The 144,179-nt window shown below is 39.4% G+C and overlaps 1 protein-coding gene across 1 annotated transcript; it reads right to left on the minus strand.

Annotated features, from left to right (window-relative positions):
- Nucleotides 1-17,143: 17,143 nt before the first annotated feature.
- On the minus strand, nt 17,144-119,446 carry GNAI1 (G protein subunit alpha i1). The gene is made up of 8 exons (XM_052638549.1): nt 119,329-119,446; nt 48,866-48,908; nt 48,624-48,765; nt 38,804-38,961; nt 35,310-35,438; nt 27,673-27,802; nt 26,464-26,617; nt 17,144-17,334 (listed from the first exon to the last, which is right to left on the minus strand). Exons 1-8 carry the CDS (start codon nt 119,444-119,446, stop codon nt 17,144-17,146), a joined length of 1,065 nt encoding a protein of 354 aa, XP_052494509.1.
- Nucleotides 119,447-144,179: the final 24,733 nt, after the last annotated feature.

The following is a 144,179-nucleotide window of genomic DNA, read 5'->3' on the forward strand; positions in this document are numbered from 1 at the left end:
GGATCTTGCTAGTGGTGTCTTGTCCATGAATAGTTGTAAGTTTCCCTCCCGTTGGGGAGCAAAATCAGGATCAGGTATGTTGACATCTTGGTGACAGCACTCCTGCATTTCGAATTGCTTTCTGATTAGCAAATAACCATAGTGTCTATAAATGAATCTGGTCTAACAGGTCAAATGCTTCTCACCTGCCCTTCACAATCACTAAAAAGAAAGAATATTTTTGCCAAAGGCTCAAGGAAAAGAGGTTACATTTAGTTAGAAAATATGGAACTTGTATATGGCTTATATGAGCCAAATTTTAGGTGAGTCATGTTGAGAAAGAGCTCTCAACTGTAACTGCCAGCCAAGTGTGTGAAGTCTTCTACTGGTTAATAAACAGAATAACCATTGATTTTGATTATCCACATACTAATGCCAAGAAAAATCACAGGCCTAAAAAATAAAGTTGTACTCTTTAAAATTCAGTAGAGGATTTATGCTGCTTTTTAGGGAAAATACTGCTTCCAGTGTGAATTATGACGTATTTAAGTAAAGATAAATGCAATCTACTGATTTAGTGATATGAAGAGTGGAAACAGAATTACCAGAATGAAGATAGGACTTATGTGTGAGCATGATTTGATTTTTCTAAAGATGGATTCTTTGATTCAAACATTAGATTGTTTGATATAAAAAAGGAATATAAGTTTACTTGAATGTTAATGCCTTTAATGAATACATCATCTTTAACTCTATGATAATTAAGTGTATATAAAACCTATTCTTTTTATTCTTACAATTATTAGAGAAAATTAAATCAGCTTTAATCATTTTGTGTGCTCAGTCGCTCAGACTTGTCTGACTTTTTGCGGCCCTATAGACTGACTATAGGCTGCCGGGCTTTTCTGCCCATGAAATTTTCCAATCAAGAATACTGGAGTGGTCGCCATTTCCTACTCTAAGACCCGGGAATCTTCCTGACCTGGGGATTAAACCTGCGTCTCCTGCGTTGGCAAGTGGATTCTTTACCACTAAGCCACCAGGGAAGCTGTTTAATCATTTAGGCTATTCCAAACTTTAAAAAGCCCCAAATTAGACATATTTCTGAAATATGTCTTGATAAGTTCAACTATTTACAAGTAAAATTATTCACATATCCCAATATAGTTTTATTTGGTACACATTATACTGAGAAAACATATTTCTCATGGAACGATTTTTGTATGTATATTCTAATTGAAAGCATAGCTAAAATATGCATATATGTAAAATAACCTTTCTCAGACTGCTACTGTTAAACTAATGAACTCAAATCCTGAGGGAACTTTAAGAATCTAGAAAGCTTCACTTATACAGATAAACAGATGTGATTTTATGAAAACTTAACAGATGTGATTTTATTGCTGTCTTCTGTTTTTATGAAAAGTGTGCATCTAAGGCCTTGGAATATTTGATATCCTATCCTGGTTTAAGCCCTTTAGAATATCAGATTCCTGTCCTCCTCCACACCTCCGGGGAGCTACTCTTTCTGAAAAAAAGTTCAGAAGCTTTTATAAAGCATGACTGTGCTCAGCCCAGGCCTGTGGGAGGTATGGAGGAAGAAAGGAATTTGGCCAGGGGAATTGAAACATATTAAAAAACAAAACACAACACAATAACAATGTTAAAAAAATAACCACTAATGTTGTGATTTGGCTTAAGAACGCGAAAGACATGGGTTTGTAAACCAGGATTTAGTAATTTTCCAGTGCCCTAATGGGTCTATTCCTGTTCCATGTATTGGAACTAAAGATACAGCTATTTGAAAAATCCATTTCTTGAGTATGGATTTAAAATGTGTATTGCTCTCTTTTATTAGAGCTGACAACGTAGAAGTGACAATGAGAGAGCCACTCCTCCCCCAACAGTAAAGGCCATATTGTGTCAAACCAAACCTTTGTATTTTATAACTGGAATAGTCTTCAGGTCAGCTTTTTATCCATGGTATGTGGTTCTCCTAAGCTTGAAAACTGTTCCATGGAATGCAGATGGAGGTGTGTGGAAGGAAAATAAACAGTGTTTCACTTTCCAAGTAGAAAGACCATGCAAGATGCTTGAATTGTTTATATTTCCCACCAGGCAGGTAAACCGTGTAAGAAGGAATATGTAGAATTTTAAAAATATATTTCATTTAATCCAGCATATCCAAAATACTGATTTACCATGTACATTCTTAGAACCCGCTGTGTCTTTTTCCCTCATGTCACACCTCAGTTTGGACCAGCTACATTTCTGGGCTCCTAGAAGGAAATGGCAACCCATTCCAGTGTTCTTGCCTAGAGAATCCCAGGGACGGGGGAGCCTGGTGGGCTGTCGTCTCTGGGGTCGCACAGAGTCGGACACGGCTGAAGCGACTTAGCAGCAGCGGCAGCGGCAGAGTAATATATTGGTGGTGGCTGCTTTGTTAGCACAGCTCTAGGCTTGTAAAACAGCAGGTTAGCACACACGGGAGCTTCTTTATTGTAGGACTTTTCAAGGCCATTGACAGGCTGTGTACACCAGACACACTTCACATCTGCTTTGTTGTTGCTGTTCAGTCTCTCAGTGGTGTCAAACTCTTTGTGACCCCCTGGGCTGAGCACAGCGGGCTTCCCTGTCCTTCACTGTCTCCTGGCGCTTGCTCATACTCATGTCCATTGAATTGCTGATGCCATCCAGTGTTGTCCCCTTCTCCTGCCTTCAATGTTTCCCAGCATCAGGTCTTTTCCAATGAGTTGGCTCTTCTCAACAGGTGCCGTGGTATTGGAACTTCAGCTTCAGCATCAGTCCTTCCAATGAATATTCAGGATTGATCTTCTTTAGCATTGACTGGTTTGCTCTCCTTGCAGTCCAAGGGACTCTCAAGAGTCTTCTCCAACACCACGGTTCAAAAGCATCAATTCTTTCATGCTCAGCCTTGGTTATGGTCCAACTCTCACATCCATACATGACTCCTGGAAAAACCAAAGCTTTGTCTATACAGACCATTGTTGGCAAAGTGATCTCTCTGCTTTTTACTACACTGTCTAGGTTTGTCATAACTTTTCTTCCAAGCAGCAAGTGTCTTTTAATTTTATGGCTGCAGTCACCATCTGCAGTGATTTTGGAGCCTAAGAAAATAAAGGCTGCCACTGTTTCCATTATTTCTCCATCTATTTGCCATGAAGTGATGGGACTGGATGCCATGATCTTAGTTTTCTTTACTCTAGAGTTTTAAGCCAGCTTTTCCACTCTCCTCTTTCACCTTCATCAAGAGGCTCTTTAGTTCCTCTTTGCTTTCTGCAATAAGGATGGTGTCATCTACATATCTGAAGTTGTTGATATTTCTCCTGGCAATCCTGATTCCAGACTGTGCTTCATCCAGCCCAGCATTTCACATGATACACTGTGCATGTAAGTTAAATAAGCAGGGTGACAATATACAGCCTTGACATACCTCTTTCCCAATTTGGAACCAGTCCATTGTTCCATGTCCAGTTTTAACTGTTGCTTTTTGACCTACACACAAGTTTCTCAGGAGGCAGGTAAGGTAGTCTGGTATTCCCATCTCTTTAAGAATTTTCCACAGTTTGTTGTGATCCACACAGTCAAAGGCTTTATCATAGTCAATAAGCAGAAGTAGATGTTTTTCTGGAATCCTCTTGCTTTTGATCTCTGGTCAAAAGATCTTGGCAATTTGATCTCTGGTTCCTCTGTCTTTTCTAAATCCAGTTTGTACTTCTGGAAGTTCTCTGTTCACATACTGTTGAAGCCTAGCTTGGATGATTTTGAGCATTACATTGCTAGCATGTGGAATGAGTGCAATTGTGCTGTAGTTTGAACCTTCTTTGGCTTTGCCCTTTTTGGGGATTGGAATGAAAACTGACCTTTTCCAGTTCTGTGGCCACTGCTGAGTTTTCCAAATTAGCTGGCATATTGAGTGCAGAACTTTCACAGCATCATCTTTTAGGATTTGAAATAGTTCAGCTGGAATCCATCACCTCCACTAGCTTTGTTTGTAGTGATGCTTCTTAAGACCCACTTGACCTCAAAATCCAAGCTGTCTGGCTCTAGTTGAGTGATCACACCATTGTGGTTATTTGGGTCAGGAAGATCACATCTGCTTCAGTTCAGTTCAGCTCAGTCACTCAGTCGTGTCTGACTCTTTGCAACCCCATGAACCGCAGCACGCCAGGCCTCCCTGTCTATCACCAACTCCCGGAGTTCACTCACACCCACATCCATCGAGTCAGTGATGCCATCCAGCCATCTCATCCTCTCTCGTCCCCTTCTCCTCCTGCCCCCAATCCCTCCCAGCATCAGGGTCTTTTCCAAGGAGTCAACTCTTCGCATGAGGTGGTCAAAGTATTGGAGTTTCGGCCTCAGCATCTGTCCTTCCAATGAACACCCAGGACTGGTCTCCTTTAGGATAGACTGGTTGGATCTCCTTGCAGTTCAAGGGACTCTCAAGAGTCTTCTCCAACACCACAGTTCAAAAGCATCAATTCTTCGGTGCTCAGCTTTCTTCACAGTCCAACTCTCACAGACATACATTACCACTGGAAAAACCATAGCCTTGACTAGATGGACCTTTGTTGGCAAAGTAATGTCTCTGCTTTTTAATGTGCTATCTAGGTCAGTCATAACTTTCCTTCAAACAAGTAAGCATCTTTTAATTTCATGGCTGCAGTCACCATCTGCAGTGATCTTGGAGCCCAAAAAAGAGTGTGACACTGTTTCCACTGTTTCTCCATCTATTTCCCATGAAGTGATGGGACCGGATGCCATGATCTTCGTTTTCTGAATGTTGAGCTTTGAGCCAACTTTTTCACTCTCCTCACTCACTTTCATCAAGAGGCTTTTTAGTTCCTCTTCTCTTTCTGCCATAAGGGTGGTGTCATCTGCATATCTGAGGTTATTGATATTTCTCCTGGCAATCTTGATTCCAGCTTGTACTTCCTCCAGCCCAGCGTGTCTCATGATGTACTCTGCATAGAAGTTAAATAAGCAGGGTGACAATGTACAGCCTTGATGTATTCCTTTTCCTATTTGGAATCAGTCTGTTGTTCCATGTCCAGTTCTAACTGTTGCTTCCTGACCTCATATAGGTTTCTCAAGAGGCAGGTCAGGTGGTCTGGTATTCCCATCTCTTTCAGAGTTCTCCACAGTTTATTGTGATCCACACAGTCAAAGGCTTTGGTATAGTCAATAAAGCAGAAATAGATGTTTATCTGGAACTCTCTTGCTTTTTTGATGATCAATCAGATGTTGGCAATTTGATCTCTGGTTCCTCTGCCTTTTCTAAAACCAGCTTGAACATCTGGAAATTCATGGTTCATGTATTGCTGAATATGTTCAGCACATCTGCTTAGGCAACTCCATTTGGGACACACTGCCTGATATCCTGCAGCACTCTGAGGGAATAACCTTTGATGAGACTGGATTCTGAAGACATGGCTTACAAATGACTCAGTCCCGGGTTGTGCTAACTCCCACTCTGCTGGTGACCAGGGGTTCAGCATTATACCAGACACTGAACCTTTCTTAATTGGTCTGCATATCAGAAAAGTGAAACTGACCAGTGGCATTGAAGGGCTGCTCTGATGACTAACTGAGGGAATTAGTAAATCACTGAGAGAAGTTCTGGCACATAGTAGATACCTAGGAAATGTGGTACATATGCATTTTCTATGTATAGTTGTGTTATTAGAAGGGACAGATTATCTGAAATATAATTGAACATTATCCTGAGCTTATGGTGTTGAATGAATCCTGTTAGTAAAACTTTTCGAAGGACTCAATTTGGAACTATGTTGATTTTCCTTATATATAAATACATATATGCATATTTTTGAAGTATAATTGATTTACAATGTTGTGTTACTTTTAAGTGTACCACAAAGTGATTCAGTTATACACACACACATCTATCTACTCAGCTTGCTATATTCTTTTTCAATTCTTTTCCATTCTAAGTTATTACAAGATACTGAATATAGTTCCCTGCCTGTTATAAATAAAATAGACAAAAAGCTATGTTATTTTAAATCTGCACTTAGAAGCTTTAGGTGCAAGAGATCAGAGGTGGAGTCTCAGAGAGAAGAAAGGGTGCCTTATACTGCTTCCATGCTTTCTTTCCTCTCTACCTTCAGCCAGAAGAACTCTTTAATCATTAGACATTAGGATGAGTTTCTTTCTGAAGAAACACATACACAGTTAAAACTAGTTGGTAATCTAAAATAGGGAATTTAGGAATGGAGTAAAATGTATACCCAAGCCTGCAAGAGATCCTCTTATTCAAAGTTAATTGCCTTGAAGTGAAGTAGGTTGCTATGCAAAATGGTCAGTTATAACAACAAATTACTTATGTCTAAAAAGAGAAACATTATATTCTATTGGCATGAGACACAATGTGCAGCACAATTTCGATAGAAGAATTTGGTGCTGGGATGGTCCACATTCCACAAGGTACAGAATTGACAATTCAGTATTTTTTTTTTCCCTTGAGTACATTTTTATTCAAAGACAAATAGAATTTTAAAGCTGGAAAGATGTCACACATCTATTCCTTATTCTATTTATTTTTTATTGAGATATAATTGACATATTTCAGGAGCACAACTTAATGATTTGGCATTTGTGTACATTATAAAATGATCACCTCAGTAAGCCTAGTTAAGGTCCATCACCACACATAGCTACAAACATTCTTTTGTAATGCCAACTTTTAAAATTTATTTTCTTAGCACCTTTCAAATATACAACACAGTGTTATTGACTATAGTTACACTGCTGTACGTTAAATTATCCTCATGACCTTTCTTGTAACTGGCAGTTTGTGCCTGTTGACCACCTTCCCATGTTTTCCCCACCTTCCCACTCCCCAGCCCCTGGCAAGTGCCAGTCTGTTGTCTGTACCGATGAGCTGGGTTTTTGTTGTTGTTTTCATGTTCTGTATATAGTGGGATCATACGGTAGTTGTTTTGTCTGACATATTTCACTATTATAATATCCTTAAGGTCCATCCATGTTGTTGCAAATGGCAGGATTTCTTTTATTTGGCTGGATAATTTTCCATTGTGTGTGTATGTGATGTTTCATATATATATATATATATATATATATGTTAAAATGACATCTCATATTGATATACAAATGTATACATGACATGACATGATGCCACCTCTTCCATATCCATTTACCCATCAGCACACACTGAGGTTGCTTTCACGTCTTGGCTGTTGTAATAATGCTGCTGTGAATATGAAGGCACAGATAACTCTTCCACACAGTGTTTTTGTTTCCTCAGGATATATTCCTGGAAGTGGAATTTCTAGGTCATTTGGTGTTTAATTCTTGAAAAACCTCCATACTATTTCCCATGGTGGCTGTACTTATTTGTAATTCTGTCAATAGTGCACAAGGATTCCCTTTTCTCCGTGTCCTTACCAGTGCTCGTGACTTTTTGTCTTTTTTATAAAATCCATTCTAACAGGTATGAGGTGATAGCTCATTCTGTTCTTTATTTTCATTTCCCTGATAGTGACCTTGATGGACCTGTTTTTCATCTATATGTCTTCTGAAAAATGTCTGTTCAGATCCTCTGTCCATCTTTAACTCAGACTGTATTTTTTGCTAATGTGTTGTAATGAATTCTTTATACATTTGGTCTTTATAGATTTAGGTATTAACCTCTCCCCTTATCAGATATATGGCTTGAAAAATTTTTCTCTGTTTCCAAAGGTTGCCTTTTCAGGTTGTTGAAGGTTTCTTTTGCCTTACAGAATCTTTTTTTAGTTTAGTGTAGTTCCATTTGTCTATTTTTGTTTTGTGTTTGGTATCGAATCTAAAAATCATCACCAAGACAGATGTCAAGTAGCTTACTGCCTGTTTTCCTCTTCTAAGAGTTTTATGGCCTCAGTACTAAATTCAAGTCTTGAATCAGTCTGTATTTAAGTCTTTTGTGTGGTGTAAGACAGCAGTCCAGTTTCATTCTTTTGCATGTGGCTGTCCAGTTTTCTCAACACTGTATGTTCTGGGATCCTCTGTGGTAAATTAATTGACCATGCATATGTGGATTTACTTCTGGACTCTATTATTCCTCAGATATATATGTCTGTTTTTATGCCACTATCATAACTTTTTTGATTACTATGACTTTGTGATAAAGTTTGAAATCAGGGAGCGTGCCTTTAGGTTTGTTCTTGCTCAATATAGCTTTAGCTTTCAGAGGTTTTTGTGGTTCCACATAAAATTTAGGATTGTTTGTTCTATTTCTATGAAAAATGTCATTGGAATTTTGATAGGGATTGTATTGAATCTTTAGATTGACTTGTATGGATATTTTAACAATATTAATTCTAATTCATGAGCACAGAGTATCTTTCCATTTATTTGTGTGTTCTTCAATGTCTTTTATCAGTGTCTTATAGTTTTTAGTGTATACCTTTTTGGGTTAAATTGATTCCTAGGCGGTTTTATTCATTTTGATGCATTTGTAATGGATTGTTAATTTCTGATTGTTTGTTATTAGTGATAGGCACCAGATTTTTGTATATTGACAATTATATCCTGCAATTTTACTGAATTTGCTTATTAGTTCTAGTAGCCCACAGCTTTTAAAGTATAAAAATACATATAGTCCCATGGGATCACAAGCATAAATCCTATTGGCATCGGAGCCAGGTGATCTGGAGGCATCTTCTAGGCAGTGGTTGCAAACATTAGGGCATCAGATGAGTGCCTGAGCCCCTTCCCAGAAGGTACTAGCAACCTGGAGCAAGGAAGGGGGAGCACACAGATGGTGTCCCTCTGGCCCCACTCCCCAGAGAAGAGCTCAGTTGACCTCTAGACCTGTTTCATGTCAGAAGCCCACCCCCTAGGCTGAAGTTCCAGGACAAAGAAATAGGCCTCTTTTCCCATACAGACCGGGGTGTATGTACTTCAGTCTACCGTCTGCACTGTTCCCCAGGGGCGGTAAGCAGCTCAGAACTGTCTCTCCATTTGCTACAGTCCCATAACACTCATCAGTGAAAGCCCCACTGGCCACCAGGGACAGGAGATGAAGGGATATCCTCTGGTTGACAGAGAAAAACTGAGCCACGAGACATAGGTACAGAGCTCCCCTCTGGCGGGTACTGTCACTCAAGAGCGCAGCAGAAGGAGAATGAGAAGACAGCGTCAGCCTCTGACGTCCCTGGGGAGAACTGGGGTGGCCCTTCTATGTGTGTTTAATAAGCAGCCTGCCCCTCAGGCTGCAGCTGTGAAGATGAGCTGATGCATCACTTTCACAGAAAGACCGGGCACCACAGTCTCCTGTCTCTCACTGAGCCCTGGGGCTGGAGTTTGTTAAGAACTCTTTCTGTTGGTGACAGTCCCAGGGGGACTGTGAGTTTCAGCCCCACTGGCACCAGAGCCAGGACTTCTAGAGGTGTCCTTGGGCAGCAGCTGCAAAAGTTGGGACACCAGATGAGAGTGAAAGTCCTTTCCAGGAGATACATGTGACCTGGAGCAAGGTGGAGGGGCCTGCTGTCCTGTCCCTGGAGAGTTTTCAGCGGGCCCTCAGTTCAGTTCAGTTCAGGCACTCAGTTGTGTCCGACTCTTTGCGACCCCATGAATCGCAGCACGCCAGGCCTCCCTGTCCATCACCAACTCCCAGAGTTCACTCAGACTCACGTCCATCGAGTCAGTGATGCCATCCAGCCATCTCATCCTCCGTCGTTCCCTTCTCCTCCTGCCCCCAATCCCTCGATGTGTTATATTAGATGCCTGCCTCTCGGGCCCATGCTGTGGGATAGACAGGTAAGCCTCTTTCACAGGGCTGTGTGCTTTTCAGGTGGCTGCCTCTTTGCTGGTCCCTGACCTGGCTGGCTCCATTCCTGAGAAGTGGCTCTGTTTGCTGTAATCTTGAGAGTCTCATGGATGTGAGCCTGCTAGCTTTCAAAGCCAAATGTTTGGGGTGCTCATCCCTTAGGTGCAGGCTGTAAGAGCTGGGGTGTCCAAGGTGGGTTCAAACTCTTTCCTCCCCAAGAAGTGGGAGTTTTGAGTTCTCTCCTGATTTTGAGTTGCTGTGCCGGCAGTGGGTTTTATGATGAGATTGTGTTGTCTTTTACCTGCTTCAATGTGGCTTTTCTCATTTGCCCAGTGCAGAGGAGTCGCTCAGCTAGTTTTTGGTCTTTCTTCAGAAGCAGTTGTTTCACCTGTAGCTGTAAATGCAGTGTGTCTGGGAGGAGGTGAGTTTAGGGTCTTTTTCTATACCACCTTTTTGAAACACAACCCACTGATTTCATTCGATGAAAATTAAAGACAGAATTGTTTAGAAGTAGCTTTGACCTTACTCATTTTTTTTTTATTTTTAAAAGTAAGGAAAGGATCAAAGCTGAAATTATTTTCAAAGAAAATAATGAAAATTCAAGAAGCCATAACAGAAAACTCCAGGTAATATCCAATCTTCACAATGGCTTATTTGTAAGACTAGCTTTACAAAGAAATTGTACAAATATATCAATTAAGTTAAAAATGCAAAATTGTACATCTCTCTTGGAAAAGGAATTTCTTTGTTTGGGTTCTTAGGTTCTCAAGAGGCCTACTCCATGTGTTTTCGGTGAGGCACTGTGCAATTCAGGATATGGTATCTTCTTTTGCTAGAAGTGGCACTTGCTTTCTAAAGTAGTATTTAGTAGTTAAAACCTGCTTTATCATCTCTGCATGGTTTGCTAATACTAGTGTCTAGTTTGTAACCATTTACAATGCATTCTTACTTTGAACAACTATCCTTTGGCAACAGCAATGTTTCCATTCAGTATGGAACCCCAGGAAGATGGCCAGTAAATCAAAGTCAGAGATATTTGAACTTGTATATGGTGCTCGAGAGTTATAATGTAGTAGGAAGGGATAGGATATCCGTTCCAGTATTCTCAGGCTTCCCTAGTGACACAGGTGGTAAAGAATTTGCATGCAATGTGGGAGACCTGGTTTCGATCCCTGGTTTGGGAAGATTCCCTGGAGGGATGGCATGGCAACTCACTCCAGTACTCTTGCCTGGAGAATCCCCATGGACAGAGGAGCCTGGTGGGCTGCAGTCCATGGGGTCGCAAAGAGGCAGACACGACTGAGCGACTAAGCGCACACAGCAGAGAACTGTCCTGGGTCAGGCCTCCTCAGCCCTGGCCTGCATGATTACAACAGATCCCTGCCTGTGCACATTTGGGTGTTTCTGGACTTGACGAAATGCGTTTCATAACTTTTAAAGTAACTGAAAAATACAAGTAAATAATAGAACACATCACAACAGACACCAAAGCAAAGCAGCTATTGGTTAAGGGAGAAATGCCCAGGAAACAGGCCAATGGAGCAGTAAAACATAAAACTCTTGATACAAAGACATTTTTAATCATTAAGATGTAGGTTTCCAGAAGCAATTACAAGAGAAAATTTCCCAAAGCTTAAAATTAGATAAATGTCCGTATGTTTGGTTACATTAAATAATGTAATAATAAAGAATAAAAATAACAGAAGTGTCCTGAAAATGAAGAAATGCATTTTTTCTTCTGACATTTTCCAATATCATCATCAATGTGAGACATTCAGAAGTTTCATCTATAAAGATGAACTATGATACTTGTTTTGAGACATTTTATTCAAAAATAGTATCAACAACTATTATTTAAGCACTGATTAGGGTTTTAAAGGCACCCCCAAATTAAAGTCTTTATAGTCAAGTAGCAGTACAACTTATCAAGTGCTTACCACATGCCAGACTCACTTCTAAGTGTGTAACATGCATTGTGAATTTAATGGCCTGATTATTTAATCCCTATTTTTTTTTCCAGATAAAAAGGAGACCGAGTACAATTAAATAACCTGCCCCAGTTTACCCAATCAATAAGAACCAGAGCCAGAATTTGAACTCAGGTAACACCAGTGCCTAGGCCACCCCCACCACTTTCAACTTTTCTCTAAAATAACACACTGAGCAATGACAATGCTAACATCTATAATGCAGATTACATTATTAAATCCCTTCACACAAGGCACCATGGGCGAGTCTGCTAACAATAAATGACGTAAAAATGTCTGTAACTGATTGTGTCCTTAAGAATCTTCACATCTAATGGGTGTTATCATAAATAGCTTTGATACAAGATATAAGTGTACGTATTTTTAAGCTTTTATGCATTTTTGAGATATATTTTACATATAACATTTCGTGTGTACACTAATGAGTTTATGCTACTGCTAAGTCACTTCAGTCGTGTCCAACTCTGTGTGACCCCATAGATGGAGCCCACCAGGCTTCCCCGTCCCTGGGATTCTCCAGGCAAGAACACTGGAGTGGGTTGCCATTTCCTTCTCCAATACAGGAAAGTGAAAAGTGAAAGTGAAGTTGCTCAGTCGTGTCCGACTCTCAGCGACCCCATGGACTACAGCCTTCCAGGCTCCTCCATCTATGGGATTTTCCAGGCAAGAGTACTGGAGTGGGGTGCCATTGCCTTCTCCGAATGAGTTTATATATATGGCAAAATAGTCAAAATAAGTCTAAACATCCATCACCACACAGTTACATTTTTTTTTTCTTGCAATGAGAACTTTAAAAACTTACTCTTTGTAACTCCCAAATATGCTAGTTATTAACTATACTCACCATGGTATACTTTATATCCCCATGACTTATTTCATAGCTGGAATTTCTTTTATTATTGACTCTCTCCACCCATTTCATCCACACGCACACACCACCTCTGGCAAGCACCGATCTGTTCTCTGCATCTATGAGCTGAATTTTCTTGATTGTACATATAGGTGATAACCCCTATTTGGCAGTCTCAGACTTACGTCATCTAGCATAATGTCCTCCTCAGGGTCCATCCATGCTGTTAAAATGGCAAGATCTTGTTTGGTTTATGGCTGGTGATCATGCGTGCGTGTCTGAGTGTCTGCTGCATCTTCTTTATCATCTGTGCATAGACACTTAGGTTGTTTCCCTACCTTGGCTACTGTAAATAGTGCTGCCGTGAAAATGAGGGTGCATGTCTTCTTGAGTCAGTGTTTTCCACTCTCTTTTTGGATAAATACCCTGAAGTAGAATTTCTGAATCATATAGTCATTCCACTTTTAATATCTTGGGGAACCTTCATCCATAGTGACAGCCCCAGTGTACATCCTGACCAACGGGGTAAAAGGGTTCCTGGTTCAGCACATCCTTACAACGTTTGTTATTTCTTTTGGTAATAGTCATCCTAACAGAAGTGAAGTGATAGCTCACTGTGATTTTAATTATGTAATTCCCTGATACTTAATAATGCTAGGCAACTTACTGTGAACCTATTGGCTATCCATGTCTTTTTTGGAAAAAAAAAAAAAGTATATTCTCAGGCCATTTTAAAATCAGGTGTTTTTTTTTTTTTTGAGTTGTATATTTTGGATGTTAACTATTGGATTATATTTGGATTATAAGATATGATTTGCAGTTTTTTCTCCCGTTCCACAGGTTGCTGTTTCAGTTTGTTGATGGATTTCTTTGCTGTGCAGAAGCAGCTTCTTAGTTTGAATGTAGTCCCACTTTTTCTGTCAAATCTAAAAGATTATCACCAAGACCAGTGCAGAGGAGCTTATTACTGCCTCTGTCTTCTGGGAGTTTCATGGTTTCAGGTCCTAATCCATTCAGGTCCTTAATCCATTTTGGGTTTATTTTTGTGTGGTATAATGATCCAGTTCCATTCTCTTGCATAGTGTCCAGTTCTCCCAACATCATTTATTGGACACTGTTCTTCCCCTGTTGTATATACTTGGCTCTGTCTCATAAATTGACCATATATGTCTGGGTTTATTTTTAGGCTCTCTATTCTTTTTCTCAGATCTATGTGCACGTTTTTATGCCAAGAGCACACTGCTCTACTATAGCTTTCTAGTATAGTTAGTACAAAGCAGGACACATCATGCTCCATAATTTCTATCTTATGTATTTTTAGTCTAAAAATATGATTCAGATAAACTCAGAAGGTGACAATGGGGGTGCTTAAAAGAATACTTAAGACATTTTCTGGAAATAAGGTAGCATTAAACCGATGTGAAGTCAGAAGTCACAGGTTTGAAATGTTGATCTTGGTTGTTGATTAACCTCTCTGAGACATTTTTAATCTATCTCACAGTTACTGCTGGCATTTAGTAAGAACTTGTGCATTTTAGTCAGCTTTTTTGGTAAAAGTCTGAACCTGAATGACTGACACAAAGTGTTATTTTCTTAAAGGATACTGAAATAAATGAAATGAAGGGACTTTAGCAGCCAGAAGAGCTTTAGGAAATTGAGAAATGAGAACTGGCTCTATGACTGGCTCAGCTGAGCTGCTTCCCAGTGAGGGGGATGAGGGCTGATCAGACTGAGCCTCTGGCCAGGCAGGTGAGAACTGTGATTGGTAGCACTATGAGAACCATGCAGTTTCATGTAGGGCAGATGGAAGACAAAATGCCAGTTGATCTAAAAAAAGAAACCACCAAAAATAGTGCTAATAAATAACAATAACATTAATAGACATAAAGGAACACTTCCTGTGTCCCAGGCATTGTTTTAAGCATTTGCAGGCAGTATGTAGTATAGCGCTTGAAGGAAAGCCCAGGCTATGCATAAAGCGCTGTTAGAATGTGTGGAAGGTGGCAGGGGGAGGGGACGTAGTGAAGTGGGCTCATATGATGAAGAGCATGAATGGAAGGCTAAGTAGATTTCATTTTACTGACAAGTCAGAGCGAATGCACAGAAAGGAACACAGGCGCAGTTCTAGATTAGGATAAGTAACCTGCACTGAAGAAAGGAGAAACTGGAAGCAAGTGGGGAATTTAATTAATAATCCATTTTAATTGGAAGTTAAACAAAGACCTGAATTCAGTAGATGGCAGTGGGAATGGGAAAGAGAAATAAAACAAAAACCACATGTAAGGCACTGGGAAGGAGACCTGTATGCAAATAGTGGCTTATCAGAGATGGAGATGAGGGCTAAGGGCTTACGTGAATGGCGGTTCAGTGGCCAAGACAGAGGGTGAGAACTGGTTGACAGGGAAAATGATGATGAATTTGGTTTGGGCATACTGAGTTGGAGGAGGAAATTCCAAATGTGGCACCACATCTTGTGAGAAAATTTAGGGCAGGAAAAAGTCAAGCTTTGGGAATAGATGAAATTGCAAACACAAAGGTAAAGAAGAAATGAACTATAGACTGATAAGTGCTAATACAAAAACATGTATTTAGCCAAGAGGTTTGTAAAATTTTAAAAATTCGAATTTATTAGATTTTATTAGTAACACAATTACACAGAATAAAGTTTAGGAATTCATCAATGGTGGTCACCAATATGTGCTTCTTTGTGGCTTTTTAAACTGTTATTTCTCATGATTCAAATCGATTCACAGGACAGTTGAATTTCATACATAGCTTCATAAGATGAATACAACAGGTCTTCCATCCATAAAATTAATGAAAACATATCTTTCATGAAAGGCACATAAAGAATCTAAACTAACACATTTATTTAAAGAATTTTGATAACTTTGAATTTCTTTACATTACAAAAAAGAAAAATCCCCAAATGAAACAGATGTAAATGTAGTTTCTGGTTACACACACACACACAAACACACACACACTGCAACAAATAGACCTCAACAAAATGATAACACACAGCTAAATTTAGAAACTACTTACCCACAAAGCTTATTGAAACACTACATAAATGTTTTTAAGACGAGTAAAAAAAGAGAAGTAGGGTATGGAATGCTGTTCACTTTGCTGAAAACAAGGTCATAGAGAGATACTGTGAATAATTAAAACAACAGTGACTATCAAAAGTTTAATATCTAGCGAAAATGTAATACTTACTTGAGAATACATACAATTGCTGACTTAATTAAATACGCTTACTCATTTTCCTAAGTGTAATTGCCCATTTCATTCTCAGAGATAATAGCACAGTTTAAAGAAATAATACAAACTCAAGCAAGTGGAGGAAATTTGAATAATCTCAGGGAAAAAAGTAATTTTAATATAATGTGATAATTAAATTTGAAACTAGTTACTTACATATGTGAATTTAAAGCTTGCATTTTATCAGCAGCAGAATCTTCAGAGGTCTTTCCTGTTACCTTCTGAACAAGGAGCGGTCATGTATGGTACGTACAAAGGATTTCCCAAAGGAAATACACAAATGAATGTCTCAAAATTCATTATGCTGACTTATTTTTTACCCACAAAAATGCTCTTGCACCCACCTAAACTTAGTTATAAATAAAAATGTAGTTATTTGAAGTTTATAAAAATTAACTTGGCATCACCTTTAAGGCAATGCATGAATACCATCCAAATATTAAAATTCAAAGTGAAAACAAACCAACTGAATAAAAATTAACTGTTTATAAGTCTATACGTATATCCTCAGAAACCTGCAATTTTACAGTTTTTAAACCAAATCTAACTTAGAACCAGATTAGCATGCACCCTTAAAAGAAAAACTGAAATGCATACAATGTTTAACTGATCCAAAGGCAGGTATAGTCATCTTCAAGAACATTTCAAAAAAACATAAATTTAAAGAACGAATCATGTTATTAAAATAGTCTGTGCAATGTTTGTACAAATAACATTTATGATTACAAGTATACTACATATAATCAAGACAAGAGCTGCAATGTGTCCTAATATTAATCATCGTACTTAAAAATTTATAGGACAGGAACATAAATAAAGCTGTTTAGAACTGGCAAACATGACAATAGTCTGTCATTCAGTACAAAGTACTTAATAGTTCTGTTATTTCCAAAGCCATCACACTAAAATTATAAGTTGCCACTTACTAAATACCTAAAAGTAATGTGGAAAACTAAAGTCATAAATACATGTATACATACATTTGCATATTTACACGTATGTAGAAGTCATCAGTACACTAGAGCCCAGCTTTAACACTGCCCTTAGTTTCACACTGCAGGACCACCTCTCACACTTAAGAAAGGTCCTTCCATTACTTTCAGTTTAAAAAAACAAATAGAACAGCTTTGGTCAGGTCCCAGATGCACTTGCCATATACTACATTCTGTGTTGCTGCAAGACTCTAGTCTAGAGAGATCCACATGTAAGTACTCATTTGGTTTGAAAATGCATTTTACCATTTACTGCCAAAACTCAGAAGAGACCACAATCTTTTAGATTGTTTTTTATGATGACATCTGTTACGGCATCAAAGACAAACTGCACGTTCTTGGTATCTGTGGCACACGTGAAGTGGGTGTATATTTCCTTTGTGTCCTTTCTCTTATTGAGGTCTTCAAACTGACACTGAATATATGCAGCTGCCTCTTCATATGTGTTTGAGCCTGAGAAGGGAAATGGAGAGAAACGTAAGCAACGTGGACCTTAAAATACAGAAATAGGTTTCATAGGTATAAAATATGTAGATTCCATCATAATTGTCTTTGCCATTTGAGAATAAGATAAACTTTAAGTGAAAAATACCCAATGTTAATCACCCTTTAATGACTGTAAGTTACCCTTAAAGAAAAAAAGAAAAAAAACAAAAGCATGGTATTCCGTGTACCCCATGATCTTGGTTCCTGCCCCAATCTCCAAGTGTCAGAGCCTCTTTTTGCTTTTACCCCTTACACTCTACATCCTAACATGGAAACAACTTACACAAATGTCTGATGTGGCTTCCTGTAACACTTCTAGCCTATAGTGGCTGATCAAGAAATGCTGACTGAGTACTGACTGGTATATTTTTATTCAAAGTCTTGTGTTAGTTGCTCAGTCTTGTCCGACTCCTTGCGACTCCAGGCTCCTCTCTGTTCATGGAATTCTCCAGGCAAAAATACTGGAGTGGGTTGCCATTTCCTTCTCCAGGGGATTTTCCCATCCCAGGGATCGAACCCAGGTTTCCCACATTGCAGGTGGATTCTTTACTGTCTGAGCCACAAAGGAAGCTATTTTTATTCAACTTCCTATATATATTCAATACATTAACTAGCATTTATCTCTCAGTTTTTTATTCAAAAGCTGTATAGTGGTCTACAATGTGGTATATGGCTATGAGGTTACAAAAAAGTGAATGACAGAATGACCGCCACTTTCATCAGATGACCAAAGACTATCACCTCCACTGGCTGTGTTCATAGTGATGCCTTCGTTCATGTGACTTCACATTCCAGGATGTCTGGCTCTAGGTGAGTGATCACACCATCGTGATTATCTGGGTCATGAAGATCTTTTTTGTACAGTTCTTCTGTGTACTTTTGCCATCCCTTCTTAATATCTTCTGCTTCTGTTAGGTCCATACCACTTCTGTCCTTTATTGAGCACACTGAGCTACAGAAATGGCTGTGTGGCGCTGGAGTGGCGAGAGGCTGTGAGGATATCCCACATCCAAGGGCAAAGTAGAAGACCCAGCAAGATGGTAGGAGGAGTGAATTCACATTTAGAATTAAACCCCATTCCCACCAGAGATGCTAAGAGGGCTCAAACAAACTGTGTGGACACCAGGACCCAAGGACCCCACAGAGACTGAGACAGAACTGTGTTTGAGCATCTCCTGTGGAGGTACAGTCAGCAGTGGACTGTCACAGGGGCAGGGGCTCTGGGTGCAGCAAACTTGGGTTGGCATAAGCCCTCCTGGAGGAGGTCACCAATAACTGCACCATAGAGCTGCCAGAACTTACACAGGACTGGGAGATAGACTCTTGGAGGGCACAAACAGAACCTTGTGCACCAGCACCCAGGAGAAAGGAGCAGTGACCCCACAGGAGACTGACCCAGGCTTGCCTGTGAGTGTCCAGGAGTCTCCAGCAGAGGCGTGGGTCGGCGGTGGCCTGCTGCAGAGTTGGGGGCACTGAGTGCAGCAGTGCATGCATGGGACCTTTTGAAAGAGGTTGCCATTATCTTCATTACCTCCACCATAGTTTGGCCCCAGGTAAATAGCAGGGAGGGAACACAGTACCAGGCATCAATAGAAAATTGGATTAAAGATTTACTGAGAATGGCCCCGCCCATCAGAACAAGACCCAGTTTCCCCCCCAGTCAGTCTCTCGCATCATGAAGCTTCCATAAGCCTCTTATCCATCTCCATCAGAGGACAGACAGACTGAAAACCACAATCACAGAAAATTAACCACTCTAATCAAATGGACCAGAGCCTTGTCTAACTCAATGAAACTATGAGCCATTCCGTGTAGGGCCACCCAAGACAGACAGATCATGGTGGAGAGGTCTGACAGAATGTGGTCCACTGGAGAAGGGAATGGCAAACCACTTCAGTGTTCTTGCCTTGAGAACCCCATGAACAGTATGAAAAGGCAAAAAGATAGGACACTGAAAGATGAACTCCCCAGGTCGGTAGGTGCCCAGTGTGCTACTGGAGATCAGCGGAGAAATAACTCCAGAAAGAATGAAGACAATGGAGCCAAAGCAAAAACAACATTCAGTTGTACTTTGGCTGGTGATGTAAGCAAGATTAATGCTGTAAAGAGCAATATTGCATAGGAACGTGGAATGTCAGGTCCATGAATCAAGGCAAATTGTAAGTGGTCAAACAGGAGAGATGGCATGACTGAATGTCAACATTTTAGGAATCAGTGAACTAAAATGGACTGGAATGGGTGAATTTAACTCAGATGACCACTATATCTACTACTGTGGGCAAGAATCCCTTAGAAGAAATGGAGTAGCCATCATAGTTAACAAGAGAGTCCGAAATGCAGTACTTGGATGCTATCTCAAAAATGACAGAATGATCTCTGTTCGTTTCCAAGGCAAACCATTCAGTATCACAGTAATCCAATATGCCCCGACCAGTAATGCTGAAGAAGCTGAACGGTTCTATGAAGATCTACAAGACCTTTTAGAACTAACACCCAAAGATGTCCTTTTCATTATAGGGGACTGGAATGCAAAAGTAGGAAGTCAAGAAACACCTGGAGTAACAGGCAAATTTGGCCTTGGAATGCAGAATGAAGCAGGGTAAAGACTAATAGAGTTTTGCCAAGAAAATGCACTGGTCATAGAAAACACCCTCTTCCAACAACACAAGAGAAGACTGTACTCATGGACATCACCAGATGGTCAACACCGAAATCAGACTGATTATATTCTTTGCAGCCAAAGATAGAGAAACTCTATACAGTCAGCAAAAACAAGACCAGGAGCTGACTGTGGTTCAGATCATGAACTCCTTATTGCCAAATTCAGACTTAAACTGAAGAAAGTAGGGAAACACTAGAACATTCAGGTATGACCTAAATCCAATCCCTTACGATTATACAGTGAAAGTGAGAGATTTAAGGAACTAGATCTGATAGACAGAGTGCCTGATTAAGTATGGACAGAGGTTCGTGATAATGTACAGGAGTCAGTGATCAAAACCATCCCCAAGAAAAACAAATGCAAAAAAGAAAAATGGCTGTCTGAGGAGGCCTTACAAATAGCTGTGAAAAGAAGAGAAGTGAAAAGCAAAGGAGAAAAGGAAAGATATACCATTTGAATGCAGAGTTCCAAAGAACAGCAAGGAGAGATAAGAAAGCCCTCCTCAGTGATCAGTGCAAAGAAATAGAGGAAAACAACAGGATGGGAAAGACTAGAGATCTCTTCAAGAAAATTAGAGATACCAAGGGACTATTTCATGCAAAGATGGGCTCAATAAAGGACATTTTGAATGTTAACCCCTAGGCAGATAAATGGTTTGCAAATATTTTCTCCCATTCCTTTGGCTGCAGTTTTATTTTGTTGATGATATCCTTTGCCATGCAGAAGCTTTTTAGGTTGGTGTAGTCCCACTTGTCTATTTTTGCTTTTTGTGTCAAACCTAAAAGTTTACAGTCAAGACTGATGTCCAGCTTACTGCCTATGTTTTCTTCTAGGAGGTCTATCATTTCTTACACTCAGATCTTTATTTGGGTTTATTTTTGTGTATAGTAGAGAGAGCAGTCCAGTTTCATTCTTAGCATGTGGCTGTCCAGTTTTCCTAACATTTATTAAAGAGACTGCTCTTTCCCCATTGTGTATTCTTGAGTCCTCTGTCATAAATTACTTGATCATGTATGCATGGTTTACTTCTGGGCTCTCTATTCTGTTCCTCAGTTCTGTTTTTAATGCCAACACCACACTTGTTTTGATTACTCTAGCTGTTGGAAACCAGGGAACACGGTGCTTCCACCTTTGTTGTTCCTTTTAAAGACTGCTTTAGTTTTTGGAATCTTTTATGACTTAAAATTATTAGGATTATTTATTCTTCCTGTGAAAACTGCAATTAGAATTTTGATATGGATTACACTGAGTCTTTTAGACAGCTGTAGGTAGCATGGACCGTTCTAACGGTATTCTTCTAGTCGGGCATGGAATACCAGACCACCTGACCTACCTCATGAGAAATCTGTATGCAGGTCAGGAAGCAACAGTTAGAACTGGACATGAAACAACAGACTGGTTCCAAATAGGAAAAGGACTAAGTCAAGGCTGTATACTGTCACCCTGCTTATTGAAGTTATATGCAGAGTACATCATGAGAAACACTGGGCTGGAAGAAGCACAAGCTGGAATCAAGATTGCTGGGAGAAATAACAATAACCTCAGATGTGCAGATGACACCACCCTTATGGCAGAAAGTAAAGAAGAACTAAAGAGCCGCTTGATGAAAGTGAAAGAGGAAAGTGAAAAAGTTGGCTTAAAGTTCAACATTCAAAAAACAAAGATTATGGCATCCGGTCCCATCACTTCATGGCAAATAGATGGGAGAAACAGTGGAAACAGTGCCTGACTTTATTTTTGGGGGCTCCAAAATCACTGCAGATGGTTGACTGCAGCCATGAAATTAAAAGATGCTTAATCCTTGGAAGGAAAGTTATGACCAACCTAGACAGCATGTTAAAAAGCAGAGACATTACTTCGTCAACAAAGGTCCAGCTAGTCAAGGCTATGGTTTTTCCAGTAGTCATGTATGGATGTGAGAGTTGGATTGTAAAGAAAGCTGAGCACCGAAGTATTGATGCTTTTGAACTGTGGTGTTGGAGAAGACTCTTGAGAGTCCCTTGGACTGCAAGGAGATCCAAACAGTCCATCCTAAAGGAGACCAGTCCTGGGTGTTCATTGGAAGGACTGATGTTGAAGCTGAAGCTCCAATACCTTGGCCACCTGATGTGAAGAGCTGACTCACTGGAAAAGACCCTGATGCTGGGAGAGATTGAAGGCAGGAGGAGAAGGGGATGACATGGTTGGATGGCATCACTCAATGGAGGTGAGTCTGAGTGAACTCCGGGAGTTGGTGATGGACAGGGAGGCCTGGCGTGCTGTGGTACATGGGGTCGCGAAGAGTCGGACATGACTGAGCGACTGAACTGAATTTTCTTGTGACATATTTGCCTGGTTTAGGTGACAGGTAACGCTGGCCTGGTAAAATAAGTGATGGAAGAGTTAGAGAAGAATTACTAGCAGTGCTTCTCAGAGTGTTTGGCAGAATTCACCAGTAAGGCCATCAGGTTATGAACTTTTGTTTACTGGGAGGTTTTTGATTACAGATTGAACTCTTTACTAATCAGTCTATTCAGATTTTCTATTTCTTAATGATTCAAACTTGGTTGATTGTTTCTAGGAAATTTTCTCTAGGTTGTCAAAATAAGTTTACATTTTATCTCAAGTCAATAGCAGATAGCCATATACTCTACAAACTAAATTTTAGTTTATTAAATCATAATAAGGTTGGTACACTCTGAAATATAAAGGAATAAATAATGTCCTGTTGACTCACAGAAGCTAATGCAACCTCTAATTTAAAAATATGTTTTGAGAAAACAGCTTGCCCTGTGTGCATTTCTCAATCTGCTGTATATATTCCGGGTAACTAGTTACATTACTTAATCTACAGAACTACAAGATACATGAATGAACTAGTAAGTACAATATTAAACCTGATTTTAAGTTTTGGTAAAGAATGACTGACTGAGGGAAGGAGTGGTGGAAGATGACATTAGTTTCTAATGTAATAGAACTGTCTTGACTAAAGGTTTATTACAGATGATATAGCCTGGCTCAAGACTGGAGAATGGGAGGCTGGTGTTACAATTCAAAGGGAGATAAAGGTGATTTGGAAAAAAAAATAGCGTGAGTTCAATTTGAGTCTCAAGTGCTAAAAAACACAGATCTGCTCAGCAAGCAGTTGGAAATGCAAGCCTGAGTCTCCACAGAGAAATTAGAGTTGACAACAGAATGTATCATGCTGAGAATAAATATGCCTATGAAAGAATAGAATGCTGGAAGATTATAAGACTGCAGACAGAATTTGGTGAAATGCCAACATACAGATAAAAAGAGAAGACAGGAGCAGAGGGAGGTTGGAGATAAACCAAGTGAGGAGTTTGCAGGCTACATGTCATCTTCTATAGCAAACAGTATAGAACAGGAATTAAGAATTGAAGGTGCATCAGAGAATCTGAATCAGGTGAATCAAGAATTCTATAATACTCTTTGCTAAAAGAATCTTAGATCAGTGATTATTACTAACTTTAAAAAAATGTATACCTGGCCTGGCAAAAAAAAAAAAAAAAAAGAGCTCACAAGTATGTTCTTGGTGGCTCTAAAATCTCTGTAGGTATGTAATATTTGAGGAGTGATTTGGGTTCTCTGGGACTTTCCCTGGTAGCTAAGACAGTAAAGAATCTGCCTGTGATGCAGGAGACCTGGTTCAACCTCTGGGTCAGGAAGCTCTCCAGTATTCTTGTCTGGAGAATCCCATGGACAGAGAAGCCTGGTGGGCTATAGTCCATGGGATCGCGAAAGAGACACAGCTGAGTGACTAACACTTTTACTTTTTTACTTGGGTCCTCTGACACAAGGTCTACTTTACAATGTTGCTGTTGTTTAGTCCGTAAGTTGTGTCTGACTCTCCCAACCCCATGGACTATATTCTGCCAGCTCCTCTGTCCATGGGATTTCCCAGGTGAGAATACTGGAGTGGGTTGCCACTTTTTTCTCCAGGTGATCTTCCCAACCCAGGGATCAAACCCACATCTCCTGGATTTGCACGCAGATTCTTTACTGCTGAGCCAGCAGGGAAGCCTTTACTTCACTACAGAAAATGAATATGACCTTAAAGTAAAGGCAAAACTGAATTGCCTTGATTCTAGATATCTTCAATCTTGGAATCAGAACTATTAATAATTCTATCCCCAATAAAGCACTCAAAAATATTTGAGTAAGGTGACTTAGGATACTAAGACTTTCAAAAATTAAACTAAAAACAAGTTAACTCTGTGAAATTAGTTTGAATTGAAGTATAACTCTGTGGGCTTTCCTTGTGGCTTAGCTGGTAAAGAATTCACCTGCAATGTGGGAATCCTGGGGTTCAATCCCTGGGTTGGGAAGATTCCCTGGAGAAGGGAAAGGCTACCCTGCCTCTTGAGAAATCTGTATGCAGGTCAGGAAGCAACAGTTAGAACTGGACATGGAACAACAGACAGGTTCCAAATAGGAAAAGGACTACGTCAAGGCTGTATATTGTCACCCTGCTTATTTAACTTATATGCAGAGTACATCATGAGAAACACTGGGCTGAAAAAAGCACAAGCTGGAATCAAGATTGCCGGGAGAAATATCAATCACCTCAGATATGCAAATGACAATACCCTTATGGCAGAAAGTGAAGAACTAAAGAGCCTCTTGATGAAAGTGAAAAAGGAGAGTGAAAAAGTTGGCTTAAAGCTCTACATTCAGAAAACTAAGATCATTGCATTTGGTCCCATCACTTCATGGCAAATACATGGGGAAACAGTGGCTGACTTTATTTTTTTTGGCTCCAAAATCACTGCAGATGGTGACTGCAACCATGAAATTAAAAGACGCTTACTCATTGGAAGAAAAGCTATGACCAACCTACACAGCATATTAAAAAGCAGAGACATTACTTTGCCAACAAAGGTCCATCTAGTCAAGGCTGTGGTTTTTCCAATAGTCGTGTATGGATGTGAAAGTTGGACTCTAAAGAAAGCTGAGTGCCGAAGAATTGTTGCTTTTGAACTGTGGTGTTGGAGAAGACTCTTTAGAGTCCCCTGGACTACAAGAAGATCCAACTAAGTCCATCCTAAAGGAAATCAGTCCTGAATATGCACTGGAAGGACTGATGTTGAAGCTGAAGCTCCCATACTTTGGCCACCTGATGCAAAGAACTGACTCATTTGAAAAGACCCTAATGGTGGCTGGATGCCTTCACCGACTCAATGGACATGAGTTTGAGTAAAATCCAGGAGTTGGTGATGGACAGGGAGGCTTGGCATGCTGCAGTCCATGGGTGCAGAGTCGGACGTGACTGAGCGACTGAACTGAACTGATACCTCTGTGATTTACAAAGAGGGCTGTAGTAAAGGGCAGTAGGGTCACACTGATTGAAGAACCCTCTGCTTTGCCTCCAGTGAGAATGTAATTAAATGTACTCTGACTGTTAATGTTCCGGACGCAGCAGGTCAGCAGACTTGGATCTAGTTCGGGACTCTCTCGCTTCATTCCTCCCACTGCTCTCACCTGTGTTAGTGGGATATAAGCATCCATAGCACACAGTTTTAACACTGCCCATGGAAAGGCAGTAAATATTTGTATCATTTACTCAACACAAAACTAAAATTTTGTTTATAAGAAAAAAATTCTTAAAATAATTAGGATGGAGCAAGGGTTGTTTTTTTCTATCACGTTCGACTCTCTGTGGAGGGGACCTGGGGGGCGAGGGGTGGAATATCTGTGTTCCTTGTGCCCACTTCCAGTAGCAGCCAGGGAAGTGTTCCAAAGAACTAAAGCAGGGTTTTTGCCTAACTTTTGATTTCACAGATGGAGTACTGAGACAGGGAAATTAACTGCCTCATTCAAGATCAAAGAGCAAATTATGGGAAAGCCAGGACTGCAACTCAGCTTTCCTCTTCTCAAAGCAGACCGTTTTCCACAGCAGTAAAATTGAAGTAGCTTTAAGGTCTCATTACCAAAGCCTGGATTTCTTGTGAACCCTTCCCCCATTCCCCTGAGCAGTTAGCTACCTCAGACTCCTTTCTCATCTTTCCCCCCTTACAATTACTGTTCACTTTCCTCTGTAGCCACATGCTGCACTGTTGTTGTATTATCTGTTTCCTTAGGAGTATCTCTGTCTTAGAGATTAGTCAGTGAACAGAGACATGTCTTATTTATTGTGCATCACACAATACCTAAGATCTGTTAACTGCATGAACAAATCAGTATCTTACGTTTGCAAAGACTCAGGGTCACCATAGAAAATTATCTAACAGCTTTTCCATAAAACGAATGTTATTTTTAATCCTCCACACCTCAAGGAGCTAGCCCAAGCAAGCTGGCCTTGAATGCAGTTTGCTAAATAATTTTGCTTAGAGGTTAAGAACTACTAAGCCAAGAGATTCAAATCAACAACTGAAATCTTGGCTCAGGGGAACTTTCACTTAGAAATCTACGAGTTGACAGAGAAAGTAAAATACCTGCATATTCTGGATAGCATATAGTGAGAGGGCTCTTCTTGATTTTTTCTTCAAAGAGATCCTTCTTGTTCAGAAAAAGTATAATAGATGTATCTGTAAACCATTTGTTGTTACATATGCTGTCGAATAACTTCATGCTTTCATGCATTCGGTTCTATAATAGAAAACAGCCAGTGTGTCATAAGGGCAAAGATTCTGAGAAATATTACTTTCAAAAAATAATGAGTGTCTGGTAAAAAAAAGTGTGGCAGTACAATAGAGCTTAGTCAGCTGAAAAATAGATAACCTATCACAAAAATACACTTATGCCATTTAAGAATAAGCACACGTGACGATTTTAGGCGAGATGAATATCTGCATCACTCATCACCCTTTTGCATCCATCCAGCACTCGCTGAGTGCCCGCGGTGTGTCACTGTACTGCAGGAGCTTGTGATCTAGAAATGGCAAGTGCAGACATCTCAGAGGAGACCTCATCATGACTGAGTGAACTGAAGTTTCCATTAAAAGGTAAGTAGAGGTTTTTAAAGATTAATAAACTGAAAAAGCTGAATACAATTAGACCAATACCCTATATAATACTGTATGAAGGAAGGAAACCTCCAATTCCTGTTTCCTGCCCTTCTGGTATTTGTGGTTTCAAAAAGGGTACTGATATATTATAGAGCACCAGAAGGACAGAAATGAATGCTGTATGTTACACCTACTGAACGGTAACTGTATATACCTTACCTTAAAAAAAAAAAAAAGAAACATTTATAGCTCTTCTATTTAAAAATATTTCCCCCAGATTAATGGTACACTGAAACACATGTGCCAATTACATGACAGCCACGAAGTATAATATAGTATAATATAGCCCAGGGATTACTAAGCTGGCAGAAGAAAGAAATATAAGCCTTGGACTATAATGGAGCTAACTTTATTTTTATTCAGTATGTAGATACCAGATCTCAGAAATGCCTAGTTAAGCATCGAGGGTTGAACTCTTTGTCTTCTCCTTTTTATGAGGATCCATCATAAAAACTATGCTTCTTTGCATACTAAGAGGGAAATGTACTAAATAGAAAAGTTAGAGAAAAGTGCCTGAACTTTCACATTATTCAGGCATTAGCAAGAATTTCTCAAGACGTTTTCTTAGAAAAATTCTTGGCAACGACTCCAACTCTTCCTATTCCATGTTCAATCTTTAAAAGAGGTTCTACTTGCCATTTCTTCATCTTCAGCTAGAACCAGGTCATAGTCACTCAGCGCCACACAGAAGATGATGGCGGTCACTCCTTCGAAGCAATGAATCCATTTCTTCCGCTCAGATCTCTGTCCTCCCACATCAAACATTCTGTAAGAGGAGAAATGAGTTTGACATCACCCTGAATGCTCAGACACACCAAGGAGTTCTATAAAAAAATCAACAAGAAAGCTCCAAATCGCATGGACAATGTGGGATGGAAGGTAAGGAGAAAAGGACTTTAAGGGAGAAAAAGTCTGCTAGAAGGGAAGGTCTCTCACAATAAAACACAAAAAACCCAAAATACCTTAAAAAGAAAAAAACCTAAATTCATTAACATATGAGACCACCTTAGAACAAGAACATTACACATAGTTCAGCCCCTTCATTTGTGTGTTTTAAACAGAGAAGTCACAGGAAATATCTAGAGAGTGCAGAGATAATAGAGTATATTCAATTCACCAGAGTCACAGAACATTAGAGGCAGAGAACATGGTCCCCTTGTCCAACTACAAAATGTTTTCTCTCTGAAGCAATATAGCAGGACTTAAACGTAAAGGAGAAACCATTAGAGGTAAGAAAGGGGTCATATTCAAATAGGGGCAAACAGATTGCCTAAATCAAAAAATAAAACCAAGGTACAGAAAAAAAGAGATGAGATAAATGGGTGGCCTACTGAATAGTGTGAATACTAGGAGTTTTTACATGATATGCAATAGGAGACCATTCTATTCTAAGTTGCTATACAATGTAGTAACACAAACAATATAAAGATAATGATGTTTTCTGCTTTCTCCTCTAAGAGTATAAGTTAAGCAAAAGTTGAAATTCACATAAATTATTATGTAATCTAGAAATAGCTGCTTACATAATAGAAACACTATGCAAACTGGTACATTTTAAAAGACTCCATTTATCTAGATACTGCACTAATTAAAATAGTCCCTATTTAATTCTCAGGCAAAACGAATTTTCCCAGTAGAGTAGCACTGGCCTATAAACCAAATCCAAGTGCATCAGATTTGTACTCAATATAAAAGTAACAATACTAGTTAGTTTTATCATCATTTAAGTGGTATTCTATTAGTCTACCTGGTAAATTGTTCATTAAGTTTAAGTATGCTATATAACAAAATGATTCTACTACACACTAAATTAAAATGGGTAAGATGCAAAAAGGACAGCTGGTAATGAAGATCAAGCAAAATAAAAGAAATTAAAATGATTACCCATCTGTTAAACTGCCAAGGAACACAATTGGAAGACTACATTACCAAAAAAATAATATATTTTAGCTAACTTCTCTCATCATATGTCATATACCACTCCATGTAAAATAACAACAGAACCCTCCCTCTCCCACATTTTCCCTCTGTTGATGGTTGGTTTATGTATCAATTTGGCTAGGCTAGCATATGCAGTTACTTAATCAAGCACTAATTTGGGTGCTGCTGTGAAGGTATTTTATTGTTACGCTTAGTATCTATAATCAGTTGATTTTCACTAAAGGAGTTTATCCTTGATAATGTGGGCAGACCTCATATATTGAGTTGAAAGGCCTTAAGGGCAAAAGCTGAAGTTTCATAGAAGAAAAAAATTCTGCCTCAATACTGCAAAATTAGTATCTACCTAAGCCTGCTGTCCTGCACTGCAAACCAACACCCACTGTCAGGTAAGCCAGGTTCTTGATAGCAAGGAGAGATAAGAAAGCCTTCCTCAGCCATCAATGCAAAGAAATAGAGGAAAACAATAGAATGGGAAACACTAGAGATCTCTTCAAGAAAATTAGAGATACCAAGGGAACATTTCATGCAAAGATGAGCTCAATAAAGGACAGAAATGGTAGGGACCTAAGAGAAGCAGAAGATATTAAGAAGAGGTGGGAAGAACACACAGAAGAACTGTACAAAAAGATCTTCATGACCCAGATAATCACGATGGTGGGATCACTCATCTAGAGCCAGACATCCTGGAATGTGAAGTCAAGTGGGCCTTAGAAAGCATCACTATGAACAAAGCTAGTAGAGGTGATGGAATTCCAGTTGAGCTATTTCTATCCTGAAAGATGATGCTGTGAAAGTGCTGCACTCAATATACCAGCAAATATGGAAAACTCAGCACTGGCCACAGGACTGGAGAAGGTCAGTTTTCAGTCTAATCCCAAAGAAAGGCAATGCCAAAGAATGCTCAAACTACTGCACAATTGCACTCATCTCACATGCTAGTAAAGTAATGCTCAAAATTCTCCAAGCCAGGCTTCAGCAATACGTGAACCGTGAACTTCCTGATGTTCAAGCTGGGTTTAGAAAAGGCAGAGGAACCAGAGATCAAATTGCCAACAACTGCTGGATCATGGAAAAGGCAGTAGAGTTCCCGAAAAACATCTACTTCTGCTTTATTGACTATGCCAAAGCCTTTGACTGTGTGGATCACAATAAACTGTGGAACATTCTGAAAGAGATGGGAATACCAGAGCACCTGAACTGCCTCTTGAGAAATCTGTATGCAGGTCAGGAAGCAACAGTTAGAAGTGGACATGGAACAACAGACTGGTTCCAAATAGGAAAAGGACTAAGTCAAGGCTGTATATTGTTACCCTGCTTATTTAACTTCTATGCAGAGTACATCATGAGAAACGCTGGGCTGGAGGAAGCACAAGCTGGAATCAAGATTGCCGGGAGAAATATCAATCACCTCAGATATGCAGATGATACCACCCTTATGGCAGAAAGTGAAGAAGAACTAAAGAGCCTCTTGATGAAAGTGAAAAAGGAGAGTGAAAAAGTTGGCTTAAAGCTCAACATTCAGAAAACTAAGATCATGGCATCCAGTCCCATCACTTCATGGCAGATAGATGGGGAAACAGTGGCTGACTATTTTTCTGGGCTCCAAAATCACTGCAGATGGTGACTGCAGCCATGAAATTAAAAGACGCTTACTCCTTAGAAGGAAAGTTATGACTAACCTAGACAACATATTAAAAAGCAGAGACATTACTTTGCCAAAAAAGGTCCGTCTAGTCAAGGCTATGGTTCTTCCAGTGGTCATGTATGGATGTGAGAGTTGGACTGTGAAGAAAGCTGAGTGTGGAAGAATTGATGCTTTTGAACTGTGGTGTTGGAGAAGACTCTTGAGAGTCCCTTGAACTGCAAGGAGATCCAACCAGTCCATCCTAAAGGAGACCAGTCCTGGGTGTTCATTGGAAGGACTGATGTTGAAGCTGAAACTCCAATACTTTGACCACCTGATGCGAAGAGCTGACTCATTGGAAAAGACCCTGATCCTGGGAAAGATTGAGGGTGGAAGGAGAAGGGGACGACCGAGGATGAGATGGTTGGATGGCATCACTGACTCGATGGACATGGGTTTGGGTAGACTCTGGGAGTTGGTGATGGACAGGGAGGCCTGGCGTGCTGCGGTTCATGGGGTTGCAAAGAGTCGGACACGGCTGAGCTGAACTAAACTGAAGAGGCTGTTTCATCGAGAACCCTAAGTGACACATGTTTAGTACCCAGGTTTGGGTGATGCAGTAAATCAAATACTCCTGTGGATGTGGCTTTGGATGTGGGTAGTAGAGAAAGGTTGGAAGAATTTTGAATAATTTGATAGAAAAAGTCCAAAATACCTTGAAATATGGTTGGTTAGAAATACAGATATTAAACGTGATTTTGATGAGAATTAGATTTTTTTTTTTTAGCCTTCAGGAAGAGCATAATCCTGCTAACAAACTAATTTCTCGCTTCAAGTACTATCACAGAATAAATGTCTGTTGTTTTATGCCACAAATTTGTGGTAATTTGTTACAGAAGCTTTAGGGAGCTAGCTAGTATATGCCATCTTGCTTTTCTCATCATAGCAGTTACCACCCTCTGAATACTAAATATGTATTTCATTTCCTCTCATCGCCCAACCCTACAATGATGTAAAGACAAAGACTTTGTTTTGGCCTCCACTGGACAAACAAATGTACTGCATAAGTATTTCTTGAATGAAATAATGAACTGTGTCTACAGAGTATTTTAAAACACTTTTAAGCAGTAATAGACTAGTGTTTACCAATGCTATTTTTCACAAAACTAGAGCTAAAAAACTTTAAAATTTATATGGAAACACAAAAGATCCCAAATAGCCAAAGTAATCTTGAGAAAGAAAAATGAGGCTGGAGGAGTCAGACTCCCTGACTTCAGACTATACTACAAAGCTTCAGTAATCAAAATACCATGATAGCATGATACTGGGTCAAGAACGGAAATACAGATCAAGGGACTAGGTCAGAAAGCCCAGCAATAAACTCACACACCTACAGTCAGTTAATCTAAGATAAGGGAGGCAAGAAACTACAATGGAGAAAGTGGTGCTGGGAAAACTGGACAGCTACATGTAAAAAGAGTGCAATTAGAGCATTCTCTAATATTATATATGGATCAATAACAGACTAATTTTAACATGTTAAAGATACAGACCTTCCAGTTATGCTCTGCAAATGTTAAATATAAAAGAGCTTTAAGTTGATAAGTAGTATGAATACAGAAACAATCTCTTCAATTTAATTTATGAATGAATGAGGGTCATTCATTATTGATCATAAGTGAACCTATGGACTATAGCCTGTCAAGCTTCTCTGTCCTTGGGAATTCTCCAGGCAAGGATACTGAAGTGGGTAGACGTTCTGTTCCCCAGAGGATCTTCCCAACCCAGGGATCAAACCTGGATCCCCTGCATTGCAGGTGGATTCTTTACCATCTGAGCCACCAGCAAAGCCTAACATAAACAAAGACTCTTTAAGCCAGTGCTTCTCAAACGTTATGTGTGATGTTGATGCTGCTGATTTGCAGACTGGACTTTGAGAATCACTGGCCTAACTCGAGCAAAAATGACTAAGAACTAATACAACGAAGGATCAGACTGTACACAGAGCATTATTCATTGTTTGACACATGTATTAAAATTATCTTCAAATTCTGAATTTCCATTTAACCCAAAACAAAAAATGATTATAATATGTTCTCCTTCATATGAAGAGACTATTGACTAGTATTAAACAGGGAGTGAAATTGAGCTTTCTTAGATTTCTTTCTTTAGGGAAGCAGGGGGAGGGAGGGAAGATGGAAGGGAATGTACTGAAGATCCTGAACTGTGCTGACTTACTCTCAAGACTGTTACTTTATCACTGTGACCAAGACTGGGGCAATGCTAACTGACTATACATAAACACTACCCCATAAATGACTTTCCACCCCAAAACCAACTGCACATTTACATGACTATAGAAAAGGAACAGAAACATATTACAATGATAAAGTATCCCTTCTATTAGAAAATTCTATTTTCAACAGAAATGTAACTACCAATAAAACTGTTGATTCTTTAAAGCAAAATAATCCTCATAGACACTGTCCATAAATGCCTGGTCACAGAGGTGACAGTATATATTCCTAAGTTATAATGCTTTGTTGCCTCATTTTAAATTTGTTAATTCCCATACCACAAAACAAGTGAAACAAATTTTGTATCAGCAGTTAAAAAATTGGACAATGAATTTATACCACACAACACACAAAAGAATAAAACACACTCAGGAGTTTCCAGTAGAATTGTTCTAAGCGCATTTTTGTCTTCATTTTTCTGAGACTCTTAAATATATAAAAAGCATACTTGGAACCATATGTTAGCAATGATAGTAATTTAACAATTCAAATCCAAAATAAGACAAAGTTTATTTGAAGTTCCTGACAGACCTATGTTTAAGTCAGCAAGTGAAAACAGTGACTAAAAACATCCTGTGAAACTTTACGTCACCCAAGAAGACTAAACAGAGCAAGGTTCCTGGGAGGATCATGAGAACAGACAACCTACCTGATGCTGAAATGACAACTTTGGGAAATCTAGGCTGGAAGTGGCGAGTATGGTCTGGAAGTAAATATTTATAGTGCATCTACCCAAGAACATGACTGAATTTAACACAGACTGCCTGAAGCACCAAATAATTGACGTAATATTTACCTTTGCCATTTCCCATCATTTACAGAGCTGTCACCTCTATGTTTTTCTTTCACAGATAATAACCCATTTTATGTATAAACCTCTGACACTGGGCAAGACTGGAACAATCTATTAAGAATCTTAAACACGTTTGCCTTTACCTAGCAAGGGCAAGTCCAGAATCCTTATTTGGTAACCTTAACCCCAGGTACTTTTTCCTCAGATTTCACAGTTAGAATAAAGTGATGATCTGAACATAATTTAAGATTGCTACCAAATACGGTCGTAAAGCAAGGTTAAAAAGAATTTTTTTTTTTTTAATCAGAATTTAAGGTGTACTAGGATTTTAAAAAAGTGCAATAAACCTTACAAGTCAAACACTGAACTTCCTTATACTTAAAATCATTTCATAATTTTAAAATAAATCCAGCAATAGTAATCAAGTAAGACAAATCAGATGATTTAAAATAATGCTATTTTAATATTCCTGAGTTTGGCTATGTAATATTCTACAAATAGTAAGCAAACTAAAAGAAGGCAAATGATTTCAGTAAATAAAAGATAATACCAGCAGGGAGAGGAGAAAAAAATTACAAGCAAATACAAAACAGTACCATATTATAGTACCAAAAGTTACATGCTCAGATAAACTAATTATGATCTGTATCTCTGTTTAAGAAAGCAAGGTAGTGTTTGCTTCTGAGAGGGAAGCTGCCATGGAAAACTGAAATTAAATTTTAATTTCCTGGAAAACTCAATTACATGAATCACTGAATGTGGGATAATGTAGTGATGAATGCTAGTAACAGATGTATTATATTTAAAATACTTATGGAGAGACTCAGAGGTATAGTTGCATATTTAGCTGTGCTCCCCACGGTGTGTAATATTGAGCTTCTTTGAGGTGAGCTGACGAATATTTCTTTTTAATCTCTGACTAGAAACCTCTTTTTAAGATAGTTTCAGAAATTCTGATTTGTTACCATACTGTTTCAGAGCACTGGAATTAACTGGAGCAAAATTCAGCACTTTTTCTCACATTTTGTTTTTCTTTTTTCAATAAGTAACAATTTTCAATGTTTAACTGAACTTCCCTGAACTTGGTACATTATAAAATGAGCAAACAAGACAAAATGAATTTCAGGATTCCTTTCATTCTATAGGCTACCATTCAATGCTTCTCTGTTCAGACCTCAATAAGTTATAATACACTGTAAGTTAAACGAACATTTTTCATCATGAAATAGTAGAAATGTAAGTGTGCGTAAAAATCTTTGTGAAAAATTTTTAAAAGGTAGCTTTTAAAAACATTTCCATAAATCAGCATATATTCTATCAGTAAAACCTAAAAATAGATGGCAACACTTTTCTAAAATATACAGTATTAGAGCAGTAGTTTATATTTAAAAATAAAAACCAAAATCTATTTTTATTTAAGCCACTGTGAATAATACAGGCATAAGAAATCTGCATGGTTACTTTTTCTTAAATAAAAATATCCCTCTTTGGACCTGAAAAACATTTTTTTGTAATTTCCAACTCTAAATTTTAAACTTTTTTATACCTTTTTCCCTTAAACATTGTATTTTGTATTATATATCTGAATTCATATATTATATGCTTTGAAGCTACTCACTTAAAATGAAGATCTTTGAAAGTAAAATGGGTCTCAACAATTCCTGTGGTTTTCACTCGAGTTCTGAGAACATCTTGTTGAGTTGGAATATAATTTGGTTGTGCAATTCTGTCCAAATCATTCAAATAGCTGAAAAATAAATAATACGCTAATAGTTAACATTATCAATAAAGATCATCTAAATCAAAGAGCAAAACATTTTGATGCATAAAGTACTACAGATCACTGCAAGTTTTTGCATTTCTGTGTAATGATGTAATTTGACCAATTTAAATCTGTATCTTACACAACTCTCTCTGAAATGAAAATGTTTATACTTCTCCAGCCCCAAAACTCCATAAGCACCCGAACTCACTGCAAGCCATGAATTTGTCTCTTAAAACTCTTTATTACGTTTTTTTGATGTACCACTGTGTTTATTTTCTAAACATTTTTTTGTTGAGGAGTTATTGTAGAAAGGCTTCCTTTTTGAGAAAGTAGTGAGGAAACCCCTTGCCAAAGGCTGAATTCAGTATTGTTCCTTTTCAACTAGCCTTAAGTTTTACACAGAAAAACACTACACATGCTCCTGTACTCTACATTTTACTGGCTCTATGAATCAACCTTCATATTTTATTTCTGGTTTCAGCCACTCACTCAACTCTCTCTGCCAATAATGCAGAATATGTCGTGCTATAAAAATGTAGTGGTATCATACTATGCAATTCTTTTGTGTCCAACTATGCAGTAGAATCAATAATGTTACACACAGTACAGGTATAGAGAGATTAAGGTGAACCTGAGTGGTTAAGAAGAGGGCTTATTGGAGAGTGAGGTGAAGAGTGTAACAGAAATCTGAGAGGTACATGGATAAAAGGGAAAGTTATTCACATCAGAAAAAGCGTAGTAAGGAGGTAGGAACAGTCACATCTTGTATCTTGGAACGTAAGTCCACTACTAGGCTATGCATGGAATTAATCCTAAGGTCACCTGAATGTGGGGAGCATGACTGCAGTGTTTTCTAATACTAGAATGGAACAGTTCAAGATAATTTAGCAAATACCTCAGGGTTCATTACAGAAGCACCAACTTTTGCAACTTTAATTGATGCTGCCCTCTCAAAGTGTTCTTTAGCCATTCAGAATGGGGACTTATCCACAAAAGGAGCTCAATAAATATATGATTTGTGGAGATGGAATTGGAAAGCCATCTGCTGAATTAGTAATCAAAATGTTACAAGTATATGTATGTGATGTTGATACTAGAATACACAGAGATGATAGTTTATCTGTATTTTAAAATAATGTATTACTGCATTGTTGATAATCTCCTATTTTATCTGTTTTTAGTTCCACATATATTAAAGCTCACTTTACTGTAATAAAATCTGACTTAAAATAGGCCATGACAAGAGTTTCCTAACTGTCCCTTTGAAATAATGAGCTGTTCTTATTTACACTATGTTCTGATTACTCATATAAACATTTATTTGCTTAACACTGCTATAGTTCTATTAGCCTCTAAAAATAATGCACATTTATATTTCAACAAGACAAAAAAGAAAAATGGGCACTGTGAAAAACTCCAGTTGTTTTAAAAGATCACAAATTTATCATAGATGGATGCTTAGGTGGTCTTACTGGGCAACTTGGCAGCACCCTCTATCTCCAGTCAAGAATTCAGAAATCAGATGCCTTATAACTACCAAGGAGAATAATGAGTTTCATGACTGCCTTCATTCTTGAAAAATGGCTCCATTTTGGCCATCTTAAGATCAGAACTATTAGTAATGAAATAACGGAGAGCCAAAGTGACTCCAAGCACTGTGCACAGGACAGGGGGTCTGGGCAAATATACTTGGCGGGAAGTGGGACATCCATCGAGGAAGATAGGGGGAAGTGAACTTTAATCTACTGTCCCTGAGAAGCACACCTTAATTATTCAAATAGCTCCTCTTGCTGGGCTCAGCTCAGAGCAAGTTACTCACCGTAAGTAATTTCCACTTTGATCTTTCTGTAGGTTCTGGTGGTGCCAAAGCAAGTACTGTGGACCAAGAGTTGTGTTTTGCACTAAGAAAATTTTTTTCTAATTTTTTCCTCTAGCTTCTGGAAAGTTTGGTTTATTAATATAAGGGCATATTGTGTGATGACTATGTATCAGGTAATGGAGATAGAATACTGGGCAAACAGACCTTACTGAGGCACAGATTTAAAAAAGTAAATCAAATAGTCCTCAATGTTAAGTATAAATAATATTACCTCAAAATACATGTAAATCTGTGAGAGCTAGGGAAAAATAATACCGCAGATCATGAGTACACAGCATGGAGACAAAGGCCTACCCACTGAGTCAAAGAATATTTCCTTGTAAAAAGTCAGGACACCAGATGGAGAGATGAACTACATGTCAATAAGATGTTATACCCATGTAGTAATACATATGGCTTATACACTTGTAAAACACTAAAAATACATGTTAAAAAATATAGCGCCATAAAAACTATGACAGATTACACAATATATCGTATTACTTCTTCACTCACACTAAATCATTAACGTAATGCCGAGTATACTGACGTGCAACACATGACGATACTACAATTAGGTTCTCAGCAGCCACACCCATTTGCTTTTCACTGTGGCAAAGTGAAAAGCAAAATGAGACCTTCTAATACTTGGCATCTTCTACCCTGAGAGCCAAGACCTCTGTCAAGAAAACTAACTTTGGAAAATAAATAAGCATAAGGCACTTGTTTCTACTCAGAGTATCATCTTTGACATTGCTGAGTATGTGTGCCAAATAATGGAAATAAATTCTTGATTTTTTTTTCCCTATGCAGATCACCAAACAGAAAACTCCCTGACTAGGTTTTATCAAAACTTACTTTATAGACTTTCTGAGGCCACCACCTAGAAAATTGGGGCAAATTTTTCTTCTAAAAACTGCAGTTTGATATCTATTAATATAAACAATGTCTAATGCAACACAGCACATATACTTGACAACTGTTAAGTTTACAGCTCCTTTATTTTCATCAATAAGAATATCTTGATGCTATCACTGTACACCCCTTCAAACAGGCTGCCTGTGACTCAAGGTGCCTGTCACTGGACAAGTGACTTCCCAGGCATGTTAGTAAATGAAGAGCACTCACATTAGTTACCCTTCCCTTTGGCTGGTCCCAGGCAAACTAGAGGTCTACCCAAATTCAGAGTAAACTTTGGGAAATCCCAAATACTTTCTTGGAAGTATACTGGAAACAGTTCCATGCCGCATGATTAGAGTTAGTTACATAAGCATGAGTCCCCTGAGACAATTTCTGAACACAAAAGAAATATGAGCCTTGCTACCTGCAAACACACACACACACACACACAGAAAAAGTGTTCAAATATTGTCATCTTGAATACCTTGAATTGTACAAGAATGTGTCAGCCAATTCTGCATTAAAACTGACTTGGAGGTATATTTGACTTGCAAGTAATATTCATGATCATGAAGTTATGATTACTTACTATGCTGCAGAATCATTAAGCTGGTACTCTCGGGATCTGTTGAAGCAGGCTTGTACACCACTGTCTTTCCACAGTCTCTTTATAACTCCAGCAAGTTCTGCAGTCATAAAACCTTCCTCTGCAGCACCAGCAAGCACAAAGAGTTGGCGGGCATCATCCTGAACATTCAAAGGCCATTTTTATTTAAAAAGTAAAAAGACACTACAGATAAAATACATTGTTGATTACAAAAGGTACAATCATGAATTACCTTTATGCTGTCTATTGGTGTCATAACTTGGATTTCCCTAAAATACCACTTTAAAAATTGGCTTAATCAAAAAAGCACAATCTTAAGTCATGTGTCCATGTTTTGTGATATCAGTAACAGCTATCAAGGCACCAGAAAGCTCAAATGACGAGACAGCTCATGAGGGAATATATTAACCAACTACCCACTGACAGTCAGCCATGCATGGAAGATGATCACTTGTGACCAAACAGAAGATTGTATTCTTTGCCTCCCATCACCAAAATGTTTTCTAATCTAAAAAACACATGACACCATTAGAAGTTATTTTCAGAATTGAATTGTCAGCTCTGTGATATACTTTGTAGAGGCATAATAAACTCAGATAAGGAATAAGTAATGTGGAATAAAGCAAGAATAGTTCCACAGAATAGTCTGAGATTTCAGAATACCTTAAAGTGTGTATACATTAACATCAGTGGGTCCAGAAGTGGGGATAGGTGTTTGCTAATCCAAGCATAGGAAACAAACACAGCTCTGAAGTAGAAATAATTCATGATGCATACAGAAGATAGCATGCAAAAGTTTTTAAAAGGAGGAATACTGCACATAAAATTAAATTCTGCTTAAGTGCTGAGCCTACAACGCATGTGTGCTAAGTCGCTTCAGTCGTGTCCAACTCTGCAACCCCATGGACCGTAGCCCATAAGGCTCCTCTGTCAATGAGATTCTCCAGGCAAGAATACTGGAGTGGGTGGCCATGCCCTCCTCCAGCGGATCTTCCCAACCCAGGGATCAAACCCCCATCTCTTATCTGTTCTACATTGACAGGCAGGTTCTCTACCACTAGCGCCACCTGGGAAGCCCAGAGTCTACAACAGTTAGTTATTCTGATCTATAGGTAATAAAACCCACTAAGTCAGGATTGTCCAAGAGATTTAAACCACTGATGGAATTCTAAATTTTCTAACAGCACATTTTAAAAAGTGTAAAAAAAAAAAGTAAAATTCATTTCCACAATACTTTATATCACCTGTATATAAAATATATTTCAACATTTAACCAATATAAACTTAGATATTTACTCTTTGAAACTTGGTATTTCTTTTATACAGACAGCACATCCCAATTCCGATCAGGCACATTTCACACACTCAATAGCCACAAACAGGTAGTGGTAACAGTGCTCTACAACACAACTCTAGTCTTCGGGTAATCACATGGTTAACACAAAAGAAGGGAGATGTGAGGATACCATCGTCACAAAGATTGTTGGGCTGGGATTTGCAGCTTATGTTAGCTGGGTAGACCGTTCCTAACTTTTCTCTAGGGGCATCTTTCCAGCCTGGTGTAGTAGCTCTTTACAAAGTGATGGCACATCTCAGGATACGGTGTACAGAAGGGAAGCATTTGGTGACACAGGCTAGCAGCGGGTACCAACTGACAATATAAATTCATTCTACTGCCAATTTGAGAAACATTTTCTTTTCAGATGGAACCCATCATGAGAAAATAATTAAGTCACTCAGCATGGGAACATATTATTCAAGCATATGTTTCCCTTTTTAGTAAATCACAGGAGAAATGCATGCAAGCAAGTAACACGTGTACAAGATCCTTAATAAACTCCAACAAAACACGATTTCAAGTCGTTCTTAGCACCATTTACCTTATTCCAGTAACTAGTTACTCAGTTTTCCAAATAATGACTTACATATAAGAAATTTCTAAATTTGGTCATTTTTATTTTTAACTAAGTGACATCAAACATACTTTTCTCTATCCATTTTAGAAAAGTGCTTTTCACTTAAATGAGCTTTCATTATGATGTATTTATTCAATTTCCATAAAATTTTTTGATAGAAAAGACTAATGCCCACTGGTATGGGTCATAAGATCACATTCTCTTCAAACTTACCAGGCAAGAAGCCTGAAGAAAAGACTTGGGAAACTGTGGAAACTCTATTTATAAACTGTATTCCCTCTGTAGTATTCAAAAATGTCTTCTCTTCACAAAAATGTTAAGAAGTCTCTTTTCCTTAATAAATAAATTGGAATACTCCCACGTCATTAGCAGGATATTCAGATGTCTACAGATGAGCTTTAAGGAATAAATATAAGCTGGAAGGTACTTTTAAAATTATTCTTACTTTAGGTTTTATATAAAAAGAATCCGATGCACAGAAAGACTGTGCAATTTATTTGGAGTTCCACAGGTAATTAGTCACCTCACCCAATCACACATATTAGTCAATAGTTACTAAGTAGCCACCACCTAAGATAAGACACATTTGAAAATTGCAGAATGATGACAAGTCTTATCATCAACTGAAGTATTTTCAAGATTCACTAGAATGTTATTTAAGAACATTTAGGGCTTCCCTGTAGCTCAGATGGTAAAGAATCTGCCTGCAATGTAGGAGACCAGGTTAGAGCCCCAGGTAGGGAACATCCCCTGGAGAAAGGCATGGCAACCCACTCCAGCATTCTTGCCTAGAGAATTCCATGGACATAGGAGCCTGGTGGGCTACAGTCCACAGTGTTGCAAAGAGTCGGACACGACTAAGGTAGTGACATTACTAAGAACATTTAAGAAAGAAAAACTCAAGTGCACCGAAACAATGTGATGCAGAGTAGAAAACTGATAGGTATTACTGAAGGGCTATAGGTAAGTAAAACAGCTTGTAAGGACTCTTGTTTGTGAAGTTAAGAGGAAATTTACTTATCAGGCAATTACTTGCAAGTATCAAGAAAAAAATCTGTGAATGTAGCCAAGTTAGTATGTTTTTAAATGACTAAGAACTAAATGCAAATAAGATGGTTTGAAGAATGGAAGTTCTAGCTCATACAAACTAGGCATTTGGGGAACTCAGAAAAGAGATAAGAAATGCTATCTGCTATCATGTCAAGAGACGCATAATAGCCTCTTTTCCCACACTGACGATGAGCGAGCACCTGTTACTCAGCGACAATACATACGGCTGTTTTCTGATTTCTGATATATCAAGGTTCATTAAAGGGAAGAAGTAGACTTTGTGCTTAGACACAGAGCAGAAAAAGAATTCTTAGGGCAAAGGAGAGCAGATTTCAATTCAATAAAAGCACTTTTTAACAACCAAAGCCACCTAAAAAACAAGAAATGGAGGGAGAGGGAGAGACTGAAATTTTAAGCAAAGGCTACATGATTGCTTACTGTGATCTAGCAGACAGAATTTATGAATCAGAAGGAGAGTTTAAACAGAAATCATCAGAAAGCCCTTTACGATAGAGGCTAAATAATATGCTCAAGGAGTGTTAAAAAACTGTGACACCTTCAAAATTTTGGCTGCAGGGAAAATATCAATATATTGATGTCATGATGGATATACACATAGAAATCCTTTGTTTCAATGGTTTTGAATAATTATTTTCATTAATAATATTAGTTAACAACACTGAACACCACATACAATGAGAAATGCTCCTATATTTAATCTACCACATTTCTATAGCATAAATCACTCCTATAAATTTAAAACGACTATACAGCTTTTACCAAAGTTAGTGTACTCAATAGGAAATACTGAGAATGTTAGTGAAATCACCTCTCCACAGCTCCTGGTGCTAATCCCAGACATTAAAGAATTGCTTTGATTAAAAAATAAACATAAAACTTTTTTTTTCCCCCTCTAAAAACAGAACTGTAACTAAAGTAAAAATGACTGAGACAAGGAAATGGGGGGAGGGTGTGCTAAAAATAAAATAATCTAATTTTAAATTGCAGATGGCAAAACTTGACTAAATTGCAGTAAGCATGAGCTTCATTAAGTCAAAAAAAGAAATTACAATATATTACACAAATATAACATGTATTTATTAATTTTACAAATGTATGTATCTTAAAATATTAAATCAATAAAATAAATATTTAAGTGTTCTTTGTATGGACAATAGAACCTACTGTCAAAAGACAGTTAAATATGTAATGAATGATACATGAATTGAGTAAAGTAGAAAAATACTGTGCTGGAGGGACATAATATATTTCAAATTAAGGTAAGTATCACTTTCCACATATATAAATCATTATTTCTCAGACTCAAAAACAATATAACTTCTTCATCATCCTGGTTCTCAAATATAAACCAGACTACTACTATAAATAACTCAAATACTGATCTGGGAAAATAACAAGCAGAAATACCTAGAAACATTTTGAAAAAGAATACTGGGGACAGAGGGCTGAAATTATCAGATATTAAAAGTCTACAATATGTAGAACATCTGGTATTAAGATCAATAGGGGTGGGGAGTCCCAAATCTGAACTTATATGGTAAAGTTGGCAAGATAAATCAGGAAAGAATGCAATTACTTAAAAAACACTTGTGAATATTTAGATAGCCATCTGAAGAGGAAAAAAAATAGTGTAGATCCTTATTCCATCCTTATTCCATGCATACAGCAAAGTTTCAGAGGGATTTGAGGATCTAGCATAGAAACAATGCTGAAATCTACTCCCTAAAAAAACTCTTAAAATATCATAAATATTCAGTAAACCTTTGGTTGAGAGAAGACTATCTAAATTTAAACATAATGGAATAAATAATAGGGGATTTTTTAAAAAATGAAAACCTAAGATGAAAGGCAGTAAGCCAAATGTGAGAGAAGTATGCATTAGTGGACCAAGAGTTACTGTATATGTACATTTGTTGTTGTTTACTGGCTAAGTTGTGTCCATTCTTTATGACCCCATGGACTGTAGCCCGCCAGGCCCCTCTGTTCATGGATTTCCCAGGCAAGAATACTGGAGTAGGTTGCCATTTCCTTCTCCATGGAACCTTCCAGACCCAGGGTCTGAACCCACATCTTCTGCTTGGCAGGGCAGAGTCTTTACCAATGAGCCACCTGGGAATCCCATATATATACAAACAAGCAAAGAGATTAATCAAAACACCAATACTCTAATCAATAAATGAATACAGGATAAAATAGGTGACAAACGTAGAGAAAAAGAGTCAATGAAGATATGGAAAAATGCATAGTTGTATTAAAAATTGAAAAGGCAAATTAAATTGAAGTAAGACTTAAATTAGCCAATATTTTTAAAATTTAAGACTGCAAGATTTTGGCTACTGAGACTGCTAAGAAACAGCGCTGCTGCTAGGAAAGTACACTGATACAGCCTTTCTCAAAAGCAATCTGGCAAATCTGGCAGACAGATATAATGCAACTAACTAATTAAATAAATTTAAAAATCAGAGGAAGAGGAAAGTGGCCACAGTGCAGGAGCCCATTCCAGTATTCTTGCCTGGAGAACCCCAGGGACAGAGAAGCCTGGAGAGCTACTGTCTATGGGGTTGCACAGAGTTGGACACGACTGAAGCGACTTAGCAGCAGCAGCAGCAGCAGCAGCAGTGCAGGAGCATGCTGAGGCTTGGGGGAGAAAGGGAGCTTAAGTCAATTTAAGGCAAGGATTTCTGTTCCTTATAGCCCAGCTTATTCTACGGAAGTACTTCTCAAGCTTTCTTGGATGAAAGATCAGCCCTGTGTTTTATCTTCTTTTGTTTCTAACATTTTAATACTAATTCTACTGGAAATTAATTAAATGACATAATACATTTTTATTAACTTGTCAATTGCTGCAAGTCTGTCTAATTACTTCCCCTACCTCTGTGCTCACTTGTGTACATGCTTGTGTGCAGTGCCTAAGACATGTTTACAGGCCCCTATTCAAGGCTTCCCTAACTGCACATTATTAAAAACAAAATAATCTAATTTATCAGTATTGTCATCCACAGATTAACTACACTCATTATGAGAGTTCTGAAAGTATATTAGGTACAAAATTTGATTGCTCTATGCCAGCCTTGAAAACAATTTTGTTTCCTCTCATTTTAAATAACTAATGTGTAATCTGCTTTGCAAATTCACTAGCTGCCAAATATGAAGCAAACCACAGCAAATGAGTCACCATCTCTTAAAATTTAAAATACATTTTGTCATCAGTTCTCACTCACTCAGTTACCCTACATATTAAAATATAATTCCAGTTAAGACACTGATAGGCTTTTTCGTTTCAATAGGGATGTGGGGAATTACAATGATTCCTGAGTTCATCTGGAAGAGAAATGGATCGTAGCCTTGATATTTTGGTTAAAAAATAGTGGAATGGATGCACTCACCCTAGCAAATACCCATGTCCTATAAATCAAGAGAAACTAAATGTTACTCTGACAAAAATTATAATAGTAGTATAGTCATTATAAATGACAGTAGCAGTAATAAACATTTATTGAAATCTCTTATGACCAAGGCATGTGGTAAAGTCTTGTCATTATTCCTCACAACCCTCAAAGGTAGATGTTATTATTATTTCCATCTTATGATGAAAATGTGACTGAGCTGGGGAAAAAAGAATATATCAGTGAGGAAAAATAAAACCAAAAACGGAGTCTAAAAACACTCAACAGAATGCTAAGGGTAGCATTTTCAAGTCACTCAGGAACAGACTACTTAATACATGGTTTGTAAGGCAAGAGATGACCAAATTATAAAACATACTTAGATTCCACCTAGCAGGAGACACAAATAACATTTCCAGATGAGTGGACATGTTATTCTAGAAAAAGAAGATATGTTTTTAAAAATAATTTTAAGATGAAGAACATCTAAAGGCACAAAACACAGAAGTCAGAATTGCCTGAAGGAAACGACTTCTAACGTAAGAAAAATACTGTTTTAAGACAATAAAAGAAATATCCTGAATAATATTCTAAGAGACTTAATGTGAAAAAGGACAAGGTATTAAACAGAACTGAGTAAAGACTACTACGACGAGTCCAAATACTAAGTTCAATACTACGAAGAGATAGAAAAAGAAAGATTCTCAACCTCAGTAAAAACCAAGAAAATAAAAGCCAGTAAAGAAAAAAAGAGAGTAATTTTTCACTAAGATATTAACAAATTCGGAACAATCCCTGGTGGTCAGTCCACTGGCTAAGATTCCTTGGCTCCTAAAGCAGGGGGCTTGCGTTTGATCCCTAGTCAGGGAGCTAGATCCCACACGCTACAACTAAAAACCCAGTAAAGCCAAATAAACGTACCAAAAAAGATACTAAATAATTCAAATGTTGACATATCTAAGTTAATGAGGCTGAGCTGACACTGATGCACAGTTGCTAGAAGAGATTATTCACTTTGTGTTTTTTCTGAGAACAGAAAAAACTATAGTACCTTCACACTTAAATATCTGGTTATCCTTCAACTTAAGGCTAACACTTCCAAGAATTGATACCTTAGAAAAAGAAACATATGCAGCCTTTCACTATACAGTTTCTTCTTTCTAGAATGCTTTTTCCCCTTGTTTTGGTCTAGAAAACTCTTAACACATGCTCCAATTATCAAGCTCAAAGTCCAAGCTGTCTTTAATTCCTCTTTGTATTCCTGAGCACTATTTCCAGAGCCTCACAGTATTTTAAAACTTGCATAGAGGCAAGGCTGCAAAGACATGGAGGAGACCACTCAAAACCAATGAGACAGCCTGAAGACATTTGTGCGAAAGAGTGACAGTGGCTAACATTAGCAGAGGTAACAGGCAGAAGGAAGGAAGAAAGTAAGTTACTAGGATACAGCTAGAGAGTCTAGAAAGAGTGGGTGAAACAGAACTGACCACGGCAGGCCCTCATGTAGATTCCAAAGCATCAGAAAACCAGTTAAAAAAAAAAAAACCTTGTGTGAGGGAGCAGTTATTCCCAGTCAGTCCTGAAACAAAGTCTCTGAAAGTTGCTCAGCCGTGTCCAACTCTTTGCCATCCCATGGACTATATATACAGTCCATTGAATTGTCCAGGCCAGAATATTGCAGAGGGTAGCCCTTCCCAGATCTTCCCAACCCAGGGATCAAACCCAGGTCTCCTGCCCTACAGGCCGATTTTTTATCAGCTGAGTCACCAGGGAAGCCCAGTCAGTCCTGAAATTAAGCCCAAATCTCCCCCCAGAGGACAGAAAATGAAAATATTTCTTGAGAAAAATATGAAAATAAAAAGACCTCATAAAAAAGCAGCTTGCATTGACCCTTCATTACCTCACACAATGGAGGCTACAAAACCTTTCTCTTTAATAATCACATGTAAGATCTGAATGCATAATACTGTGCATGTGAATTGGAATTAATGTAAAGTACAATTTATTCAATTCCTTATCTTAGGGTAGCTCTCTTGTGTATGACTAAGAGCTCAGAAACATTTCCTGAATGAATAATGATAAATGAATAAGTTACAGCCTGAATGGATAGGAGATAAGGCAAAAATTGTCTGGATATGATCAAATGCTGTTTCAGAAAAGATAAGTTAGAAGAATGCTATGAATTATTATTAAAAATGATCTTGAAGTCTTTGAAAATATTCCTTATTTAAAAAGAAAAGCTTAGTAAATTAATATGCCCCACAACTTATAAAGAAATTTTAGTGACTTATTATACAAAATAAATTTTTACAGATTTCCCCAATATATGTTTTCTAATGATGCTTTCATTCATTTTTTTTTCCTATTAAGTACAAATTGAGCCTGTATATAAAATTAAAAACCTGGCAGATGTGAGAAGATAAAAAGTTATGGTCTCTATACAAAACAGTCTTTATAGTATTATTAGGGAGATAACACATATTGAACACATAAAAATAAAAACTATAAAAGGGGGTAGTAGTAGTAACAGTAGTAATAATATACATCTACTTTGTACCAAAATATTAAAAACTAATCTAGAGACTTACTTAAAGGTTTCTAGAAACATCAAGTTTTACCATGTTATTTAAAAAAAAGAATGAGTGAAGAAGAAACCATACACAAATTAAAAAAACTTAAAGCAGATTAAGCAAGCTACCCAGGACTGGGGAGAAAAGAGGAAAATGTAATAGATGGGCCAGGCTGGGGCTGTTTCCAATCAAACTGCAAACAAGTTACATACTGGGTCACATAAGGAAGCACAGGCACACTGCCTTGCTCACCACCCTGGGGCAATCTTTCCTATCATGGGATGTCCTGGTTTCCAGTTCCTTTACTGCCAAAACGAAGTGATGGAACTAGCGTGTCTCCTAAGGTCCTTGTCCTTCTAGCTCTGAAATTCTGAAAGATGTTTTCTAATGGCAAGTATTTTCTGATTCCAAAGATAAGCAAACTTTATACTGTTTTCATCATCTGAGACTAGACTGCTTTTTAGTCTGGGCATGAACACAAATATTTAGATCATTTCAGCATTCCAAATCACATAAACAAATTCTGAAGAATGCCAGTGTAGGCAGTTTACTGAACTCGGTAGTAACTACTCAAAACCATGATGGCGATTCAGAGGAAGTCAGTATACTGTGTTATACAGAAAACACTGTAATGGTTACTGAGTGGTCCAAACCATCTGATGGATAAGGAAAGCATCCTGGCTACACGGGAAGATTATGAAATCTGTGTATTCTTACTCTACTCCTAAAGCTTCTGACCTACTTCACTCACTACTATTCTTCTGGTCCTGAGACAGCTGATAAATACAGTATGGTGTTATCATGTAAGCTTTCTTTTTTTTTACTCTTCTGGTCTGCTGCAAGGACTTTAGTAACTTACCGCCCGGGCCGAGTCACCGAAGTCAATCTTCAATCTCCCCATGGCCCTAATGATAGCGATAATTGACTGGATGGTGTTACTGTAGACCACTGCTTTGTACTGCTTACATTCCTCTTCTGAATAACCAGCTTCGTGGATAATTCTAAGGAGACAAAAGGAAAAAAAAGAATACTTACTTCCTTTGAGGGAATGGTATACTTAAATAACATCAAAAAAAAAAAAAAAGTTTTAAATCTACTTACTTCATTTGCTTCACAATTGTACTTTTCCCAGATTCACCAGCACCTAAAAAATGTGAAATAAAATAATTAAGGGATTTCTAGTTTTATCACTTATGTATATCCAACTCCCAAACACACACATTCTAACAGTTGAATTTTTTTAAAAACGTTTTTTTAAATTGGAGTTATAGTTCAAACTACAGCACAATTGCACTCATCTCACATGCTAGTAAACTAATGCTCAAAATCTCCAAGCTAGGCTTCAGCAATACGTGAACCATGACTTCCAGATGTTCAAGCTGGTTTTAGAAAAGGCAGAGGAACCAGAGATCAAGTTGCCAACATCCGCTGGATCATGGAAAAAGCAAGAGAGTTCCAGAAAAAAACACCTATTTCTGCTTTATTGACTATGCCAAAGCCTTTAACTGTGTGGATCACAACAAACTGTGGAACATTCTGAAAGAGATGGGAATACCAGACCACCTGACCTGCCTCTTGAGAAACCTGTAAGCAGGTCAGGAAGCAACAGTTAGAACTGGACATGGAACAACAGACTGGTTCCAAATACGAAAAGGAGTACGTCAAAGCTGTATATTGTCCCCCTGCTTATTTAACTTCTATGCAGAGTACATCATGAGAAATGCTGGGCTGGAAGAAGCATAAGCTGGCATCAAGATTGCCGGGAGAAATATCAGTAACCCCAGATATGCAGATGACACCACCCTTATGGCAGAAAATGGAGAAGAACTAAAGAGCCTTTTGATGAAAGTGAAAGAAGAGAGTGAAAAAGTGAGCTTAAAACTCAAGTGTCAGACTTTGTTTTTTTGAGCTCCAAAATCACTGCAGATGGTGACTGCAGCCATGAAATTAAAAGATGCTTACTCCTTGGAAGAAAAGTTATGACCAACCTAGACAGCATATTAAAAAGCAGAGATATTACTTTGCCAACAAAGGTCCATCTAGTCAAGGCTATGGTTTTTCCAGTGGTTATGTATGGATGTGAGAGCTGGACTGTGAAGAAAGCTGAGCGCCGAAGAATTGATGTTTTTGAACTGTGGTGTTGGAGAAGACTCTTGCGAGTCCCTTGGACTGCAGGGAGATCCAACCAGTCTATCCTAAAGGAGACCAGTCCTGGGTGTTCACTGGAAGGACTGATGCTGAGGCTTAAACTCCAATACTTTGGCCACCTCACGCGAAGAGCTGACTCACTGGAAAAGACCCTGATGCTGGGAAAGATTGAAGGCAGGAAAAGGGGACGACAGAGGATGAGATGGCTGGATGGCATCACTGACTCGATGGATGTGAGTCTGAGTGAACTCCGGGAGTTGGTGATGGACAGGGAGGCCTGGCGTGCTGCGATTCATGGGGTCACAAAGAGTTGGACACGACTGAGCGACTGAGCTGAACTGAACTTATAGTTCATTTACATTGCTGTATTACTTTCTGCTGTATAGCAAAGTAAATCAGTTATACACACACATATATGAAAAATATATTTTCCCATATAGGATCATTACAGAGTATTGAGTATAGTTTCCTGTGCTATATAGTAGGCCCTTATCAGTTATCAATTATATATATAGTAGTGTGCATATATATATATATACACATATATATCAACCCCAGTCTACCCCCTTTTACCCTGGCAACCATTTTTTTTAACATCTGTGACTAAATTTTACATCAAAATGGTCTTTATTGGTTTCCAAAATACCGAAAATTTCTTAAAAATAAGTCCAAATATTTATTACACCATAATACTTAAAACTCAACTGAAAAAAAATGCTTTCATTGTTGTTTTTATGTATTCCCTAAAGCACTTAAAAAAAGTTCTTCTTCTATGACTTACACTGAAGCAGTATAAATTAATTTTATTCAAGATTTTGCCCCTCACTGGAAGACATTTAACTGTTTGGCCAATTATCATAATCTTAACCTTTGCCTCTCATGAAACAGAAAGCCAGCCGTACCAAGAAACCATGAAAATTATTTTTAAATATTATGTTAAAATAACAATGTCTCATGCATTATATATAGTCAACTACCATTATTAAACAACTGACAGAGAGCCAACACACTTTGCCAGCAGTAAGGATGCAAAGGTATGCAGGAAGAAATATCTCTGTCCATGTTTTTCCATATTCCCTATCACCTGAGTCATAAACCCAGTCTCAAAACTATTCCTAAAAAAAAAAAAAAAAAACAAACCTCTCCCTGACCCTCTATACTCATGCACGATTTCCTCACCATTTGAGTCTCTAGAATTATGCCATCACAACATGAAAATATTAATCACAAAACAGCCCTTTATAAAATTAGAGCCCTCTAGATACTGAGAACATCTGAGCATAGCACACAGAACAAGGAAGGTGTGACAGCTTCATGCTGTCTTCGGCCAGAGCTACACATCATGGAGCGATCACGCCTGTTAGAGAGACGGGGCTCAGGATTTTCATTATCTGGGCCTCATATTCCCATTTTCCCAGGGCCATTCCTACAGTGCTTTATGCTCCAGTATCACTGAACTTACAGTTCCCAGAACGCCTACTGCTGATGACGCCACAAGTCTTCAAACATACTGTTTCTCCTGCCAAGTGTTCCTCGTGCCACACCAGTGATGCTGTATCAGCCATCGAGCCTACCTCCTTTATCAGCCTTTCCCGACCCACTCCCGCTGTGATCCCTGCTGCCTGTCCCTTTCCACACTTTCCACTTGAAAGCTCAGCAGCTAACCTGTGCTAGACACACCATCAACCAGAAATGTAGCTGAATTTATTTAAGCTATCTGTGATGGATGTGGTAGATGGCAAACTTCTGGGCCTCGTTCCCTTGCCCTTCTCCCTCAGCCACATGTACACAACCAGATCATCAGAGCATCTGAGAATAAGTCACAGTTAAATGGCCTATTTGGAAATCTGGGGGGAAAAACTGCTTACATTTTACTTGTGATTTGATATTCAAGAAATTTCTCCAAGATAGCTGCATATTAAATAGAAAAGCAGGCACTGAATAAACAATGAGGTCATTATTCGTTTACAGACAGCCTTTGAATTTTAGAGGGCATCTGCCAATACAAACAACTCCAAGATAAACAACCCATTATTCATTAATCAGCAACAGTATACTTGGCTCTATGAAAAGCACAATTGTGGGCATCATGGCTCACACATTTCTCTAATTCAGGAGAGGTCTGCCCAAGTCACACACCATGAACAGTTTCCAGCAGAGCTATCTCCAAGGGACCTCTGAGCTTCCAAGGCCCTGCACATTGACTCAGCAGCAGGCAAGCTGTGGAGACACCCCCATTCTGTTAGTGAAACAACTAAGAGGCTCAGAGAAGGCTAAGAGGCTTACGTGACACAAGTCCATGAGGTCTGAGAACCACACAAGGTGAAAAAATCAGAAACAGTAAGAATAAGATGAAACAGTAAAGAACAGAGAAGTTACTAGCTAAACTATGTGTATAGAGATGAAAAATTTTAAATCTTAATGAGAAAAAAGTAAGTTTTCCTAATGTTGGACATTATTTTTACATTCAGATTCACTTCCCATGTCATCAATTATTGTATGAGCAATAGAGAATCTAGTCAATGCTTTGCAGTTCAAAAAAATCCTGAAATATGTTAAACATTTCAGAGTGAGGGGTGGCAGTGTTATTGGTTGAATGTTTAATGATTTTTTGCTAGATACAATGTACCCTCTGTGGAATAGATATCCCAGAGGCAGAAACACCTGGGGGCGGGGGATCTTTCAAAATTTAAAGATTTATGTAATTATTTTCAATTCCTAGTTCCACACAGACTCTTAATAGGAAAATTAGAAATGCTGCCTGGTTACGGTTCCAAAATTCTAAACACTGCTATTCTTTCCATACAGCATACAGGAGACCCAGTACAGTTCAGTCACTCAGCTGTATCCGACTCTTTGCGACCCCATGAATCACAGCACGGTAGGCCTCCCTGTCCATCACCAACACCTGGAGTTCACCCAAACTAACATCCATCGAGTTGGTGATGCCATCCAACCATCTCATCCTCTGTCATCCCCTTCTCCTCCTGTCCCCAATCGCTCCCAGCATCAGAGGCTTTTCCAGTGAGTCAACTCTTTGCATGAGGTGGCCAAAGTACTGGAGTTTCAGCTTCAGCATCATTCCCTCCAAAGAACGCCCAAGGCTGATCTCCTTCAGAATGGACTGGTTGGAACTCCTTGCAGTCCAAGGGACTCTCAAGAGTCTTCTCCAACACCACAGTTCAAAAGCATCAATTCTTCGGTGCTCAGCTTTCTTCACAGTCCAACTTTCACATCCATACATGACCACAGGAAAAACCATAGCCTTGACTAGATGGACCTTTGTTGGCAAAGTAATGTCTCTGCTCTTGAATATGCTATCTAGGTTGGTCATAACTTTTATTCCAAGGAGTAAGCGTCTTTTAATTTCATGGCTGCAGTCACCATCTGCAGTGATTTTGGAGCCCCAAAAATTAAGGTCTGACACTGTTTCCACTGTTTCCCCATCTATTTCCCAAGAAGTGATGGGACCAGATGCCATGATCTTCATTTTCTGAATGTTGAGCTTTAAGCCAACTTTTCCACTCTCCACTTTCATGTTCATCAAGAGGCTTTTTAGCTCCTCTTCACTTTCTGCCATAAGAGTGGTGTCATCTTCATATCTGAGGTTATTGATACTTCTCCCAGCAATCTTGATTACAGCTTGTGCTTCTTCCAGCCCAGCGTTTCTCATGATGTACTCTATGTATAATTTCAATAAGCAGGGTGACAATGTATAGCCTTGACATACTCCTTTTCCTATTTGGAACCCAGTCTGTTGTTCCACGTCCAGTTCTAACTGTTGCTTCCTGACCTGCATACAGGTTTCTCAAGAGGCAGGTCAGGTGGTCTGGTATTCCCATCTCTTTCAGAATGTTGCACAGTTTATTGTGATCCACACAGTCAAAGGCTTTGGCACAGTCAATAAAGCAGAAATAGATGTTTTTCTGGAATTCGCTTGCATTTTCTATGATCCAGTGGATGTTGGCAATTTGATCTCTGGTTCCTCTGCCTTTCTAAAACCAGCTTGAACATCTGGAAGTTCATGGTACACATATTGCTGAAGCCTGGCTTGGAGAATTTTGAGCATTACTGTACTAGCATGTGATATGAGTGCAATTGTGTGGTAGTTTGAGCATTCCTCGGCATTGTCTTTCTTTGGGATTGGAATGAAAACTGACCGATTCCAGTCCTGTGGCCACTGCTGAGTTTTCCAAATTTGCCGGCCTATTCAATACAGCACTTTCACAGCATCGTCTTTCAGGATTTGAAATAGCTCAACTGCATTTCCATCACCTCCACTAGCTTTGTTTGTAGTGATGCTTTCTATGGCCCACTTGACTTTGCATTCCAGGATGTCTGGCTCTAGGTGAGTGATCACACCATCATGATTATCTTGGTCATGAAGATCTTTTTTGTACAGTTCTTCTGTGTATTCTTGCCATATCTTCTTAATATCTTCTGCTTCTGTTAGGTTCCTACCATTTCTGTCCTTTATCGAGCCCATCTTTGCATGAAATGTTTCCTTGGTATCTCTAATTTTCTTGAAGAGATCTCTAGTCTTTCCCATCCTGTTGTTTTCCTCTGTTTCTTTGCATTGATCGCTAAGGAAGGCTTTCTTATCTCTTCTTGCTATTCTTTGGAACTCTGCATTCAGATGCTGATATCTTTCCTTTTCTCCTTTGCTTTTCGCTTCTCTTCTTTTCACAGCTATTTGGAAGGCCTCCCCAGACAGCCACTTTGTGTTTTTGAATTTCTTTCCCATGGGGATGGTCTTGATTCCTGTCTCCTGTACAATGTCAGGAACCTCCATCCATAGTTCATCAGGCACTCTGTCAGTCTGATCTAGTCCCTTAAATCTATTTCTCACTTCCACTGTATAATCATAAGAGATTTGATTTAGGTCATACCTGAATGGTCTAGTGGTTTCCCTACTTTTTTCAATGTAAGTCTGAATTTGGCAATAAGGAGTTCATGATCTGAGCCACAGTCAGCTCCTGATCTTGTTTTTGCTGACAGTATAGAGCTTCTCCATCTTTGGCTGCAAAGAATATAATCAATCTGATTTCAGTGTTGACCATCTATCTGGTGATGTCCATATGTAGAGTCTTCTCTTGTGTTGTTGGAAGAGGGTGTTTGCTATGACCAGTGCATTTTCTTGGCAAAATTCTATTAGTCTTTGCCCTGCTTCATTCTGCATTCCAAGGCCAAATTTGCCTGTTACTCCAGGTGTTTCTTGACTTCCTACTTTTGCATTCCTGTCTCCTATAATGAAAAGGACATCTTTTTTGGGTGTTAGTTCTAAAAGGTCTTGTAGGTCTTCATAGAACCGTTCAACTTCAGCTTCTTCAGCATTACTGGTTGGGGCATAGACTTGGATTACTATGATACTGAGTGGTTTGCCTTGGAAATGAACAGAGATCTTTCTGTCGTTTTTGAGATTGCATCCAAGTACTGCATTTTGGACACTTTTGTGACCATGATGGCTACTCCATTTCTTCTAAGGGATTCCTGCCCAACTAGTTCCCTACAAATCTCAGCACAGTCTTGTCTGAGAGATGGACAGGAAGCAATTGTTTATATATTTAAAAAAAAACAAACAAAAACAAACCTCAGAGGTCATGGAGGCAGGATCAAGGAGAAAAGGGTAAATTTTCCTAGCAGGACTCAGCTAGGCAGCTATCACTTTTCAATTCTATCCATAGGCGAGATTAGAGTGAGAGAACCCTTCTTTCAAGACGACACAAGGAATATGTAACACCTATCGTCAGGAGAGATCCTAGTCACAGACTCTTGCAGTCACAAAACTGACCCAGTCAAGGTGACTAGGTGGCCTCTAAAGTAACTCTCGACAAGCTGGTTGGTGTGAAATGAGAGACTTCAGGGTAGTGGTCAAAAATGTGTGCAACATGGCCACAGGAACCATAAGGCCACTGAGGGGGATCCCCCAGGCCTCTCTTTAAAGAGGAAGTGGCAGATGGAAAACTGCAAGTCTGTGAGCAACACTGCACCCAGCAGTTGTGTGAAGTGGAGCTCGGCATCTGGTAACATACCACACAGATGATGGGAGAGTAAGGGCATACCACCACAGTGACGCAGACAGGGACTCACCTGCAGGCACGGCTACGTGTGCAGGCCTGCTCATTAACAGCACATTAAGTGCTGACAAGGAGAGACAAGAGGAGGGGAAACACTAAAATCATATAAAGGTCTAAGTCAAGTCACCAAGGCTAGATTCTAAGGTCATGAATAGAATTATGTGAAGGTGATAAGCAAATAGTGCCTACTCCTGATGTTTGTTGAGAGGCTGTCTAGGGAAGTTAGGAATTTTAACTGTAGTGAAGTGTAAAAGAAAAAAGACCTCCAACCTCAGAACACAAACGTCTTTTCCCCAATATTCTTTGACCAGGACATCCCTGGTGCCTGAATGGTAAAGAACTGCCTGCCCATGAAAAGATGCAGGTCCTATCCCTGGGTTGGGAAGATCCTCTGGAGAGGAATGGCAAGGCACTCCATATTTTTGCCTAGGAAATCCCATGGACAGAGGATCCTGACAGGCTACAGTCCATGAATCGCAAAAGAAGCAATAGACTTAGCAACTAACCAACAGTTCTTTGTCCGATTCTCTGCTTAGGTGCATATTTATATAACTTATCAGCATCACAGGCTGTTCAACATGAAAATAGTGATTTAGCCAAAGTCATCTTATGCTGAGCTCCTGAAAAACTCAGTTCAGTTCAGTCATTCAGTCATGTCCAACTCTGCGACCCCATGGACTGCAGCATGCCAGGCCTCCCTGTCCATCGCCAACTCCCGAAGTTGCCTCAAACTCATGTCCATTGAGTCGGTGATGTCATCCAATCCTCTCATACTCTGTCGTTCCCTTCTCCTCCTGCCTTCAATCTCTCCCAGCATCACGGTCTTTTCCAGTGAGTCAGTTCCTCCTATCAGGTGGCCAAAGGATTGGAGTTTCAACTTTAGCATCATTCCTTCCAATGAATATTCAGGAATGATTTCCTTTAGGATGGACTGGTTGAATTTCCTTGCAGTCCAAGGGACTCTCAAGAGTTTTCTCCAACACCACAGTTCAAAAGCATCAATTCTTCAGCACTCAGCTTTCTTTAGAGTCCAACTTTCACATCCATACATGACTACTGGAAAAACTATAGCTTTGACTAGACGGACCTTTGTTGATAAAGTAATGTCTCTGCTTTTTAATATGCTCTCTACATTGGTCATAACTTTCCTTTCAAGGAGTAAGCGTCTTTTAATTACATGGCAGCAGTCACCTTCTGCAGTGATTTTGGAGCCCCCAAAATAAAGTCTGTCACTGTTTCCACTGTTCCCCCAGCTATTTGCTATGAAGTGATGGGACCAGATGCCATGATCTTAGTTTTGTGAATGTTGAGTTTTAAGTCAACTTTTTCACTTTCCTGTTTCACTTTCATCAAGAGGCTCTTTAGTTCTTTTTTGCTTTTTGCCATAACGGCGGTGTCATCTGCCTATCTGAGGTTATTGATATTTCTCCCAGCAATCTTGATTCCAGCTGTGTGTCATCCAGCCCAGTGTTTCTCATGATGTACTCTGCATAGAAGTTAAATAAGCAGGGTGACAATATATAGCCTTGACTTAGTCCTTTTCCTATTTGGAACCAGTCTGTTGTTCCATGTCCAGTTCTAATTGCCGCTTCCTGACCTGCGTACGGATTTCTCAAGAGGCAGGTCAGGTGGTCTGGTATTCCCATCTCTTTCAGAATTTTCCAGTTTGTTGTGGTCCACACAGTCAAAGGCTTTGGCATAGTCAAGAAAGCAGAAGTAGAAGTTTTTCTGGAACTCTCTTGCTTTTTTGATGATGCAACGGATGTTGGCAATTTGATCTCTGCTTTCTCTACCTTTTCTAAATCCAGCTTGAACATCTGTAAGTCCACAGTTCACATACTGTTGAAGGATGGCTTGGAGAATTTTGAGCATTACTATGGTAGTGTGTGAGATGAGTGCAAGTGGGTGGGTAGTTTCAGCATTCCTCGGCATTGCCTTTCTTTGGGATTGGAATGAAAACTGACCTTTTCCTGTCCTGTGGTCACTGCTGAGTCTTCCAAATTTGCTGGCAGATTGAGTGCAACACTTTCACAGCATCATCTTTCAGGATTCGAAATAGCTCAACTGAAATTCCATCACCTCCACTAGCTTTGTTCGTAGTGATGATGCTTTCTAAGGCCCACTTGACTTTGCATTCCAGGATGTCTGGCTCTAGGTGAGTGATCACACCATCGTGATTATCTGGGTAATGAAGATCTTTTCTGTATAGTTCTGTGTATTTTTGCCACCTCTTAATATCTTCTGCTTCTTTTAGGTCCATACCATTTCTGTCCTTTATTGTGCCCATCTTTGCATGAAATGTTCCCTTGGTATCTCTAATTTTCTTGAAGAGATCTCTAGTCTTTCCATTTCTATTGTTTTGCTCTATTTCTTTGCACTGATCACTGAGGAAGGCTTTCTTATCTCTCCTTACCATTCTTTGGAATTCTGCATTCAAATGGGTGTTATCTTTCCTTTTCTCCTTTGCCTTTTGCTTCTCTTCTATTCACAGCTATCTGTAAGGCCTCCTCAGACAACCATTTTGCCTTTTTGCTTTTCTTTTTCTTGGGGATGGTCTTGATCCCTGCCGCCTGTAGAACGTCACGAACCTCCGTCCATAATTCTTCAGGCACTCTGTCTAACAGATCTAATCCCTTGAATCTATTTCTCACTTTCACTGTATAATTGTAAGGCATTTGATTTAGGTCATACCTGAGTGGTCTAGTGGTTTTCCCTACTTTCTTTAATTTAAGTCTGAATTTGGCAATAAGGAGTTTATGGTGTGCCACAGTCAGCTCCTGGTCCTTTTTTTGCTGACTGTATAGACCTTTCCATCTTTGGCTGCCAGGAATATAATCAATCTGATTTCAGTATTGACCATCTGGTGATGTCCATGTGTAGTCTTGTCTTCTGTCGTTGGAAAAGGGTGTTTGCTATGACCAGTATGTTCTCTTGGTAAAACTCTATTAGCCTTTGCCATGCTTCATTCTGTACTCCAAGGCCAAATCTGCCTGTTACTCCAGGTATTTCTTGACTTCCTACGTTTGCATTCCACTCCCCTATAATGAAAAGGACATCTTTTTGGGGTATTAGTTGTAGAAGGTCTTGTAGGTTTTCACGGAACCATTCAACCTCAGCTTCTTCAGTATTACTAGTTGGGGCATAGACTTGGATTACTGTGATATTGAATGGTTTGCCTTTGAAATGAACAGAGATCATTCTGTCGTTTTTGAGACTGCATCCAATTACTGCATTTTGGACTGTTTTGTTGACTACGAAAACAACACTACTCCACTTAAAAAAGTCCCAATTAAACCATTTTTATACTGAATAAAACTAAATAATAATTTAAACTGTAATAAAACCAAATTTACAAGTGCATTTAAAGTCACTTCTGTTTAATCATAAAGCTACTGTAAGATTAAGAAAATCAAGGTCCTTATTTTTAAGACAGAAGCAAAGAAGATGCAAGGGCAAATATGACAAATCTCGACAGTGTATTAAAAAGCAGACAGTACTTTGCCAACAAAGGTCCATACAGTTAAAGCTATGGTTTTTCCAGTAGTCATGTATGGATGTGAGAGTTGGACCATAATGAAGACTGAGCACTGAAGAAAGGATGCTTTCAAACTGTGGTGTTTGAGAAGACTCTTCAGAGTCCCGTGGACTGCAAGGAGATCAAACCAGTCAATCCTAAAGCAAATCAACCCAGTATATTCACTGGAAGGACTGATGCGGAAGCTGAAGCTCCAATACTTTGGCCACCTGATGCGAAGAGCTGACTCACTGGAAAAGACCCTGATGCCTGGAAAGACTGAAGGCAGGAGAAGGGAGTGACAACGGATGAGAGGGTGGATGAGATCACTGACTCAATGGACATGAATTTGTGCAAATTCTGGGAGATCATGAAGGACAGGGAAGCCTGCCACACAGCAGTCCATAGGTTTGCAAAGAGTTGGACACGACTTAGCAACTGAACAACAGCAAAGGGCAAATATATATTAAAGAGGCTTAAATTATCCCTGATGGAAATAAAGTAAAATTTCTTTCCCTTCTTCTTAGGACATTTACTTATAATACTTTTAAATGTAAGTAAAATTTCCCCTCTCTTTGAAATGTATGTACAGTTGACCCTCAAACAACCTGGGTTTGAATTGAATGGGTTCACTTATACATGGAATTTTTTTTCTTTTTCGAGTAAATTCACACAGTACTACACAAAGACTCTCAGGTTGGTTGAATCTGTGGCAGGTCCTGGAACCAATCACCTTCAGATACCCAAGAACAACTGCATTCCCTTTGGAAAACTAAATAGGCCTTTTTTTGTCAGCTTTATGATGGAGAATGTCTTTCTCAAGGACCTGAAAATCATCTCTTTGAAAGGTAAACAGCAGGGAGATAGCACCCCTAACTGCCCGTTTCTGCAGGTGGGCAGAAGTCTAACTTGGTTGAATATCTTGCTCCAAATTGCAAAACTACCTCATCACAAGATAAGCTTGTTTCTCTTCTAGACAAGGCCAATTAGCTAAATGATGATTATTTCAATTACCCAGTAAAGTTATGATGAACTGTGTATTACATAAGGTGTTGTAAAGCCTGTCATTTAGAAACTAGTTGTTTATCTTGAAAACATGTGTGTAATAGGTTGTATCAGCTTGGCTACGTAAGTCGGTGAGATACCTTTCTGTCTCTGCAGTCTCTTAATGGAATGCCTGTGATGCAATCCATTCAATTAAAAAAGAAAAAGTTTTCTTTCTCCACTACTGTCGTGAAGATGATTTCTGGGTTGAGAGAAGACTTTGTTTTTAATTATAAGTCCCCAACATAGGTAATAATCTAGAAACTTTTCTTATGTAGCTGTAAGCTGGACTTACATTTATATGAATACATACATTTTATGAGATTACCTGATATTCTGAGATATAAAAATAGTGACTGTAAACACCAGAATCTATAGATTCCCCCCAGATGATCCTCTTTCTCTAAATATTAGTTCCCCATAAAATCACTCCCCAAGCCATTCATGTCTGAAATAGGGATCACACTGTAACACTAAGCAAGAATGATTACACATGCAAGGGCAGCACAGAAAGGGAGGACAAAAGAAAGGAGAATTGTGGGCAACACAGGAAACTTTTTCCTGGCAGGCTAGTCAAAGAGACCACAAAGTAGCTAACTGAACTGAGGGATCAATGTTTGTTTCAGATAGTCAAGTCTGCAGAATCCAAGGTGAGGCTGAGGAAGGATAAAGGACTGGTGCTACAAGCAAACTCCTGAGAGTTTACAAGTTTTCTGCAAGAATTAATTCAGTGTTTTGTTTTGTATTTGTGTAACAAGAATATTTTAAGAAATCCTGAGTCATCTGAATGCCTCTATATGGATGAATTTCAGGATCTGTATTTGAGCTTGTGTTTACAGGTCCAGGCTTCTCCGTCCATGGGATTTTCCAGGCAAGAATACTGGAGTGGGTTACCATTTCCTTCTCAAGGGAATCTTCCTGACCCAGGGATTGAAACCAGGTCTCGCGCATTGGAGGCAGACGCTTTAACCTCTGAGCCACCAGGGAAGCCCTAAGATACTCAAGCAAGTGCCAAACATTGTACCTTGCTTGAGAAGGTGTCTAAGCATGACTCTATCCAGTTTGGCTGTCAATCACTAGACCCCCTTATCCAAAGAAAGGACGATGTGTTTCCAGCAGGCTAATCACAGTTGTGTCTGAGAATAAAACTCCCTATTCTTATAGATCATTTACAAACCATCAAAAAAGTTTTAGAAACATACGTAAATATATCCATATAGGATATACATAATATATACTAAAAGCTTCACAAAAAATCAGTTTGGATGCAGTGATTCCCCCCCCGCCTCCAAGGAAGGAATGAGATCTAGGTGCCGGAGATCTTCCCTGGCCTTTTATGTGAAAGTTAAAGAAAGAAATCACAGGAAAGGATAATGTGAAATCTGGTCCATAGAAGTCATTTTCCATGATCAGATCCTGGAAAACACTATGAAAGGATGGGGTCAGAACAGAGGGAAGCAGCACTAAGAGAGAGCTAGGATGAGAAAAGCCTGAAGCATCCCTGAGCCTTTAGTCACATTTAGGGAATCACATTACAAATGACCTTAGGAAGTGGGGCACTGCTGAGAGTTAAAGGGGGCAGAAGCACAAACCAGGACTGACCTGGGAGAAGGAGAAAAGACACCACTCTAGTCAGAACTGAAGGCAATTTCAACTCAGTTTCCAAGCTATGAGTCAGTTATGAGTTTGCGTTGTCACAAGGACTTGAAAAGAGTTTTGGATAACCCTGTGCCAAACGTTATTACTTTAATTATCTTTAGCTAATGAGGGGAAAACAAAGGAGGTTAATGATGCATTTGCAGCAAGTAAAGGTCAAATGATAATTACTGGATCCTTTAAAAAAGAAAAGTTACAGAAGTTTAGACAGAGAAAACATGTGGGAAAATTAGTCATCATATAGCCCACTGTAGAAGAGGTATGCCTTAATCCAAGAGTCATACTGTAAGTGCAATCTACTGTGACTAATGCATCACTATTTGTCTAACTAAATTCATATTTACCTTTTAAATGTTCATATACATTTCATAAAACTATTTGATTTTATAGTTCATAGAAGACCTGTAAAGCATGAGAACTTTGTTCCCAATGACAGTTACACACATTTGTGAAAATGATTTGGTACCACACAGAAGGGGAAGGTTTCCTTTATTAGGGAGTCAGACATCGCATTTTCTAAAACTCAAGTCTAATTGCTCTCAGGTTCTGCTTAGCTGTTTACTAGTAGGACCACTGAGTAATATAATACACAAACTCGCAACTCCTCCTATGTTGCTGTGCAACTCTCCATGGGTCTCTCTCACATTTCTGAACGTACATGAGCCTTTGTCCTCAACCATCTTTTCAAGGATGTTTATGTAGAGAACAGTCTTTCAAGTCAGAGATAAGGCTCTCCTCTGGAACCAAGAGCTAGTCTCTTTGCTGTGCAGTATAATAAAGATAACATATCCTCTGGGACAAATTCCCAGGCACTGCACATTATGAAAAAAATACTGCGGATCCCTAACTTCAGGGCTCCTCTATTGCAACATAACTAACAGACTGTGTAAGAGAGCGCCATGGCTCTCTTCTTGCTGCCTTAGGGCATCAGGGCTTGGTAAATTGCCATAAAGGCAACTTCAATTGCTGTAATATAGTCATTTTTGTCTCTGAACCAAGATTCTTATGTCTTCGGCCAGTAACCATGAAGCTGAGGTGGGAATTTTCTGGTGGTCCAGTGGTTAGGGCTGCCATGAGCCTGTACCCTCCTTGGTGGGGGAACTAAGATCCTACAAGCATCAAGGCTTGGCCAAAAAAAAAACAAAGAAAAACAAAACTGGGGTAAGCTAACTCGTTATATTAGCATGTTAGCAGGGTAAAGTCTCAGGTACTGAATCATTCTGGACATGCTCTTCTGCTTAATTTTTAGTTAATTCCCAAATTTCTGACAGAGATCCAACCAGTCCATTCTGAAGGAGATCAGCCCTGGGTGTTCTTTGGAAGGAATGATGCTAAAGCTGAAACTCCAGTACTTTGGCCACCTCATGAAAAGAGTTGACTCACTGGAAAAGACGCTGATGCTGGGAGGGATTGGGGGCAGGAGGAGAAGGGGACGACAAAGGATGAAATGGCTGGATAGCATCACTGACTCGATGGACGTGAGTCTGAGTGAACTCCGGGAGTTGGTGATGGATAGGGAGGCCTGGCGTGCTGCGATTCATGGGGTCTCAAAGAGTCAGACATGACTGAGTGACTGAACTGAACTGAAGGACAGTTCCAGCCATTATCTTTACACCTGTACTATTTATCTTTTTTTTTTCCTTTCCTCAAATGGCAGGTCAATCAGCTTGTCCAATAAAGAGCTAGAATAGTGGTTCTAAAACTACAATCTAAAGACCAGCAGTATCAGCAACACTTAGGAAATATGCATTCTCTGCTTACAATAGCCAAGACATGGAAGCAACCTAAATGTCCACCGACAGGAATGTCCTGTGGTAGCCTGGGTAGGAGGGGAGTTTAGGAGAGAATGGATACTTCGGTTATGTATTGCTGAGTCCTTCTGCTGTCCACCTGAAACTATCACAACATTTTTAATCAGCTATACTGCAATGTAAAGTAAAAAGTTAAAAAAAAGAAAGAAGTGTGCATTCTCAAGTCCTACCCAGAACTTAGTGATTCAAACTATGGGAGTGGGGCCCAGGAATCTATGTTTTAACAACCCCTCCAAGTGATTCTAATAGAAGCTAGGGACTGAGAACCAGTTAGGTAGAAAGGTCACCTCTTTTTTCTTGTGATCAGAGTAATTACAGTGATTAAGTTGCTGATCAGTTATAAAAAGCTTATTATTTTTATGAAATATTTCTATTTCCCTCCTCCTCCTATAAGTGAAACAAGTAATATTCTTTTACTTTTCTGCAAATACTAGATTCTCATATCTATGTCTGCATTTAATGTGATATAATATATTACTTTGGTTGAGTGAAGAAAATCCATTTTCACATAATAAGTTAGAAAATGAAAGAGCATTTTAATAACATTTGCAGATAACTGTGGATAGTTTTCATTGATTCTATAGCAAAATTTGAAAAGAGTAGCTTAAAGTTTGATTATAATGCATTTCTTTGGACTTTTTATACTTAGGTAGCTTAAAATCCATTGGTCTATCTTGTACTTGGAACGGATCTTCTATCTATGTCTGATGAGGAAATTAGTTCACTAACTTACAGAGAACTGAATGTCGACATATTTTCAATTTTTTAAAAAAGCATTTATGTTTACATTGCCTTTACTGTAATATTACACATAATTTCACCAGGAAAAGCTTTAGGTGAAATGGTATCAAGCTCCCAGTGGTAGGAACAAGGTTATAAAATTTCAATTTATTTATTTATTTATTTATTTTTGTTTGAAAGCTCACATTTTATTATTGCCAACAAATACTGTTTGCTGTTTTCCTAGAAGTGACAGCTGACTAACTGCCAGATCCCAAGTCGGATTAACCATAATTTTTCTGTCTTTCAAGTGAAAATGGAATGGTATTCCAGGAGAACAGTATCTAGCTCAATTCACAACACAAGCAATCACACAACTGCTCTTTCTCAAGACACCACGTGCAACAGCAGTCTGGAAGCACTTCCCATTTGGTCACACAGAATATTAAAGAGGTATTTACTCAATGGTCAAGATTTAATAAAAATAATGTTTATGACTTCAACATTTTTAAATCAGAAGTGCACAGTAGTGAAGAATACAATGACCACTGGTACAACCCAGTGCCACTGACGTGATTCAGCAGTTTGACCGATTATTACTTTGGTACCATCAGACCAAATGACACAATAGAAAAGGCAAGTAATATCTTAGTATTATGAAAATGGTCTCGGGGTCTCCAGAGTCCACTGATCCCTCCTAAAACCACAGATTTAATGTCTTTCTCACCCGCTGGACTGTGAGCTATGAGGGAAGAGAGCACTTGGTTTTTGTCATCATGACATCCCTAATAATAGGAACACATTTATTCACTGGTTGGATGACAGAAAGGGAGGGAGTGAGAGAAGGGAAGAAGAATACACAACACGAAGAAAGCATAAGAAAATGTAACTGAATATTTATATGAACCATGGAAAGGGAGAACAGAATTCTGTTGGGAGACAAAATAAAGAAATGAGTGGAAGCCTGTGACTGATCATTAACAACAGGTTCATAAAGAAAGGAAAAGCAGGTTCTCTTCTTCTATTACAGTAAGAGTAGTGGCCGAGAGCACGGCAGCAGGAGACTACCTTGCTCATCCTTACTTGCTGCTGGGTGTAGCCATTTCCCCACATTTCTCATCAAATCACTATGCATATAAAAGGAAAATGCAGGCTTGGACTCTATCATTCAGGTTCCTACATATAAGCCAGAAAATAGGTTTCCCTCTGGTCTTCTTCCAACTGGGTGAATGAAGACAATGTCCAAGGATGGTAGGGCAGTAAGAAGGCAGGAATGTGGGTAATGAACCGTCATGCGAGGCAGAGCACCCCAGCACTACTTAACCTTAAATCCCATTATACGAGAGAACTAAACACCTATCTTCTTTAGGCCACGGTCAGGTTAGGTTTCTCTGATCCTGAAACAGCTTTTTATACTAATTCTTAAAATCTGTCTGCTGCTGCAGCTGCTACACTTCAGTCGTATCTGACTCTGTGTGACCCCATAGGCAGCAGCCGGCCAGGCTCCTCCATCCCTGGGATTCTCCAGGTAAGAACACTGAAGTGGGCTGCCATTTCCTTTCCCAATGCATGAAAGTGAAAAGTGAAAGTGAAGTCACTCAATTGTGTCCGACCCTTTGCGACCCCATGGACTACAGCCTGCCAGGCTGCTCAATCCATTGAATGTTCCAGGCAAAAATACTACAGTGGGTTGCCATTGTCTTCTCCTAAAAGCTGTCTAAGTATAAATATACAAGCAAATATATATATATATATATAATATGTATATATATATATACACACATATACACACATATATTTTAATATATAAATAAAAAAAACTAAAAAGTCCCAAAATCTATAAATGTTTTAAAAAATTACCATCAGTTCAGTCAGTCAGTTGCTCAGTCATGTCCGACTCTTTGCAACCCCATGAATCACAGCACACCAGGCCTCCGTGTCCATCACCAACTCCCGGGGTTCACCCAAACTCATGTGCATTGAGTTGGTGATGCCATCCAGCCATCTCATCCTCTGTTGTCCCCTTCTCCTCCTGCCCCCAATCCCTCCCAGCATCAGGGTCTTTTCCAATGAGTCAACTCTTCACATAAGGTGGCCAAAGTACTGGAGTTTCACCTTCAGCATCAGTCCTTCCAATGAACACCCAGGACTGGTCTCCTTTAGGATGGATAGGCTGCTTGGATCTCCTTGCAGTGGAAGGGACTCTCAAGAGTCTTCTCCGGCACCACAGTTCAAAAGCATCAATTCTTCGGCGCTCAGATTTCTTCACAGTCCAACTCTCACATCCATACATGACCACTGGAAAAACCATAGCCTTGACTAGATGAACCATTGTTGGCTAAGTAATACCTCTGCTTTTTAATATGCTATCTAGGTTGGTCATAACTTTCCTTCCAAGGAGTAAGCATCTTTTAATTTCATGGCTGCAATCACCATCTGCAGTGATTTTGGAGCTCAAAAAAACAAAGTCTGACACTGTTTCCACCGTTTCCCCATCTATTTCCCATGAAGTGATAGGACCCGATGCCATGATCTTAGTTTTCTGAATGTTGAGCTTTAAGCCAACTTTTTCACTCTCCACTTTCATCAAGAGGCTTTTTAGTTCCTCTTCACTTCTGCCATAGGGTGGTGTCATCTGCATTTCTGAGGTTATTGATACTTCTCCCAGCAATCTTGATTCCAGCTTGTGCTTCTTCCAGCCCAACGTTTCTCATGATGTACTCTGCATATAACTTCAATAAGCAGGGTGACAATATACAGCCTTGACATACTCCTTTTCCTATTCGGAACCCGTCTGTTGTTTCATGTCCAGTTCTAACTGTTGTCTCTTGACCTGCATATAGGTTTCTCAAGAGGCAGGTCAGGTGGTCTGGTATTCCTATCTCTTTCAGAATTGTCCAGTTTATTGTGATCCACATAGTCAAAGGCTTTGGTATAGTCAATAAAGCAGAAATAGATGTTTTTCTGGAACTCTCTTGCTTTTTTGATGATCCAGCAGATGTTGGCAATTTGACCTCCGATTCTTCTGCCTTTTCTAAAACCAGCTTGAACATCTGGAATTTCATAGTTCACATATTGCAGAAGCCTGGCTTAGAGAATTTTGAGCTTTACTTTACTAGTGTGTGACATGAGTGCAACTGTGCAGTAGTTTGAGCATTCTTTGGCACTGCTTTTCTTAAATTACCATAAATTAAGTCAAAAGGCAAACTATAGAATCGGGAAAACTATCAGTAATTAATGAATATCAAATGTAGATTTATTTCTTTTTCCCCCAGATACACAGCAAAATGACTCAGTTACACAAACACACATACAAAATTTTTTAATTGAACTTTTTTTGCCCACATCATTTGGCATACTGGATCTTAGTCCCCAGTCAAGGACTGAACCCACATCCCCTGCATTGAGGGCTTGGAGTCTTAATCAATGGACCACAAGGGAAGTCCCAACACATATTCTTTTTCAGAGTCTTTTCCATTATAGGTTATTACAGATATTGAATATAGTTCCCTATGCTATACAATAAGTAGGTCCTTGTTGTTTATCTGTTATCTATATAGTAGTTTGTATATGTTAACCCCAACTACTAATTTGGCTCCTTCTCTCCCTCTCCCCACACTATTCCCCCTTTGGTTATTTTCTGGTAAGCATAAGTTTGTTTTCTATATCTGAGTCTATTACTACTTTGCTAATAATTTCAAATATATTCTTTTAGATTTCACATATAAGTGATATCATATGATATCTGTATTCCTCTGACTTACTTCACTTAACATGTAAATCTCTGGGCCCATCCATGTTGCTGCAAATGGCATCACTTCATTCTTTTTTATGACTGAGTAATAACACCATATATTTTATTCATCTATCAATGGACATTTATGTTGCTTTCATTTTTTGGCTATTACACATAGTGTTACTATGAACACTGGGGTACATGTATCCTTTTGAATTCTGTTTTCCATAGTGGTTATACCAATTTACATTCCTACCAACAGTGTAGGAGAGTTCCTTTTCCTCCACACCTTCTCAAGCCTTTACTGTTTGTAGACTGATGCCCATTATGACTAGTGTGTAACTTGTCCAGCACAACTTACTGAGAAGACTCTCTTTCCTCCACTGTGTTGATAAATTCTTGCCTAATTTATCATAGATTAATTGATCATAAATGCATGGGTTTATTTCTGGGCTTTCTATCCTATTTCACTGATCTATATATCTGTTTTTGTGCCAGTACCACACTGCTTTAATTACTGTAACTTCGTAGTCCAACCTGATACAAAAAAACAGGACCTGTATACCTGCTGCCTATAAGCAACCCACTTCAGATCTAGACACATGCAAACTGAAACTGGGGATGGAAAAAGGTATTCCACACACATGAAAATCAAAAGAAAGTCAGAGTAGCAATATTTAATATCAGACAAAACAGACTTTAAAAGACTGTCAATAGAAACAAAGAAAGTTATAAATCATATACATGATGGAACATTACTCAGCTATTTAAAAGAATGAATTTGAATCAGTTCTAATGAGGTGGATGAAACTGGAGCCTATTATACAGAGTGAAGCAAGTCAGAAAGAAAAAACACCAACATAGTATATTAACACATATACATGGAATTTAAAAAGATGGTAATGATGACCCTATATGCGAGACAGCAAAGGAGACACAGATAAAAAGAACAGACTTTTGGACTCTGTGGGAGAAGGCGAGGGTGGCATGATTTGAGAGAACAGCATTGAAACATGTATATTACCATATGTGAAATAGATCGCCAGTCCAAGTTTGATGCATGAAACAGGGCACTCAAAGCTGGTGCGCTGGAAGAACCCAGAGGGATGGGGTAGGGAGGGAGGTGGCAGGGGGTTCAGGATGGGGGACACATGTACACCTGTGGCTGATTCATGTCAATGTATGGCAAAACCACCACAATACTGTAAAGTAATTAGCCTCCATTAAAATAAATTAATTTTAAAAAAAGAGACAAAGAAGGACACTACTTAATAATCAAAGGATCAAACAAAAAGCAGATATAACAATTGTGTGTTTGTGTGTGAATCTCCAATCCAACAAAGGAGAAACCTCAATATATAAGGTAAATGTTAATAGACATAAAATGAGAAATTAACAGTAACAAAATAATAGTAGGGGTCTTCAACACTCTCCACTTACATCAATGGACAGATCACCCAGATAGAAAATCAATCAGGAAAAACACATACCTTAAATGACAAATTACATCAGATGGACTTAATTGATATTTATAGAGCATCTCATTAAAAGCAGCAGAATCCACATTCCTTTCACGTGCACATGGAACATTCTGCAGGACAGACCATATGCTGGGCCACAAAGCAAACCTTGGTAAATACTGGGTTGGCCCAAGAGTTCATCTGGGAAACATTTTACAAAAAAACCTGAACAAATTTTTTGGCCAACCCAATATAAGAATACTGGAATCATATGAAGTATCTTTTCTGAGCATAATACTAGGAGGCTAAAAACCAACTACAAGGAAAAAAAAAATTGCAAAAGTACAAACACGTAGAGATTAAACAATATGTTATTAAACAAGCAATGAACCACTGAATAACTCAAAGAGAAAATCAAAAAATACCTACAGACAAATGTAAATGAAATCACAATAATCCAAAACCTATAGGATGTAGGAAAAGCAGTTCTAAGAAGAAATTTACACCATACAAAACTTGCCCTCAGAGAACAAGAAAAATCTCAAATAAGCGACCTAACCTTACACCTAAAGCTACCAAGGAAAGAATTACAAACAAAAATCCAAAGTTAATAGGAGAGAAATCATACAGATCAAAACAAAAATAAATGAAACAGAGACCATAAAAACAGGAGAAAAAGTCAATGAAGCTAACAGTTGGTTCTTTGAAAAAATTAACAAAATCAATAAACCTTTAGCTAGCATCATCAAGAAAAAAGAGAAAGGGCCCAAACGAAATAAGAAATGAAAAAGAAACAGTTACAAATGACACACAGGAGTAAGAGACTACTTCACTGTAGCTCATACAGTAAGGAATCTGCCTGCAATGCAGGAGACCTGGGTTCAATCCCTGGAACATCTTCTGGAGACGGGAATGGAAACCCACTCCGGTATTTTTGCCTGGAGAATCCCATGGACAGAGGAGCCTGGTGGGCTACAATCTGTGGGGTCGCAGAGAGTTGGACACAACTTAGTGACTAATACCACCATGCGGGCAACTATATGCTAATAAATTGGACAACCCAGAAGAAATGGGCAAATTCTTAGAAAGGTTCAATTTCTCTGAAATTGAAAATTGAACCAGGAAGAAACAGAAAATATGAACAGGACAATTACCATAACTGAAATTGAATCAGTAATTTTAAAACTCCCAATAAACAAAAATCCAGGACCAGATGGCTTAACAGGTGAATTCTACCAAATATTTAGTGAAGAGTTACCAGCTATCCTTCTGAAACTATTCCAAAAATTGCAGATGAAGGAGCATTTCCGAACTCATTCTATGAGGTCACTATCACCCTGATAGCAAAACCAGACAAAGACATCAGAGAAAAAGAAACTGTATATTTTTAAAATTCATAATAGATTAAACATTAAATGACAAGAAAAACACCAATATTCTAAAAACAAAGGACACAAACACAACTTACAGAGAAAAATCAAACATATATAGTAGTTTTAAACTCTAGATATACATATGTTCATACCAAACAAGGAAAAGGCAACGCACTTCAGTATTGTTTCCTGCAAAATTTCACTGATAGAGAAGCCTGGTGGGCTACAGTCCATGGGGTTGCAAAGAGTCAGACACAACTGAGCATGCACACCAAAAAAAAAGTACCTTGAAAGAAATATACTGAGAAGTGTTTGTATCTGAATAATGCAATTTTATGTCTCAAATATCTGTGTAATTCCAAATTTTTTACACTGTAGGAATGAATCAAAATGATGTAATTTATTTAGAAAAATTTGGTCATATCTCTATGATTAAAGCTGAATAACATCATGTTCTTTAATCTCCTTTGCTTCAACCCACGTTCCAATCTCATCACTCATGCACATAAATCGCACATTCTAATCACAGCAAATCACTTTTACTTCCAAAAGTTTCATGATCATGCCTGTTCCATTCCTCCCCCAGACTTTTTCCCAAGTGGAGCCCCTTATTAATAACATTGGCAATAAAAAGGACCACGCCATATTTAGGCAGGGAGCAACTGGGGTTGAACTTTTCCAACCAAAACACAGCTAATTCCCAGGGAGTGTGAAACTGAGCAGAGATATGCCAGGCCTGCTCCATGGCCCAATATGGCAGGCAAGAAAACCACCAAGACCACGGCTCTACAAAGACCCAGAAGAGAGACTCAGGGCTGCACTAAGAGGCATCTAGAGCAGCCAGGCTCTAAGCAGGCTGAGTTATAGCACCAGAGACTTCAATTATGATGCCAGGAGCACCAAGGTGAAAACTATCACCTCCATGACCAGAGGAAGCAGAGATGAGCATATTAAATCTAAGGGACCAGAAGGAAGTCACTCTTCCCTCCCAGCCCACTCACTGCCCCCCTACCAATTAGGGAGAACAGCAGGGAGGAAGGATGGCAAAGGATGAAACATTTTTATCTGAACACTACATAAATGATTGTTCAAATAATCAGACTGGACTAAAGCTTAAGCAACATTGAACATTTTATTATTTTCTCTACTAATCTGCAGGAAGTAAGTTGATTTTAGATTAGATAAAATACTGTGAATTTTGTTACTCAATTTATAGGCAATAATCTTTAAGCATATTTTTTAAAAGACATGGATATTACACTTTCCCCTATCAAACATCCCAAATTTTATACAGTATCTTCACAGCCTGTTCAGAGGAATCATAAATCTGACTAGGATGACATGTCTCACATCTGATGTGAACTGACTCCATCCTTTCATCACTTCAAACACTTCCCTTTAGTACATAATCCAATGCACATACTTCCTTTTCTACTTTTATCGACTCAGATAAATCAATTCCGTGGGGCACCAAGCTTTTGGCATGTACACATGTACCTTAAAGTTTTAACGAGGATTCTGGTTCAAGAAATGGAAGTGGTTTAAACAAGACAGAAAGAATTCCATCATTCTTCCACTCAGCAGTCCATATGTGAGTCATCCAGGGCCTGCACTGAGAGGCCCGAGCACCTTCTACCGTATTGCTCTGCCATCTTCATGACAAGGCTTCCTACTCAGGTATAGGTATCTGTTCAGGAACTCACTGGTACAAGAACTTGCAGTCACTGGAGGTGACAACAAGTAGAGGAAGTGGAGGGAATGTGCTTTCCCTTTAAGGGGACAACCCCAAAGCTGTAGCTTATTTCCCTTCATATCCCCACGAGCAGAATTTATCTTTCTAGTTTCATGCTAGTCAAGCTGGGAAATATAATCATCACTATCTGTGTGGCAATGTGTCCTATCAAGGGATAGCGGCTAATGGAGAATAACCAGAAATTTTTGCTTATCCCATAGGCCTATTCTTTTCTTTCCCGTGCTGTCTGTTTCATATTTGAATTAAAAAAAAATTTTTAATGAAACATTATGCCAGTCAGTATATTAATATATAAAATAAATGGGTTGTGTTTTGTTTTTTATCTGCTTTGGTTTCCTTCTAAAAACTAAGTTGGATGCCTTGGAAAAACGCAATAAAGCAAGCTGCTAAAAATGGCCACTGAATTAGATCAATGTGAGAAACTCTTCAACAGAGAGGAGGAAAAAAAAAATCTAAGGATTCTTCACTCAGATTCCTTTGCAAGTATCTTTAGTTGAAAAAAAGGAAAGAAACTGGAAATAAGGGGTTCATTTTAACTATGCAAAACAGGCAACTATGAACTATATCATCAGTGAATCATATTCCCCTAAAAAAGGGATCAAAATTGTACATCAAAAGATTGCTAAACAGAATTATACTTATGTTTCAACTAAAAAAGAATATTTAAGTTATTTTACAAAAGTATATATATTTTTTTACCCTCAAGACTGGTAAATTCTGATCCTATCAATACAGAGAACTTCTACAAAGGAAATTTTCCCCTGCGTGTCAACAAATTCAGAACTTAATTACCTTTATCTTCTAATTTTTATAATCCTCCCACAACCATTCTTCTAAAATGTTTAAATGTGTATCAGTTCTTTAACACAAACTGAGCATGACATTCCAAGGATGCTAGAATTTGGACCCACAGGTATTCCAGTCTCACCTCTTTCATATATACCTCCAAGCATTCTCTAGCCATGGAAGTCTTCAAAATAATCTATCGAATCTACTCAGCCAGAATTCCAGCATCTGTGTGTCAAGGATCACATTACACAACCAAGTCAACGTTGAATAAATCACAGGTCCTGACTCTATAAAAGTTGTATCTAGAATCAAAGGAGACAGTCAAGAAAATGAACAATTTCAACATATTTTCTTTCATTCAAAAAGTATGAAGTACTTGCTGTCTGGCAGGTACAACTCGGTACTGAGAACAGAATGACTGGGAGTAAGAGTTGCGTGTCCTCGTCTCATGAGGGGGAGGAGCAGGTGGCAGGAAACACTTCAGATCGTGTGGGGAGGAAGGGCTACTTAGAGGGGTGATTAATAAATACATGCAGATGGTTTACTTAAAATATAACTGCTACTAATGGATCTTAACAAGCTAATGTACCTAGTATGTCAGTGGAAGAACTAAATTAATGAGAGGAAGAAAATGACAGTAGAAAGTTACTATAAAACAAAACGTCTACAAGTATGTAATTCCTAGGAACTACAACCCTAATATATTTTTCACTGGTCCCATAATGTCTAAAATGTCCTCTAGACACAGTTCTAGGAAGAACACAGATAAAACAGAATTATGTCCAGAGAGGAGGTACAGAGGACTCTAAACTACTTCATTTGAGGAAAGGCTGAGGGAGGGAGGAATGTTTAGAAAAAAGACTAGGAGAAAGCAGGATGTATGCTAAACAGCTTGAGACCCTACACAGGAAGGGAAGCTACACTGTGCGACACTCAAGAAGGCTGAATTAGGATCAATAACTGAAATTACACAGAAGCAACCCTCAGTACAAGGAATAAGCTATTAACAAACTGATGCCAGAATCTGTGAATAAGATTGTTACTCTCCTCAGTTCTCTATGCTATGGTTTAGCCACTGAGTCGTGTCTGACTCTTGCGACCCCATGGACTGTAGCCCTCCAGGCTCCTCTCTTCATGGGATTTTCCAGGCAAGGATACTGGAGTGGGTTGCCATTTCCTTCTCCAGGGGATCTTCCTGACCCAGAGATCCAATCTGAGTCTCCTGCACTACAGGCAGATTTTTTATCGACTGAGGGAGTTCATTTTAGCAGGAGTCATATATATAGTTTTGTTAGACGTCATTTTACATCATTAAGATACGTTAAAAAGAAATGAGGCACCTTCTGATTTTCCATGGTTAACAATACTGTACACTTGACATTTTGTTAAGACAGCAGATCTCATTTTAGGTACTTTAACCACAATAAAAGGGGTGGTGGAAGGAATGGGGCAGTACAGAACTCTAGACAACACTACTAGAAATCATCAAAACTACTTGTACTACCTTGCTGTATACAGTCATGTTAAACTGTAGGTTTCATACAAACAATAATAAAAAAAAGACTATGCTGAATTCATACATTCTGGCCATAGCCAGTTTCTGTACTGGGTCAAAGTCCTATAGGGATCAATAAAACACAAGCCTTTGCTTTTTCTTATCAACTCTCTTCACCAAACAAAAGTGAATCTAAAACTGATCAGTGATGAAACAGCTTTAACTAAATTCCTGTACTCCATGTAAACTGAAACACAGAGACTTAAATTTATAAGTAATAAACAAAATTCTTCAGTAAATAGCCAATAATTTTATAAGGAAATAAGGAAAACAATCTATTAAAAATAAGGATAAATAATGCATCAAATCCCTCATGATTGGTGGGGACATGATAAAATAGGTTGGCAAGTATCAGTGAGCTAACCAGAAAAGAACTGTGGAGGCAAAGAGACCTCACATCCCAAGTTACTTAAAAATTTAGTCTGGGGATCTGTAAGAGAAGGAATTATTAGTACTAAGTCCTAATCTGAGAACCCTTTAATTTTTAGATGAATCAGTTGCTCTAGGACTATGGTACCAGAAGCCTCAGTAAACTTCTTAAATGCCAACTGGGTTTTCTTTTTCAAGTTGTCTTTACTATAAGCCAGATTATACTTACTGTAAGATGTGCATGTGCTGATTTCAGTATGTTAAACGTGAAAAATGTGTGAAGTGAAAGTCGCTCAGTCATGTCCAGCTCTTTGCGACCCCATGAACTATACAGTCCATGGAATTCTCCAGGCCAGAATACTGGAGTGGATAGCCTTTCCCTTCTCCAGGGGATCTCCCCAACACAGGGATTGAACCCAGGTCTCCCACATTGCAGGCAGATTCTTTACCAGCTGAGCCACGTGGGAAGCCCAAGAATACTGGAGTATGTAGCCTCTCCCTTCTCCAGCGATCTTCCAAAATATGTGTATCGGATAATTAATGAAACATATGTCTTGATTCATTCTCTCTAATGGAGTAAATGCCAGATTAGAGTTTCCATTAGGGATTTAGTATACTTAAACTTTAAAAGTTAAATAGGAGTTAATAAACATGTAAAGATACTCAACATCAGTAGTCATCTGGGAAATGCAAATCAAAACCATAAGACGATACTACTTCACATATACCAGGAGGGCTAGAACCAAAAGGTGAGATAGTAACAAGTGTTGCTAAGTGTGTGAATAAATTGGAATCCTCAGAAGTTCAAAAAACTAAGTGGAAGTTACCATTTGAGTCAATATTTCTACTCCTAAGTATTTAACCAAGAGAAATGAAACATGTCCATGCAAAAAATTGTAATCAGTGGTCAAAGCAGCATTATTCATAATAGCCCCAAAATGGAAACAACCCAAGTATCCATCAACTACTGAAGAGATCAACAAAATGTGGCAAATCAATACAATGGAATATTATTTGGCCATTTAAGCAATGAAGTACTAATAGAAGCTACAAACGTCATGTGAAGTGAGAGAGGTCAACAGAAAGACCACACAGCATTTGATTCTATTCACAGTAAATGCCCAGAAAGGTCAAATCCATAGAGACAGAAGCAGATTAGTGGTTGTTTAAGGCCAGGGATGGGGGTGTGGGGTTTAGAGGAAATAGGAGGCAACTGGTCAGGGATACAGGGTGTTTTTTGGGAGGTTATGAAAATGCTCTAAAATTCATTACAGTAATGGCTGCACTACAATGTGACTATACTAAAAAACATTGAATTGTACCCTTTAAGGGCAAATTGTTTGGTGGGGGAATTATATCTCAATAAAGATGTTTCAAAAGTTAGTGAAAATTTGATAGACTATAATTAAAAAGATCGTTTTAAGAATATTTTAGTAGCAACTTATGGCTACTCAGGGGAAAGCAAGGAAGGAGGTAAATTGGGAGACTGATTGACATATATGCTACTATAAAATAGAGACCTAATAAGGACCTACTGTATCGCACAGGGAACTCTCCTCAATACTCTGTAATGGTCTATATGAGAAAAAAATCTAAAAAAGAGTGAATGCATGTATATATATAACTGACTGACTGTGCTAGTTACTGTAACGCTGTAAATAAACTGTAGTTCAATAACAAGTTTTTTAAACAGATTATTTAAAAAGATTACAAACATTCCATTTACCTCCTTCCTATGAAACTGTCTTGAACCTCGACTAATGCTTGTTTCTTTGCTCCCAGAAGACCAAACTTTTTCTAAATGGCACCTTTGTTATATCTCCTCTTCTGTCATGTAGACTTTCTGACTACACAATTTGCTGAAAGACTAGTGATTTTACCTAAAGGAGAAGTCCAAAGATTTCATACCTAGCAGACTAGTGGTGTTTGTTATGAGAGAATGATGTATTTCTGCGACTTTAGCCTGAATGCAGAACTAGCAAAATATTCCCTGAGGAAGAAATTTTAACCTTTAAGTCTCCAGATTTGCAAAAGTTAAAAGCTTTTAGGCCACTCAAACAGTCATTTTAGAACTTCATTAAGGAGAGCTCTTCAGAAAGCTCCTACAGGAGCAAGGGGATGGGAAAGGCCACCCCTAGTGCCAGACGTAGGGCAGGATGTGGAATCATCCTAAAATTACCACTGTTAAGTCATGATTCTTGCTCCTCCTCTTAAATCCAGGAATACTTAAAAAGAGGAAAATCATAATTTTAAAAATTCCGACAGACAACAACATAGTCAAAACTAAAAGAATCAGGAAAATAACTACAGAAAAAGGGTAATGAGAAAACTACTATTTAAAATTCTTAAACTAGACAAGATGAAACCAATACACTAATACAAAGTAAGCAACAATAAAGAAATAAAAAATGAAGCACAAGAACTGGCAACAGAGGAAATATATAAGCCCTATAAACACAAAAAGACAGCCAACCTCACTGATCACTAAAAAGAAAAGTAATGAAATATTTTTAGCTAAATCAATATGGTATAAGAAATGGTGTGCAAGTGAGTATACTGTCATACTATTCCTGAAAGTACAATGGTTACCACCTTTCAGAGGACAACAGATAATACATTTCAAAAGCCTTAATACGTACCCTAGTCCAAACCATACAATCCTTTTTAGAGATCTGTCCTAAGCATATTTATACATTTTTTAACAATATGAAGAGTATAGTCAACCTAAGCGACCAGTAATAGGAAGCTGATTTAACACATCATGATAGACATACAAAAGTATTTTTATAAAAGCATTAAAATGTGATAGCTTTATATGAGTCAACATAGAAAAATGTTCAGGATATGTTATGTGGGAAAAAACAGGCTACAAGAGTGTATGAACAGATTAAATATGTGTGTTGGAATATACACATATACAATCAGTATCTAGAAGAATATACATGAAATTTTATTACCTCTTGAGGCAAGGATAATGAAATGCTTTTTCATTTTATAATTTATATATTTTAATAAATTATTTTCTAATAATCAAATATCACTTTATAATAAAAATGGAAAAATAGCACTCAAACCAAATAAATAATGTATCAAGCAGGCAAGTGCAAAAAGAGATTAAGGCATACCCGGGTTAAAAATAATAAAGACTGAAAAGAGGACAAAGCTAAATAATTGCAAAAACTGAAGAAACAAAACATGCTCATATTTAAGAATAAAAATAACTGTATAACATAAATTAGAAAATAAACAGATTGTTTTAAAAAATGCAAAAAAAGTTTTATGTGAAAGATCAAGACTGTATAATATAAGACAGCTAAAATTATAAACAACAATTTTGAAAGTAAAATGTTGAAAACCTAGTAAAGTAGAAATCCACATGTAAAAGAATGAAGTTGGATCCTTACCCTGCACCATACAAAAAAAAGTTAAGTCAAAATGGATAAAAGGTCTAAACATAAGGGATAAAACTCTTAGAAGAAAACATAGGAGAAAATTTCATGATATTGGATTTGACAATGATTTCTTGGATATGATTCCAAAAGTTCAAGTAACAAAAGAAGAAACAGCTAAATGGGACTTCATCAAACTTTAAAATTTGTGCATTTAAAGACTAAAAAGAAAATGAAAAGGCAACTCAAAGAATAGGAGAGAAAATATTTTCAGATTAAATATCTGATAAAAGATGAACATCCAGAATACATACAGAAAACTCCTACGACTTCACAAGATATTTATCTTGTTAATAACCCAATTAAAAACTGAAAAAAAGGACTTGAATAGACTTTTCTCCAAAGAAGATATACAAATGGCCAAAAGGCACATGAAAACACACTCAACCTCACTAATTTTTAGGAAAAGGCAAATCAAAACAGCTATAAGATACCAACCATTAGGAGACTACTTGTCAAAAAACAAACAAGAACCTATAAATAACAAGTTTGGGGTAGGATGTGGGGAAATCAGAACCCGTGAACACATTCGATGGTAATGTGAAATGGTGTAGCCACTATGGAAAATGGTATGGCAGTTGAAAATTTAAAAACAGAAATGTTAATTCTAAAAAATGAAAATTAAAAAAACAGAATTACCATATGATCCAGCAATTCCACTTCTGAGTATATACCCAAAAGAACTGTAAGCAGCAACTCAAAGCGATATTTATACAGCCATGTTCACAGCAGTATTATTTACAGTAGTTAAAAGGCATCAACAGCTGAAATGTGTATTAATGAATGAATAAACTGTAGTATATACAAACAATGGAATATTATTCAGTCTTAAAAAGGAAGGAAATTTTGTGCGGGGAACAAAGTAGGTAGACCTTGAAGACATTATGCTAAGCCAGAAATAAGCCGCAAAGAGAATACAAGTATTCTGCGATTCCATTATACAAGGTATACAGAATAGGCAAAACTCATAGAGATAGAAAGCAGAACAATTATTGCTAAGGTCTAAGACTGTGGAGCTATTGTTTAATAAGCACAGAGTATCAGCTTGGAATGATATAAAAAAAGAAAAGAAGCTTGCTAAGAGCTAAAGAATTGATGCTTTTGAAAGCTGGTGTTGGAGAAGACTCTTGAGAGTCCCTTGGACAGCAAGGAGATATAACCAGTCCATCCTAAAGGAAATCAGTCCTGAATATTCACTGGAAGGACTGATGTTGAAGCTGAAACTCCAATCCTTTGGCCATCTGATGCTAAGAGCTGACTCACTGGAAAAGACCCTGATGCTGGGAAAGATTGAAAGCAGGAGAAGGGGACGACAGAGGATGAGACAGTTGGGTGGCATCACCGACTCAATGGACATGAGTTTGGGTGGACTCCGGGAGCTGGTGATGGACAGGGAGGCCTGGCATGCTGCAGTCCATGGGGTTGCAAAGAGCTGGACACGACTGAGCGACTGAACTGAACTGATGATGTTCTAGGTATGGCTTTAGTATGCATGGGGTGGGGGGGCTTGTTTATAATAAATTTCACAGTAATTTAAAAATAAAATCTAGCAAGTTATGACTAAAGATTTCTACCAAGACATTTCACAGGCACAGGTTTATATAAATTTTTGACCTAAGGAAGTTCCCTGGGCTTCAAGGTGCTGGTCAAGTTCTACTGGAATCAACACAGGGCAGTGATTCTCAAGAGAGATGGTACAGCCTCATGAGCAGTGTAAAGGAAATTTATGAGAGCATTTTTGGTTGTTGGGGTGGCTGGGTGGTTTACTGCAATATACAAAACAATCCTATCAATGAGGCACTGGTCTTGTGTGCTGTACAATTTTCAAATGATCCTTTGGAGATCCCTATCATTCAAAAAAAAAAAAGTTCATGATCTAAGTCTAGAAACTAACCCCATTTCTCATATAAACACAAAGGCCTTTTTGCACAGTTTTAGTATTCGCTGGATTTTTCCGGGAATGCAACTGCTGCAAAAATGGGGTAAATATGTTCTTATCATTTAGACATTTTAAGAAAGCTGAGCTCCATTTCTGACAATCACATTCTCAGTAGAACACATGCTGTAGTCTGCATGTGTAGCAAACTACACAGATTCCATACACAGAACAAGCATCTGAGTTTTATAATGACTTATAGTTGTGGTTGAGTCATAAATGGAAAAACATAAATTGCCTTATTTCTCATAATACATTGTAGTTAAACTGTTATAGTGTGAAAGTCACTCAGTCATGCCTGACTCTTTAAGACACCATGGACTATACAGTCCATGGAATTCTCCAGGCCAGAATACTGGAGTGGGTAGCCTTTCCCTTCTCCAGGGGATCTTCCCAACCAGGGATGGAACCCAGGTCTCCTGCACTGCAGGTGGATTCTTTACCAGCTGAATCACAAGGGAAGCCCAAAGTGTTACACTGATTGCTTTTTAATATGTCTATAATTATAGGTTATTTTTATCTACCAATCTTGTTTTGAAATATTAGAGGGCACGTTAAAATTTTTTCTTCTACAAAAGGGGCCACTGGGCCTGATAAGGATGAGAAGCGTTGATCTAGAACAAGTAAAATATGGACCACTTTTCCTTTCTCAGACACTTTCCCTTCAGTTCACAACACTAACCTCCATTCTGAAGTACAGAAAAGAAAAGCTAAGTCCACATGACTCTTGCCGTCCGTTGTTGACATTGTAAGTGTCTGTTTTCCCCAGAACACCAAACACTGCAAGAAAGACCTTCTTTTGTTCCACCCATCCAGGAGCAGTGCTCAAAGGCAGGATGCCCATCAGTCAGGGATGCAGAATGATACAGGTCATTCTTACACTAGCTGAAGGCTGGACAAGAGTTAACCCCAAGTTTCTTTCTGACTTCAAAAAGTCTATGAAACTAGCAATAGTTCTAAGGTGAGTTTAAGTTACCAAACCCCAGGAAACAGCAAGTCATTAACCCACTCATTCTCAATGGTTGTTGTTTATAATGATGTTAACCAACCACCTCGTCAAGCTCTCAGGACTGGCAGACATCTGGTCCTGTCTAAAATGTCCATGAGACATTTTATCCACACCAAAACGTCCTTGAAATTTGGCCCTGTCCAAAACTACTTGGCATGGGCCCGATACACTCACGGATGTTTTAAATAGGACCAAATGTCCTAGAAAGGCTTTCACAGGCAACATAATGCCCCAGGTGATAGACCTCAATGATGACAACTGTACCAAGTCACTTTTAAAAACCACAGGTATATATTTTACAGAGCACTATGTGTAGAAGAAGATCCATTTCTATCCCCAAACACTGACATTAAAAATAGGGGGAGCAAAAATGAGACTTAAAATAATTTTATAAATATATATATATATATATAATTGCTCAAAACTCCCGTATAGTTTGAAAAGACTAAAACTAAATTATTATAGTTAAAGCAACAATATTAAAATGGGCACTCAATCAGAGTAATCATAAAGTCAACTCAGAATACTAAATTAATATCAATATGCAAATATTCACAACAGAATTAACTGTGAGACTTCACTTCCTCCAACAGTGCTCTACAAGCAATCACTTAGAGTCAAGCAAATGCCAAATGTATTACTACTAACTTAATGATTATTTACAACAGCAATGTATTGATGTTATTTTGCACACAGGAAAATGATCTAAATAGCACCCTTTAAAAAAATATTTTCATTCTTATCTGTTCAGTACCCAGCATAATGCCTAGTGAACAGCAGTAAGCAAACTGCATTTGTTTCTGTTAATGTATGAAAATAGCTACCTTTATAATTGTTACTATGTGATAAGCACTATACTAAGCATTTTGCATTAATTTTTTCTGTCTTAATAAGCATGACCATTACTATAAGTCATTACTATATTATATAATAAATACTAAAACTGAAGCTTAACCTGGATTACACTAATTGCCCAAGGTCACACCCCTTGCAAGTAGAGATCCAAAAGTCAAAGATTCTATGTTAATCTACCTTCTCTGCTATGATAAACCAAGACAGCATATTAAAAAGCAGAGACATCACTCTGCTGACAAAGGTCTATATGGTCAAAGCTATGGTTTTTCCAGTAGTCATGTGGAGGTGAGAGTTGGACCATAAAGAAGGTTGAGCACTAAAGAATTGATGCTTTCAAACTGGTTGGAAAAGACTCTTGAGGGTCCCTTGGACAGCAAGATCAAACCAGTTCATCCTAAAGGAAATCAACCCTGAATATTCACTGGAAGGACTGATGCTGAAGTTGACGCTCCCATACTTGGGCCAACTGATGTGAAGAACTGACTCATTGGAAAAAACCCTGAGGCTGGGAAAGACTGAAGGTGGGAGGAGAAGGGGACGACAGAGGATGAGATGGTTGGACGGCATCACCCACTCAATGGACACTGAGCCTGAGCAAGCTCCAGGAGATGGTGAAGGACAGGGAAGCCTGGCATGCTGCAGTTCATGGGGTCGCAAAGGCTCCGACATGACTGAGCGACTGAACAACAACCTTCTCTGCCTCTAATTCTCAATGAAGGAAAAAGTAATGAAGGTCAAACAGGATGGCATCTCCTGTATAAAAGATGCAATAACTGTTATGGAAATAACTTACAGATTGAACTTTGTTATTTTGATTATATCTGTAATTAACTTTATTTCCAAAACAGAGAAAATTAAGAACTGATGTTCCCAAACAGCATTTGTTCTTCTGAGATAGATAACATGACCAGCTTAAGAGTAATCTAGTTTCTAAGAAGTACTACAGTGAAAAACACCCCCAGTTATAAAATAGTTTAGCTAAAAGAACTACCTAGTAATGAAATATCTGAAATATCAAGTAAAAATAAATGCTAGCATATTCAGTTTCACAATAGACAGAAAAAATCTTCAGCCAAAACTCTTAGGGTGAACTGAAAAGCAAAGACCATCATTAAAAACAATTAATCATATCACTTGCCATTTAAATTACCAAAACATTATAGGAAGCATTTATATTTTACATAAACATATTGAGTTTTATTTTTATACAGAACAGCACACTAAACTGCCTAGTCACTTTTCCATTAGCAGCTTCATGAAGGAATGTTCACAGCATTTTAAATGACAGAAAGAGAAAGAACTGGAGTGACTCTAAGGCATCAGATCTGTAGATGTGAGGTGAGATTTGTGAAAAGACAGAATCACTGGGCCAGAAAGGATTTGTAAAGGTCACCTAGTATCTCTGTTAGCCTTGGGGAGCACTACAAGGCTACACCATTACTGAGAGATGAAAATCTGTTATTTTTAGACATTAGAAGGGAGGGAAAATATCCTACTTCCTTTAAAAAGTCACCCCAGAGATGAACAATATTTAGAGTCAAACCTCTATTTATACTCAATATAAAACCTTGAATAATCCTGCTTAAGTCCATTTCCTTTTGTATGGTCTTCGTGGAATGTGCAAAGCAGCTGGCCATCACACTACATGTAAAGTCTTTAGCTTTCTTTTTTGGGGTGGGGGGGACACAAATATGCCATCTTTAGCTTTTTCTCATTAGACTTTATTTTCTGATCTGTTATAAATCCTTCTCTTTGATCTCTCTCCATTCCTCATAAAAGGCCAAGGGAGGAAGTGGGTGGTTTCTCATGCTCTAAAATGTCAACCCACTGTTAGTAAGCCATCATTCTTGCTTCTCCAATTGCGGGTATCTTTGTAAAGTCATCAAATGAAAGTTGAGACATCATGAAGGCTAGAGAAGAAAAGAAATAAGAAATTAGGTAAGCCTGGAATAAACTGCTGACAACTTTGAAGACAACTTACAAAAAGTAAATTGTAAGCATTTAGAACAGAAATCCCTGGCATGAGGAAGTAGCTACAGGTTCACTAAAAAAGGTCAGTACTATTTTGATGAGATTATTAGACGAGAAAAAGGCATGACTACACATGAGCCCAAAAGTAGCTTAGTTTCAGAAAGGCTTTAACAGATATCCCATAATATCCTTGTGCTCAATACAAGAAAACAATGCTAAGCTCTAGTTTAGGTGGGTGTGTATCTGGTATCTATTTAAATAATGGGTTTAATGAATTACTATCTGTGAATAATTAGTTATAAAACTTATTCTTTAATCATGAGATAGGAGGAAAAAAATAGAAGGAATACCAGCATCTCTTAGTATCTCAAAATTCAGTAATAAAGGGCAAGGACAAATTGTTTTCCCATATGTTAAAATGGATGTAGGAAACAGAACGTAGACTCAAAATTTCAATTTTTCAAATGTATGTTACTGGTTTGAGTTAACTAGTTATGTAATGAATTTCAGTGGGATATAATTAACATGCCAAGAGTAAAGAGAAGTTTGCTAAACACCAAACAGTGACGGAGAATCTACTCTAAACAGAACATACTACTAGAGGACGTGCAGAGATCAAGCAGTGTCTAAGTCCTTGCCATTGTATAGATGTATGTGGAGTTTGCAAACAGGTGTGGGCCTACCTACAGCAGGGCTACTGATGCTAAGGTGTCTGAGAATAATGCTTACAGAAGGATTACAGAGCTTAAATTATTTAACTTATACAAAAGAGTGGGAGGTTTGGGGGAAGGGGCCATTCTCTCCTTTAATCATCTAAAACCCTTTCAGATGCTACATAAAAGAGAAGTGACACGTATACTGCCAGAGGGAAATATATACAGGGACCACAGACAAGCCTGGAACTTAGGGGTGTCAGCCTCCCTCGGGTCATCTCAGCAAGTCAGCTCTGAGTTTCCCCACGAAACTGCAGTTAGTACTTGGACTAAAAAACAAACCCAGGTCCACATGTTATTTTTAAAGGGTTCAATAAAGAATCTGTGGGGAGACAAGGGATAAAATTTGTATCACACAATGCATTCCAGAACCTAACAATATTGCCCCCACACACCCATTCTTCCTTCCCCTGTTTCTCCTCCCTGGAAGTCACCCCAACCCTCTTCCATTCTACTCTCACATGCTTTCTCAAAACCCACCATCATGCACAGCCACAGCTAATGTCTGTGGCTGAACGAGGACCATTTATTATTTCTCCCAGGCACCTTAAACATCTCTCCCCTAACCTCAAGGAACTGTTCAAAGCATCCCTTCAACCCAAGAAGGGTTTCTTTTCAAGAGCAGAGATTTGCTGTTGCTATTGACATGGGAGCTCCATGAGCAAATCCTCCTGGAAAACATGAAACTGAAGAGATTTCTGCTGATTCTGCTTGGGTATCAAAAAAACCAATTCCAGAAGAGGTAGCAGAGTTCTTTTCCTGTCTTTGGTATTAACCTTGGTATTCAGGTGTGTCGTCTCAGTTTGAGATGCATGAGAAGAGTATCTGTCTCATCTATAAAATGTGTATAATAATACAAATTTTCAGTCAGCTGCTGTAAAATTTAATAAAATAACTCAAAAAACCAAGCAAAGTACCTGGCATATTAGCAGACACTCGATAACAATTAATGAAATAAGCTGATATTTATGGGTCCCTTGGAACACTGTCTGGAAAATGCTAAGCAATATATAAGCATCTGCTAATAAATAAAACTGAGCATCTTTCCAGTGATTATCAATCGTGCTATATGATTCCATGATCCAGAAGGAATGGTGCAGGGATCATTTCAGCTTTTAGAAGAGAAGGATGGACTAAGGGACACAGAAAATCTCTTTCAACACAACTTCCTATCAGTCTATGATCCAATGGTTTCGATTGTGGGGCTCCCACTTTAGAAACAAACACAGGCAGCCTTAGCAAACAATAACATTAGAGATTAACACGTACTTTAAATTTTAAGTTAATAAGAATCCAAGGAGTTTATATTACAGAGCCACCGCTGCTGTTCAGTTGCTCAGTCGTGTCTGATGCTTTGTGATCACATGGTCTGCAGCATGCCAGCCTTTCCTGACCTTCACCATCTCCCAGAGTTTGCCCAAGTTCACACCCATTGAATTGGTGATGCCATCCAACCATCTCATCCTCTGCCATCCCCTTCTCCTCGTGCCTTTAATCTTTTCCAGCATGAGGGATAATGTACTTTTAAAAACGTACAACATTGAAAGAAATTCTTTCTTATTGACACAAACATAATTAAGGAGTGGAAAATTTCACTCGCACGCCCAGTGGTAAATAGTTGACATTCTTAAACTCTCATTCCCTAAATCAATGTCTTCTAATATATTTCCCTTTAATCACCAAAGCTGTACTGAATTAACTTCGCAAATACTTCTTAAAACAACACACCATTGCTGGGTTAAGATCAAATTTCCTTCTCAATATAAAATCTCCAGCTAAGTAAACATGCGCCTTTGTAATATAGCCATAGTTTCTCCAATACTCATACATCTGACTAGTAAAACAATACCTAACAGAGTCGTGAAAATCAAAGGAGGTAATCATGAACAGTACTTCATAAACTGCTAAGAATTATACAAGACTGAGTTTCTCACAAACTATCCTTGGAACACTAATATGAAGAATGCCAATAGGCGTTCTGTGAATACCAAGCTGTACAGTATAATAAGGTGCTTACCATACCTACTTTAAGGATATACACAATGAACATAAGCATATTAAAGACTAACTCAGTACTTCTTAGAGGTAATGAGAACTAAGAAACCATTCTACTTGATTTATGGAAATTCAGAAAACTATTGCAAAATAAACCATAAAATATCAACTATGATGTCAGCTATCATTTTTTTTTTCCTGAGAAACAGTATTACTAAATGGAAGGAGATAGGAACTTGAGCGAACTCCGGGAGATGGTGAGGGGCAGGGAAGCCTGGTGTGCTGTAGTCCATGGGTGGCAAAGAGCTGGACATGACTTGGCGACTACACAACCACAAAATGGAAGGAATATAAAAAATATTAATTACTGCCTTCTTTAGAAAACACTCAAATTGTTTTATCAAAATATCCTCTTTAACAGATTTTCACATTGCTCTCAAGAATATAATATGCTATAACAATTCAAGATAATATTCTTCCTTAACTGGTAAAATCACTACAAATAATACATTGGCAAATAACTTGAAATTAACTCTCTGATTTGCAAATGGATATCATAAGTACTATCTATTTTTAAAACTTAATGAAAATCATCAAAGGCCACAACCAAAAGGGCTGGAAGCTGTTGGATCTATTTCCAAACTCTGACTTGTATTAGGTTTATCCTGGATATCTACTTATTCCAGGATAGGAATATCAGAATACATCTTACTTATGTGGAAACCTCTAGCCTAAAATACAAAGTTGAGCATAACAGATCTTGTCTTAGAGAGTAACAGATTGTTTTAACATGGAGAAGCTCTTCAAAGATCACCTGGTTGCTTCCTCCCATCTGTAAAAATAACCAGACTGTGGTCCAGAGAACTGCAGAAATGCCGGGCTCTGTGAGCAGTTGCGTTTTAATCTAGACTCTGCTGACTGTCACATGCTTACATCATGTGCAAACAGTCCCAATGTTTCCCCTCACATTTTAAAGGAAAACTGTCTGCAGTGAGCTACCAATAAACAACATATAAGTCACTTTTGGGGTGATTGGTGAGATCATTTAAAAAGAAGCAGTCATTTTCCAGAGAGGCTGCAGAGAACTGATTTGCAGTAGAGCTGCCTGTTAAGCACAGATCTATGAAGCAAAGTAACAGGAAAGATTCATTTATTTACTGATGGTTAATGAATGATCCAACCAAGCCAGGAAGGTCAACATTACCTACCACATAATAAGCATTCAGCATGTGCACAGCCCCTGATATATATCTAAACTTCACAACAAACCCTGTAAGACAGATATTTTCTTACAAGTTCACAGATGAGGAGATTAAGCTTCCCAGAAATGTAGAAATGCATCATAGTCACTCCAACAGTTAAAGTGCTGATGTTAAGATGGAAACTGAATTCTGCCTGCTTGAAAACTAGGATCTTTCATCATAGAAAAGTGAAGTGGAAAAAATCGACCTGGAGACAACTACGGCTAAAGATTCTCTGCCACCCAAATGGGAAGCAAAGCATAATTCAAAATGTGAAAACAGTTTGCTGAAAAAGAAGGCAGTAAATAGAAACATCTCAAGTGTCTGCTAAGAACCACCCACCGAGTGTATTTCTTGAACTTGAGCTGTGGTCACCTAGGATTTAAGGCTTTTCTAGACACTAGAAGACACTATATCGAAAGAAATTGGGGGCTGGGGGTGGTGAGCAGTCAATCCACACAGACTGGCTCAAGAACAAAGAACGATGGCGCCTCAGAGCTATGGTTCTTAGCATGATGTCAGACAGCTATGCCTGTACAAGGGCACTGCAATCAACGAGCAAGTCAAACCTAAACAGAAGTGTTTCACAAAACTCTCCATGGGACTGTGCAAGCACAAGGCTCCGGAACCTGCGCCAGCAGCTGGGGCCAAGGACAGTGCTCTCAACCTGACACGGGAACCACCACAAGAAATCTGGAGAGACCACGAGACAGACAAGCAAACTCAAGCCGGGGCACCAAGAGTCCCAGTGTGTCTGCGTGAGCAATGAGACACGGCAAAAACTAGGATATCTCTGATCTCAACAGCCTTAGAAGAAATCACCACTGTGAGCTGTAGCCAGAACACTGGAAAACAACGGAGTTCATGCAGAAGCCAAGAAAAGAGACACGAGGGATTTGAGTCTCCCTCACAAATCTCACGGAGAAGGCAGTGGCGCCCCACTCCAGTGCTCTTTCCTGGAAAATCCCATGGACGGAGGAGCCTGGTGGGCTGCAGTCCATGGGGTCGCTAACAGTCGGAGACGACTGAGCGACTTCACTTTCACTTTTCACTTTCATGCATTGGAGAAGGAAATGGCAACCCACTCCAGTGTTTTTGCCTGGAGAATCCCAGGGACGGCGGAGCCTAGTGGGCTGCCGTCTATGGGGTTGCACAGAGTCGGACACGACGGAAGTGACTTAGCAGCAGCAGCAGCAGCACAAATCTCAGGGTGGACTTGGAGGAATTTGAAAAGGATGGATATCCTTAGGCTGGCAAGAGTAGCTTGGAATCTCCTGAGAATACAGTGCTTTGCCCTTTTCACTGTGACTTTTTATCTGAAGGTCGCTCTTTGGGAAAGAAAAGTTTAATGAAATGTCTAGAAACACTGTTAAGTATTAGTATGCTTATTTAGCACGTGAACCTCATTAAAAGCTTTGCCATTTGAAAGAAATGATTTCATTTCTGTACTCAAAAGCCCTCCTTTTAAAAAAGTATACTTGGGGGTTTGTTTCACCTAAAAGAGCATCTTAAATCTCTCACCTCTAGATCCAGTCTTAAACGTCTTACCACTAGATCCAGGGTACAAGAGCCTTCTCTTGCCTCATTTTCTTTTACTGCTTCCAGCATGCCTCCAAGAGGATGCATGGCATACGACAAGCCCACAGTAAGTGCTTAGTGAATACAGCATATTTAAGACAGGGGAAAAGTGTTCGGAAGAATTATGCAAAGAAGCATGGTGCCCTCCACAACTCAGGCCTGCTCCAACAGCTCTGATCTTAATGTCATCTGGAAGACAGGCAAACTTGCCTGCTCATCTGTACATTCACTTTCTAATAGTCTGCTCAGTGACACACTGGATTTCATTCTCTTAAACATCTAGCTGAACAACTCTGTTATCATTCTTTCTGGAATGCCATTGCTACTTAAAATTTCAAAACCTCAATTATAATCACTGATCTTTAATAATAAAGACACCAGCCTACTCGCTGACTTTGACACCTTAATGACTAAGAGTGCAAAGTCTTGAACACTAGACTACATAAAATATATTTAAGGAATGTAAGCACATATGAGTTTTTGTTTAACCTTGACAAAATCATTTTATTTCAGAACAAAAAAAAAACACACACCAAAAAATACATTCTGAAATCAATGAAGTCCAACTATTATAGATCTGCTATATACCAAAAGAACATCATTCTTATGCTATATACTGGTATTATCTGATAGAAATATAGAATTAGAAATTACCTGAAATTCATAATACTAGCAAAGAAAATTTTATTTCCTTTTTTATGCAGGAAAAAGCAATTCAATTATGATTAAAATATTAAAAATACAAAACAACCCATGTATTCGTTTAATATCAACTCTCAGAATCATTTGTCCTTATTCAAGTTAATGAGATTCTATTAAAAACATTAAACTTTTCCTTTTACTAAGAAAAGCTCAATAAAACAAATGTTGTATAATCCCACTAAGTCAGTAATTTTAAAAAATCTCTACACTTTAGTTAGAAATACAACATTTATAGACGATGCACTTAAAAATGAATTCAAAGGCAGGCTAAGACAAAATAAAGAATAACTGGCATGTTATTTAATTTTCCCCATAATATATAATAGGTATTTCTTCTACAGCAGTATATCTAATTAAAGATGAAACAATATTTTATAAAAATAATCTACTTTAAAAATATTATATCTATAACCTAATAAACAAGTCCAAGTCTTTCACAATTAGACTCCACCTATAATTTTGGAACGCAGCCCAGAAAGCTATTCCGGAAGCCAAAGTTCTAGTTACAATAATTGAAATCTTTCTAAATTCTTCCAACTTGCAGAAAACACCATTATCAAGAGATATTTTATAGTTTTCTCTTAAATATAAAATGCACCAACGATTTGCTTTACTATAACAAAGAAAATAACCTTAAAAATTATATAACTGAAATGTGTTGTCAACCATGAAAGTGCTGCACTCAATCTGCCAGCAAATTTGGAAAACTCAGCAGTGGCCACAGGACTGGAAAAGGTCAGTTTTCATTCCAATCTCAAAGAAAGGCAATGCCAAAGAATGCTCAAACTACCACGCAATTGCACTCATCTCACACGCTAGTAAGGTAATGCTTAAAATTCTCCAAGCCAGGCTTCAGCAATAGGTGAACTGTGAACTTCCAGATGTTCAAGCTGGTTTTAGAAAAGGCAGAACCAGAAATCAAATTGCCAACATCCGCTGGATCATCGAAAAGCAAGAGAGTTCCAGAAAAACATCTATTTCTGCTTTATTGACTATACCAAAGCCTTTGACTATGTGGATCACAATAAACTGTGGAAAATTCTTCAAGAGATGGGAATACCAGACCACCTGCCTCTTGAGAAATCTGTATGCAGGTCAGGAAGCAACAGTTAGAAGTGGACATGGAACAACAGACTGGTTCCAAATAGGAAAAGGAGGACGTCAAGGCTGTATATTGTCACCCTGCTTATTTAACTTCTATGCAGAGTACATCATGAGAAATGCTGGGCTGGAAGAAGCACAAGCTGGAATCAAGATTGCTGGGACAAATATCAATCACCTCAGATATGCAGATGACATCACCCTTATGGCAGAAAAGTGAAGAGGAACTAAAAAACCTCTTGATGAAAGTGAAAGTGGAGAGTGAAAAAGTTGGCTTAAATTTCTACATTCAGAAAACGAAGATGATGGCATCTGGTCCCATCACTTCTTGGGAAATAGATGGGGAAACAATGGAAACAGTGGATGACTTTATTTTGGGGGGCTCCAAAATCACTGCAGATGGTGATTGCAGCCATGAAATTAAAAGACACTTACTCCTTGGAAGGAAAGTTATATCCAATCTAGACAGCATATTAAAAAGCAGAGACATTACTTTGCCAACAAAGGTCCATCTAGTCAGGCTAATGTTTTTCCTGTGGTCATGTATGGATGTGAGAGTTGGACTATAAAGGAAGCTGAGCGCCAAAGAATTGATGCTTTTGAACTGTGGTGTTGGAGAAGACTCTTGAGAGTCCCTTGGACTGCAAGGAGATCCAACCAGTCCATTCTGAAGGTGATCAGTCCTGGGTGTTCATTGGAAAGACTGATGTTGAAGCTGAAACTCCAATCCTTTGGCCACCTGATGCGAAGAGCTGACTCACTGGAAAAGACCCTGATGCTGGGAAAGATTGAAGACAGGAAGAGAAGGGGATGACAGAGGATGAGATGGCTGGATGGCATCACCGACTCAATGGACATGAGTTTGGGTAAACTCTGGGAGTTGGTGACGGACAGGAAGGCCTGGCATGCTGTGGTTCATGGGGTGGTAAAGAGTTGGACACAACTGAGCAACTGAACTGAACTGAACTGCGTAAAGTATCTATGGCCGTATTTCAGACAATTAAAATGACCCCTCAGATAAGATCACCAGAAACACTTCTTTATATATTTACAGTATTTTAGCATTCCTGAAGGAATAAGCATCCTATCTTATTAATAGGATAACTTTCTAATCTCTGACTTAAAATCTCATATTTTTCCTATGGTGAATCAGAGCAAAAGCACCTGTAGAAATGGAAATGTTTTAATTCCAATTTGATAATTAGACATACCAGTGTTCAAATATACTTACAAAGTTAGAAAAATATAAGCATTAATTACGCTTACCAATTTTAAGACATACATTTTACAACCAAACCCTTAAACCAAAAATATAAAACTGTCTTATTATGCCTATGTCAAAGAAAAAAGAATTCAAAGTTAAAGAAAATATTTTGACTTTTCATGAAGTGTATATTAGACCTGACAAGCTTGATTAATTTAATCTGTCCTCAGTTTCCATCATTATCAGTTTGTCATTGAGAGGGTTATTTTTACATTGTGGCATTATCTTTAAAATTTTGTATTTTAGTTACCTTGGTTAATGGGAAAGTCACTGATATAGAAAACAGCTGTTCTAAAATCAAATAGTCCATAATCTTTTCCTATGGTAAATACAGCGGAAAGTGAAGTCGCTTAGTCGTGTCAACTTTGCGACCCCATGGACTGTAGCCTACCAGGCTCCTCCATCCATGGGATTTTCCAGGCAAGAATACTGGAGGGGTTGCCATTTCCTTCTCCAGGGGATCTCCCCAACACAGGAATTGAACCCAGGTCTGCCACATTGCGGGCAGACGCTTTACCATCTGAGCCACACTGAGGGCCAAATATAGTATAGTAAGTATAATTACAGGCTTCCCTGGTGGCTCAGACGGTAAAGTGTCTGCCTGCAATGCGGGAGACCCAGGTTCAATTCCTGGGTCGGGAAGATCCCCTGGAGAAGGAAATGGCACTCTTGCCTGGAAAATCCCAAGGGTAGAGGAGCCTGATAGGCTACAGTCCGTGGGGTCACAAAGAGTCGGACACGACTGAGCGACTTCACTTTCACTTTCAAGTATAATTAACTCTTTCTTCAAAGATTCAGGATATTCAGTTTTACTATTTTTTTAAACAATAAATTTCATGTCTCATTTGAAATACTTCAGCCCTAGATCTGGAGATGGAAGAGATGGTATTAAATCTACACTAACCTCAGATTAGATTCTGAAGCTGATTTCTCAGACCTAACATTGAACGATTTTAACATATTCAGTTTCCCTTTAAAAAACATCTAGCTAAAACATCTCATTATGCATCAGCTAATATTGGTGTTTTAAATTATTGCTCTTTCAACATAAGACACAACTGTTAATTTATTCAACCAATATTTAGAAAATGCCTATTCTGTACCAAGCCCTTTCACCCTAATACACCCTTTAATTTCACAAATGCAAAAAAAAACCTACATGAAACAACAGAAAAGTAGATTACTCCAGATTTAAGCTTAAGAAAGTACTGATCAGGCAGTATACCAAGAGAGTTAAGAACCTGGAATTTAATCAAGAGATGTATATAAAAGGCCCAGCCTGGCCACTCAGCAGCTGTCTATCCTTGGGCAAATTACATACAACTCTAAGCCTCTATTTCCTACTTTGTAACATGGCGTTATCATCACCTTCCTTAGTTCTAGAAAACTGAAGGGAATAGGTCTGTGAAAAACAAGAGAGGCAATGGAAGTACATTTCATGTAAAAAAAAAAAGTTCCTGTGAAAGATTTAATATTTAAATTTTAGATACTCTTAAACCTTCCAATGGGAGACGGAAATGGCAACCCACTCCTGTATTCTTGCCAGGAGAATCCTGTGGACAGAGGAGCCTGGAGGGCTGCTGTCCAGACAGTCACAGAGTCGGACATAACTGAAGCAACTTAGCATGCATGCATGCATGCATTGAAGAAGGAAATGACAACCCACTCCGCTCTGCTTGCCTGGAAAATCCCAGGGACAGAGGAGCCTGGTGGGCTGCCGTCTATGGGGTCCGCACAGAGTCAGACACGACTGAAGCAACTTAGCAGCAACAGCAATGGAAGCAGAATGAAGAAAATGAATATGGAACTAGAGAAATCAATTCAAAATGAAACACACTGACCTAATTTTTTTTTGCTTGTATCCTTTAATAGCTTAAGGACTGAAGAGTGACCAGCTCTGAATTTGAAATCCTGGTGCCTCCCTGTATATGTTCAAATACCACCTCCAGCATTTTTTCTTCCTGTAATGTTTCCTTTTGCTTTATGTTACCACTAAACTCCTTGAGTTTTGATGCTTTTGAAATGTGGTGTTGGAGAAGACTATTGGAGAGTCCCTTGGACAACAAGGAGATCAAACCAGTCAAATCAGTCCTGAATATTCACTGGAAGGAATGATGCTGAAGCTCCAATACTTTGGCCACCTGATGTGAAGAACTGAGTCACTGGAAAAGACCCTGATGCTGGGAAAGATCGAAGGCAGGAAGAGAAGTGGGCAACAAAGGATGAGATGGGTGGATGGCATCATCGACTCAATGGACATGAGTTTGGGCGAAATCTGGGAATTAGTGATGGACAGGGAAGCCTGCCATGCTGCAGTCCATGGGGCTGCAAAGAGTCGGACATGATTGAGCAACTGAATTGAAACTCCTTGAGAGTAAGACCATGTTTGATGTGTGTGGCATCTGCTATGGCAGTCACTTTACTATTTATTAGTGAATCTGCATTTATCTCCAAATATACCTTGTTTCCCCCATGCACAAAATCAGGTTACTTGGTGGGTATAGCACTGAGCCTTATGATTCATGCTATCACAGATGATGCCTCAATGGGCATTTATTCCAATGACAGTGAGACCATAGGAATGAGGGGTTTGAATAACTCAATTAGAGAAAGGGAAGAAGAGAACTGGGGCATTTTGCCTATTAGTACAGGCATGCCAAAAGCAAAGGCAATGTACACCTGACTCATAACACAACTAGCACAGAATAAATGTTAGTGGGAATTGTATAAGTAGTTTTGTAATTTTTTTGGCTTTGTAGCTAATTAGGAGTAAGAAATATATGACTTTTTTAAACCTAATTACATGTTTGCACAACTATATATAATCAAGTGATATTGCAATACATTTAAAACAGTACTAGGAATCTGTAAGAATTGTTTTCTCTTTATTAAGGATCCAGATATTTCAATTTGGACGAAGGTTGTTCCAAACTCTCTCTACTCATGAACATTCTTGGGCAGGACTGGAAATCGGGAAGGATGGAAGGGTGTTCCTAGAAAGAGGAACCGCATGAGGAAGGGTATCCATGGGGAAAGCACGTGCAGTGTTCAGAGAGAGACAAGGGATCATCATGGGAAATATGGAGAGGCAGGGCAGATGCCAAACCACAGAGGTTCTTGATTACAAAAGTCATATACATGGTAATTTTCTGTAAGTAATCACAACTACTACGTACTTCTGAGTAGTTACTGCTAGGATCAAGGCTGTCACTCAGAAGCATTAATTTAGAATGAAGGGCAGAAAGCATGTAGGTAGGAAGTTCTGGTAGGAAGAAATTACTACAGTTCACCTTAACATGAAAATGCAACAACAACAACAAAAAAGATGATGAACAAGACAATGGACATTATTAGCAAACAAGGCTTGGGAAGTAACAGATGTGAAACACACCCAAAAATGAGGATGCCAAAACTGACAAGAATTAGCGAAAAGTAACAATACTTCAGTGTTCTTATGTAATATTTCAGTCAAACAGACATATTGGAAAATAAGAGAATCAACACCTGTGTAGTGTATCCAGTACACTGCTTGAGACATAAAGCACTATAGCACCCTGGATAGCCCTCCCTCATTCATTCCCTCTCTCTCTTCTCAGGAATCACCAGCACTTTGAATTTGATGTTTATCCTCTCCATGCATTTCTTTATACTTTTGCTATATACATTTGTATCTATAAACATATGGTATAGTTCTTAAGATTTTTTTTTAACTTTACTTGATTGTGCCATAGACTAGAAAGTTGCTGAGTCGTGTCTGACTCTTGCAACTCCATGGACTATAGAGTCCACAGAACCCTCCAGGCCAAAATACTGGAGTGGGTAGCCGTTCCATTCTCCAGGGGATCTTCCCAACCCAAGGATCAAACCCAGGTCTCCTGCATTGCAGGTGGATTCTTTGCTAGCTGAGCAACCAGAGAAGCCCTGAGTGTGCCATAGAGCATATCATTTACAAACTGCATATGTAACTTAACATTGGCACTGAGATTTATGATATATCCACTTTCTCTTTGAGTATTTCATTTGTAGAGTTGTTTACAGTACTTCATTTTTAATATAAACTCTTATTAATTTATTCCTGCTCATTTACTCCTGCTGCTGCTGCTACTGCTAAGTCGCTTCAGTCGTGTCTGAATCTGTGTGACCCCCAAAGACGGCAGCCCACCAGGCTCCCCCGTCCCTGGGATTCTCCACACAAGAACACTGGAGTGGGTTGCCATTTCCTTCTCCAATGCATGAAAGTGAAACGTGAGAGTGAAGTTGCTCAGTCGTGTCCGACTCTTAGCGACCCCATGGACTGCAGCCCACCAGGCTCCTCTGTCCATAGGATTTTCCACGCAAGAGTACTGGAGTGGGGTGCCATTGAATACAAATAATTCTAGTATTTCCAAATTTTGCTTTTACTACTAACAATATTGCAGGAAATATTTTTCTTGATATAAGTGTTAACACTTTCTCTGGAGTCCATACTTAGGAGTGGGATTCCTTGGTCTGAGGGATGTATATCTTTACTAGATATGGACAAAACATTACCCCAAATGGTTCTGCCCTGATGCTCCCACTGACAGTGTACGAAAGTTGTCCAGCTCAGTATTTGGTGTTGCCTGATTCTAATAAGTGTGAGATGGTGTCTCGTTTTAATTTGCACTTCCACAAAACATATGCTATGTTTTCTCCCCACTGTGTTTAGAGTGCATATGTCATCAATGTTAATATGAATGAATTAATCAATCTTGCCTACTACAATTTGCAATGTTTTTTCTTCTTGTATAAGAAAGTCTTCTCTACTTCTGTTAAAAGTTCTTAAGTTGTGTATCCTGAAGGCACATATAACTAAGTGAATATAAAATATCAAGTCATAGTTTACATGGTCTAACAGTTTAAACAATTCTAAACCATAAAGAAGGCTGAAAGCGAAAGTGGCTCAGTTGTGTCCAACTCTTAGAGAACCCATGGACTATACAGTCCATGGAATTCTCCAGGCCACAATACTGCAGTGCATACCCTTTCCCTTCTCCAGGGGACCTTCTCAACCCAGGGATCGAACCCAGGTCTCCCAGACTACAGGAGGATTCTTTACCAGCTGAGCCACAAGGGAAGAGCAACTTCTGAGAGATGGTGCGAGACAGGGAGGCCTGGCATGTGCAGTTCATGGGGGTCGCAATGAGTCGGACACAACTGAGCGACTGAACTGTATCAATCTCAAGACTAACAGTTCAGAACATAGGAGACAATGAATAGCACTGATAGAAAGCTTTACAAAAAGCAATTTTGTTGTCTGAAATACAACAAATAATTTTCTTATACTGGATATATATAAAGGATTCAGAAGCAATGTCATATATTTCTTCAACAGTCTGACAATCCTCCTCTTGGCTTTACTGAGAAGCAGGCTCAGTGACCCTGCACTCCTCTCAGACCACAGCCGCCTGGACCTGAAAAGAGTGAGCACTGAGCCAGCAGGAGGCCCAGTCTTCACCCACCAAAGACCTGAGACTCCAGAGCCTGAGGCAAAAGCTGTGACAGGCAGATCAGACCTGTCTAATTTTCGAAACCTAATTAAGGGTTTGAAAGAATGTGGTCCACTGGAGAAGGGAATGGCAAACCACTTCAGTATCCTTGCCTTGAGAACCCCATGAACAGTATGAAAACGCAAAAAGATAGGATACTGAAAGAGGAACTCCCCAGGTAGGTAGGTGCCCAATATGCTACTGGAGATCAGTGGAGAAATATCTCCAGAAAGAATGAAGAGATGGAACCAAAGCAAAAACAATACCCAGTTGTGGATGTGACTGGTGATAGAAGCAAGATCCGATGCTGTAAAGAGCAATATTGCATAGGAACCTGGAATGTTAGGTCCATGAATCAAGGCAAATTGGAAGCGGTCAAACAGGAGATGGCAAGAGTGAATGCTGACATTTTAGGAATTAGCGAACTAAGATGGACTGGAATGGGTGAATTTAACTCAGATGACCATTATATCTACTACTATGGGCAGGAATCCCTTAGAAGAAATGGAGTAGCCATCATGGTCAACAAGAGTCTGAAATGCAGTACTTGGATGTAATCTCAAAAATGACAGAATGATCTCTGTTCATTTCCAGGCAAACCATTCAATATCACAGTAATCCAAACCTATGCCCCAACCAGTAATGCTGAATAAGCTGACGTTGAACGCTTCTATGAATACCTACAAGACCTTTTAGAACTAATACCCAAAAAAGATGCCCTTTTCATTACAGGGGACTGGAATGCAAAAGTAGGAAGTCAAGAAACTCCTGGGGTAACAGGCAAATTTGGCCTTGGAATGCAGAATGAAGCAGGGCAAAGGGTAATAAGAGTTTTGCCAAGAGAATGCACTGGTCATAGCAAACACCTTCTTCCAACAACACAAGAGAAGACTCTACACATGGACATCACCAGATGGTCAACACTGAAATCAGATTGATTATATTCTCTGTAGCCAAACTTGGAGAAGCTCTATACAGTCAGCAAAAACAAGACCAGGAGCTGACTGTGGCTCAGATCATGAGCTCCTTATTGCCAAATTCAGACTTAAATTGAAGAAAGTAGGGAAACCACTAGACCATTCAGGTATGACCTAAATCAAATCCCTTATGATTATACAGTGGAACTGAGAAATAGATTTAAGGGACTAGATCGGACTGACAGAGTGCCTGATGAACTATGGACGGAGGTTTGAGACACTGTACAGGAGACAGGGATCAAGACCATCCCCATGGAGAAGAAATGCAAAAAAGCAAAATGGCTGTCTGGGGAGGCCTTAACAAATGGATGTGAAAAGAAGAGAAGCGAAAAGCAAAGGAGAAAAGGAAAGATATCAGCATCTGAATGCAGAGTTCCAAAGAATAGCAAGAAGAGATAAGAAAGCCTTCCTCAGCGATCAATGCAAAGAAATAGAGGAAAACGACAGAATGAGAAAGACTAGAGATCTCTTCAAAAAAATTAGAGATACCAAGGGAACATTTCATGCAAAGATGGGCTCGATAAAGGACAGAAATGGTATGGACCTAACAGAAGCAGAAGATATTAAGAAGAGGTGGCAAGAATACACAGAAGAACAGTACAAAAAAGATCTTCACGACCCAGATAATCACGATAGTGTGATCCCTCACCTAGAGCCAGACATCCTGGAATGTGAAGTCAAGTGGGCCTTAGAAAGCATCACTACGAACAAAGCCAGTGGAGGTGATGGAATTCCAGCTGAGCTATTTCAATCCTGAAAGATGATGCTGTGAAAGTGCTGCACTCAATATGCCAGCACATTTGGAAAACTCAGCAGTGGCCACAGGACTGGAAAAGGTCAGTTTTCATTCCAATCCCAAAGAAAGGCAATGCCAAAGAATGCTCAGACTACCGCACAACTGCATTCATCTCACATGCTAGTAAAGTAATGCTCAAAATTCTCCAAGCCAGGCTTCAGCAATACGTGAACCATGAACTTCCAGATGTTCAAGCTGGCTTTAGAAAAGGCAGAGGAACCAGAAATCAAATTGCCAACATCTGATGGATCATGGAAAAAGCAAGAGAGTTCCAGAAAAACATCTATTTCTGCTTTATTGACTATGTGAAAGCCTTTGACTGTGTGGATCACAATAAACTGTGGAAAATTCTGAAAGAGATGGGAATATCAGACCACCTGACCTGCCTCTTGAGAAACCTATATGCAGGTCAGGAAGCAATAGTTAGAACTGGACATGGGACAACAGACTGGTTCCAAATAGGAAAAGGAGGACGTCAAGGCTGTATATTGTCACCCTGCTTATTTAACTTCTATGCAGAGTACATCATGAGAAACGCTGGGCTGGAAGAAGCACAAGCTGGAATCAAGATTGCTGGGACAAATATCAATCACCTCAGATATGCCAATGACACCACCCTCATGGCAAAAAGTAAAGAGGAACTAAAAAGCGTCTTGATGAAATTGAAAGTGGAGAGTGAAAAAGTTGGCTTAAATTTCTACATTCAGAAAACGAAGATGATGGCATCTGGTCCCATCACTTCTTGGGAAATAGATGGGGAAACAGTGAAAACAGTGTCAGACTTTATTTTGGGGGGCTCCAAAATCACTGCAGATGGTGACTGCAGCCAAGAAATTAAAAGACATTTACTCCTTGGAAGGAAAGTTATGACCAATCTTGACAGCATATTCAAAAGCAGAGACATTACTTTGCCGACTAAGGTCCGTCTAGTCAAGGCTACAGTTTTCCAGTGGTCATGTATGGATGCGAGAGTTGGACTGTGAAGAAGGCTGAGTGCCAAAGAATTGATGCTTTTGAACTGTGGTGTTGGAGAAGACTCTTGAGAGTCCCTTGGACTGCAAGGAGATCCAACCAGTCCATTCTATAGATCAGTTCCGCGTGTTCTTTGGAAGGAATGATGCTAAAGCTGAAACTCCAGTACTTTGGCCACCTGATGCAAAGAGTTGATTCATTGGAAAAGTCCCTGATGCTGGGAGGGATTGGGGGCGGGAGGAGAAGAAAACGACAGAGGATGAGATGGCTGGATGGTATCATCAACTTAATGGACATGAGTTTGAGTAAACTCCGGGAGTTGGTGATAGACAGGGAGGGCTGGCGTGCTGCGATTCATGGGGTCGCAAAGAGCTGGACACAACTGAGCGACTGAACTCAACTGTACTGTGTTAAAGGTTTGAGGCTGTGAGTGGTGCAATGTGAACTTTAAGTTCATGGAAGCGGAAACCAGAGGCTGGATGGAAATCATGGAGGCAATGCTATACACAAGCCAGAACCAAAGGTTCCAGCCCTGATTCCCCACCTGCCATTTTAAAGAGTTTCAGCCTTGGACTTCCTCTGAGCCTCTTGTAATAATGACGCCCTTTTTGTCAGAGCCGGCTTGAGGAGTATCTCTTCCTAGCCAATAAAGAGCCCCACCTAGCAACAGAAATGTTCTTCAAATACTTATCATGTCAGATATTTACTGTATCTATCAGCACAGATGCCAGTTTACATTTAAGAGAATGAGATATATCATTAAATATAAAATTAAGAGAAACAGAGTGCCAGAAAGGAAGAAAAAACCTTGTGAATATGTTATGTCCAAGAAAGTTGAAGAATGTGTCCTTTATAAAGTCTCTTTACTGAAGCTGTAACAGCAGACTGTATTGAAGTATGAAACCACCATGGATCTATATCATATAATCCATTATTAATAGAAGAAATGTATTCAAAAGACTAATACCACAAATGCTCTGGCTAAATGCTTCCTTAAGGCCACACATCAAGTTTTAGAAACTTAATTATAGTAAACTAAAGCTTGAAATCACAACAAATGTAAATGAACAGTATGAAAATGATACCTATACACAATTAAAAACCAACTTCTCTTCAATCATACTATCTATATGGAAAACACATGACAACTAATTACACCCCTATATTTGCACTTGAAATGTTCTAGCAAATAAGCTGATTAACTTGACTGCAAACTTACCCACATAGTATTTAATAGTTAGAAATATCAAAAAATCTAAACATCTAATCTTAACTTAAATGTCTTCCCAGGTGTCTCAGCCGGTGAAGAGTCTGCCTGCAATGTGGGAGATCTGTGTTCAAATCCTGGGTCGGGAAGATTCCCCTAGAGAAGGAAATGGCAATCCAATCCAGTATTCTTGCCTGGAGAATACCATAGACAGAGGAGCCTGGTGGGCTACAGTCGATGGAGTTACAAAGAGTCTGACACAACTGAGTGACTAACACACACACACAAAATCATTATGCCAAATTATTTTTTAGAATATTATGATTCCTAAATTAATAAAGTTCAACTCTCAACTTATTCCCCCATGTATAGGAACCCATTTTAGAAATTCTTCATGGCTATGTTTATGCAGAAAAAATAAATTGCATACCTGACAGACTCATTCTGATGAATTTTCTAACACTTTTGTTTTTTAAAATAACATCTGTCCACTAATGAACAAAACCATCCAACACACCCAAAAGTAATTCAAACTCTACCCAAGTCTATGAATCACACAAAGCTTAAGTTCTGCTGACTGACTGTCAAAAGCTAGCCACTATGAAGAGTCCGTTAAGAGTTTCGTATTTTTCAGAGTCATTCTTTATATACTGCTTACTTCTTAGATTAGAGCTTCAGTTACTTTGGATGTGACTGCAAGAACTACAATGGGCTACATTTGTAGACTGACAACTTCTCTGGGAATTAGTTCTGAAATACCATGGGTACAGTATAAGTCACTGTGGAGCTCATTACATATTTTCTGCTCTGAAAGTTTTTGAACAGCTTTTGGCAAAAAGCAGCAAAATTCAACTTGACGTATAAAATCCAATCATCCAGAGCAAAGTTAAAATGATCTCTACTACAAAGGGTAAGACAAATGTCAGAGTGGAAGAAACCCAGAACCCAGTTTTTAATACTTAAACTTATAACAAGCCAAAAATAACCATATTGTTCTTATCTAATGGTAAAATGCTTAAAGAATGCTTTCTCTACTTTAATTAATACCAGCTTCCCAAAGATTTTTCCATTCCCAGATACCTCAATGCAGGCCATAGGGTTGGCATTCTATAAATATTCGTTGAATGAATTTACATATGTTTCATAAGAACCAGATGTCATAGCTAACTTAAAGTAAGCCCAGCCAGCTAATGATACTATAATGAAAACAGAAGTCATTGAACATTTATGCTATATTTAATCCCACTTTGTAAGTGCAAGTCAGTAAACACTAATGTGACAGCTAAGTTTTCTAAGACCAGAACTCCCTTTAAGGGCAGGGGAAAATGTGTTGTATGTGCATACAGATTAGGAAAGCTGAGGTTATAAAAGTGGCAATGGCTATATAAACTTCCTCAGACTTTGTAACTATATTTTATTTACTTGTAACAAAGGAATTTCATCATGAACTTTACCAGATGAAAATGTTCATAAAAAAATTATAAGGTCACATTCAACCTGACCTGAACAATTATATCATCAAAAGAAGAAATCCACTGTAAAAATTCTTGCTAAACACACAGAAGATTCATTATCACTAATTATAGTTTTTGATCACTTTCCAGGAAGTGCATGCTTCCATGCAAGATAGCATCAAGTAGTTTCTTTTTAAAGTGCACTACTAAAACAAGACTCCAGGTTAACATTAAAAGTTGACAATAAAATGATAAGTGGTAAGAATTATACAGGACTCCCTTAGTGGCTCACAGATAAAGAATTCACCTGCCAATGCAGGAGACACAAGAGATGTGGGTTCGATCCCTGGGTCGGAAAGATTCCCTGAAGAAGGAAACGGCAACCCAGTCCAGTGTTCATGCCTGGGAAGTCCCATGGATAGAGGAGCCTAGTGGGCTACAGTCCACGAGGTTGCAAAAGAGTCAGACATGATTTAGCGATAAAACAGCAACAAGCATTATACATGCATGTACATATATGTGAATGCATAAAACATAATGAGTGCTTACTTTGAGCAAAGTGCTGTTTTATATACTTTGTTGAGAAGGTTATGGGAGGCTTCAAGAATGTGGCAAAGACAGGATAAGTCTTGCAAAATGTGTACAAATGGATAAATGGGAACAATCCAGGAGGATCACCTACTCAAGGAATTTGCTTCTCCAAGTATGGCCTGGGCTGTGGATCAGCAGCCAAGGGATCCCCTCTGAGCTTGTGAGAAATGCACAAACTTAGATCCCATGCCAGACCTACTGAATTAGAACCTACATTTTAAAAGATTCCGACTTACCTTTTTGTGCTTAAGAAGAGCTGCTTTAGGAAAATAAAGGTGAGCACACATGGAGCAGCAAGAACTCACAATTAGGACAGTAACGGAAAAAAATCAGCTTCAGGGCAGGAAGGTAAAGGACAACAGAGAATGTAATGTGAGAAATATTTTTAAATTTTTTGTGTTTTTTTTTCTCTTTCACATTTACATGAATAATGGGAAAGAGGTAGAAAAGGGTTCATTAGTGTCATCAAGACAGAAATGGGTGAATACACATGGCATACTTTCCAGGTATCACACAGCCGAGACTGCAACCCTGGCAGCCACAAGGCACTCAGCGGTCTGGGAGCAACTGCAAAAGGCACATGGGGATAAGGGAGGTATGCAGTCATCTCTATGCTGATCTGTTTGAGCCCACATTTCAGGCGTGAATGGGATGTCAGAGAAGAGACTGCTAAAGGCAGTCTATTTGGGATCATGGGAGAAGAAAGTCGCCTAAGGCAGCAACACATCCAGGCAGCCTGGTGGTGTGACTCTGCACAGAGAACACACAAGTTCGTCTCCCTCCAGCACCTTGGCATCTCCGCAGCATCGATGCCACACAGAACCTTCCATGTGCTTGAGGTGACTAGAGAAGGCAGAGCTCTCAGGAGGCTCACAGCTTGGCTACCACAGTCTGGCTCTGCAACAAAGGGCTGTCTGCAAAGGGGGAGACCAGGAGGCCCAGAGCACCACTAGAGACAGAGGACAGCCACGGCAGTGAGACAGATGGTCCTGGCTGTGATTAAATGAGACATAATGGACCAGCACAGACACCCCCACTTCAGCAGTGGGTGCCAGTAGACAGGAAACAAGCTGTCTGCCAGGGTCACGGGCACAATGGAAGTGAATGAGGATCCCCAGAAGACCCTCCCCACTGGGCTCACACAGACAGGTGCGCATGAACGAACACACACACACACACACCTCTCACACACACAGGCGCACATGAATGAACACACACACACACACACACCTCTCAACCTAACCAGAGACCATACGCACACAGAGCGAACACACACACACGCGCACACACAGGCGCGCATGAATGAACACACACACACACCCCTCTCAAACTAACCAGAGACCACGTAAGTGAAGGGTCAATTCAGTTCAGTCGTTCAGTCGTGTCCGACTCTTTGCGACCCCATGAATCGCAGCACGCCAGGCCTCCCTGTCCATCACCAACTCCCGAGTTCACTCAGACTCACGTCCATCGAGTTAGTGATGCCATCCAGCCATCTCATCCTCTGTCGTCCCCTTCTCCTCCTGCCCCCAATCCCTCCCAGCATCAGAGTCTTTTCCAATGAGTCAACTCAAGTGAAGGGTAGAGGGAAGCAAAAAGAAAAAAAAGAGAGAGAGCACATGAGTGAAAGGAACCATAAATATTCAAATTCAAGGTTGCTGGATCATCAAAAAAAGGCAGGAAAATACTTAGAAAATAAAGTCAATGGTGATTTTGACTAATTAGGTGTGAAAACAAATAAAAAGTGAAGGACTGGTGGTGACAGGAACTAAGAAGGAAACAGGAAGAAGAAAGTGGTTTAGTGAGTGGAGGAGAGATGATGCTTTCAGTTTTAGAACACCATGTTAGGTAAACGAGAAATAAACCTGTCCTCTGCCCTCAGTTCGCAAAACAGAGGAAAACTGCAGCCAATACAGGGTGCCCAGAATTCACACAGGCCATGTTTTGGTTAATATACACTCAGACAAAAAAATTACAAGAGAGTACAATCTACTTATCATAAGATACAATCAAGACACTACAAGTAGCTGCAAAGAGACTATGAAGTTAGTATTAATAAAAGTGATTTTTTAAGACAAAAAATACAGTAATAAACTATTAAAAAAAGATTAGAAACAGTTTCTAGAAAAAAAATTGTCACCATTAGAAGTAAAAAAAACCACTTATGTTACAAGGCACATTAATTTATTACTGAATTGAGAAAGTAAACTAGATTATCTAAGTAGCATACAAAAACGGATAAAAAAAAAAAAACACCAGGAGAGAGGTTAAGAGATGTGGAAGTTAGAATGAGAAACCCATACTAATTATAAAAGAAACTTCAGTGAACAGAGCAAAGTCACAAGACATTATCTCTTTTAAAAAGATATTGGTGTGCATTCCATGAGCGTTTGTATAGTTTCCAATAATTCTGTATCACTAGAAAAGTCCACAATTTTAAAACATAAAGCAGCTTAACTACTGAATTAAAAGTGAAAATGATGGGAATATAGCCTAGTATTCTGAAAAGTTTAGATGACAAAATATGGGATGAAACATTTTTAAAGGAGTGTATGATTTTATCACTTTAAATTTTTGTCCAGATTCTATTACTTTTAATGCCAGGCATGACTTGATAATATTTATGGAACAGGACACAGGAGACTTTAAGGAAGTGTGAAGACGATGGGAACGTCCTGTGTGCCGAGAGAGGATGAAGGCGTTGAAGCCAGCGCAGTGCACTGGCCTTGAGCTGGGAGAGCCCCATCTCATCACTTCCAGCAACTCCAGGGACCGGCATCACCACTTTACTGTCACAAAGCATCCCTGGCAGGTATGCCTTGATCTGGTTGTTAGGGACACTGATGTGCTCAGTTTGTAAAAATTCAGTGGGTCAAATTTTTAAATTGCATAGAAATATGTTATTCTTCAGAAGATTAACTTCAACACTACTAATCAGAGGCAGTTTTCTTCTCCTACTACATTATATTGATCTTGTATGGTTTACTTACAGGTTCCATGCTTCTGAAATAAATTAAAGGCATGTGCCCAAACAAGAAAAAATATATTGTAGATTAGATATTACCCGGATTTAAAAAAAAATCTGGTAGAAACCTTAAATAGGTTAAATAGGCATGGTAAACAGAACAATTCCAGGTAATTCAAGGTTAAGTCTTAGGGACGTCTTTGAAAAATTATTAAAATAAGTACTGTAACAAATTCAAAGCTTCATTGTTTTTATTTCAAGGTTATGACCGCTTTTCAAGAGATGCTGCTTCTCTCTTAAAAGTAAATTCATTTTAATTCTGGAGTTTTATTAGGAATCTATTTGAGTTAGCAATACAGGAAGTTTCAGAAAAGTTCTAAAATTTGTGGGAAATAATCATAAACTTCAGTGATAAATGGCATATTCATTTGAATCAACTCAAATTATGTTTCGTAATTTATATTAACAGCTATGTTTTATTTTTTGGAAAGACAAAAGGAAAGTTTGCAGGAAATTGCTGCATTTATTCTATGAACGGGTAATAAAATGGAGAGAAAATTACCTCTAAATCATTTGTAAAGTTTTCTATTTACTCAAAATTCACTCTCTACAGAATTCTTAACCTAGCACAGGTATTTAGCTGGTCTATTCCCAGTGGGGAGTCTGTTAACAGAAATCCAAGTCCCAGAACAAAGCTGAGGTGGGATTGGAAACTAGTAATTACGACCGATTTTATACTTCTTCAGCTATGTACACACCCTTTGCTAAGAAGAGTCAACAAAAAGATTTAATAGTTGTAACCATAAATGGATCAAACTGCAAGGAGGCAGGGAGAGAGGGCTGACTCCATGGAGTCTCTGAAGTATTCATAATAACAGCTTATGCCAATACTTATTAAGATGTGTGTGCCATGAACAACTGCTCTACGTACTGTAGATACGTTACCTTACTTTGTCTCCCAGCCCTATAGGATAGCAATGCTTATCGTCTGGAATTTATAGAAAACTGAGGCTTACAGAACTGGATAACCTGCCCAAGGTCTTAAAGAAAACATTTTACTGCCCAAGTTCTGGGTCAACCACCTTTCCCAAGTGGAGAGTCTTCCTACAGAACAACAACAACAAACCCTTGGAGGAATAAAAGTCCTTATACATGGAAAAAGTAAGAAAGTAAACTATAGATGGCAAAGTCTCTTCTAGATTGTAGGTTTAGGTACAATACCATGCTTACAGCTGACAGAATCCAACAGTCCCTCAGAACTACATGAAAGCAATGGGCAGATCTGTAACCACTTGATTTCTGAGATGCATGACGCATCCACTCTCATCTCACAAGATCAACAAAGCAGTCCCCTCCCCCAGTGTCTCTTATACCACTTTTCTTTCCCTAAGGAGACTGTAAATTCTCCCAAGGAGTTAGCAAACCTAAGGAAAAATACCAAAAATATGAACCACACTTACAAATGCCACCAATAACAATTCTCACCAGACGAAGGCCAGCGAGACATAAAGAACAACTGATGAGCTTCTGAGCAGCCCTGCTGGCTCCTGCAAGCCAAAGTTACCCACCAGGGCATCATCCTGTAGGCCAGATACGGTTGTGAGAGTATATTTAATGTCTTGTTGCATTACTGTATGCATTTTAAGAAAGTGTTCAAAACAAAGCATTTAAATAGTATGTGAAGTAGCAATGTAACAATCTTGTTAAAAACAATGTGTTCACAACAAGGACCTACTGTGTAGCACAGGGAACTCTGCTCATTGTCATGTGGCAGCCTGGATGGGAGGGGACTTTGGGGGAGAATGGATACATGTATATGTATGGCTGAGTCCCTATGTTGCCCACCTAAAACTATCACAACACTGTAAACTGGTTATACTTCAGTGTAAAACAGTTTAAAAAATGTATTCAGAATATACAAATAAACAATCACATTTTACTCCACCACTTACCAAGAGTCAAAATATTTTTCTGATCATGTAACAAGAATTTGGTCCTCTATGTTATTTTTTAGAACTCTGTTAGAAATAACATAGTAGGTTCTATCTAGTTACTTGTAACTAGCAAGGTATTATACATAAATAGGGATACAATGGGCCAAAATTCACTAATTTACCCAAAGCACAAGGATAATATATTGACTTTTTCCCTTTTAAAGACTATTACTCAAAATGAATCATTTAACTAGTTACTCATTTAATTAATGCTCATGAAAAGACAGTATGTGTCTCCTCAGTAGGTGCTAAGTCATACAGGGTTCGCGCTCCAATGAAACCAATCCGCGTGTAGAGATGCGAGAAACACAAAAGTAAATGGACAAGATGATTTCAAAATGGTGTAACTTGGAAGGGAGAGGAAAGAAGACTAATTTAGACTGAATGGTCCAGAAAAGCTTCACTGAAGAGGAGGCAAACAAAGGAAAAGTCATTCATTCACACTACATCTCAAGTGAAATACCGCAAATTCAATATGAAGCAGCAGAAACTGGTGGTTTCGCTGTTATCAGTTCAGTAAATAACGAGGGACCAAAGGATATAAAATTACTAACATTGTGCATCCCTAAAGTTAAACATGAGATATCAGTGAGGGCATCTGGAAGTACAGTGTTGCTACAACAAATACTAAAAATGCGGAAATGGCTTTAGAATGAAGCAATGGGTAGAAGCTAAAAGAATTTTGAGGAGCAGGGAAAAAAAAGCCAAGATTTGCCAGGACATGCTTTTTAAAATATAGATATTAATGGCTCCCCTGGTGAGACTCAGAAGAAAGTGAGGAAGATGGTAGAGAAAACTAAATACCATCACGAACAGACTGTCAATAAACAGGTGAACATAACACGTGCTGCTGCTGAGGATGTGGATGGAAAGGAGGAACGTATTATTAGAAACTAGAGGAAAGGGAACCCCTGTTATGTCATGGCAAAGCATCAGTGAATTATGTCCTGCAGTTGTGTGGAAAGCAGAGCTTGTGAACTATAAACTTGCATATTTAGACAAGGAAGTTGGCAAGCAAACTGCTGAAGGTGCAACCTGTTTTTCTCTTACTGGTTATTGGAAAATGGGAGAGGAAAAAAGTACAAAATGAAAGAATGCTGTCAGATCACCATCATACAGACAAGAAACAGGCTGATAAAACGGTGCTGCCTTTCCTTGAAAAGAAAAGATGAAAACTGAAGGGCGGAGTCCAGAGGCCAGAAAGTGAAGCAGAGTCACCAAGAGTGTTCGTAGGCCTTGAAACCCAAAGTAGTTTGCAAAGTGTATGGGACTGAATACGCAGGCCTTTTTCTTTCCACTTTATCCCTTTCTGAATGAGAATGACTATTACTGGTATCCTGATCCTTTTGAACTGTGGTGTTGGAGAAGACTCTTGAGAGTCCCTTGGACTGCAGAGAGATCAATCCTAAAGCAAATCAGTCCTGAATATTCACTGAAAGGACTGATGTTGAAGCTAAAGCGCCAATACTTTGGCCACCTGATGCGAACAACTGACTCACTGGAAAAGACCCTGATGCTGGGAAAGACTGAGGGCAGGAGGAGAAGGGGACAACAGAGGATGAGATAGTTGGATGGCATCACCTACTCAATGCACATGAGTTTGAGCAAGCTCTGGGAGTTGATGACGGAAAGGGAAGCCTACCGTGCTGTAGTTGATGGGGTTGCAAAGAGTCAGACACGACTGAGTGACTGAACTGAACTGATGCCTGTTTTATAAGCTGCGCATTCTTACTATATTCTCAGAGCAGATAACATGTTTTCTAGTTTCACAGGTTCACAGATAAAAAGAAATTTGGTTCCAGTATGAATTATATGAAGATTCTCCCCCTTACCAGAAGTAGATTCTGAGATCTGGATGAGATTTCGGGTGTTGAGTTGATGCCGTAAGAGGCTGAGACTTTAAGGAGATCAAACCAGTCAATCCTAAAGGAAATCAAACCTGAATATTCACTGGAAGGACTGATGCTGAAGCTGATACTTTGGTCACCTGATGCGAAGAGCCGACTCATTGGAAAAGACCTTCCTTTATGCTGGGAAAGATTGAGGGCAAGAGAAGAGTACGACAGAGGATAAGATGGTTGGATGGCATCACCACCTCAGTGGACATGAATTTGAGCAAACTCCAGGAGACAGTGGAGGGCACCAAAGTCTGCCATGTTGCGGTTCATGAGGGTGCAGAGTCAGACACAACTTGGTGACTGAATAGCAACAACTGATTTTGCACGTGGAACAGACATGAATCTTTGGGAGCCAGAGAGCAGATTATAGTAGACAGAATAACAGTCCCCAAAGATGCCCATGCCCCCAGCCCCTGGAATCTATTAGCATGCTATCCTACAAAACAAGGAACTTCGCAGATGTGATTCAAGACTCAGCTTGAGATAAGTCTGTTATCCTGGATTACCTGGGTGGGCCCAAAGTGATCACAAAGGTCCTTATAGGTGAAGGAGGGAGACAAGAGAGTGATGCTACATGAGAAAGTCTCCACTCGCCACTGCTGGCTTTGAAGATGAAGACGAGGCCAGGAGCCAATGAAAGCAGGTAGTCTCTAGACAGAGGTTGGATTCTCTTCCACAACCTCCAGAAGAAAAGTAGCCCTAACAACATCTTGATCTGAGTTTGGCATAAGGCTCTGACCTACAGAAAGTAAACGTAATAAACTGTGCATTGTTTCAAGCCACTAAGTTTATGGTAATGAACGTTCCTTTTAAAATTGTTTTGTCCCATTTCTGTTAAGATTTTTAGCCCCGCTTCTGTTACAGGTTTTAATTAGTATTTAACAAATTATAACAGAATACAGCCTAAGCATTACAAAACCAGGTGCCGCTGACTTCAGCTTATTCAACTCAGATGCCATCTGGGGTCCAGTGTCACACTCTGGGATGCCAGACACTGGGTCACTACAAGCCAGAACATGTGACCAAAAAATACAACTTAGAAATATGACAAATACATCAGGTCCTCCCATGTAAATCTGTGGTATACTGAATTTTCCAAGGTAGAGAGAAGTGCATAACAAAATACAAATCAAGATTGTGGTTGGACACTCAATTGTTGTCTTAAAAATCCTAGCACTCTTTTCAAGGTTTAAATAATATCTTCCACCACATCCTATAATATGGGTATCATATTTGAATGCAGAGTTCCAAAAAATAGCAACGAGAGATAAGAAAGCCTTCCTCAGTGATCAATGCAAAGAAATAGAGGAAAACAACAGAATGGGAAAGACTACAGATATCTCTTGAAGAAAATTAGAGATACCAAGGGAACTTTTCATGCAAAGATGGCACAATAAAGGACAGAAATGATATGGACCTAACAAAAGCAGAAGATATTAAGAAGAGGTGGCAAAAATACACAGAAGGACTATACAAAAAAGATCTTCATGACCCAGATAACCATGATGGTGTAATCACTCACCTAGAGCCAGACATCCTAGAATGCGAAGACAAACGGGCCTTAGGAAGCATCACTACGAACAAAGCTAGTGGAGGTGATGGAATTCCAGTTGAGCTATTTAAAATTCTGAAAGATGATGTTGTGAAAAGGCTGCACTCAATATGCCAGCAAATTTGGCAAACTCAGCAGTGGCCACAGGACTAGAAAAGGTCAGTTTTCATCCCAATTCCAAAGAAAGGCAATGCCAAATAATGTTCAAACTACTGCACAACTGCACTCATCTCACGTTAGCAAACTAATCCTCACAATTCTTCTAGCTAGGCTTCAACAGTATGTGAACTGTGAATGTCCAGATGTTCAAGCTGGATTTAGAAAAGTTAGAGGAATAAGAAATGGCCAACATCTGTTGGATCATCAAAAAAGCAAGAGAGTTCCAGAAAAACATCTACTTCTGCTTTATTGACTATGCTAAAGCCTTTGATGGTGTGGATCACAACAAACTGTGAAAAATTCTTCTAACAATGGGAATACCAGACCTGCCTCCTGAGAAATCTGTAAGCAGGTCAAGAAGCAACAGTTAGAACTGGACATGGAACAACAGACTGGTTCCAAATAGGGAGAGGAGGGTGTCAAGGCTGTATACTCTCACCCTACTTATTTAACTTATGTGCAGAGTACACCATGCGAAATGTCAGGTTGGATGAAACACAAGCTGGAATCAAGATTGCCGGGAGAAATATCAATAACCTCAGATATGCAGATGACACCACCCTTACGACAGACAAAAAGCAAAGAGGAACTAAACAGCCTCATGATGAAAAGTGAAAGAGGAGAATGAAATAGTTGGTTTAAAACTCAACATTCAGAAAATTAAGATCATGGCATCTGGTCCCATCACTTCATGGCAAATAGATGGGGAGACAATGGAAACAGTGACAGACTTTATTTTGGGGGGGCTCCAAAATCACTGCAGATGGTGACTGCAGGCATGAAATTAAAAGACGCTTGCACCTTGGAAACAAAGCTATGACCAACCTAGACAGCATATTAAAAAGCAGAGACATTACTTTGCCAACAAAGGTCTGTCTAGTCAAAGCTATGGTTTTTCCAGTAGTTACGTACGGATGTAAGAGTTGGACTATAAAGAAAGCTGAGCACCAAAGAATTGATCCTTCTGAACTGTGGTGTTGAAGAAGACCCTTGAGAGTCCCTTGGACTGCATGGAGATCCAAGCAGTCAATCCTCAGGGAAATCAGTCCTGAATATTCATTGGAAGGACTGATGCTGAAGCTCCAAAACTTTGGCCACCTGATGCAAAGAACTGACTCATCTGAAAAGACCCTGATGCTGAGAAAGATTGAGGGCAGGAGAAGAAAGGGATGACAGAGGATGAGATGGTTGGATCGTATTGTGGACTTGATGGACATGAGTTTGAGGAGGCTCCAGGAGTTGGTGATCGACAGGGAGGCCTGGCGTGCTGCAGTCCATCGGGTTGCAGAGTCAGACAGGACTGAGTGACTGAACTGAACTGACTTACTATCATTGATAAATTAATTTCATGTTCTTTATAACTAACAGTCTAAAAATAAAGAGTAAAAAAAATGAGATCTAGGCTTAATACAAAAAAATAATTTTAAGGAATAATACTACAGTATAACAACATAAAAGACCCTCCTCAGATATCCATTGTCATTTTCTTGAATTTACCTAATGTGTCAAATAAACATAATGACTGTGCAATCAACTTGCTTTTAGATACCATGCACTTATTGATTGTCATTTACTTTTACTGTTTTCTTTCTGTTTACATTCCCATCAATACTGAAAATGGCAAAGTATAAGGTTTATATTGCAGGTGAATTCTAGTCCTACACAAGATATTAACATAATTAAGAACTAAATATGGACTTGACAAAATAAAAGGTTTGTCAGGACAACTTACAAAGATTCTGTTCCTGAAGTTTCACAATAGTTTGGGAAGCGGATAGGGCATAAGGCGAAATCACTCTGGAAGCCAGAGTGCAAATATGCTTCACCATATGCCAAGCATTCCTGTTTGGAGAAGAATGGTGCCCTGAGGAAAAGAGCACAAGGACAGAGGGAAGCTAGGTCCACAAGAAAGCTTTTATTCTACAGGAAAGGAGAAGTCAAGAATGGTTTTCTGGAGTTAGTATGATATCTACTGCAGGCTAGAGGTGAATGAAAAGCAAAGGCAGGAAAGTCTACTGCAACTGGGCTGCCAGAGGAAGAGTAGAACCTGAACTATAAAAAATGAGAATGAAAAAGAGAAGATACAGAAACATCAGCACTTTCAAAACATAAATCCCCACCACCTGTGGCTTCTATTACAGTAACTGCTAATACAAAGCAGGTGAGGAAGAGAGAAACAACCTCTGTTGAAATACCAGATCCACTCACTCACTCAAGGAACTTTCTGACATCTAAGATCCTGAGCCAACTCTAAGCAAATAGCTAAAGCAATGCAAAATCAAAAGTTCTGCAATGCCATAATTTCTCAACTAGGGGAGTCACGGGAAAAGTTTAAAGAAAGCAAAGCGATGAACGGTACAGTTCCTCAAATAGCTCGTCAGTGGCAGGAATGGAAAAATATTCACCAAGTAGAAGAGATCCAGTTCCTCACATCATTTTAAGAAGCTAAAGAAGAAGATAAAAGGTGTGGATTTGTATTTGTTTGTTTGTGGAGATGACTCTGGTGGAGGGAAGGATAATGGGTGGAGTGAGAGAGAATAACAGCTCAAAGTTTCAGAATCAAATAATTTAAAAACAATTTGTAAAAATTTTATTGGCATATTTTCTACCCTCATATATCATTGAAAATTATCATAAAATATGTAATAAGTATCCATATGTACAATATAGTCTCACTGAAACAGGTTTAATGATGATGGTAAGTTGTAACATCCTCAAAGATATAACAATAAGATTTTCCCTTGAGAAAGTCACATATAATGGAAAGAAAACTTTCATTATTAAAATAAGTTTCTTTCTTTAGGATTATCACTCTAATACTAAAGCCTGAAAGCTAAATCTAAAAGGTCGAACCACTTAAACCCTGACCTAATTTTCTTTAGGTCAATTAGACTAGGTCCTCTGTTTTGTAAGGCCTAATTCACTGCTCCTAATAAGGATAGTGAAATACCTCTGAGTTTAAAATATATATATTTGTTCCCAATAACATAGACATCCACTACCAAAAACTTTTTACTCCTGTGTGTCTTATACCCGAATCTCTCAACCACAATGTCTAAAATATAATTCTTGCCTTAATAAAAAATGAAATATAATGGACTATTTACTACACCATCTTAAAGGTACCTTAGGTGCTTTACGCCTTAAATTAAAAAAAAAAAATCATTTGATGAGAAAAAAAAAATAAACAGAAAACGAGATGTAAATGGAATTGACATTGGTTATAGGTTACCTAGACACCATTTTATATTTCTAGATGATTCAGTTGCTGCGTTTTACATGGAATGATTTAATTGAGCTCTTTACACACTAAGAACTAAAAAAAAAAAAATCCCCAAAAGAACCAAAGGTCAACACTTCACTGCTAAAGTCAAACTAGGAAAAAGAAATATTTTTTCAAACATTCCAAGAATAAGCCAACATTCTGTTTAAAGGAACTAGAATGTTGGAACTCTGGGCAAAAGGGTAGAGGGTAGGATGGGAGTAAGACAGACGAGGAGGTCGTCTGTTTTGTAAGGCCTAATTCACTGGACCAATAATACGATGCTGTGATGGGACTTCTACAGAGAAAAGGTGTGGGAACAGCACAAGACTAAAGCTAGAAAAGAGAGCTGAAAAAAATTAGCTACCTAAAGATTTTAAGTCATTTTGAAAGCCTTCTAATGTTATTGGTACGGAGAAACAAAACTCCTTAATTTCTTCTGAAAATCGTAGCTCTGCTACACCTCCCTCAGAGCTCTCACTACAGTTCATGGTAGAGAGCCAAACTCAGGTTCTACCCTACATATTCAGTATATATTTTTCAGTCTAGAAGAGCTACTCTCAGCTGAGATTAAACTTGCCCCTAGGGCATGTTTGAGACATTAGTTGGAGGCCAAAGATTCTGCTAAGCTTCCTGTAAGGCACAACACAGCTTTCACAACAAAGAGATATTCCATCCAAAATGCCAGTAGTGCTAAGTTTGAGAAATACTGATCTCTTCTGAATATAAGCAGACACCAACTCCTTGGACCCTTATCCTTGTCTATTTCTAATAGACATCTATGTAAAGCATATTACCATATCAGAGGACTCATTTTTCAAGGCTTGAAACAAACATGGTGGATAGCTGGCTCAAAATGAGCGTCACACAATACACTGAAATAATACATCAGAGCAGGAGTGCACAAACTGCTGAAGAGAACTTTTCAATCCTTTCTCCATTTTTGTCTCAAGCACATTCCATTTGAAAGAGGAGCACCTATATGTTCCCATACCAAGGTATGTCCCTTCTGTGTTCAAGATACTAAAAATATATTGCCTTCCTCAAAAGACTATTTCTTATTAATGTAAAAACTTAGGTAAACAGTATGAACTGAGAAAGATTTGCTTTGGGTAGGGGGAGGTGTGGAAAAACCACCAGGTCTCTAAAATGCAAAGTTATTTCACAGTTTACTTGTAGAATGACTCAGATCATTATTACTTCTAGTCATGCCAAGTTTGCAGCTTCTAAGCCTACTAGTAATGGAGAAAAAACCCCACCATTTTTCCTGCACTCATTAAATCAATGAATCAGAAGCTTACTGAAAATAGGCTTGTGCAATAGTATTTATTTTATTATAACTGTTACAAAAATAAAAGCAGTCACTGCAGTGCAAATAAAGATTCTGAGATTTTTCACCTACTTTGCTACCTATAGGTAGGGTGGTGTGGTGTGTTTGCGGGGGGGGGGGGGGGGGGGGGCGGGGCAAACAAAAGAAAATCCTAACTCACACATCAAAAATCTTAAACTGTGAATATTTTCCAAATGTATCCCTCAATCAAAATTCTGGATTACTTTTCACGTTCCCTTCCTTCAAACAGCTGGAAAAGACCTCCTCAGAGCGTTTTACCACCAGAACAATACTAAGAACAAATAAAAGCCTTGCGTCGACCTGGCAAATCTCATTCATCAGAAGCCCTGGCAGCAGAGGAGAATCCTGTTGTCCCGTGTGACCCATTCACACCTTTCACATCGGTTTTACTGAAGCCAGTTACCCAACTTTGGTGGTTCTCATGTCCCCACAGTTATTTTAAAAAAATCCAGCATAGCCTACTTCCCCTACGCAAGGTAAATGTAATCAGTGCTCCTTTAACACTTACTCAGTCGCCACAGGAAGTTCACCAGAAAGACACAATTCAACCCTAAGGAGGCCCCACAAAAGGTGCACCGATTTCACAAAACGTGGCACTCTTGACATCCTCGAGGAAACCACAACCGCGATACGATACCTTGTAGGCAGGGTTTTAGCGCGGGGGGTGCTTTTCTTTCTTTTTCGCCAATGCCCTTTCATTTTCATAAAGCTGAGCTAACTTAAAAGAAGGGGGCTTCCTTGCGAACCGCTCCTGGGCTCCTGGTGAAATTTCACACCAGGCACGCGAGTGAAGTCTTGCCGCGCCACCGGCGAGTTCTCCGCGGCCAAGCGAGCAAAGAGAAGGGGACCGAGGAGAGGGGCCCCCGCCTCAGCTCTGCGCGGCACAAGCTCGCGCTCCGAAACCATCCTCGGACGCTACACGACGCGCCCTCCGCCGCTTTGGCACGTCCCCTCCGGGTTTCCCAACGCCAAAGAGCCCAGCACAGCCGCGCCCGGCTCTGCCGCCCGACCCCCGCGTTCCAGGCCCACCAGGAGCCCAGTCCGGCCCGGTCGCCCTTACCGAGCAGCAGCAGCTTGACCTCGCGCGCCGCCTTCTCGCCATCCTCGCGGAGGTTCCGGTCGATCATCTTACTCCGCTCCACCGCCGCCTTGTCCTCGGCGCTCAGCGTACAGCCCATTGTGCCAGGAGCGAAAGCTGGCTGCCGCTCCCTCCAAGTCCGGCGCGCTGCCTCGAAACACAGGTGAATTCTTTCTTTCTGGATGCAGGCGTTCGAATTCCTCCTGACGCCGGCCACGCCACCCCTACCTCCTTCCGAAACTGAGCGAGGGCAGCGCTCTCTGCCGAAGGGCGAGCAGCACCGCGCAGCTCTTTTCTACAGTCAGGCTCTACTCCTCGCCTCCCTAGGCGCCCCCTAAGACCAGGTTCCTAGGCTCTGGGAGCTGCTGCCAGCGGCCTCCTACTGGTGGCCGCGCTGCAGCCTCTAAGAAGCCCAGCTCGCCGAGGCGTCCGCGCGCCGCCGCGTCCCCGCCCCTGCCCGCCCCGCCCGCCGCCCCGCGACCACTCCCAGAGCGCGCGCCCGCGCTCGAGCCCTCGGACCTCGCCCCCTCGGATGGGCGCGCGCACCCGCGCTGCCGCGGACCCCGGCGCCGCACAGCCCGCGAGGGCCGGCCACCCGCGCGCGCCCGTGGGAAGCGCCCCTGGGAAGCGCCCAAGGAGCCCCAAACCTCTCGGGGAATTCCTCTACCTGGCTTCCTCCTCGAGAGTGTGATAATTTCTCCCCATTTACTCACACCCAGGGATGTGTGCGGACCTGCCCCTTGGGGTGCGGGTGGGAGAGCTGCCAAAGTTGGAAACCGAAAAAAAACCAGTCCTGGGCGTTTGAGCATGCCCAGCTCGGGCGGGCGCGCGAGGGTTTTCAAAATGCAAACCCGTGTCAGCGGGCCTTCATGGCGGTGGGAGATAGAGAGAGCTGTTTGGGAATGGAGCCATGGAGAAAGCCGAGCAGGTGAAGTGCGGAACAGAAAAGTCCCGGGAGGACAAGAGGTCAACTTTCTTCCTTTTTTTTTTCTTCTCTCCTCCCTCCTACAATCCATTTTCACGTTCCTTTCCACAAGCAGAAAACATTTTGAAGGATTTCCTCAAACCTGAGAAAATATGAGACAAAGAATCAAAGAGTATATTTTTAAAATAAGAGCCAACACACCCACACAAACAAACCCGCTCCTCACCGTAACTGACCTCCTCTGGGGCGACATAGAAGCTTCTAAGCCAAGTTCTGCACCAATATTCATGACCATGTTAGTAAATCAGAAGCCACTGGGCATGTCATTCTTTATTGCAGGCTTTGGCTTCCTGAACCATAAAATGAGATGGAACTGATCCACACTATCCTCCATCCTTCCAGCTTTACCTGATCTGGGAGAAATCACTTCTGTGGGTGTTGGAGGCATCTCACCCAGCGTGTCATCAATGAGCATAGGTTTAAGATCTGGTCTCTGTCCGTTGCACTACTACACTTTTCCTTACAGATATCACAGGAAATGTTGGTTGATTATAAGATTGGGTTGGTAGCAAAGAAAAACGTCTTCTTTGATGTGTTATATTAGGTAATTGCTCTAACAGAAACCAAAGAGCAACCATTTATAAGTCTTATTTTCTAAAAATAAAAATAAAAAGTTTGTTTAAAAAAACTGGGCTTGAGTTTTCCAAGAAGGTAAGGCTGAGCTGATGCTACAGGAAGGATAGCCTTAGAGTGGGTCTCCTAAGGAAGGCCTGGGGCCTGGGAGAGATAGCCAGTTTCCTCCTAATTGGACATGCCCTTTCCTGTTCTGCAGTAGTCAAACATGCTGGGCTCAAGAACTGCCATTTCAAGAACTGCCTCAGCTTTTCCTATGGTCTTTTGTAAGATATCAGCAAAAAGGAGCAAGCTTTGAATTATAATGAATCACCTTTACCCTCTTTGTATTTCTTGGCAGTATAAATGTTGATGTTCATCAGAACCTATGGAATTAAAGTTGACAGAGTGAGCTTTCAACATAGTGTTTGCATATTACAATTTTGTATTATCTGTGAGTCTTTTGATTGAAGCATCTTAGCACACATCAGTGTGTGCTAACAATAGGAATTTATTTCTCACAGCTTTGGAGGCTGGGAAGTCCAGGATCAAATTACCAGCCAATTTAGTTTCCTGTTGAGGACTCTGCTCCTGGCTTTCAGATGGCTAACCTTCTTGCTGTGCTCTCACCTATAAAGAGAAAGAGCTCTAATCTCTCTAACTCTTCTTATAAGGACATTAATCCCATCATGTGACACCCCCTCACCCCCGCCCCCGGCCAACCTGCCAAAGGCCCCAACTCCAAATTCCATCATACTGGAGTGAGGACTTCAACATATGAATGGCAGGGGCAGGGACACAAACTTTCACTTCATAACAGGGTATGTTTTGTTTAAGAGGAATAACCAGTTAAAAGAGTTAAGTGCAAAGTATATGATGGAAATAAAGGATTTTACTTAACAAAACAAATGGTGTTACCAGCAAGAGGATTTTGTTAGTAGTGCAGATATAAGGTGATAAAAATCATTCAAATTAATAATTCACATAATTATGACATTGAAAAACATGATTCAACAACCTCATCAAGCAGGTGGAACAGATAGTATCAACTCATTTATTTTATAGAGAATGAAACTGAAATACAGAGGTTAAAGCAATCACTTCAGAGTACTGTTTTACCTTCTGGCCATCATCTCTTTTAAACAACTATACTGAGATATAATTCACATTGCATTTATTTTATCCACTAAAAAAGTATATAATTCAATGGCTTCTAGTATTCTTGCAGAGTTGAGTGGCCATCACAACAATCAACTCTAATAGAACATTTTCATAACCCCCAAAAGAAACCCCATGCCCTAAAGCCATTATTCCCCTAATCTTTCCACTGTCCCTCCTACCCCCGGTCCTAGGCAACTAATAATCTACTTTCTGTCTCTGTGGATTTACCCATTCTGGACATTTTATATAAAAGGAATCATATACGTGGTCTTTTGCCACTGCCTTCTTTCACTTAGCATAAAATTTTCAAGGTTCATCCATGTTGTAGCATATTTCATACTTCATACATCTTTTTACTGCTGAATAACACTCATCATCACATGTTAAGAGAATCAGAGACAATGTTAAAAGATGAATTGGGATACATTCAGCTGAGAGCATCTAGGTCTTAAAGTAACTCCAAACTGTGTCATAAGGAATAATCAAAGAAACTGGGGATATTTAATGCAGCAATGAGAAGATATAAAATGGCATGATAGCTCTTTATGAATGACTGAAGAAATATCATAAACCAGAGGCAACAGACATTTTCTGTCTGGATTCAAGGTGGTAGATTTAAGAACTATTGGAAGAAAGCCAATAAATTGTACCTTGAAGTGGGAAAAAAAAAAAAAAAAGTGGATAATTTCCCCAAAAGGAAATAAGGAACCTCAGAAACTCATTTATACTCAACTAAGATGTAAAAATCTAGACTGGGTGATCATATATTGGGGAAGATCTAGAGAGTGATGCTTTTGAAATCCCTTGCAGCCTTGAGATTACGTATCATTCAGAAGTTAAATGGAATTAGTGTGAGAACTGATATTAAAATTCAGAAATTCCTTCTGGCCTCACTTCCTTTCCTACTCATCCTGCCATCAATACACAAGCAAAAGTGGGAAAGGAGAGTTTATGTGAGACATGTTGGCTTAGTGTGTGGATGGATTAGTGTGGGGATATGGAGGAGCCAAAGGAGAGAGTCAGGACAACCTGATGTGTGTACACACACACATACACACACTCACACATGGCACCAGGGTAAGAGGAGACAAAAAGAGACAATAGAAAAGGCAGTGTGTATCTTTGTCTAGCTGAGCTGGAAGCGGAAGTGACATGTGGACACATTTCCATTGTTTACATTGAGAGTTCTGCTATGAAGAGAGTCTGGTTTGGGGACAGGTTATACACACAGAATAGAGGGGTTAGCATGGCATCCATACCTGTCTATAGTTAGAGATAGAAAAACACCGAAAACAAAACCATTTTTATTAGAGATGTGAGAATCTGGGCAAATATTGAAATATTAGAGCTCATGGAATAATTACTGAAAGACTCTAAAAGACAATCAACACCCTTTGGTTTGCAAGTTACAGCACCGTGGGGCAGAGAAAATGATAACATAAGGCCGTCGTCTCTGCATAGAACATACCACCGCTCAGGCACCAGCGCATTGATGAACTGAAAGTGTACAGAGACAGCACTTGGGTGTGGATGTTCACATGCTGCCAATGGGCACTGGCACCACTGGCAACGCTCAAGTCTCCCCTGCTTAGCTTCACAGACAGTGGCCATGATAGAAAGGAATGGGAAAAGAAGAGGGAAAACATGAGAGAAAAGAGGCAGTGATTTCAACCAGAAGACTCATTTGTGAGCACGTATGAACATGATGCCAATTAGGACACTTAATTTCTTACTGAAGAGGGTACATCTTGAGTCATTGTCCATGAGGCCAAGGGCATTGAGGAATATAACAGTACATAAGCAAAGGTGGAAGATGTTAAAGAAAAAAAAAGAGAGCGAGGTAATAGAGTATTTCAAATGCATCAAAAATACTCCCAGGGACAAGAATAAAGAAAAGAGTATTGGAAATAGCATTATGGTAGAAGAAGCTCTAAGCAGGTAATCAAATAACCTTAGAGCAATTCAAAGCTCTATTATCAACTGCATATCTGTCTTTGAAAGTCCCTTAACTAATATCCTTTAAAATATCCCTACCTATAAAAGTGAGTATGTTGAATCTGATCATCAGCAAGATACCAATAATCCTGGGTTCCTATGAGCCTACCATTTCAACAGGAGATGGTTGGCAAATAAACTAAAGCATTTTGATGGACTGCAGTGAGGAAGCCATACCATGTAAAATCAAGAAGGAGGTAAGCACTGAAAATGCAGAGATTAATGAGGACATTTTCCAGAATGTTTAACCACGAAGAATGGTAGACACATGGGATGGTAGACGGAGAGGTAGGTTTGGGATATGCTGTTGTTTCCTTTAAGCCATGACTCTTCTTCCCAAATATTAGGCAGGGGTAGAAAAGGAAATGGTTACCATCCCAAGGAAGGAACGTGGCTGTCCCAATTTCTGATCTCTACCTCTGATTTTTCCATCTTATGCTGTCTGAAATCTCATCACCATCAATTCCTCAATCCACCCACCTTGCATCCATTGCCCTTATGCCTTTTCCCTGTCCCTTATGTCTTGTCATGTGATCATTTCTCTCCTTAAGCAACTTATGCAACTTGTACCAGGATAATCATTGCTTTGCAGATAACCTCCCAGAAAACCACACCATTGGATTCAACAGAAAACCCTCAAATTTGGTTAAATCAACTCCTAGCCTATCTGTGTCTGTACCTGCACAGCAGCTTAACTGGAGGAAAACAGAGTGATCAGCAATTCTGCCCTTCCATTTGCTCGGGCCACAAAGCTGGCACCATCTTTGATTCCTCCCTTCCTCTCAGCCCCCTCAGGAAATCCTGTATACTCTGCCTTCATATACATTCGGAATTTGGCCAAATATCACCATCCACTGATATATCCCAGTTTGAGAGATCAATGCAATTTCACAATAGCCTGTTTTCTTGTCCCTCTCTCTCTGCCCCTTATCCCTGCCTATTTTCTACCCAGCAAACAGTCATCGTTCAGAATGCTCATTCTTTACATGGAACTAGCCATCCATTCACTTTCCACCTTACTTAGAGAAAACTCCCACCTCAAGTTCTTATGACGACAAAGATTTGCTGGTTTATCAGGCTCACTTTTTTACACTCAATATTACTTCCTACCACTCTCCTTGCCTTCAGTGATTCAGCCTCGCTAACATGAAGGCTACTCTTTGAACTTGCCAAACACACTTGTCATGGGACTTTTGTACTTCTGTTCACCCTGCCTGGAACACTCTTCCTCTACTTCTCTGCTTGGCTCATACATCAGTCCAGTCTCAGTTAAATGGCATCTTAAGAGGGAGATATATTGCTTAACCACCCACCTGTCACTCTTCATTCCTTGACTAGGCACTGCCATTTCTTTATAACTTATCCCGTCACACGCATATTTTTGTGACTTGTTTACTCCCTGTCTTCTCTCACTAGAACATAAATTCAAAAGAGCAGAGAATTTGTCTCTTTTGTTTACTGTTTTATCTCCAATCACTAGCGTGTAAATGCCCATAGTAAACAAATGAAGACCTGGATTTAGAGTATGAATCTAACCTTCTGAACCATTGATTCTTTCACTCAACTATCAACGACCTGTCATGAACCATATAATGCTCTTAGCACTGGGAATGAAGTGGTAAATAAGATTTACTATGTTGGGTTAGGGGCAGTGGTAGAAGAGAGATGTTAAATAATTAGGTAAGTGGAGCAATTAAACATGATACAATTAAAAATACTTGTAAGTGCTCTGAAGATAAAGAAAAAAAGTATTTTATGAGAGAATACACCAGTTCAGGTCTTCTGAGAAGCACCAAAACAGGGTTAGGCACAAGAGATTTATTGGGGGAAATGCCTATGAAGGGTAAAGGTGCGATGGGAACAGGAAGAGATGGGGCAATCTTTCAAAGGGGATGCAACTCTGACACCTGGGGAAGGAGAGAGAGAAGAATTGCGCAGGAAGAGTCTCAGACTATGTGACTCTGAGAAAGTCTTGCCCAGGCCTACGGGGCTCCCTTTCCCTACTCCCCAGTAAATACTGCTCATTAGACAAACCCTGCCTTGGGCAGAAACAGCCAGGGTCTAGGACCCCCACCTTGCTCTGTCATGGACTTTGGGCAACCTCAGACGGGATCACTGCAGTGGACCTAAAGACGGGGCAGTTGGAGGTGGTCAGCCAACTACACTCCCCTAAAGTGGGATCCGAGTGTAACACTCTTGTGGCCATAATAGGGAGTTACTCTGACTTTTGTAACTAGCAAGCAGAAAGTAATTGTTCTTCCAACCAAGGGTTCAGGGGGAATTACTTTCAACTGAGGGTTCAGGGATATCAGTCTGAGGAGGTGACCCTTTTGAACGGAGAACCGGAGGAGAAGAGGGAACCTGATTTGGGGGAAGAGGATCCAGTCTCATCGTAAACTGCCAGTACGAAATCCCCAGGATAGAACTGAGGTTGGCCTAATCAAGGAACCCAAACACTGGTTTGACTGAACCGTAAGAGTGAAGGTGAGAAGGGTGGGGGTGAGAGAGATGGGGGCTGAGAAGGAGATGGAGTCAGATCCCGCACAGTGGGGCAGACCATGCTTAGGTGGTCAGAATTTACTCTAACTTTATTCTAAACTGGAATTTGTGAGCCTCTGCTAAACTGGATATATCAGCAGATGTGTTTTGATGATTAAATAACATCAAGGATAACACAGTTCCTGGCACATCATATGCTCCTAATTATTGTACTTTTTCTTTCTGCTTTGTCAGACCCAAGAGTTTAAGTATTTCACTGTTATATGAAACAGAAAATTAGGTGGAGAGAACAATTGAGGATGCTGAGGGCCAAGATGAGGGTCTGAGTAAGATCGAGAGAGAAGAAACTACAGAATAGTAAAATTCATGATATGGTGTCTATCTGTATTTTGGTGGACAATGCTAAATGATTTGGGTATTGTGCTTCCTATTTGCCTTGTCTTTTCCTGCTTCTTAAATTTCATGCTTCTCTTCATGAGAATAAGCCTAAGAATGAGGTCATGTCTTTTTTTGTTTTTTCCCTCACATTTATTTGTTTAACCTGACCAAAATTTCAACATGCTATTCTAAAAAAGGATCGAGCAAACCTTGGGCCAAGCTTGAAGCATAAGCGAGCTTCTTCCAGAAAGCTACCTGGCTTTATTAAAGCCTACGTGTTTATTTACTACATTGGATTAAAAAAAAAACAGTTGTATTGACACCTCCCCTGCAGTGTTTGCTTCCTGCTGGCTCAGCTGTTTTTCTTCCCGGTAGCTCTCTCTTTAAACTGTGAAACCCGCATGTGTGTCTCTTATTCAGCTCAGCAGGAACTGCAACAGAAGGGTTGATTAGGACTGGAATTAGGAGCCAGGCCAAGGGGATTCAGGGAAGCACTGAGTGTTTTTCTGTCCCAATTACTGGTAACAGCAATATTACGTCAAATCACGGTAATAAAGAGGTTAGCAAAATACCAACACGTTATTAGGCTGTGTATGGATTAGGGGCTAAAAAGCACAAAATATGATTTATATTAACATATTAAGAACTGAGTTCTTTGTAAGAGTTCAGGGTCACTGAATGGGGGGGAAAAAAGCATGTATGAGGAACTTTAAGGCATGAAATTTTCAAGGTTTTCCGTACACACAACCACAGTAAAACAGAGTCAATTAGTCAGTGCTAAAGATCAGACTTTGTCTCCTGTGAGAATAGTGACTGGGATAAAATATATGTATTGGCAGAAAATCTCTGGCCACTGCTCCCTGGGCCTGGCCTATCCTTACCCCCTTTATTCCCAGCTTACTGTTACTATACCCCTAAAACCCAGGAAGATAAATTCAATCACTCAGGAACAGCATGAGGGCTGGTACACTGGTTTCCTCCTAGGGATCCATGCTACCCTTGCATGCCCTGGGGTGGGCAGGTGCAGTCTTGGCCTCAGCAAAGCTTTTCTCTGTCTTTTGATGCACTCTGGGTGGGTATGTGGGCTCAAGGTCTGCCTGGGGTACACTGTTTTGCCCAAGCAAGCTAGGTGTGTTGGCCCACAAATATTTAATATCTGTTGACTGAAAAGTGCTGCTTAGCTCTCAGGCTTCCACCACAAGTTCACCCTCATCCTTTAACCAAAGCTCTCCTTGCACAGCTGCTTGCAGAGTGGCGCTTTGATTCACAAAACGCTTGTGTTCTTTTCCTAAACAGCTCCTTCTAAACACCTGGCTGAGGAAGAGTGTTTATGTTGGTGGAGCACCTTCAAAGCATTTCTTAGTCCTTGAAAGTAAAATTCAAAACTTCTTTTTCAGGGCTTTCCTGGTGGTCCAGTGGTTAAGACTCTGCCTTGCAATGCTGGAGACACCGGTTGGATCCCTGGTCTGGGAGGATCTCACATGATGCAGAGCAGCTAAGTCCGTGCACCACAACTATGAAGCCTGTGCTCTAGAGCCCATGGGCCGTGACTGCAGCGAGAGAAGCCACCACAATGTGAAGCCTGCACAAGGCAAGAGAGCAGCTCCCACTTACTGCAACTAGAGAAAGCCGGCATGAAGCAACAAAGACCACTACAACCAAAAGCTTCTGCACAACAAAGGAAACTATAAGCAAGGTGAAAAGACAGCTTTCAGGATGGGAGAAAATGATAGCAAAAGAAGCAATGGACAAAGAATTAATCTCAAAAATAACAAGCAATTCCTGCAGCTCAATTCCAGAAAAATAAAAGACCCAATCAAAAAGTGGGCCAAAGAACTAAATAGACATTTCTCCAAAGAAGACATACAGATGGCTAACAAACACATGAAAAGATGCTCAACATCACTCATTATCAGACAAATGCAAATCAAAACCACAATGAGGTACCATTTCACGCCAGTCAGAATGGCTGCGATCCAAAAGGCTATAAGCAATAAATGCTGGAGAGGGTGTGGAGAAAAGGGAACCCTCTTACACTGTTGGTGGGAATGCAAACTAGTACAGTGGCTCAGACAGTAAAGCGTCTGCCCGCAATGCGGGAGACCCGGGTTCAATCCCTGGGTTGGGAAGATCCCCTGGAGAAGGAAATGGCAATCCACTCCACCACTCTTGCCTGGAAAATCCCATGGACGGAGGAGCCTGATAGGCTACAGTCCATGGGGTCGCAGAGTCAGACAGGACTGAGCGACTTCACTTCACTTCACTTCACAGCCACTATGGAGGACAGTGTGGAGATTGCTTAAAAAACTGGAAATAGAACTGCCTTATGACCCAGCAATCCCACTGCTGGGCATACACACCGAGGAAACCAGAATTGAAAGAGACACATGTACCCCAATGTTCATTGCAGCACTGTTTATAATAGCCAGGACATGGAAGCAACCTAGATGTCCATCAGCAGATGAATGGATAAGAAAGCTGTGGTACATATACACAATGGAGTATTACTCAGCCATTAAAAAGAATGGATTTGAATCAGTTCTAATGAGGTAGATGAAACCAGAGCCTATTATACAGAGTGAAGTAAGCCAGAAAGAAAAACACCAATACAGTATACTAATGCATATATATGGAATTTAGAAAGAAGGTAATGATAACGCTGTATGTGAGACAGCAAAAGAGACACAGATTTATAGAACAGTCTTTTGGACTCTGTGGGAGAGGGTGAGGGCAGGATGATATGGGAGAATGGCATTGAAACATGTAAAACATCATATGTGAAACAAATTGCCAGCCCAGGTTTGATGCAGAATACAAGATGCTCGGGGCTTGTGCACGGGGATGACTCAGAGGGATGGTATGGGGAGGGAGGAAGGAGGGGGGTTCAGGATGGGGAACATATGTACACCCATGGCAGATTCAAGTCAATGTAGGGCAAAACCATTACAATATTGTAAAGTAAAATTAATTTTAAAAAATAAAAATATATATAATAAATCTTAAAAAAAAACTTTTTCAGAAGTTCATCAGATTATTAAGACTCCTTTATAACATAAAGTAGCTGACAGGAAATTTTGGAGAGCATAGGAAAACATGGAGGAGGAAAAGGCAGCAATGGAAGCAGTGACTGCAGTGGAGCTAGTGTTCATTTATTATCACATTATTTATGCACAAGAAAAACATCTATTTCTGCTTTCTTGACTATGCCAAAGCCTTTGACTCTGTGGATCACAATAAACTGTGGAAAATTCTTCAAGAGATGGGAATACCAGACCACCTGACCTGCCTCTTGAGAAACCTATATGCAGGTCAGGAAGCAACAGTTAGAACTGAACATAGAACAACAGACTGCTTCCAAATAGGAAAAGGAGGACATCAACACTGTATATTGTCACCGTGCTTATTTAACTTATATGCAGAGTACATCATGAGAAATGCTGGACTGGAAGAAGCACAAGCTGGAATCAAGATTGCCAAGAGAAATATCAATAACCTCAGATATGCAGATGACACCACCCTTATGGCAGAAAGTGAAGAGGAACTCAAAAGCCTCTTGATGAAAGTGAAAGAGGAGAGTGAAAAAGTTGGCTTAAACTTCCCATTCAGAAAACGAAGATCATGGCATCTGGTCCCATCACTTCATGGGAAATAGATGGGGAAACAGTAGAAACAGTATCAGACTTTATTTTGGGGGCTCCAAAATCACTGCAGATGGTGACTGCAGCCATGAAATTAAAAGACTCTTGCTCCTTGGAAGAAAAATTATGACCAACCTAGATAGCATATTAAAAAGCAGAGACATTACTTTGTCAACAAGGGTCCGTCTAGTCAAAGCTATAGTTTTTCCAGTAGTCATGCATGGATTTAAGAGTTGGAATATAAAGAAAGCTGAGCGCCGAAGAATTGATGCTTTTGAACTGCGGTGTTGGAGAAGACTCTTTAGAGTCCCTTGGAATGTAAAGAGATCCAACCAATCCATTCTAAAGGAGATCAGCCTTTGGTGTTCTTTGGAAGGAATGATGCTAAAGCTGAAACTCCAGTACTTTGGCCACCTCATGTGAAGAGTTGACTCACTGGAAAAGACTCTGATGCTGGGAGGGATTGGGGGCAGGAGGAGAAGGGGACGACAGAGGATGAGATGGCTGGATGGCATCACCGACTTGATGGACATGAGTTTGAGTGAACTCCAGGAGTTGGTGATGGACAAGGAGGCCTGGTGTGCTGCGATTCATGGGGTCACAAAGAGTCAGACACGACTGAGCGACTGAACTGAACTGAACTGAGAAATGTGATGTGGTTGGTTTTCTTTTTTAATTGGGATATAATCTACATATAAAAATCACCATTTTAAAGTGTACCATTCAATAGTTTTTAATTTACAAAATTGTACAACCATTACCACTAATTTCAATACACTTTTATGATGCCAAAAAAAAGAGTCCTCACACCCGTTAGCAGTCATTCCCAATTCCCTACCCACCCCAGCCCTTGTTGTTGTTATTTAGCCATTAAGTTGTGTCTGACTCTTTTGTCACTCCATGGACTCTAGGCCACCAGGCTCCTCTGTCCATGGGATTTTCCAGGTGAGAATACTAGACGGTGTTGCCATGCAGTCCTCTAATCTTCTCGAACCAGGGATCTAACCCTTATCTCCTGTGTCTCCTCCATTGGAAAGTGGATTCTTTACCACTGAGCCACCAGGGAAACTCCAGCTCTTGGCAACTACTAATCTGATTTCTGACTCTGTATTTGCCTATTTTAGACATTTCATAAAAATGGAGTCATACAACATATGATCCTTTGGGCTGGTTTTTTTATTTAGCATAATGTTTTTAAGTTTCATCCATGGTGTAGCCTGTATTAATCTTCATTTCCTTTTTTGTTGATAATATTATTCCATTGTATGGGTATGTCATGTTTAGTTTCCATTTATCAGTTTTCATCAGTCATCAGTTGGTAGGCATTTGGGTTGTTTCCACTTTGGGGTTATTATGAATATTGTTGCTATGAATATCTGTTCATAAGTATTTGTTTGAATACATGTTTTCATCTATCGTCAGCATAGCATACCTTCAGCATTTCACTTCACCTAGGAGTGAATTGCTGGGTCATATGATAACTCTGGACTTCCCTGGTGGCTCAGACAGTAAAGAATCTGCCTGCAATACAGGAAACCCGTCTGATCTCTGGGTCAGGAAGATCTCTGGAGAAGGGAAAGGCTACCCACTCCAGTATTCTTGCCTGGAGAATTCCATGGATAGAGGAGCCTGATGGGCTACAGTCCATGGGGTTGCAAAGAGTCAGATATGACTGAGCAGCTAACACTTCATATGATAATTCTATGTTTAACTTGTTGAGCACCAGCCAAGCTGTTTTCCAGAGGGCCTGTACCATTACATTCCTGCCAGCAGTGTGTGATGGTTGATGTGGTTAGTTTCGAAATTTTAACTATTCAGTTCTGCTGCTGACACCAAATCAGGCTTTGTGTGACACTGCAATTTCAAAGAGAACTTAAAAAAAAAGCGGGGGGAAAGAAATTGAGAACATTGTGAACTGCATGGTCTTCCATTACTATTTAGTCTTTTCCTTTCATAATTTTAAGATTCACTTTGTCAAACTATTCTTACTTATAGACAAAGGGCCATCCTATCACCTACTTTAGTGCTGGTCACAGATTAGGAATTCAACCAGTATATATAAACGAGTAGACAAATGAATAAGTGGTAATCTTGGTGATTTCATTAAAAGCATTAAAAAGCATGAAAAGCAGTGTCTTCTTGATTCTTGCCACTAAGGTATGCTCACCCCTGTTCTGTTGGTGTCATAACAGTTAAGTTCAGTGCAGTAAGATGAGCCTAGGAGTGAAGAAACATACCAGCTTCAATCCTGCCTTGAGACTAATTTGCTATAGGACACTGGATAAATGATTTTTAGCTTCCTCATCTATTACAGTAATGATATGTTTTAATCACTCAACAAGTTGTTGGGCAGGTCATAGGAAATAAGACATTTATAACCCTGACTCACTGCTGCCTCCCTGCTCTGGAGACCCGAGGCAGTGTGTGCTCTGTCTCTGCTTCTGCATACATTTCTTCTGTTCCTTACTGATTCCATCCAGAGATGTTTAATTTACACCCCCCCACGCACACACATATACGCACACATACACACACATACACACACTCTTACCTCATTTACATAATGTCTACAGAGCAGACATAGAAACCAAATTACACAGAGTCAATTAAAAATCACATTAGTTTTTTTTTTTTTTCTTAAAGGACTTTTTTGGGTTAGATGGAGGCTGAGGCTTATCCTACCACCCAGGAGATTGTACAAGTTCTTTACTCCATGCAGCTCTGACACACAGCATGTCTTGGTCTCTTGGCCTCCCTGTCTCCTCTCGTCTTTCTCTGCCCTAGTCTCTGAGGAGCCACATCCAACACCTTTCATTTTCTGGAACAGTTCCCTCAAGCACTCCTTTGTTCTTGGGACTCAGGACGCACCCACGCCCTCAAGATCTCACATCTCTTTCAAATAGTTTTCCAAAGTATTTTTTCTCCTCAACAAAAACAGTTTCATCCCTCAGAGAAATTCTATCTGTTGTGTATTATCTTAATACATTTTTTCACCTCGCTCACATGTGAAAATGCTTTGGAAAGTTAAGGGGATTCGTGGCTACCAAGGGATCTGTCTGACCACCCCTTTCCTTGGGAAGGAAAAAGCGTTTCTCTTTCCAGTCTAGTGAGAACGATTCACCCAATAGCCATTTTGTCTATCTTGTTCTTCATCATTCATGGAAATATAGGTATGGGTGGGCACATCATCCAAGCATAACCAGATTCCCTGTGAATTTGTAGTTGGATATGAAAGAGAGACCAGTGTCTTCAGGTGGCTGGATCTGTAAAATATATACTCTGGATCTGTGGGTAGTCACATTTTCATTCATGGGAAAGCAGAAGAAATCTATCTTGAGATTAAAATTTTTTAAAAAAAGCTTCAGGCAAACAGAGAAGAGAGAAGTTAACTGGCTTCTGTTTTTCTCCTAAGATCTTGATATGCTCCTGGTTTGATATACCAAGAGATGATTTTGCATTCTTATAATACAATCCTTTCTCCATGTTTTGCCCCCGACTTCAGCTTCTTTGAGTTGATTTTTATTGCTTGCAATCAAAAGATTCCTAATAAAAGAAATATTTACAAAATGAGGACTTGTTACTATTGAAATTTTTCTAAGCTTCCAGGAATAATCTCTCTTTTTGTTTTCAAAATGTTATTTGTATGTTTTGCCTCATTTGATTCCTATGATAACCCTATGAAGCAGGTAGCACAAGAGTTACTGTCCTCATATCACATACGAGGAAGTTAACTTTCAGAGTTTAACTTACATACCCTTGTAAAATAATCAGTAAGTGACAGAGCCAGAAAGAGATGACAGACCTCCTGGTGCTTCTGTGACACTGTAGAAATGAGACAGAGAGGAGGGGCTTCTAATTGAATTACAGTGTGTTTATATAAAAGTTGTAACTGTTGGAAATTTATCAATGCCTGAGCTGTCCTCAGTCACTTCAGTGGTTTCCAACTCTTTGCGACCCTATGGACTGTAGCCCGCTAGGCTGCTCTGTCCATGGGATGCTCCAGGCAAGAATACTGGAGTGGGATGCCATGCTGTCCTCCAGGGCATCTTCCCGACTCAGGGATCGAACCCACGTCTCCTGTGTCTTCTGTGTCTCCTGCATTGCAGGCGGATTCTTTACCCACTGAGCCACCTGGGAACCCTGTAACAATGCCAGATACCACTTATTATCTATTTAAGTCAAGTGAGATTGTAATACAATTCCAATGTGGGACACAGGACACAAAACCCTTCCTGAAATAAGCTGATTGAAAAAATGTAACTGTACTGCTCTTAACCAAGAAAGTCTTGTTTTTATTTATGGAGTAAGTAGCATAACTGATTCAAATTTTAAAAGACTTTTTCTTGCAATGCTAAATATGGTATTAAAATTTATTCCCATATAATACCATAAAAGTCTATAATTTTCTCTACATTAGGTTTTAATCTTTTGTTGTCTAGGAACCTGTCAGTGGCTTGAGAGCTCTGGAATTTGTAATTCATACAATACTGAATCACTGAACATATATATGGGTTGAGTGGACTCAAACCTCTTGGAAAGCAAGATAGTCCTACTCCATTTATCTCCTCTAATGTGAAGTGTATTAGAAGTTCTCTAGAGACAATGTTGTTACTGATTCTGGATACCTAGAGCAGATCTAACAAGTTGGAGCACAAAGGATACAGACCTCCTTGAACTGGTCTGAGAACCATTCCATTCCACATCCTTCCCTGGGCAAACCCCTGAGGCTGCCCTAGGTGGGTAAATTCTGATGTGTTATCAGAAAAGAGATAACACACACTTTCTCCAGAGGGCTGGTTCAGTATACCTGTCCATGCAGGCTCTTTGTCTTCTGACGTGCTCATAGCATCTTCTAGAGTGAGGCAAAAATGAGATATGTAGGCCACAGCTTTTAGCCTCTTAAATCCATGAGCTTGTATTCTGTTTTTTAAAATAGAAGGGCTTTCCTGGGGGTTCACCAGTTAAAGACTTCAAGCTTTCAATGCAGGGGGCCTGGGTTCAATCCCTGGTCAGGGAACTAGATCCCACATGCCACAACTAAAGATTTGGCATGCAACTTTGTTTAGACCCCACATGCTACAACCAAGACCCAGTGTAGCCAAAATAAATTAAAAATAAATATTAGGAAAAGAATTATTATTACTTGAAAAAATAAATAAAAAGACAGTGCTTCATTTATCTAAAATTATTTTCAAAGTGTTCTCAGAGAGATGAAATCATCATATAACATATTTTTCCAGAAAATTAGAACCATCTTAAATAGAATTTTAAAACATAATTTATTATTGATATAAATCTTCACTATATGTTATTTACTTTCTGCCTTAATAAACAGAAGGTATGAAACTTAAACTCTCTTTTATTCTTCTTAGGAGCGTCTTCTATTAGAATAATATGTGTAGGAGTTGGGTAAGGTCATTTGGACCAAATGTCTTCAGACAGCTCTGATGCCCCAGCTTCTAGCCACTTCTGTCTTGTCTTTGTTCCTGTTCTCATTGTCATGAAAACACTTCTTGTCACTACTTGTGTTCCTCCTGGAACTCCTTGTGACTGATTCTCAATTCTTTCACCCTTCGGTATAATAATCCACTATTGCTTTTGCTCTCCGTTATTTTCATTACTTCAATGATTTTTCTAAAAATTTCTCCTTGCTTTCTTTAATTGCTTTAAAATTTAGCACTGACGGTATTTGGTCTTTATAACCATGTCTCATGCATGAACATTGCTTAAATTATGCCCCTAGCATTGTATATAAGAGTGAAAATATAGAAATCATCTAAATGTTTAGTAATAAAAAATATATCTAATATTCCACATAGTGAAATACTAAGCACTCAGTCAAATAAACAAAATATAGATCTATATTCATTGACTTCAGAGGATGTTTGTACAATATCAATAATTCAAGGAAGTAGTTTTTAGAAGATGTTTTATAAAACCCTATATATATCTATGTATTTGGTTCAGTTCAGTAGCTCAGTCGTGTCCGACTCGTTGTGACCCCATGAATTGCAGCATGCCAGGCCTCCTCCCTGTCCATCACCAACTCTCAGAGTTCACTCAAACTCACGTCCACCAAGTCGATGATACCATCCAGCCATCTCATCCTCTGTTTTCCCCTTCTCCTCCTGCCCCCAATCCATCCCAGCATCAGAGTCCTTTCCAATGAGTCAACTCTTCACATGAGGTGGCCAAAGTACTGGAGTTTCAGCTTTAGCATCATACCTTCCAAAGAACACCCAGGGCTGATCTCCTTTAGAATGGACTGATTGGATCTCCTTGCAGTACAAGGGACTCTCAAGAGTCTTCTCCAACACCACAGTTCAAATGCATCAATTCTTCAGTGCTAGGCTTTCTTCACAGTCCAACTCTCACATCCATACTTGACCACTGGAAAAACCATAGCCTTGACTAGACGGACCTTTGTTGGCAAAGTAATGTCTCTGCTTTTTAATATGCTGTCTAGGTTGGTCATAACTTTCCTTCCAAGGAGTAAGTGTCTTTTAATTTCATGGCTGCAGTCACCATCTGCAGTGATTTTGGAGCCCAGAAAAATAAAGTCTGCCACTCTTTCCACTGTTTCCCCATCTATTTGCCATGAAGTGATGGGACCAGATGCCATGATCTTCGTTTTCTGAATGTTGAGCTTTAAGCCAACTTTTTCGCTCTCCTCTTTCACTTTCATCAAGGGGCTTTTTAGCTCCTCTTCACTTTCTGCCAGAAGTAAGGGTGGTGTCATCTGCATATCTGAGGTTATTGATATTTCTCCCGGCAATCTTGATTACAGCTTGTGGTTCTTCCAGCCCAGAGTTTCTCATGATGTACTCTGCATAGAAGTTAAATAAGCAGGGTGACAATATACAGCCTTGACGTCCTCCTTTTCCTATTTGGAAGCAGTCTGTTGTTCCATGTCCAGTTCTAACTGTTGCTTCCTGACCTGAATATAGGTTTCTCAAGAGGCAGGTCAGGTGGTCTGGTAGTCCCATCTCTTTCAGAATTCTCCACAGTTTATTGTGATTCACACAGTCAAAGTCTTTGGCATAGTCAATAAAGCAGAAATAGATGTTTTTCTGGAATTCTCTTGCCTTTTTAATGATCCAGCACATGTTGGCAATTTGATCTCTGGTTCCTCTGCCTTTTCTAAAGCCAGCTTGAACATCTGGAAGTTCATGGTTCACGTAGTGCTAAAGCCTGGCTTGGAGAATTTTAAGCATTACTTTACTTGCGTGTGAGATGAGTGCAGTTGTGCGGTAGTTTGAGCATTCTTTGGCATTGCTTTTCTTTGGGATTGGACTGAAAACTGACCTTTTCCAGGCCTGTGGCCACTGCTGTTTTCCAAATTTGCTGGCATATTGAGTGCAGCACTTTCACAGCATCATCTTTTAGCACTTGAAATAGCTCAGCTGGAATTCCATCACCTCCACTAGCTTTTTTTGTAGTGATGTCCTCTAAGGCCCACTTGACTTTGCATTCCGGGATGTCTGGCTCTAGGTGAGTGATCACACCATTGTGATTATCTTGGTCATGAAGATCTTTTTCGTAGTTATTCTATGTATTCTTGCCACCTCTTTTTAATATCTTCTGATTCTGTTGTCCATACCATTTTTGTCCTTTTTGAGCCCTATATATATAAATATAGATTTATGTATATAAAGTAATATTAAATAGAAGTATAATACAAGCCATGAATGTGACTGAAATTTTGTGGTAGCCAATTTAAGAAATAAAGATATCCAAAAAATAAAAGTAGATTAGATTAAAATATTCTACTTAATCTATTAGATCCAAAATACTAATATTTTTAACATATAATCTGTAAGAGTTATTACTAGATTTTTTGAATTTCTTGTGTTGGCTTTAAAAATATAGCATATATTTTACATTTATAGCACATCTCAATTCAGACAGTGTATTTTCAAGCAAGCAAAACACAGTCACACCAAACAATAAAGTGGTTTTTAAGAAAAAAAAAATATTTTATGCTGCCTCAATTTTAAGCTGAAGCTCTAATACTTTGGCTACCTGATGTGAAGAGCCAACCCATTGGAAAAGACCCTGATGCCAGGAAAGATTGAGGGAAGGAGGAGAAGGGGCGACAGAGGATGAAATGGTTGGATGGCATCACCAATTCAATGGACTTGAGTCTGAGAAAATTCCAGGAGATACTGAAGGGCACGGAAGCCTGGCATGCTGCATGCAGTTCATGGGGTTGCAAAGATTCAGACATGACTGAGCAACTAAACAACAACACAAATAAATAAGTAAACTAAAAATTCAGTTCCTCATTTGCACTAACCATGTTTCAAGTGCTCAATGACCATATGTAGATATCCTGGGAAAAATATGGAAGTTATTTAATAAAATATTAGTTGAGGTTTTGACATGTTGATGGGGTGACAGGTATACTTAGATTATTTTTCCTTATATATTTTTCTAAGATTTCTACAATTACATATACATTTCTTTGTAAGTTTTCAAAAGAGAAAAAATGTGTCTCTCTAAACTTAGTATATTTGTTTTGTTTTTATTCTCTCAGCTGTGCTGTTGCTCCAGATATTCTTGGATTATTTATATTTTTTGAATTTTCTAGACAATTGAGTTTGGGTTAGACTGTCATGTCATCCAATTTCACGCTCTGACCTTTTTAATATAACAAACATAGTTTATAAATAATCTATTCATTTAATCCTACATTTACTCACCAGTTAGCTATCAATTGCTATAGAGGGCAGACACTGACCTAGGCTTAAGAAAAAAAAAAGAAAAAGAAACTGATCCAGAGTGTCAGTGTTCCTGTTCTCCAGGAGCTTCCATTCAAATGAATATTCAAATGGATAAAGAGTGAAGAAGAAACCAAATCAGGGCACTTGTCTGCTGGTCCAGTGGTTAAGGAAGACTTCATGTTCCTAACACAAGGTATATGGGTTCCGTCCTTGGTTGGGAGAACTAAGATCCCACATGCCAAAAACAGAGGAAGGAAACCAAATTGGATGTTTTCAGGTGGTGATAGACAGGTGTAGGGCTAAATAAGCAGAGTGAGAAAATAAAGAGTGGTGGGCAGAGGCTACCGTAAATGGTTTCGGGGAGGAGAGAACTCTGCAAAACAGACGATATTTGAGTTGAAATATGAAGGATGAGAATAAGCCAATGGAAGGCTAGGAGTGGAAGGAAGGTCATTTCTTCCATAGAAAGCCAACGTGGATACTGGAAGAGCAGCTGACTGAAGAACAGGCTGTTAACTGAGAAGTAATACAGGGGATCTGTATTTGCAGAGGTAAATAGGAGCTTGATCGTATTTGGAAAGATGCTATGGGGAACAATTGGAGGAGAGTAAACCAGGCAAGAATAATGGAGTGGTTTGCCATTTCCTCTTCCAGGGATCAGACCCACATCTCCTATGTCTCCTGAATCGACCGGCAGGTTCTTCACCACTAGTGCCACCCGGGAAGCAAACAGAGCTCAGAGGTAAAGAATCTGCCTGTCAATGCAGGAGATGCAGGTTCAATCCTGGGTCAGGAAGATCCCCTGGAGAAGGAAATGGCAATCCACTCCAGTATTTTTGCCTGGAAAACCCCATGGACAGGGGAGCCTGGTGGGCTATCGTCTCTAAGAGTCAGACACAACTTAGAGACTGAACAACAACAAAACAGAGAAGAGCAGGGATTGTAATTAAGAAGTTTTGTGATATTTTACACAACACAGTGAAGATGATTTAGGACTGGTGAAGTTCAGAAAGACAACTGACATCTTTTAGATAAATTCAAGACATATTTTACAATTAATTAGACCAACAGGACTTGGTGAGCAATTGGATTTCTGGATGATGGTATGGAACAGAAAGGAATCAACTATGATTTTTAGTTTTAGGTTTTTTTTTTTTTTTCTTGACTTGAATAACTGGCAGAGTCATTGCATAAAGTAGGAGTATAAAATGATACAGCCTCTGTGGAAAACAAAGTGGCAGTTCCTCAAAAAATTAAAAAATGGAGCTACTATGAATAGAGGAAGAAGTAGGTTAGTGGAGAGAATCATTAGCTACCTTTTGAACATTTCCTACCAGTTAGGTATCTAGGAGAGGTCAGGTAGGCAGCTGAATACATGAGTCTAGACCTCATGAGCCAGGATTCAGACCTAGAAGACATATCTGACATGGAGAAATAGACCTGCAATGTGGGAGAGCAGGAATACTATCTAAAGCTATGAGGAAAAAAAAAGTCAACCTGAGACAAAGATGTAGATAATAAAGAGCAAGAGGCGCACCAGGACGGCATTTAGTCAGATCTACATCAGAAGCAGACCCTGGGGAGATAGTGGCGCAGGAGGAAAAACTGAAACTACTAGGTCAAGCAGTCCAGGAGGGAAGGCTTCCATAAGAACGGTATTCCTGTCACGTTGAATATACTGTCAAGGGGCCATGTAGGTTAAATACAGAGAAATTTCTGTTGGAATTGGCAACTCTGAGGTAGCTGGTGACCTTCAAAAGAAGAGTCCGTGGAAGGGAGAATAAAGCCAGATATGTGTAGTTTGATGGATGAATTGGAGAAATGAAGTTGGAGAGAGTACATAAAGCCACTAACTATCATTTTCTGGGAAGAGGAGTAGAAAAACAGGACAGTAACTGGGGGAAACGATGAGGTTAGGGAAGGGATTTAAAAATGGAAATAGCAGGGAATTCCCTGGCATTGCAGTGGTTAGGGCTCCACGCGTTCACTGCTGAGGGCATGGATCCAATCCCTGGCCAGGGAGCTAGGATCCTGCAAACCTCATGATGCAGCCTTTTTATTTTTAAGGAACTAGTAGAGAATATCCGTATGCTAGTGGAATTACGCCAGTACAGTGGAAGAGACTGATGACAGATGAACAGATTGAGGAGGTGGTAGGGAGGAGGCACGGCTGAGGAACTGAAGTCCTTGATAAGCCAAGAGGGGAAGGAGGCCGGGGCCTGCAAGAATAGACTTGATTGGACACTCCATTCCTACTCCAACTAGGAGTTCAGAGAAAATGAATAGACTATCTGCTGGGAATATAAGGGAGCCACCCTGCAGTAACTTTTTTCAGTGAGCAATAAGGTGCAGTGTACCTCAGCAGAGAGTTAAAGACTATGGGAGAGGGAGGGCAAGTATCCCGTGAATGGATGATATGAGCAACAGTGAACTAACTGGGGGTGAACAGGGAACTAATTGGGGAGGGACATTCTCACTAGGAGAAGGAGGGCATGTTTCACAACAGATGCACAACCTCTGTTGTGCTTTGATGTCATAATGAATGGGTCACGTTTCAAGACATGAGGATGAGAGTATCAAGTAATATGACTCACATATTTTTAAAGGTTCAGGAAAACAAGGTCCTATGATCAGTCCTGGGTGTTCATTGGAAGGACTGATGTTGAAGCTGAAATTCCAATACTTTGGCCACCTGATGTGAAATTCCAATACTTTGGCCACCTGATGTGAAGAGCTGATTCATCTGAAAGACCCTGATGCTGGGAAAGATTGAGGGCTGGAGGAGAACAGGACAACAGAGGATGAGATGGTCGGATGGCATCACTGACACAATGGACATGGGTTTGGGTGGACTCTGGGAGTTGGTGATGGACAGGGAGGCCTGGCGTACTGCAGTTCATGGGGTTGCAAAGAGTCAGACACAACTAAGTGACTGAACACAACTGAACGTAAACTTTAGAATAAGCTTTCTAACTATTTGTTAGAATCTAACTGATTCTGTTTTCATTTCATTCACCGAGTTTCTGTTTTGTTTTTAGTGATCTGGGAAGCACTTGATTATCTACATTTGCTGACACCTGGCCAGACTAAATGTCTTCAACAGAGTGATGTTTAAATAGAGTTCCTAAGATAGAATGTCTTAAAACTACCATTTACTGTAGTATTAATGGTAGATTCTACATCATATTTTACAATATTGAAGGGTTCTACATCATATTTTCCATCAGATTTTCTAAAATATATACATATGCATGTGCATGAAAATTTATGTTAAAATATTCAAATAAGTAAATAAGATAAACTATAAAATAATCTGTTCATGGGGTTCTCAAGGCAAGAATACTAAAGTGGTTTGCCATTCCCTTCTCCAGTGGACCACATTGTGTCAGACCTCTCCACCATGACCCACCCGTCTTGGGTGGCCCCACAGGGCATGGCTTAGTTTCATTGAGTTAGACAAGGCTGTGGTCCTAGTGTGATTAGATTGACTAGTTTTCTGTGAGTATGGTTTCAGTGTGTCTGCCCTCTGATGCCCTCTTGCAACACCTACCGTCTTACTTGGATTTCTCTTACCTTGGGCATATCTCTTCACGGCTGCTCCAGCAAAGCGCAGCCACTGCTCCTTACTTTGGATGAGGGGTATCTCCTTACTGCTGCCCCTCCTGACCTTGGACATGGAGTAGCTTCTCTCGGCCCTCCTGTGCCCCCACAGCCACTGCTCCTTGGACGTGGGGTTGCTCCTCTTGGCCGCTGCCCCTGACCTCGGGCCTGAGGTAGCTACTCTAGGCTGCTGCCCCTGACCTCGGGCGTGGGGTTGCTCCTCCCAGTCGCCACCCCGACCTTGAACGTGGGGTAGCTCCTCTCGGCTGCTCCTGCACTGTGGCAGCCTGGCATTCTAGGCCACCACCCCTGACCTCAGACGTGGGGTAATTTCCCTAAGCCACCGCCCCTGACCTCAGATGCGGGATAGCTCCTCTCGGCCGCTGCCCCTGACCTCAGATGTGGGGTAGCTCCTCTCAGCTGCCACCCCTCACCTCGGACATGGGGTAGCTCCTCTTGGCTGCTGCCCCTCGGGCATGGGGTCCTCCCGGCTTCTGCCCCTGACCTCGGATGTGGGGTAGCTCCTCTTGGCTGTGCTTGTGTTATGGAGCAATATCAATAACCTCAGATATGCAGATGACACCACCCTTACTTATGGCAGAAAGTGAAGAGGAACTAAAAAGCCTCTTGATGAAAGTGAAAGAGGAGAGTGAAAAAGTTGGCTTAAAGCTCAACATTCAGAAAACAAAGATCATGGCATCCCATCACTTCATGGGAAATAGATGGGGAAACAGTGGAAACAGTTGTTTCCTGTATGTTGTACCTGTACATTATCAACTAGTTCAGTAAATGGGCTGTGATTTCAGTATATGATGGTGTGTCCACTTGTATATAACAAAACTATTTTTTAAAGAGTAATCAAATAAATCAATAGAGAATGCAAATATATTAATTTTTAATTTCCTTAGTGTACTGAATTTCAATAGATTTATTTTTAGTTGAATTATGCATTATGTTTACTGGGTAAATGAAAATATGTAATTACCTTTCCCTATCTTACTGCACTCTTAATTGATTTGACTAGGTCTCACACAAAATTAATATATATCAACAGTATTATTTTTCTTGTGTTAGTAGTCTGTCATACCAACATAAATACAGAAAATGTATTATTTATTCTAATACTGTTTCAAAACACATAAAATAACTACATTCAAAGGCTTCAAATGAACAAAATTCAGTACATTTGTTAGGACACATGACTTTGATATGATCACTTAGCAATAATGTTGTCCCTTCAATGTATCAAAACCTCATCTCTGAGGCCTCAGCCAACCATCAAGACTCACTATCTCTTGATCC

Source organism: Budorcas taxicolor, chromosome 4 (assembly GCF_023091745.1).
Source record: "Budorcas taxicolor isolate Tak-1 chromosome 4, Takin1.1, whole genome shotgun sequence".
In the NCBI taxonomy this organism is placed as follows: Eukaryota; Metazoa; Chordata; class Mammalia; order Artiodactyla; family Bovidae; genus Budorcas; species Budorcas taxicolor.

Excerpts from the sequence above, each read along its gene's own strand:
- GNAI1 (XM_052638549.1), bottom strand. The coding sequence starts at position 119,446 with ATGGGCTGTACGCTGAGCGCCGAGGACAAGGCGGCGGTGGAGCGGAGT. Across the intron at positions 48,766-48,865 it reads ACAATTGTGAAGCAAATGAA|AATTATCCACGAAGCTGGTT; the intron begins GTAAGTAGATTT and ends TTGTCTCCTTAG. Across the intron at positions 26,618-27,672 it reads TAGCTGAAGATGAAGAAATG|AACCGAATGCATGAAAGCAT; the intron begins GCAAGTAGAACC and ends TTTCTATTATAG.